The sequence below is a fragment of the Camelus ferus genome, chromosome 8, assembly GCF_009834535.1.
Source record: "Camelus ferus isolate YT-003-E chromosome 8, BCGSAC_Cfer_1.0, whole genome shotgun sequence".
NCBI classification, from domain to species: domain Eukaryota; kingdom Metazoa; phylum Chordata; class Mammalia; order Artiodactyla; family Camelidae; genus Camelus; species Camelus ferus.
The window spans coordinates 4,580,760-4,693,120 of record NC_045703.1 but is presented as its reverse complement, the minus strand read 5'-3'; the positions used below and the strand labels follow the sequence as shown (position 1 = coordinate 4,693,120).

At 36.0% G+C, this 112,361-nt stretch overlaps 2 long non-coding RNA genes across 2 annotated transcripts; both read right to left on the bottom strand.

Annotated features, from left to right (window-relative positions):
• Positions 1–6,211: 6,211 nt before the first annotated feature.
• LOC106729933 lies at positions 6,212–108,906 on the bottom strand. Its single transcript, XR_001366357.2, has 6 exons — positions 108,774–108,906; positions 61,990–62,087; positions 42,502–42,568; positions 7,133–7,275; positions 6,698–6,812; positions 6,212–6,289 (listed from the first exon to the last, which is right to left on the bottom strand). It is a non-coding gene; the product is annotated as an uncharacterized LOC106729933 (long non-coding RNA).
• Positions 81,686–95,605, bottom strand: LOC116665250. The gene is made up of 3 exons (XR_004321770.1): positions 95,596–95,605; positions 94,371–94,375; positions 81,686–81,945 (listed from the first exon to the last, which is right to left on the bottom strand). It is a non-coding gene; the product is annotated as an uncharacterized LOC116665250 (long non-coding RNA).
• Positions 108,907–112,361: the final 3,455 nt, after the last annotated feature.

Below are 112,361 nucleotides of genomic sequence, written 5' to 3'. Positions count from 1 at the left end.
TTATAATTTTTAAATTAAGATTCTGTTAAGTGACTATGACTACAGAATGTATTACTGTCTAAAAGTGAGTTTTAAAACTTTGAGGCCAAAGACTGAGATTGTGTTCAAGAGCAAGACAAAAATGCTTTCCCACGGACTACATATTAAAGGCAAAATGGAAAACAAGAATTAAGCTGTACATTATTGAGTACCACAAATTTCATTTGTCTATTTTTCTAGTTCCTAAACAATTTTTTAGAGTAATAAGACCCTTTCTCTTCAAAAACATAACCATCAATAACCCATGCAGGAGTATACTGGTTATTTCCAAGCACTTCCCCACAGAAATCTGTAATTAATTGGCACAAAAAAGGTCAGAATATATGGTTTTCAAATTAACAATATCTAAAAGTAAGTCCACAAGGACATAACCTGAATCAGTTTTACAGTGAGTCAAAAATGCATTTACATTTTTTTTGTTTTCTAATGTTGAAGATGAAGTAAGTAAAAGAAACATCTTTCTTTTTCATAATTCAGTTAAACTTGGCCAACATTCATTGCAGGCCCTAGCATGTCAGTTATCAAACAATTTACAATGGTCACAATCCAAGAATGAACAAACTCTAGAATCTTCTTTAGGTATATATCAATAAAGCTAAACATTTGTATTATAGACATTAGCTGATGTTATGCTGGTACACCGCACTACATTAATACATCTGCTTGTTATCTACCCAGTGGCAATCTCCCTTTTAAATAACAGAGAAAAAAATTCTATAAGTAGTTTTCATCACATCAGCCTAAGCCCAGGCCCATTTCATAGGAGATAATAAGGTGATGTTAATCTTTTGATTTCTTTCTCTCTCTAGCAGATTACATCCTATTTTAAGTCAGACACAAACAAAACCTTACAGGAAACAAAATTAGAAGTGAAATTGCTCTAAAACACCTTTGTCTCTGGAGGAACCTTTCCACCCTCTGTGACGTGCTAGGATGTATCTAATCAAATGATCAGCTTCCACCAAGTAATTGAATATCCCAGAGTTTGAACTGCTAGAGAGCTAGTGTGTTTTCCTACTCTTACTTTTACCTCTAAATAAATAAAGGGATAAAATGGACCTGCATGACACTAAATTGCTGCTTTTGAGGAGAAGCTGCATATACTTGAAGTGTTTATTCTCAAGGTTGATACATTGTATTTTTTTAGCATGTACTTGAAGTGGTACTATACTTACTCAGGAGAAAGAATAGAGTTTTAAAAGGTAATTTTAAAGTAGCCCTAGAAATTTGAATTCCAAACCTTCAAGAAATTTTAGCATCCTTCTTGATAATGAAATACAAGTCTTTTTAATAAAATATTATGGCCACTCAGGTGATGAAAATACTAAGACCCTTCTTTTGCAGAAAAACTAAATGAAAAAATACATAGACAATGTAATTGAGGAGTTTTACTAACCTGTTTTTTGATGAGGTGAATTCTTATTTTTTGCTATATGTTGACCTTCAAAAAACGAGTACTTTTCTACTCCTGCTACATATAAAGTAACTATAAAGAAAAAGATGGTTAAGGTAACATTCTAAGCATAGTGCAGATGGCCTGACTATAACTAAGATTTTAAAAGGGTATAAAAATTATAAAGCACTTGAAAACAGACCTTCTTATGACCTCAAATCTCCTTTACCTTATCTATGCCTTCAGTGAAAATTGATTGCTCATATATAATATTCCCTTTCCTGGTAATTAGCAGAGCTAAAATATAACATTCTCCCAAGAGAGCAACAATCCCATCTCCAAAGACAGCTTGGGAGAAATATGGTAGCAAAGAAAGCTTTCTTATCTCTAGGACCATTCAATGGCTAAATGAGAAAATTTGTGAGTTTAAAATAGCTGGTTTCCAACACACAAAGTTGCTGACAGTAGTGAAGCTCTCTAATTAAGTTATATTATAGTCTTAGCACAACATGTGAGGAAAGCCATTTCTAAGAAGGAACCTTTAATATAATTCTCCACATGTTTAATTTCAGATAATAACTAGGTGGCTCAGAACTTATTTATAGAGTTAATTTGAGGGAGGTGCATTAGAACTATCCTAAATGTTAAAACCCCACCAGTATCTATTCCTGCCCAGCGCATTTCTTTAACCATGCAAGCAGAGGAAAAATTATACAAATTATCTTCAAAGTCATTAGCATAGAGGCGGCCAATCCCCATGGGTATGTCCATCTTCACAGAAGAAAAAAAGAGTGGCTGCTTGCCTAGCAGGGTGTTCAGTGGTAATGCCTTTTTTCCCTCTCACACTCTCAGTACCGTTTTTGGTGTCCTCTTTTTTCTGTGTCATTCTTCCGGGCCACTTTCTTACTTCCCTTACTTAAAATCATTTATCTTTGAATCACAGGCAATTGAAAAATTGTAGTCATTGCCCGTAGAGGTGACTTCTATTTTTTAAAGATTTAAGTTACTCTTTACTGCCATGTCTTCCATCACTACCCTTATTATGTTTCTTAGTCATTTCATTATCTATAAATAGGATCCTTTTACAACCCATTCTCTAGGCTCCTCTCAGCTCCTCCTCCTATGAACTTTTCCTCCACCCTGTATCTGCCTTTCACTTCCATGCTTGTGCTCTGCATCTGGTCATTATAAACAAACACAACTCCTTCCTAATATCAGTTTCATGCATACCACTTCCTATTAGTTACTGTAACTTTAGCTCACTCCCTTTAGTACTGGAACCCCAATAATTCCTTCACACCTACTAGGACCTACAATCTATTCATCTGACTACCATTTTTACCATACCTCACCAAACTTATATGATCATTATTTCCTGCCCAAGTTTTGATTCCATATTCCATCAATAAAATTATTCCCTTCCATATTCCCTTCCCCATACTCTATATTCTCTCTTGTCACCATTTTATATTTTGTACTCACTTTGGCAAAACACCAACCCTAGTTAAATCCAAATCTCTGCCTCCCTTGATTCTACACGTATATAACTAAATATGGCCAGAGAATAACACAAGTATGCTCCCTCTTTGCATTTTAAGTGCATTACTATCAATGTCAAGTACACAATCTGTAGAATTGCATGGCAGTCATATAGTATTTCCCTGATATATTCACTTTCCTCATTCACAGCTGGTGAGTCTGCTACCATTCTGAGAAAAAAAAAATCCTAAGAATAGAACATCTATAAGTCCCAGCATCACCTAACTAGATATACTCTCTCTTCTCTCCTTTTATTATAGATGAAACATCCCTGCCTCTAGCTGAAACCATGTGCATTAATTCTCACCCCCTTCTTGAGTATTTAAAAGCACAGCTCTCACCATTCTTCTACTTCTTTTCACCTCCATGTTCTGGCACCATACCACTTCTCACTAAGGTTATTATAAAAGCATCTGAACCTGTCCCTCCACTCTTACTCTTGTCCCTTATAATCTCCCAGATCATGTTATTTTTTTTTTCTTTAGAGCACCCAAAGACTTAAAAGAATAAGTAGATCCTTATGACAGCTTACAAGGCTCTACTTGATTTTATCCTCCCTTTCCTCTCTGATCTCCCCATTATTTCCTCCAAGCACACTGACTTTTACAGTGTGATATATTATTTTATTATGCTTATTTATTTTGTTTATTGTCTATCTGCATCCACTAGAATATAAGCATCAGTGGAAAGATTTTTTTTGCTTGTTTAGTTCTTTTTACAAATGAATGCTTCCAACTACATGCCTGGCTCACAGTAGGCATTAAGCAAATATATGTAAATCAATGAATGAATAATCTTCACTAGTAACTGGGGATTGATTAAAATCTATAGTTCCTCAAAAAGAAAAGTGTGATATGCTTTTCATGTGATATATTTTTATGACTCCTAAGGGCATGTTGGAACACATTGAAATTCCTCTTGAAAACTGCTTTTCTCTCAGATTTTAATCTGTAATAGCATCTCAAATCAGATTAATAATCAGACTGTAATAACTTCAATAGTCCTGTCATGAGATATTTTAAAAGAAATTCTCTTTAACAGTTTACAACAGGATTATAATTGTTTTTAAGTTTTCATTTTATTTAAAGTGAAAACTTGGTTCCTAAGCTTACCCCAACAGTATTTCTACCTTTAAATTTGACTTTTTAAAATTTGACTAAATTACCTGGACAAAAGAGTCTGGATTTTAGGATTAAGATGGAGTGACATTTTCACTAATGTGTAACAAACATTTTCATTGATAAGAAATGTATCAATTCCAATATATCACCTTTTGAGAAAACAATTTTTTAACAAATGTCTACATATTACATACAGACTAAAATTGGTTTTGTATATTTGATTTCTGGACAATTAATAGTCAGGCTATCTTATCTCTTCATTCATGTATAAAACAGCTCTTATTTTACTGTACAGTTCAATGTTCCCAGGAGCCAGCTACTTCTACCTCCAATTCCTTCCTTCTTTTATACTACAAGTAATCCTTCTACCAGTATATCCTCATGCTATACTCAGACTAACACCTGTAACCTGGATTAACTTTATCATGGTTCATGATGAAAGTACAGTTGCCTGCAGATGGCATATACTTATATGCTAAAATCACTTAGAATAGGGTCACAAAAGTCACACTTGTTTCATTGTCAAAGGCCCAATATGAAAGCCAGCAAGTAGGAATATCTGTGAAGTGTCAAATAAAGAATAAACAAAACATAATTATAATAAATAATTCCTATTTTGTACTAACCTGTCCTAATGTTCTGAGCATAAGAATGACATAATCAGATTTGAATTTCAGGAAAATTGGGCTGGAATTATTTTTAATAAATAAAGGCTTTTAACATATCCTCTCACTCTTACCAAAATAACAAAGGGGAAAAAGAAAAAAAATCCATTATTTTAGTTGGAGGTAGATATAAGGGATTGGAGCTCAATAGCCATTTCAATTTATTTCTGGAGTGTTTTCATATATTGCAGAGGCTAGAATTCTGCATTTTCCAGAAACTCTTGCAGCTACAGCTCTGGATGTAATTTTGGTTCTGCCAATCAGATACACTGCCAAAACACTGGCATGACTAATGGGATGTGTGGGTTATTTTTGCTGTTTCTTTTGTTTCTGCTAGCAAAGACCATCACAGGGGTGTCTGGTTTTCTGTGGCAACATTACAAAGATATTAATGTGTGGTCACTTGATCCATGAGTATTAATGAGAATTGTGTAGTGATTTTTTTGCAGGTGTTTCTGCAAGCTGCATTTGAAACAGTGGCTTCCTGATCATGGGGGTTTTCTGAGAATAGGCTTTTAAGTTTTCTGATCTTGCTGTGGCTTCCTGTGGTATGGCACAGCATGGCTCTAGAGCTGGCATTTGAAGTGGCAGGTTTCTAGTTTTCTTAATCAAAGAAGAGCATTAGCTCCCACTGTGACTCTGTTCTACACTGAAGTTTTGAAAACTCAACCTAAATATATTTTTCTTAAACCTAACCAAAAATTTTTAAAGCCATTTTTTGTGTTTAAAACATCTAAAATATTCTTATTCATCCAAAATATATAAGACCCATCTATAAAACAACCAAAACCAGATAACTTGATTAAAATGGGCAAATAACATGAATAAACGATTCTCTAGAGATAATATAAACAGCTAAGAGAATTTGAAAAGATAATCATCACTAGTCATAAGACAAATCCAAATCACAACCACAATGAAATAGCATCTCAAAGCCATTAGGATAGCCACTATCAAAAGTGCAGGAAATGAGTGTTGACACAAATGTGGAGAAATTGGAACCTTGTGCTCTGTTGGTGGGGATGTAATGGTGCAGCCAGTATGGAAAATAGTGTAGAAGTTCCTCAAAAAATTAAAAGTAGAACTGCCACCTAGCAATTTTACTTCTGGGTTTATATCCAAAATAACTCAAAGCAGGGTCTATAAGAGCTATCTGAACACTCCTGTTCAGTGCAGCATTATTTATAAGAGCAAAGAGGTAAAAGCTACCCAAATATCCATCAATATATGAATGAACAAATAAAATGCAGTAAACACATATAATGGAATGTTATATAGCCTTCAAATAAAATGAAATCCTGTCACATGCTAAAACATGTATGAACCTCAAGGTCATTATGCTAAGCAAAACAAGCCAGTCATGAAAGCACAAATACCATGTGATTCTACTCATAGAAAGTATCTAAAGTAATCAAAATCATAGAAACACAAAGCAGAAAGGTAACTGTGAAGGACCGGTGGTAGCGGGAGGGAGAGTTAGTCTTCAGTGGGTATCAAGTTTCAGTTTTTCAAGATGAAAAAGTTCTAGAGATCTGTTGCACAACAATGTAAATATAATTAACATTAATGAAGTGTATACTTAAAAGTGGTTGTCAGTAAACCAAACGTTATATTTTTACAATACAGAAGTCCACATTTTTTGAAACTGAACCTTGACAATTTTACACTTCTGAATATCAAACCAAATACTATATAACATCAAATACCACAAATACGCTATATGTATTACAAAGAAATAGATTTTATACTCACCAGTAATTAAATTGTAGCTCCATTCTCAAGAAAGTTTCATTTTTGAGAGAAATAAATGCAGGAAATTTTACCTCCTCTTATCAAAGTGTAGAAGGTGCCGTGATGCCAGATAAAGTGGGCTCAATTATTTGGAAATACCATTTGGAATCACCAATAAACAGCATTATATTAAATTTGAAAAAACTCACCAGTGGCCGCATCAGTCTTGAAGCTTATAAGACTTTTACTCGGCATAGGTTTCCAAAGTATCATGAGGCTTTTCCAAAGTGGAGAACATTTTCCAGAGCTGGAGAATAGCTGCACCTAAATTTGAAGAAATGAGAGTAGATATGAAAGTTTTCCATAAAAGTGACAAAGATAACTTTGCTTTAAGCGGTTTTTATTATATAGAACAAGTAACAATTAGATACATCAGCATACACAGAGCAAAACCAGCAAAAATCAATCTCTGACACCACTTAGCAGTATGTAGCTGGTTCAATGAAGATGAAAGAATTTCTCTAAAATAAAATGATTCTCTGCCTAAATGAGAAACGTGTATTCTGCCAATTTTTCAGTCAGATGTTCCATGAAAGGTATTGGGCACAGCAGTATTATTTTATTGGAAGAAAAAGCAGACTCACCAGAAATTCATTTAAGAAGCACATTCTGGCAGTGATTTAAGCTTTTTAAGACGACTTCTAGTCTCAGTTGTCGCCCCCTTTCCTTAATCCTTTTGAATGCCTGATTGTAGATCACATGAACAATATCGCTTCCAGGTTCAGTACTAAAAAAAATAAAATAAAAATAAAAAAATTTAAAGATTCTAATAGAAGTGCCTCAAATAGAGACATAAAAACTGTAGGAAAGAAATCCCACTTATTTTTAGGTGAAATCGAGGGGAAAGAGTCTTGAATACTTTGCATTCATTCAATGACAAATAGAAAAACAATATGTATGCCATGTAAGTATTCTGCAACGTACAAGAAGGTATCTGCAAGACATAAAGAATGCACTTTAGAAGAACATTTACTATACAAAACAAGTAATTTTTAGGCACCAAGTGGTTTACAATCTGAAGGAACAAAAGCAAAACAATGTAACAAAAAAAGAAAGATGAAAAAAAATTATATCTGAGATTAAAAATAAGTTGACATTAATTTTTAAAGTCTGAAGTCATACAATTGAAGGCATTAGAAATAAACAGGATTAAAATTTCATAAAAATAAATCATTTTGAGGGGATATTTGAGAGGCTGAATATTAAGGGAAAGAAAATAAAATTGTTCAAGACATTAAGAGACCCAAGAAAGACAATAGGATTCTTTAAAATACAGATTATATGTAGTTCTCATGAAGAGAACAGAGTAAGTGAAGAGGAAGAGATCAATATGGTAGAGTAAGAGAACGTGGAGCCCACATTATCACATGAAAACATCAAAAATACATCGACATGTGGAACACGTCAAACTAATGGGAAACTAGCAGAAGGACTCCTGTACAACCAAGGCTGTAAGAAAGATACACATGTAATCCGTTAGGAAGGGAAGCAAAGAGATCCAGCCAGGATCTGTACCCCTGGGAGGGAACTCAGAAGAAGAGACAGGCTGCAGGGGCACACAACCACCCTGGGGAGTGAGCGGGTGGAGTCACGGACTGGGCATCACAGTCCTGGGGTCTTACTCAGAAAAGACAAGCACACTTGACTCTTGTTAGGCAGAAATGAGCACCAGGCAGGGGGAGGGAATGGGGAAAGGATCAATCCAGAAAATAGCAGTACACCTGTGCTTCGGTAAGGGGATCCAAAATTTCTACTTTCTCTAAATGAGGGCCAGCAAAAGATGCCGGCTGAGACTGAATGCTGCTGCTGTGCAGTAGCTTAACCTGACCCAATGCTCGTTACAATGTAATTAACATTGCAGTTTAAGTCCCCTCCTGTAGGTTTTTCTGTGTGCGTCATGGGTAAGAATATGCGCAAAAAGGCTGGGCGTGCCTGAGCACCAGGAACTGATCCGTGAATCAATCACACACAAAAAAGCCCTTAAGCCAGGAGAACCAAGGGAAGGGCGCCATCTCTCCTCTCCTGGGTTGGCCGGCTCCCAATTCTTGGGAGTGTACCATATTTTACTACCTTTTTTCTTCACTAATAAAATCTTGTTCATATCACGTTTTCTGGTTAAAAATTCATTTTTTTAGGGTGACCAAAGAACTGAGTTAACTTATATTCCTCTCTTCCCGGTAACAGAGGACCATCGGGACAGATATAAAGGCTGAAGAAGCCTGAATTCTGCTCATGAGAAGCGTGTGTGCGTGTACACACACACACACACACACACCCCAAGACAGTATGGAAAGAAGTCTGCTTTAGCAGTTGCCCCAATCCCCAGCCCAAGCTGAGAGCAGGTAATCAACAAGGATATATTATATAGACCAGGAAACTACAGTCATTATCTAGTAGTAACTTTTAATGTAGTATAATCTGTAAATATACTGAATCACTATGCTGTACACCTGAAATTAATATTCTAAATTATTTATACGTTAATTTCAAAAAAAAAAAGCTTACATAGCTCTGGAACCAGAAAAAATAAAAATAAGTGAAATAACACTTTTCAAAAATCTAAGAAAGATGGCTCTTATATTTAAATTCATAAATCTGTAGCTGGCAAGGGCTCTCTGCGTCAGGTATTATTATCGGAAGGTTATTAACAGGACTCTCAGTTTCTGCTTGGCGTGTAAGAAGCTTACAAGCTTTCACTACAACCTAACAACGTTTAAACAGCCGAACAACTTGAAAAAGCAAATCTTCTTAGATCCCTCAGAGCGAGGAGGTTGCAAGACAAACCATGGCTCGCAAATTTGGAAATACAGAAATACTAAAAATTACAACTTACCTGAGCAGAAAGCCACTGAAACGTCCGCAAGAACAGACGGTTCCACAAGAACTAGCGTGGACGCAGGAAAACCTGGAGAACCTGAACTGTAATTGACGGATTTACGGAAGCCCACTGTGGACAACTTTGAGAGTTAAAAACGCAGCGAACCCAGTCATAGAGGGGCCTCCACAATTTGGCGAGAGTTACCTCCAGGAGACTGACCAGGTTCTCTTAATAAGTATCAGAGAAAACCTCAGGCATCTGGCAGGAAAAAGGCGCCAGAGCTGTTTTGTTCTTAACAAGGCCTGCCCTCAGGACAAACTAGTTAATCAGAATTTAAGCTGCTGGGGTTTTATTAGAGCCTAATTGACCTGGGATAAAAGTAACCCCATGAGCTCTAATTTTCTGCTTGGAGAGAGTAAAATACCCAACTCCAGCCCACTGAAGCTCCTCTGTCCCACCTGAGGGAGGGTGGGCATGAGAAGCACTGTGTGCTGCTCACAGTTCACAGTTCACAGGCATAAGTCAACTAAAAGACTGAGGTCTAATTATAGCACTATGCCAACGTTTTCTCTCCCTCCACAACTTACCACTACATTATTAAAAGCCTACTCATGGCAGTTTCTTTTATCCAGTACATCATGTCCATCTACCAAACAAAAATAAGAATAAGACATACTCAAAGTCACATACGGATGGAAGAAACAGAGCATGTATCAGAACCAGAACCCAAAATGACAGTGATACTGGAATGATCAGACTAGGAATTTGAAGCCACTATGTTAAATATGCTAAGGACTCTAATGGATAAATTCGACAGCATGCATGAACACATGTGCAATATAAGAAGAGAGATACAAATTCTAAGAAAGACCCAGAAGGAAATGCTAGAGCGCAAAAACACTGTTAACAGGTGTGAAGAATACCTTTGATGAGCTTATTAGCAGACTGGATGCAGCTGAGGAAAGAATCTCTGTGCTTGGGGCTATCTAAATAGTAACCTCCTCCTAAACTGCAAAAAGCAAACAGCAAGAAGACTAAGGAAAACAAATGCCCGAGAGCTGTGGAACAGCTACAAAAAGTGTAACATGTGGATAATCGAAGTATCACAAGGAAAAGAGAGAAAAGAGCAGAAGCAATGTTTGAAACAATAATGAATACCGATTACCCCAAATACTAAACCACAGATCCAGGAAGCTTGGAGAATACCAAACAAGGTAAATGCCACAAAACAAACCAAAACAAACCACTTCACCCAGACATATTATTTTCAAATTACAGAGGAGAAAGGACAAAGAAAAAAATCCAGAAAGAAAAGAAGCTGGGGAGAGAAGGGACTTACCATAAGAAATAAATTAAATCTGACTTCTGATCAGAAGTTATGCAAGGAAGATGAGTGTGCAGTGAACTACTTAAAGTGTTGAGGGAAAATAAACCTCACTGACCCAGTTTTCTGTGCCCTGCAAATAATCCTTCAGAAAAGATAAAGACTTTCTCAGACAAACAAAAATTACGGGATTGGTTACTAGTAGACCACCTTGCAAAAGATGTTAAAAGAAGTTCTTTAGGGAGAAGGAAATTACAAAGGTAAAAAACTTGAATCTACATAAAGAATATCAGAGAAGGGACAAGTGAAGATAAAAACTTTAGTTTTTCTAGATTGAGGTAGCACATAATTTTTTCAAAATAATAATAGGAACAATACATAGGTATATGCACAAGATGAACAACAGCAATGATACAAAGAACCAAATAGAGGAATTAAGATTATTTTGTTATTGTAAGGTACTTGCACTACCTGGGAAGTGGTAGAGTTTTACTTGAAAGTGTACTTGGATTAGATGTAAATGTGTATTGCAAACTCTAGGGCTGACTTCTAAAAAGGTAAAAAAAAAAAAAAAAGTACAATTCATGTGATAAGAGAGGAGAAAAAACAGAATCATAAAATGCTCCATTAAAACCATAATTAGGAATTCAAGATTTGCAGATACTAATATATACATAAAATAGATAAACAAGTTCATACTGTATAGCACAGGGAACTATATTCAATATCTTGTAGTAACTTGGAGTGAAAAAGAATATGAAAATATTGTATGTTCATGTATGACTGAAGCATTATGCTGTACACCAGAAATTGACTAAACTGACTATATGTCAATAAAATATGTATGTGTATATATATATATATACACACACACACACACACACACACACACACAATAAAAACCCCACAAAAGCCAGAAAGAGTGAAAGGTAAAAGAACAAGGATCAAAGGCAACATATAGGAAACACTAATAGATATGGTAGATATTAATACAAATATATCAATAATCACCTTGAATATCAATGGTCTAAATTACCAATTAAAAGACAGAAGTCAAAATGGATCAAAAATAAGACAACTATATGTTGCCTATATTTTAAGTAAAGACACTTACAGGTTAAAGGCAAATGGATGAAAAAGGTACACTATGATGGCACTAATCAAAAGAAAGTAAAGATAGCTATATTGATTTTTCGGACAGAGCACACTTCAACACAAGAAAGTATCAGGAATAAAGAGGGGCATTACATAATGGTAAAGGGGTCAATTCTCCTAGAAGACATAACAATTCTTATTGTGGATGTACGTAAAAAAAGTGCGTCAAATTCTACGAGGCAAAAACTGATATAACTCCAAGGAGAAATAAATGAACACATTTTATAGTTGAAGCTTTCAACACTATCAAAAATGGAGAGATCCAGCAGGTAGAAAATCAGAAAGGACATAATTGAGCTCAATAACAGCATCAGTCATCAGGATATAATGGACAAATAGAGATTGCTTCAATAACAGCAGAATACATGTTATTTTCAAGCTCACATGGAGTATTCACCAAGGTAGACCATTTTCTGGACCATAAAACACAAATTTAAAAGAATGAATTTCATACAATGACTGCTCTCATTCATCAATGGAATTAAACTAGAAATCAATAACACATAGCTAAAAAAATCCCAAACACATGGAAATTAAACAACAAACTTTTAAATAATACATAGATCAAAGAAAAAAATCTCAAGAGAAGTCAAACTATATTTTGAAATCAATGAAAGAGAAAATTTATCAAAATTTGTGGGATGCAGCAAAAGCCAGGCTTAGAAGGAAATTTATAACATTGAATTATACATTAGGAAAAAAAAAACCCTCAAATCAATCATCTAAGCTTCTACTTTAGGAAACTAGAAAAAGAGCAAATTAAATTCAAAGTAAGCAGCAGAAAAGAAGTAAGAATTAGCAGAAATCAATAAAATTGAAAACAGGAAATCAATAGAGAAAATCAATGAAACTGAAAGCTGGCTCTTTGAAAAGATCAACAAAATCAATTAACTGAAAAAAAGAGGACACAAAATACTAGTATCAGAGATGGAAAAGGGGTTACCACTGCAGATTCAACAAACTTAACAGTATATTAAAGGAATACTCTGAACCATTCTATGCCCACAAATTTGATAAGTCAAAACTTCACACAGATGAAATGGACAGTCTGAATAGGCTAGTAACTATTAAAGAAATTGAATCAATGATTAATAACCATCCAGAACAGAAAGCACCAGGTCCACATGGATTCACTGAGGAATTCTACCAAACATTTAAGGAAGAAATTATACACTTCTCTATAATGTCTTCCGAAAGATAGAAGCAGAAAGAATACTTCCTAATTCATTCCATGAGCCCAGCATTACCCTAATACCAAAACCAGACAAAGACATTACAAGAACACAGTTCAAAACTTAGGTCCACAAAAAAACCTGCACAGAGATGTTCGTAGCAGCTTTATTTATAATTGCCAAAACTTTGATGATGTTATCTGCTTTTGGTAGGTAAATGAATAAACAACTGTAGTACAGCTAGCAATGAAATATTATTCATCACTAAAGAGAAATGTTCTATCAAGCCTTGAAAAGACATGGAGGGGCCTTGAATATACATTACTATTCGAAAGAAGCCAATCTGAAAAGGCTACATACAGCATGATACCAACTCTGTGACATTCTGGAAAAGTCAAAACTACAGAGAAAACAAGATCATTATAGTGCATATATGGCATTATACCCTTGTCCAACGTCATACAGTATAAATGCCAAGTATGAACCCTAAACTATGAGTACAAGTAATGTGGCAATATAGGTTCATTGAACTGTAACAAATACACCACGGTTGTGCAAGCTATTAGCGGAAGAAGTGGTATGTTTGTGGGGGTTGAGGGTATATGAGAACTGTCTGTACTTTCCACTCAGTTTTGCTGTGAAGCCTAAAACTGCTCTAAAAGTTGAAGTCCACTGTCTGAGTACACACCTGAAATACAAAACTATTAGCACTTAGGGGACATTTGACAGTTATCTCCCGGTATCCATTGCTCCTCTCTAATCCCTACACTGATTTCTGAGTCATATAGTATGGGTAGTTTCTGTTTGTAATCACTCTGCAGTACCTTCAAATATATTTTTTAATGTTTTGTATGGCTTTTATAATTATCTGTAAGGTTTTTCTCTGCTCTCCACAGGCCTCCAAGCTAATCTGCCATTATAAGAAGTCAGAATCTGAGAAATAATATTTTTTAAGACAAAAGAAACTGATTTCCTAATGAAAGTCTTTAAAAATATTTGTATATGCACATAGATAGCATAACAAATTATTCTCAGAACTAGGAGAAAATGTCACATCACTAAATATAAACAGGCTTATTTCCTCTATAAATGAGAAACTTAATCAGATGGTATATTTATGAGACATAGGTAAATAAAGAGATTCCAAATAGTTAAAAAGAAAACAAGCAAAGAAAAAGTGTTATTAGGCAAATGCAAACAAAAGACGTCAGAAATTTATGATTTTAATATTACATAAGGTAAAACTCCAAACAAAAACAGCAAACAAGTTAGAGACCCATACTTTAGCATCCAAAGAGTCAATTTACACAGAAATTTTTAATGGTTTTTAATATCCATAAGTCATGTAACATGCTAGCAACCTTCATAAAAAGAAATATACAGGAGACACATGAAACTTCAATTTAGTTTTCTCAGTCCAAGAAAAATAAACTGAAGACAAGGAAATGATATAAAAGGCTCAAATGTCACAAGCAAAAAATATCTGATGCATGTTCACTAATTCAGGACCTCATATAGGGAATACAACTTATTTCCAAGTGCTCATTAAAAACTCATAAAATTTCATTATTTTCTTGCCACAGAGAAATTCTTCATAAATCTCTAAAAATAAAAATAGAATAAAAAATACTCTCTGACCACAGTTAGTAAGAACGGAAATTAATATTTTAAAAATCCTGGATAGCAAAGACATCACTTTGCATTGCGAGTTGAAAAACTTAAAGTAAATCAGCTAGGAAATGAAAAACTAAATGGAAATAAAAACCAAATTTGCAGGATTTCACAAAAACAACATTAAAAACATTATATTTGAAAATTTGTGGAGTAAAACATAAAGAGTGTTCAGAAGAAAGTGTACTGTCTTAAATAATTGTATAAATGAAAAAGGAAAATAAATGAATAAGCATCTGACTGAAAGAATTAAGAAAATAATACAATAAAAAGAGGGAAAGTAGAGTAAAACTGAGACCAAGCAGAACCCTGCAGCGCCTTCCCAGAGACAGACACCCCTCTACCCCCTCAACCCATTCTGCCACCTGCCTCTTGTTTGTAGGACAATTTTAGCCTCCTAGGCCTTTCCCAATTTCCAAACAGAAAATTTAATCAGGGAAGTGAGAAAATGCAGAAACACAGGAAAATAGCAAAGCAAGACAAAATAGTAGTATTTTAGCCATAAAAGAAAGTCAAGAGCCATTTTTCCTGCTCGAGGGCTGTAGGTAATATCCTGAGCCACAGCTTTTCATTGTTTGGCAGATACTGAAACTTTCACCAAGTGAAAGACATTAATTGCATGCTGACCACCAGCACATAGACCCCAGACTAGTTGGAACCCGATGTTGATGATGATATTGACTCCCAAAATAACACTGGGTGACCTCACCGAGCCAATCAGAAGAATGGGAGCTGATCAGACACCCTACAACCCTCTCCCTCACATTGCTTTTAAAAACCCTTCCCTGAAAGCCACCAAGGAGTTCTGGTCTTTTGAGCATGAGCTGCTCATTCACCTTGCTTGGCCCCACCTTGGGTGCCTTGCAATAAAAACTGTACTTTCCTGCACCACAACCCAGTGTCAATAGATTGGTTTTGCTCCCCATGGGATGAGCAGACCCAAGTTTGGGAGAAAATCTGGATGGATACATACCAAAGTATTGAATTATATCTTAGGGTGAATCTGAGTTTATTAAAATTTAATAATATTTTCTTCTCTGTATTTACAGATTTTCTATGAAATGGTAATGTATTTCTTGTATAATTAAGCTAATTCTATATAAACAAAGAAAGATCACCATGGCTACAGTGTTGGAGATCAGCTATCATGAAATTTAAATAGCCTAGGCAATGGATGATGGTAGCAGTGGTGTGGAGAGAAGTGACCATATTCAGTAGAGACTGCAAATCTATAATTAACTGGATTTTACTATTCCAAAATGTAATATAAATTAAATTTTATTAACTCTTACATTTTATTTCTTTACAAGAAGATGAGGTAAAAATATCTTTGTTTGATTTAATGTCAGAGATTTGGGAAAGAGACAGAAACTATCAGTCTGAATTAAAATCTAAGGAAAAAAACCCCAAATTTTGAAAGTGTCAAAAGTGAGTCTTTTATTTAAAAAGAAATTATCTTCCTTGTCTATAATTAATTTTACTCATTGTCTTCCACTCAACCAGCAATGTTTTAAAGATTTCATATATCACACAATTTGAGGGAAACAAAAGAAAAACAAACTGTAATGTTTATGTTTGTATCAAATTCTTTTAAAACATAATACATTCCTAGATTATTTGGGGTTAAGTGAAGAGGAATTCTGATGTAACCATTGAGAAAATTTACCAGCCCTCCAGTCTTTCTCTCCAAATTCTAAACTACCATCTTCTGGCATAAAGAAACAGTGTTGTAGATTCTAAAATATTCATTTTGGCAGCTGCATTGCTATAGAAGGCAAAACATTATGGAATTACTCACTTTTTCATGTCATTTTAAGTTATGTACATAGCCAGACCTCCCGGTGAGTTCACAGGAAACTCAGAGTTCTAGGGTCTCGTTATTGTGACTTTGGCAAATGAGCCAAAAGTTCAACTGAGAGCTGTCTCTTCATCCATTGGCATCCACTGTGTGTGCATACCTTTCTCCTGCTTCAGTTATGCAGTCTTAAGACAGTATTTTTTTCTTGAGATCTAAACTGTTTCAGCTTTGAACATTTGAGAGATTATGTATTTCTAGCACTTTCATTATTTCATTTATGCCTACAATTACTTTGAAATTCAAATCTAGAATTTGAAAGGGCTATAAACAAAATATAACTAATTAAAAAGAATTCAGAATATATAGATTTCTAGATTTTTCTAGATTACTTTAAGGTTCTCCATTGTCATCTTAAACCTTAACTAACACATTTCCATTTCAACACTGAAAATCTGTAAGGTCCTCTTTTTTGTATTCACTGTAATTTTTCAGATGAATTCCAATAGAGTGATAAGCATTACTGCAAAAGGAAATCAAATCTGTGATGAAATCCTTGCCACTGTTACTCATTTTCAAAAATAAATATTTCAGTTGCTTCAAAAGATTTTTCTTTAAAATGAACACAAGTTTATTAGGTGAAATATAAGAAGGAGTTTGAGCAGGCATAAGTCATGTTTGAAAAAAATAAAATTGTAGCTTATAATTAATAAAATTAGAGAATGATAATACAGTGGCAACAATGTAGGCAGTCACACTTTTATTAATTTTTTGAATGATTCATTTTTAAATAAATGTAATATATGGAGACAATGACAAGTATGTAGACTATATCACATTGTGTTACACAAAAAAGTCACAAAATCTATGCTTGGTTCATCTCAGGCAGTGCTTTAAATTTTTGTCTGGATTTAAAATATAGATGCTTCCTTGTGGATTTTACTCTATTAGAAAAGACCAACCATCCAAATGAAACCAGAAAATATATAAACTCAGAGTCTCTGGAAGATTGAAGAGATTTATAAAATTTAATTCACTCTTGAGCTTTCTAGTTCCGTTAGCAGCTGGAGATATTTATTTAAAAGTATTTTTTTAATAATCCTTTGAATCCTAAACACTACCACATACCTCATGTAACAAATCATTTCCAAACTCTAATCTTTCATTTATGTAAGACAGACATCAGAATTCACTGATCTGCTGGTCCTTTTCAAAGAGAAGAGTAAATATATAGTGTTTCTTTATATTAAAAATCTGTTGTTAAAAACAATGGCTTTTTGACTGCCATTAGAACTAGTAAACTATAGAAGAAACTTGAGTTTAGAAAGTAAAAGTAATATATTAAAATACTCTTTTTACATAAATGATAAGATCAATGGGACCTAAATGGGACCTAATGACACACGTTTTGGGTCATTACAGTCATTCTCACTGTAATCCCAGTTATCCAACTCAAAGAACTCGAATAGTTTATTCCATTGACAACACGTACACATTGATAAAAATGAGAGTGAAAAACACTTCACTTGCTTTTCAGTAATATATTTGTTGTGAAGTAGGACAACAGAGATGTTAATTTCACTCCCAGGATCACAAGATACACAATAGAATATTAAGAGAGCAAAACTTACTTTAAAACAGGAGTGAAATATAAGAGAGATCTGGAATCCATCAGAACTAAGACGATACACAACATACATCAACACAATGTCTCTAAACTGATCCACTGACATCTGGATCAAAAATCAGAGTGTTCTCTCCATACAGCAAAATTTTGATCAACCTGGCCCTCAAATTTTAATAAAACTTGGACTGATTAGAATTTTATTTCTCTTATGTTTTATACTTTTTCTGCTATAGGAATGTGAGTTTTGTTTCATATAATTATGAACATTTAATGTCATTAAAATTTTGTGAAATAAAAGATATACACCTTTGTTGAAATTTCTTTTTTAAAATTCCTCTTGTGAACTCCAGATATCAGATAGTTGAACTTAGGCTATTCACACGTGTAGACTGTGGACTATATTGTCATGTTATCTATACAAGTTATTAATGTACACATGCAGCTTTTTTGCATTTACTAAAATTCTAAGTGGGCTCTACAAAATATGGGTCAGGATATGAATGAAGCACCCTCATTCAAACAATAGTCTATTTATTCATTCAACAAGGATTTAGCTAATGTTGCAGGTCCTGCGATAGGTCTCCTAACTTTTCACTATTTTTTAAGTTGAATGTATTAGACTGATTCAGGAAAAATAGAAACAAAGCACCAATTGACATGTTTATAGCTTCTACTTAATTATGAAGCACTAGTGACTTTATAAACCTTCATGGACTTTACTTTTTATATCCATTTTTTGAAGTACAGTTGACATATAATATTATATGTTACAGGCATACAATATAGTGAGCCACAATTTTTAATGGTTATGCTCCATTTATTGTTATTATAAAATATCGACCATATTCTCCACATTGTACAATAGTATCCCTGTAGCTTATTTTATACATAATATTTTGTATTTCTTAATCCCCTACCCCTGTATTTCCTCTCCTCACTTCTTTCTCTCCACTGATAACCACTAATTTATTCTCTATATTTGTGAGTCTGTTTCTTTTCTTTTTGGTTATATTCACTAGTTTGTTGTATTTTTTTAGATTCCACATATGAATGATATCATATAGTATTTGTCTTTCTCTGTCTATTTCACTTAGCTTACTACCATTCAAGTCTATCCATGTTGCTGCAAATGGCATGATTTCATTCTTTTTTATGGCTCAGAAATATTCTATTGTATATAAATATATCATATATTTGTATATCACATCATCTTTATCCAGTTATCTATTGAAGGACATTTAGGTTTCTTCCATGTCTTGGCTATTGTATATAGTGCTGCTACGAAAATTGGGGTGCATGTGTCTTTTTAATTAGAGTTCCCTCTGGATATATGCCCAGGAGTGGGATTACTGGATTATATGTAAGTCTATTTTTAGTTTAAGGAAACTCCATACTTTCCTCCACGGTGGCTGCACCAAGTAAAAAGCAATCTTTAAAAAAAAATATATATATATGTCATACATATGATTCTTAAAAGATTAGAACTTGCTATAAACATGTCTCCAAAGTGATTTTCACAATCATGAATGGGTTGGTCAGTTTAAAAAAAACTTAAGTATGATACCCACTTGATGTTAAATATAAGAATTTATATATTTTATGCCTAAGTAACAAAAGGTTGTCTTCTCTTTAAATTTGTGTGTATGTGTGTATATCTGTATTGTGTGCATTTTTCCTAAGTGGGACCAAATAAAAATCAGATTAAATATACATTTTAGAGAGTATTATTTACAAAACAAGCTTATAGTTCTGAAATTTATCTAAATTAGATACTAAATGAATGAGAAAAGTTAGGAAGAGTTCTCAATTTCAAAGCCATGGAGTATTTATATTGAAAACAATGAATCTATCAAACCTACTCTATTTTCATGTCACTCGGCATATTTTCCCTTAGTCTGAATCCCTATGGCTTTAAAAATGGAGGAATTGGATACGATGCTTTCTGAAGGTCATATTCCATTTAAGCTCTTCTTTCTTAGAGAATAAGATTTCTTTAGAAAAACATACACATCTGCACTCATATGAATCTGCCAGAGTTCCTAAGTTTGATGCATTTTCCTACTAAGTTTGCTTTCCACTACTTTATCCTTAGTAAAAATTATATTCAGCAAAAATTTCCAATATCAGAAATGCATACCTTCCAGTGTTCACTATGTAGAATTAGAGTAAAAACTTTGAACATATATATGATATTTTTTTCATTAAAGTTCTCTAAGACTAAGTTTCATTACACTTTTTTCATTTGACTCATCGGCAAATTTTTAAATATCTGACACAAAGAAAGTTGCCTTCAGCTTTCAACTTTAATGTTTAACTCAGGCAAATAATCAATGAAGAAATGTTTCATGTGTGTTCCTCCTCACCAGTTTTGGAACTTTAATAAAAGAGTTAGGTTCTGAATATAGGAAAAGGCATAAGTATATGTTAACTGGCATAAAGTAAAACAGTTAATGTAATATTTGACATTCTTAGAGAAACCCCAACAAAAATTATTAAAAAAAGAAATTGAAGACTAGATCTACTTATATTTCCAGCATTGACCTCAGGTCCACTGATCTGGAAAATTAGCATCTGGCCAAGGATGATAAGACCTACAGTACATAAAGAGCAGTTGGAAAATAGACTTCAAAAAATTCAAGAACATTTTCTTATAATGTGCACACCTGGACTGCAAGCTGAATTCATAAACTTTGTATCTGTACGTATACACAGATATTTTCAGGTAGATTGTGCTTAAAAGCATTTCTGCCTAGACAAAAAAGTCTAGAGTTAGGTGAGTGAGAAGATGGCAGGCTAGATGCAGAGACTGGCTTACCCAAAGGTTAAGAAGAATTCCACTTCACATACAGATTTTTAGTAAAAATTTCAATAATACTAGTATTCTCATTCTACTCTAAATTGTCTTTATTTGTGGAAAGGGAGATAAATTTGGTTAATGCTCGTAATGCCCAAAGCTTATTCTTGAAAAGAACTAGAGCCTGTAGATTGAATTATTAGAGTTCAAGTGGAAACTTATGCATGCTTAAGAGTTGATTAGAGAAAATAGTTTCTCGGGTGTTACTGGAATCTGTCACTTTCACACATGATCCTGGGATGTCTTTCATTTATTAATAAACAGAATTCAGTCTAGATCCACCTATAACTGGACCTTGATGTCTTACCACTAAAACATAGTTCACAAAATTTGTTCTTTGCAGGGACCTGACAATGCTAACAGCTTAATCTGCATTTCTAATTAATTTAGGAGGATGAGACAAATTGCTGTGATGTGGGGATGATGACTAGCTTTACAGACCGAATAGTACCACTGTAAAATATATATTCAGTCAGTATTATTCCACAATACTTCTCCTATGGGCATTATAGACAGTGAAGGCTTGAGATAATCTCCTTTGCCATTTGCAAACCGTATCTGTGACTACTGAACTGGTTTTTCATTTTCTATCATGCTCAGCTGCAGCTAGGTAAATTCATGAAAAAAATATATTCCATTCACAGCAGCGCATCCACTTGTGAAAGCATGCAGTAGGTATCTAGCTATTCTAACCCTTCCACACCAGCTAACATGAGTTTGGATTAAAAAAGAAAGGCTTAATTAGAAATTCAGAGAATCTCTACTTAGTCCCCGCTATCAAATTATATGACTTTGGACAGGCTCCTACACTGCCCAGATTGAGTTACCTTGAGCTGTAACTTGGGTTATACAATGAAAAAGTCGATGTAGATGTTTTCAGTTTCCCTTTAAGGAACAATATCTCATTATTTAAGTTTTTTTCTGATCTGACTTATATTTTGCATTTGCACAGATGATGACAAAGATAAAAGTCCAGACAAGATGGAAAGCAATCCAGGCGCTCTACATGAGAGAGCTCTGGACTGGGCCCAACTAGCTGTTTTGCAGGTTAAGTTTAGGCTTATGTTAGGATGGTATCTTCGAAACCTTGTGACCTAAGCTATAATGACATGTTCAAACAGAAGAGCATTATTTAAAAAGTGAGTTTGGAAAAGAAAATCACCGATCAATATCTTTGATAAGAATGAATGCAAAAGTCCTCGACAAAATATTAGCAAACTGAACCCAACGATACACAAGAAGGATCATATACTGTGATCAAGTTCGATTCACTCCCGGGTTTCAAGGATAGTTTAACACACATAAATCAATCAATATGACACATCACACTAACGAAAGGAAAGACAAAAACCAGGTGATCATCTCAAGGGATGCAGAAAAAGCATTTGACAAAATTCAACATCCATTCATGATAAAAACTCTTGCCAAAGTGATTACAGAGGGAATGTATCTCAACATAAAAGCCATTTATGGCAAACCCACAGCCAGCATAGTACTCAATGGTGAAAAGATGAACGCCTTCCTGCTAAATTCAGGAGTAAGATAAGAAAGCTCACTCTCACCACTTCTGTTCAATTTGGTATTGGAATTCCTAGCAACGTCAGACAAGAAAGTGAAATAATCTATCCAAATTAGAATGGAAGAGGAAAAACTGTCACTATTTGCAGATGACACGATACTCTATATGGAGAACCCTAAAGTCTCCACACAGAAACTATTAGAACTAATACATGAAGTCAGTAAGGCAGCAGGACACAAGATGAACATATAGAAATTTGTTATATTTGAAATATCAGAGAAAGTAAAAAAAAAAAATCCATATACAATGGCATCAAAAAATACCTCTGAATAAACTTAACTGAGGAAGTGAAAGACTTGTATGCTGAAAACTATAAAACATTAATAAAGGAAATTGAAAATGACTCAAACAGAAAGATATCCCATGCTCTTGGATTGGAAAAATTTAATACTTTTTTTCTTTTTTCAGAAGGGGTGGGAGGTAATTAGGTTTATTTACTTATTTTTAAAAAATGGGTTCAATCCCCAGTACCTAAAGCATGCACTCTACCACTGAGCTGTACCTTCCCCTGAAAAATTAATATTTTTAAAACAGCCTTGCTACCCAAAGTAATCTACAGATTTCATGTTACCTCTATCAAAATATCCATGACTTTTCTCACAGAACTAGAACAAATAATCCTAAAATTTATAAGGAACCACTAAAGATCCTGAATTGCCAAAGCAATTCTGAGGAAAAAGAATAAAGCTGGAGGCATAAACCTTCTAGACTTCAGACAACACTACAAAACTATGGTAATCAAAACAATGTTATTGGCACAAAAACAAATGCAAAAATCAGTGAACAGAATAAAGAATCCAGAAATAAGCCCATACATCTATGGTCAATTAAGATATAACAAAGGAGGCAAGAATATACAATGGAACAAAGACAGTCTCTTCAGCAAGCGGTGTTGGGGAGGCTGGACAGCAGCATATAAATCAATGAAGTTAGAACACCCTCACACCATAGACAAAAATAAACTCAAAATGGTTTAAAAACCTAAATTTAAGACACGGCATTGCAAAACTCCTAGAAGAAAACATAGGCAAAACATTCTCAAGACATAAATCACAGCAATATTTTCTAAACCTTTTGGTTATCTTTTTATGTCTAAGCATTTTCTTTGTTTTATGTTACTTTTTCATAGCATTCTGTTCTCTTATTTTGTGTGTGGGACTTATCTCAAAATAAGTGGGACTAATTCTAGATTTTGTAGTTTTGGAAGCTTTTTTTCCTGCTACATTTATCTGTTTCTTCAAGCAGAACTCCCCCACCCCCCCTACCCCCCACCCCCGCTTTTTATTGTTTTCACCTTTCTCTGTATGATTATTTGAATAACACTATAAATAGCTCATTGAAAGCTCTGCATGACTGTGTAGGGCTTGTGACCTGAATATTAATCTTTTCTTTGGGGAAATCCCAAAAAGTAGTGCCTGCATGCTTTTGAAATAAGCTGACACCTTATTAACAACATATACCCAAATTGGATCATATGATTTAAAAACTATTTACAACATAATCCCTCTCCTCTCTCCTCTGTGCAAAATCTTAAATTATTAGAAACTTAGATTTGACCTTAAAACTTAATGGAAGCTTTCGGTTTCCAAATGGCAGAGTAGTAGGACCATGAGCTCACCTCTCCTCACAACTACAACAAAACCACAACTGACTACTGAACAACCATTTGGGGAAGGAAAAAAAAAAAAAAAGGCTGGAACCTAGAAAAAAAAACCTTAATGAAAAGTTTAATTGTGGAAGCCTAGTTCTGGTGTATCCTGAATGTCAACATCACCCTTGCCAGCTGTGCACTCACGTGCCCTTGACTTCTTAAAAGATATATACAAATCAAGCTCTTAGCCACAATGTTGGCTTCCAATTACAAAAGTGGTCATGACTGGCCATAAGTCATAGAGCCACAAACACAAGATACACATCAACTTCGATGGATATCCTCTTAAAAAGAGTCCCCAGTCCCACATCTCAGACAGTATCATGCTGGTTCAGAAGCTCACCACTGGAGACAGCATTTGCCCCCTGCAAGGTCTTCACCCCAGATACTAAAACCTCTGCCCCACTGACACCCAGAGGCTACCTCTCCTAAGATGCTGACAAATTGTACATAAAACAGTTTATTGCTTTTCTTCCTTCAACATTAGGGATTCTGGTTTTGGAGTTCGCTGTCTAACTCATGTTCCTGGTATACTCTTGCTCTTGCCAATACATACACCTCTACACCCCCGTGCCTAAGGGAGTACACTTGACCTCTCAGTTCATACCCTCCAACAAATATGACTGCTATGCCTGCTGCCTTGACCTGAGGAAAACTCCAAAATATTGTCAAAAATATGTAATTCATACTGTTACCTAATCAGGTTCATTTGCCTTGCTGTGCAGAAGCCAAAATTCTGAAACATCAAAGTTTGCAGCAAAGAAAGGGTTTATTCACAAGGCAGCCAAGCAAGGAGATGGGAGTACCCACCCCGAAGGTGTGGGCTTATGATGCTTATGGGATACAGAAGGAGGGTTGTCTAAGGCATGGGGAGAAGTCATTGGAGGTGGCAGAAAGGTGAGGTAATCTGTCAAGTTGTGTCTGAGTTACATGCTTCTTCACAGGATGTATGTTCAAGAATGGTGGGGCTTAGCATGATCTAAGGTGGGGTTTTTGGCCCTGTAACATCGAAAGGTTATTCATTGAACACCTTGCAGGACCAGTTTCAGGGTCAGTGGTTCCAGCTGTATCCAGTTTGAGCTCCAGCAGGCTAGACACAGCGGACTCAAGTTCCTGGAAAACCCTGGCAAGCATATTACTATTTAGGCTATGTGAAGCTTGGAGGGTATGCAATTTGCAATAAAATAATTAAAGTGAGTTTGCTCAGTGAAGGTAGGCTACAAGCAGAGGGGTTTTTAACAAGCAGCAAGGTAAGCACAAGATTTTCTGTTAGTCACCAGTTTCTGTTAACCATGTGGGGCAGTTTCAGGGTGGGTTCTTTAACTCTAGAGGGCACAGTTTCAATACATTTAACACATATTACAATACCACGGGGATATTATCAGATACCACAGAAGTTTTAGGTCTGTTTTCTTGGCTAATGCCATGTAAATGAGAAACTTGGTATGAGCCAGTCTATAAGGTCTCCTTACACTTCTATTTATGTCCCCCCTTCTTCTCTCATAATAATGTTTTCTAGCTATTTAGGGTGACTATGTCTTACTCTTTGAAGACATCCCCTACAGTTTTTAAAATGCTTCCTCGATTGAGTTTTGAGGCCCTGGCAAGAGGCTACTCAAGTCCCCCCACTTTTTTTTTTTTTTTTTTTTTGAGTAAAAATAGATTTGTTCAGAGAAATGCACACTCCATAAAGGCCACAAGGTGGCGGAGGGGGGGTGAGTCAATGTGGTTAAAGTAAAAGTAAATACACGCTCCATAGACAGAGTGCAGAAGGCAAGAAAGAGTGACCACAAAGTGAGGGGTTGTTAGCTTTTATGGGCTTGGTAATATCATATGCTAATGAGCAGGAGGGTTATCCCAAATACTTTGGGGAAGGGGCAGGGATTCCCAGGAACTGGGCCCCTGACCTCTTTTTGACCTTTTATGGTAGGCTTGGAACTGTCATGGCACCTATGGGTGTGTCATTCACCATGCTAATGCTTTACAATGTATATAACGAAGCTCAAGGTCCACTGGAGGTCGAATCTCCCACCATCTGGGGCCTCAGGGTCTATTGGGAGTTGACTTTTGTGCCATCTTGGTGCTAACTGCTGTGTCATTCCTTTAATGGCTGTGTCCTGCCCCCTTCTTGAGAAGCCAGTTAAGACCATACCCACAATGGCCCTGCCCCTGTTGGGCTCTTATCTTACCCTGGACTACGATCCACCCACCTAATTACCCAAAGGCCAGGTACCAAGCAACTACGGACAGGCCCTATACCCCAGCGCCACTAAAATTATCCAGACTTAGCCACCTACAAGCCTGCTTACCCCACCTTGCCTGTTCTTTTTTCCCTACTATTGGAAAGCACAATAAAGGCTCTTGCCAGTGGTTCTCCCCTCTGCCTCTGCCTTGCAACTGACCACAGGTGATTCCCAGTACGGCCCCTGTTGATGTGATGTGTTCTCTCTCTCCTGGATCTGAGAGTGTAACAAACTATCTTTTCAAAGGCAGTTGTCTTCTGATCTGTTGGCCTTAGCATACCCATGTAGTAAAAAATAGGACAAAACAAAAATTAAAACAATAGTTGGCGAAATCATGCCATTTTCTGACATTTCATTAAAGACTTCTATCCTGAAGGCCTCAGGTAAAAGATTTCTAACAAACAGCTTGATGTATCATTAATATTCTCTTTTTTCAGGGTATGGGCAGAGGTAGTTTTTGCACAAAACACAGCAGTTCAAGAGGACTTAGGAATTGCTGATAAGAGTGATCTTTTATTTTTCTGGAAAGTTAAGTAAGCCCATAGCCATGGGCTCAAAAAGCAAAAACTACAGAATTCCAGTGAGTACTAAGACAAATCCATTTTTGTTTTTGATGTAGGGACATATATTTTAAAAAGTCATTTTACTTTCCATTTTGAATTACTGTCTAATCAAATCTTATATATCAAGACTATCAGGTTTTATTAAAAAAAAAACAAACCTTTGCACCTGAATTAAGGAGATGCAGTTCTGATATTTATAAAACGATTTATTTTTGCACATTTCTTATACCTGTTAAGAGATTTATTTCTGCTTCGAGTGATTTCTTCCTTTACTTTTGAAGCTATGTAGTGCACAGGGTGGATGCTGGAGGAGACAGAGAAGTGGGTGATGGAGGATTATTTCTAATGGAATTACTAATCTTTGAAAATAATCCTACTTTACAATTACAGCATAAATAGTAAATATTGATGCCAATGTTTTAATTTCAACATTCTATGAAATCTTGACCCCTTCCCCAAAAAGATGAGGGACTAAATTCAACTATCATTACATATTCTGAAAGCATCAAGAAAGCTCTAGTGGTTCTGGGATTAATCAAAGCGTTGTCTGGCCCAGGAGGGATTAATATACTTTAAATTACTTTAATCCTTTAGGCTCAAGGTGGTTGTTACATCAGCTACCTATGAAACCCCTGGGAATAGAATTTCCTGGCTTTCTACAAATTTGTATAGTGATCCTGTAGTGCAAAAAGAGCAACGTAAAACTGAATTGAGATCACCAACACTGATTATGTTTAAAGGTCAACGCTCTCCAGCCCCATCCTGATGGTTTAATTTTCTATGTGGTACGAGTTGCAGTCACAACGGACTGTTGCCCTGGGAATTCTGCAAAGATCATAAGGTAACTGTGGAGGTGGAGTTTTTCCTATTTTACGTAGTTTGGGAGCTACATTTGCATGTGTGAGTTAGTCTTAACCTACTGGCCTCAATCCAAAATTTTACCTTCAGAAAAGATTCCCACTCTTTTTCTTCTTATTGGGTCAGGTCTCTGTAAACCCCCTCAGTTTGTCCTGTTTTTGTATTTTTTCCTTCCACTGTCAGCTTCCAGTTCCCACTCCTTCAGAAGGATACTGACTGGTGTGCTCACTCCAGTTCTCCTTGGGGGAACTTTCTTACTTATGTATTGCATACCTCCCAGTTGCGGGACTGCGGAATTGTATCAACAGACACAATTTTTACTCAATATTTACCAAGATTGTTTCAGAACGCTTGATTCCTGGATCTGTCACCAGCACATCCAGTCTCCCCAGGTGTGCCACCTCTTCCCCTCCTCCACCCATTCCCCTCTCTTAATCTTCCGTAATTCTTATTTACTGCTTAACGTGAAGTTCTTTTGCAGTTTCTTCCATTGTTCTAATTCTATTGCATCTTTTTCCTGTTATCATATTCCTTCCCACAGAATCCACGGAACAAATGAAACATTTCAAGCCATGGTAGAACTGGCCAAAAACACATAGTTACTTGTGAGGTATTACTGATATCAAACTTACATTAGTCACTGAGAAACAAGTAATGTTCACATAATTGTACCTGTGTAATATTACTGTATTCATGTACACCTGAGACACAGTGAAATAAGTGAGGTCACAGAACCACGCCCCACAAATTGGAGACCCCAAATAACAAATATGGAAAATCACGACTTACCAGAACAGAAACCTGTGAGCTGAAACCTCCACGGAGAACAGCGTGGGGTAGGAAAACCTTAACTCCAGCTGAAGGATTGCTGGAGGCTCTGTGTAGAAAGTCTGAGAAATAAAATCTTCAGGGCGACCCACTCCCAGGGAGGTCCCCACACTTAGTAAGTTTCATCCCTGGAGTCTGGCCAGGTTCTTACAGTGAATACCAGAGAAAAACCCCCTTGTGCTTCCCACACGACGGGGAGGCAGCCATTTTAAAATGCGCCAGAGCAATCCGAGATTCTTAATAAGGCCTGCTCTCAGGGGAAACTAGTTAACTAGAGCCCAACCAGCTGGGGTTTCAATAGCGCCTAAGTAACCTGGGGAAGGGAAACCACCGACTCCAGCTGGCTCTGGAGCCTTCTGCGTGGAGAAAAGGAAATAACCAATGCCAGCCTCCTCCCGGCTTCCCTGAAGGAGGAGAAAAATACAGGACTCCAGCCCACTTTTGTTGTTGGTCCCATCTAAGAGGGGGGCACCGAGCACTTGTGAAGTTCCCAGTCCAGAGGCACAGGCTTACTAAAAGACTGAGACCTGAAGACAGGACTATGGAATGCTCGCCTCCCCACAGCTCACCAGGACATTACTGAAGGCTTATTTATAGCAGTTTCTCTTATCCAATTCACTATGCCCAGATATCAAGAAAAAAATTACATCGTTATATGAAAGGCCCCCAAAATGGTTTTAAGAGGCAGAGTTAAGTATCAGAAAAAGACTCAGATATGTCAGAAATGTTGGAATTATCAAATCTGGAATTTAAAACAACTATGATTAAAATGCAAAGAGTTTCAGTGGACAAAGAAAGACACTATGCAAGATCAGATGCGCGGCATAACAAAGAGAAAGAAATTGAGAGAACCAAAATAGAAGTTAAAATCAAAACCCTTCCGTAGAAATGAAGAATGCTTCTGACCATCTTATTAGGCATCACTGAACATGGCTGAGGTGCTGGGGACTGAATCCAGGACCTCGTGCATGCTAAGCTCTACCCACTTAGCTCTACCCTCCCTCCTCCACTGACCCTTTACCTTTAATTATCAACTTTCTTCCTTGCTTTCTTTCACAGCAAAACATCCCAGGCTTGCCTTGCATTTTCTTTCTGCCCCAGGTCTGGGCTCAACCATTCCTCTAAAGAGTCCTGCCCTACCTTTTACTGTGGAATGGTATCTAGAAATCAGTAGCTGACTGCTGCTTGTACTCATTAATAAGCATTATTGTTTCTAGGTTTTTGCAGCAGAAAAACAAATACATATTTTAGAAATCACAAGTTTCCATTAATATTTATAGTTCTGATTTCACATTAGTATTTGTACTTTCTTTGGTTTTCTATTTCTTATTTTTTCTTACATAAAAATCTTATTTTCTAATCACAATATGTTTATGAGATTACACATTTGTCATTAGCTCTGTTCTATATGTGAAACACTTTCAAAATTACAATATCAGTATTACTCCTAACAAAAAAAAACCCTGAGTTTAAGATTTTTGTAGTTTTTTTAGAATAATTCTGTTAAGTATGTACAGTCATTATATGTTGAAGTCATTTGAAATATTCTTTTCTCTCTGATTATCATAACAGTTTAATGCTCAAATAGGTTAGTTTCCATTTGTTTTCAGTTTTAGAATTTGAGGGGTTTTCTTTATTTTTTTAATATGTAAAAATTTTACATAGTTTGAAAACCAAAACTAGTTTTGAAAGGCTTTTCAAACAATTCTCACTTTTAATTCCATTCCTGCCACGCCTTTTACTCTTTCCCCATATTTACTCATTTGGGTTATTTTCTGGTAAATGCCCCCTGCTTTCATTTTGCAGAAATAAGCAAATGTGGACATGTATTCTCATTTTGCCACTTTTTTATACACAAGATAACACAATGTAAATTGCTCTGCACCAAAACTTATTTCACTTAAAGTATATTCTGAAAATCTTTTTTCAGAATTTAGCATCCAGCTACATGATCATATCTTCTCCAAATGGAGATCACTTAGTCTTTTTCAATGCTTATGACTCATTATTTCCTAACATGTAAATTTATTAATTAATATTATGAGAAATGGATATTGAATTCAGTCAAATGCTCTTTCAATGTCTATGGATGTGATTTTTCTTCTTTTCTAGTATGCTAATTGTGATATGTTTACATTCTTTGGGGGGGGGGGTGGCGATAATTAGGTTTATTTATTTATTTTTAGAGGAGGTACTGGAGATTGGACCCAGGACCTTGTGCATGCTAGGCATGTGCTCTACCATTTGAGGTATATCCTCCACACCTCTTCTTTTCTAGTATGATAAATTATATAAATTACATTTGAAAATACTCCTGTATTTTGTAATATTTTCCTGGCTAACTTAACAACAAAAAAAGCAAGCAAGCAAAAATATTAAGTTCCTGTACAGCTTGAAAGGTTATGAACAATTTTTAAGACTCTTAATGTTCATAAGAGCAAGGTTTTAATTTTTCAAATAAATAATTACTGGAATACAAAGAGTTTAGGTAATATAAAAATACTTAGCTAACTACTAGCTTGCTTGAGAAGCAAAACGTTGCATTTTTCCTTTCTCATGGATAATGGCTATTCAAGTTGCTTTCAAAATAAAGTCCTTGGTCCTATAAAATAGAATTTGGAAGATTTAAGTATAGAGAATGTCTATGCACGCATCAAGAATCAGGTTGTTATTAAACCTTTGCTAGATCTCATTTTTGGGTTAATATATAGGATTTTTGTTTTAGTACCAAAACATCTCTGCATTTTTGTAATAAAATCCACTTGGTCTTGATGTATCTTCAAAGGCGCTATTGGACTGTTTGCTAATACTTTAAGATTTTTGCATCAGTGTTCATCAATTATCTAGTAGCATTGTTATCAAGTTTAAATATTAATTCCCCTATGAATTATCTGAGCCTGTGCTTTGTTGAAGAAGTGTTATTTGAGAATCTTCTATTTTTCCTGTGAGAATTTGTTATTTAAATATCCATTTCACCAAGATTTTAAAAAAAAATAGACTATGTTTTGAACAGTTTTAGTTTATGGCAAACTTAAGTGGAAAGCAGAGTTCCCTAATATCCCTGTTCCCATCCACTTGTTCTATGAGTTTTTGCCAAATGTGTGTTGACATGTATCCATATTATAGTACCACGCAGAATAGTTTTGCTGCCCTAAAAATCCTGTGGGCTCTATGTATTCATCTCTCCTTTCCCTCTAACGCCTGTCAACCATCAACCTTTTTATTGTCTCAATAATTTTTCCTTTTCCAGGATATCACATAGTTGGAATCACACAGTACATAGCCTTTCCAGACTGGTGTCTTTCATATAGTAAAATCATTGAATATTCCTCCATATCTCTTCAGGTCTTGATAGCTCATTTATTTTTAGTGATGAATAATATTCCATTGTCTGGATGTATCACAGTTTCTTTATCCATTCACTTATTGAAGGACATCTTGGTTGCTTCCAAGTTTCAGCAACTAAGAATCAAGCTGTTACAAACATCCATGTGCGTGTAGATTTCTGTGTGGACATAAGTTTTCAAATCATGGGTGAATATCAAGGGGTGTCATTGGATCACATAGTGAGAGAATGTTTAGTTTTGTAAGAAAGAGTCACATTGTCTTACAAGGTAGCTGTACTATTTTGCATTCCACCAACAAAGAATGAGAGTTCCTGTTGTTCCATATGCTGGTCAGCATTTGGTTTTGTCATTGTTCTGGATTTTGGCCATTCTAATAGGTGTGAAGTAGTCATCATTATTTTTTATCTTAATTTGCTAAGTCTTCTCTTATGAGGTTACTTTTATTTTTTCCCAATGGCTATTTTGCCCATCGTCATTAATTTTGTGTAGTTGTGTTCTCCATTTTTGTTGATTAAGAATCCAAGGGATTGTTTATTTTGTTGTTTATTTCATGATCCAGATTTATGTTTGCTTATCAGTTCTACTTTTTATTTCACTTTCAACTTATTAATTTCTACTCTTATCTATAATAAAGCGTTCTTTCTATTTTTCTTCAGTTAACTTTGGATTTTTTTCTGTCTTTTTAAAGTGTAAGCTTAATTCAGTTATTTTCATATTTCATTTTTATTTATATAAATAAAGAATATACATTTTCTTCTAATCACTAATTTAATTGTATCCTATAGATTCTAAGTTATTTGAAATCCAAATGCTTACTTTATTTGTATCTGTCTGCTATTCATTTACTCATCTTTTGTTTTTAACCTTTCTGAATCACTTTGTTCTAAAGGTATCTTTTTTTACATAGCACACAGTTGGATGTTGCTTTCTGAACCAACCTGAAAACACTTTTCTTTAAAGAGAAGAGTTCAGGTTAAGTCTATCTGTAATTAGTAATATATCTGATTTGTTTGGTTTGAGCTCTGTCATATTATTTTATTTTCTACTTACTATATTTTCCACTATGTGGTATATTTCTTATTTTTAAAATATTGAAATATTTTTGATACATGGAAAGGCTTGTGTTTCTGTTCTAGTGGTACTTTTATATTAACATGTTCCCTATTTCTTCATTTAGACTTGTGCACTTGCTTTGTTGGCTTTAAAGAATATTCTTTGACTTTCTCCTATTACTTATGTGGCAATAAGTGAGATTTTCTATTTCTTACTCTTTTGCCGTTTATTTTGTTCTGTTTCTTTTTTAACTACATCAAAGCACAAACTATTTAAATACCATTGTTTTATCTTTACCTCACATCTATCTTAGTGTTAAATCTGCAATATTAAACTCAACCAATTCTTTGCTAACATAATCTCTTTGTGGGCTTGTCTTCTAACTTGTCTCCTTAGAAAGGTCTCTGTAGTTCACTGTTCTCTGAGTTCTTCAAGTTTGATTTTTTTATAGCTTTTGTATTTGAAGGACAGCTTGGTTAAATACAAAATTCTTCTTTCTTAAGATTTTTTCCATCATTTCCTTGCTGTCAAAGTGATTTCGTTGTCAAGAAATCAGAGGGTGAAATAACTTTCTTTCCTTTGTAAGTAAGATGTTTTGCCTGAAGACCCAGAGGATATTTTTCTTTTTCATTATTAAAACCTGATGGCTTTATCCATATAAGTCTTGGGGACAACAAGAAATATATAATCTCTTTTCTCATGAGTAGTACAACCAATTGAGGAATAAAAGACATATACAACAGCAGTTATACGTAAAACAGAATGACTATATAACATTGTGTTCTACATGTAACAGACTCAAGTGTGAAATATGTTACAGATTTAAAAAAGCATAACTGAAACTCAGGAATATTAAAGTTCAGAAGCAATCAGGAATAACAAGACAGTCAGAGGATCAAAATGTCGAGAGGGATCAGGATTTTTAGAAATGAAGCGGCTGACCCTGGTATTAGTCTAGGGTGGGGTTTTGATGTAGCTGGTTCATGAGATGATGAATCAAGTTATGACCTAGTGTGAAAAATTGAAGGGTTATTAGGGAGAGCTGCCTGAGTGGATAAAGTTGGTAAAATGGGACAGTTTCTTTAGTAAATGGGGACTTTTTGCTCTGATTTACTGAGATATTTTGACACTACCCTTTTCAATTTTCCTCCTTTATCTTAACTACCAACCATCTCAGAGTTAACTTCTCCATCTAAGGTGATGTAAGGAGTGACAAGTATGGTAATTGTGATTGACAAGAGCAAGAGCTTCTTTTTAAGATATTATCAATGGGGTAATTCTAGTGAAGACTAAGAACCATACTGCTGTGTGGTTGATACAGAATGGCAGCAAATGGAACATAAATTTCTAATATTACCAGTGTGAGAGACAGTGAGAAGAGAGAAATAAATGGGAGAGAAAAGAAAAATGTGGGTCAAGTACCAAAGTGATAAAGGAAGTAGAGAAGGTTGCAAGGTTTGCTACATAGTTGTCACAGATGATGCCTGATATAAATTAACACTGAGTTTTTACTATCACCTTACATCAATTACCACAAAAAATCTCAGAGGCAAAACAAGCCACACAGAGATTAAATTGTTTTAAATAAGAATAATTTATCCAAGGTCATAAAGCCAAGAAAGAGAAAAACTAGGATTTCAGTCCAGACCATCTATTCTAGCATTTGATCTTCTGGTCTTAAACCCTATGTCCTGCTTGGTGTCAGAACTGATTAACAGAAGCAACCAGAGGTCTTCAGGTGATTTTTATTCCAAGTTATAGAGGCCAGTTCCTGGAGAATCCCCACCACACAGATAATTATTAATATGTCATGTCTTACCTATTTTAGCATGGCAAACAGCAGAACTTGTTTGGAAACAGTCCACTTTAAATTTTTAGTGGCATTTCTAGACACAGTTTCTGCCATGGTTAGTTGCTGCAGCTGCAGCCTTCTTATTTGTATTCTTTCTTCTTTCAGGATTTTTTTTTCCCTCTCTTTACCTGTAATAAAGCACCTTCTCTTTGAAGAAATCAAACCAAAGAATTTTAGAAACCATAAATTAATAATTAGGGTTAACCCTAGAAATGCCCATTGAATGGTTTAAAATCTTGGCATTTATATTTTCTATGGGGCTATGATATCATGTTGAGAAAACAGAAACATATTGAGATCTGTCTCTTAACAGAAAAATTACTATCGAATAAGTAATGCCTCTCTGTATCAGCCACACAAGAAGGGATTTATTTCACTAGTAGATAATGAACATTTAAATCCATTTAGTTGTGTTTTCTATCACACAAGGAATAGACACTGAATAATTTAAGGAACATACTTGTCGAAATAACAAATAGAATCTGAAGAGATTTTTAAAGAACTCATGTTTATCTGTTTTCAAGTTATTCTCACTGGGTAACTTCGCAACAGACTGTTAACAGAAAGAAGTCAGTTAAGCGTAAGCCTGACTCAATGACCAAAAAAAAAAAAAAAAAAAAAAAAAATCACATGGAGACCTTTCTAAAAAAAAATCAGCGTCTCCTCACCCCACAGTTCCTCCCCTCCCATTATGATTCAATTTGTATGAGCATCATTTTACTTTTATTGTAGCTACAAGTGGTTCTGTTGAGCAGCTGATGTTGAGAGCCACTGTATTAGCTTCCTAGGGCTGCCATAACAAAGTACCACGGGCTGGCTGTCTTAAACAAAAATGTCTGTTCTCAAAGTGTTTACCATTAGAAGTCTGAGATGAAGGTCAGCAGTTGGTTTCCCCTGAGGCTTCTCTCCTTGGCTGGTAGAGAATCACCTCCCTGTGCCTTCATCCAGTCCTCCCTCTGTGTCTCTATGTCCTTTTCTTATACGCAGATAAGTCATCCTGGAGCACAGTCTACCCTGATGACCTCACTTCACCTCTTTAAAGAGCCTCCCTCCAAATACAGTTACATTCTGAGGTAGCGGGGGTTACGACGTCAGTGTATGAGTTTGGTAAGGATGCAATCCAGCCCAACACAACACTAATCTAGAAAGTGATTAGTTAGGAATGGATACATACCTACAACTAAAACTTTTAAAGCTGCACATTCTTTCTATTCACTGATTTTGAGTATAAAGTTGTTTAAATTACAGAAAAACCACTATGGAATGCCTGTGCCATGGTATTTCTAAGTCCTTTATGATAAGCTGAACCAGAGGAGTGTATATTGAAAAGAATATAGTTTAGAAATTCTCTGTACTGGAATACTTTTTACAAAACATTTTACTGATAATGGTTTATCTCTAAAGCAACCATTTCTACAACTTCAAAGTGGAAGCTTTAGATAACGCTTTGTAAAGGTGGTAATTTAAATAGCAAAAACTCATTAAGATGCCTTTCATCTGCAGAAACAGAACTGATTCACAGATGAAGACTAGAGTCATCCAGAGTCGTGAAACCCGGGGCTACTACTAACCTAGTACACGTTATCAGTCATAGTGGCAACACTGGAAAATACCCCAGGGCATTTATAGACTAAGGCTTTGCATGTTAATCTACTGGGACTATTTTAAAAATTCCATTTCTTGGACAATTAAAAAGAATTAAATAGGTAGGAGATTTGAGTGTAAGTATTTTTGAGGTGGTTGCATGTGTAGCCAAGTTTGAGAATACAAAGTCCTAACGGAGAGCACCTGAATATAGACCTAATTAAATTTTTGATGGCTTTCAACCCTGTTAATTGCCCTGTTGATCAGAAAGTTGTTCTGAGATAATCTACTGTAACCACCTCTCCTAAAAATTAACAATTATAGCCAAGTGGATGGAAATTTGAAAATAAGAGGCCATACCTAAATTTACCATTTCAAGTGTAAGTTTAGATAGGCAAAATATTACATAAAAATAACAAACACTCTGCACTGTTAACAAATTTGAAGCAAAAAGCAACCCTTCCTATCAATAATCCAAATCCCCAGAGCAAACAATGTTTTTTAAAAATTATACCTGAGTTTATTTCCAACCTAATTTCCAGTTTTCTAGCTTGTTACCAAAATACACAGCTTTCTCTGTGACAGCTTTGAGGCAATGCTAGAAATACTGAATATGTCCAAAATAATGACTATATACCTAGAGGTTTTATTATGCTGTTTAAGAAAACGAACAACATAAGAATTAAAACAAGAGAAGCAATTGTTATTGTTTCTATATATATTCTTTCCATCTTAAGTACTTACTAATTTTTTACTAACAATACATTTTTAAAAATCGAAATTTTTGAGGTATAATTTCCAAAATAAAAGTCCTCATTTTAAAGTCTAGATTTCAGTAAGTTTTGACAGATATAAGCACCACCACAAAGTATAGTTTCATCACCACAAAATGGTCTCTTGTTATGATTTCGCAGTCAACCCCTCACCAGCTGTCCTCCCAGTTACTGATGAGATTCCTGACCATATACCTTAGTTCTGCATTTTCTAGAATTTCATTTAAGTGGAATCATTGCAGAAGGATATATTTTTTGTTCCTGACTTTTTTCACCCAGGAGAGGTTTTTTTGGGTTTTTTTTTTAATGTATTTTTCCATATGGTGTCCATCAATAGTTTTTTTTTAGTACTACATAATAGTTTATTATATAAACATACCAAAACTCATTTATTTACCTATTCACCTGCTGAGGGACATTTATTTCTAGTTTGGGGCAATTATAAATGAACCTGAGTTGAATATCTCTGTAGGATTCTGTTTTGGACATGTATTTTTATTTCTCTCGAGTAAATACCTAAGGGTGAAATGTTTGGGTAGTTTATTATTTTCTAGGCCTGCTGTAGTAAAGTGCCACAAACTGGGTGGCTTGAACAACAGAATGTATTGTCTCACAGTTCCGGGGTCTAGAAGTCTGAGATCAATGTATCAACAGGATTGGTTCCTTCTGAGGCTTATGGGTGAGAATCTGTTCTGTTTCTCTCCCAGCTTCTGGTGGATTGTTGACAATCTTTAGTTTGTGGAAGCATCACCCTGATATCTGCCTTCATCTTCACAAGATATTCTCCCTATGTGTGTTTTTGTGTCCAAAACTCCATATTTCATAAGGACGTCAGTCATACAGGATTAGGGTCTACCTTACTCCAGTATGATCTCATCCTCATTTAATTAATTACATCTGCAATGACTGTATTTCCAGAATGTGACAGTTCTATACAATGATGATTGTTCACAGGGACATCAAGAACAATCAGAATCTTCTCTTTTGTTCTCTCAGTTTCTCAACATCATGTGATATCTTGCCTTATTTTTGAAAAATGATTTTCATAAGTTATTAAAGACATATTTTCCCAAAAGTTTCTTTTGGCCTTTGGTGTTTTCTTGTGCCCTTCTACAGGCTTCAATACAGCCCATTTAAGAAGATAATTATGCCTTTATATGGGCCTCAACCCAGGATGGTGAAGTGATGGACAGAAAGATGACAACAGATACAGATAAGTGATACAATGTTTCTTTAATATCTATACCAAGATAGGGGCATTGGATTTTTACAGCTCTGAAATTTCCCTATGAAATCATTTAACTGTTATTGATACCACTCATTCAAAATTGGTCAGGCATGTGACGTTTGTATCCATTCTTGGCCCTTTCTTATTGTTCTAGGATCTCTAATTATGAGTCTAGCAATTCACCAGGGTTGTGACTTGTAAAAAAAAAAAAAATGTAGATATTCAAGTAAAATTTTGAGGCAAGGTATAAGAGATATTAACTAATTTATTTGATGTCTGAGAATGTCTTTATGTCACCCCCACACTTCATTGACACTCTGTATATTAATAGAATTTTCTGTTCTTTTGGATCTCACTGATTAATTAGATTTGCCCTTTATATTGTCTCTTATTATCTTCGTATGTTCCACCTTATTCTATCTCCTGAAATATTCCTTGGACTTTATCTTTGATTTCCTCTTTTATTCTATTTTTTAAAAATTGAGCAGCCATGTTTTCAGTTTCTAAGAATTCCTTCATGTTCTCTCTTTTAATCATTGTATTTTATTTTTGTTTTGTGGATGCAACTTCCTCTTGTGTTCCATCTGAGGCAGAGTGTTAGGTTAAAGAGAGAAATGGAGAACGGAAGGATCTTAATCTCCATTTTCCAATTATGAGGAAGGCTAGTTCAGGATAAAAGCAGGTGCCTTCCCTGTTTAGACAGTGGGAGAGCTGAAGTTTCACTCCATGGAGACTCATAATTTTAATAGGAAACATGGAAGTTTTCCTGAATTCTTTCATGCATAGTGGGAAAACAGAAAAGGCTGCTGCTGATGTCGGCTAGAAAGCCAAGTAGTTTCCTTTCTAGGCACAAAGTGACTTTGAAGTTACTTGCTGAAGGGCAAACAGCTCAGGCTAGAAATCAAAAAGTAGTCATTCATTGTGCTCCTGCCAAAAATACATAACCTGAATATAACCATGTGGAAACATCAGACAAACCCAAATTGAGAGGCATTTTATGAAATAAGTGCTCTATACTTTTCAAATATCAATGTCACAAAAGACAAAGAAAGATTGAGGAATTGTTCCATATTAAAGGAGACTCAAAAGACTTAACAAGTAAGTGGGATATGTGATCCTGAACCAGAATTTATTTTGTTTTTGTTATAAAGACATTTGTGGGACATTTGATGAAATTTTAATAAAGTTATTACATTAAATAATGGTATTACATCAATCTTATTTTGATAATTATATTATGGTTATTTAAGAGATTATCCTTCATCTTAGGAAATGCACGCTGAACTGTTTTGGGGAAATGGGAGTAATGTATGCAATGTATTATAAAATAGTACAAAAATTACTTATATCCCTTCTCCCTAATATATACATAGAGGAAATGACAAAGCAAATATGGTAAAATTTTGACATATAGGGAAATTGAGTGTTGATATGTGAGAATTTTTGCAACTTTTTGTAAGTCTGAAATTATTTCAAAATAAAAAGTCAAAAGGGAACAGAATCAAAATTCAAAATGACTGCAAAGATCAGATCAGTAGAGAGGACCTCAACACTTGACTGAGCTAAAAGAGAACGGACCATGAGTTCCCCAGCCACCAATTCCGAGGGAAGTATGTGAGTGAGAATGACTTAGTGGATTAGAGCCACCATAACCTGAGTCCAGGAGAAACCCAGAGACAGCAGAAGATCCCAGAAGGTAGTAAGGGTGCACCTCCCCTCATGCTCTGTAAAATCCTCAGATACCATCTTGGAGACTATGAAGGAGAAAGGGTGAAACTGGAACAGATGTAGCATGAACTTGAAAGTGATACTTTTAAACTAAAAAGAGGTTATTAACATGATAAAATGTAAGTTTTCATTACTCAATGAAGATTTTTCCCTTCTCAGTAAGTGGGAGATACTTCAAGAATAACATCTCACTTACAGAAGATAGTCACAATTTCTCTGTACATGAGAGTATAGTTTAAAATGTGTTATCCCTTTACACAAATTGGATCTTTTAAAACATTTGCTTCCATTTTCTGAATTACAGTTCATCTAGAGTCAATTTCTTCGTTGGTTTACTTGGCCTTTCCAGTTCATGTTACCCATGTTCCTTGAATGCCTGGTAATTTTGGTTGATCATTCATTCATACAGATGCATGAGTTTGCTCTTTTAGCTATCTGATGTGGGTCTTGTCTGATGGTGTGACAACTGTTGGGAGGTCATATTGTGAGCTTTGTGACTATGAATGGGCCATGCTGAGAGACGGACTTTGCTTTCAAGTGAGTGAGCTGGCCATCAATTTGCAAAGTATTCCAAGTGCTTAAATGAGAAGAGATTTACTCTGGGCACCAACACAGAACCAAAGTCCTTAGCCTTCCCCATATGAGTGGAACAAATTTTTTAGAGAGCAGCCTATCCTTTGATTGTTTAAACATTTGGTTTTTATTTGTTTGTTTCATAAAGGTAACATCAGGCTGCTTTCTGTTTTATATACTGATGTAAGGGAGAGGGGGACGATTTAATTTACAAACTGCATTAATCTCTCTTTCCATCTCCACCTTTTAAACCAATCCTTCATATTATTTGGCAATATTGATCTGGGGCTGCCTCTTCTTTCCTGTTACAGTACACAGTCTGAAATGAGGCTTTTTCCCACCCTGTTTTTCTTTCTTATCAACACTTTTTTAATGACTATGTCCAGAAATGTATTTCCCTCATGTACTGATAGTTCCTTTCTGTTACTTTTATTTTTCATTTTGCTACTATCTTATCAATGGTCTGGAAACTTGATCCAGAAATAAACCTTTTAAATATGCTCATGTTAACATTAATCACATTTTGTAAAACATTTAAAATCAACTTTACTTAAAGATATATATATATATATAAAAATATATATATATATATATTTTTTTTGGCCTTTAAAGAGTCTACTTCAAGTATCCCCTATAGCTCTTAACTATACTGTAAGTAGTGTAGGGGAAGAAAAAAAACATTTTCCCTCTACCCTTCCAGGTTATTGTCTGAGACCTTCTGTTAATCTAACAGACAGATTAACAAGAGAAAAATAAACAGAAGTTAGTTTGTATGTATTCCTCATGCATATATGGGAGATTCTCAGGGAAACATAACTCTCTGAGATGGCCCAAGCCACCACCTTAAATATTACCTTCAGCTAGAGACCAAAAAAAAAATATTGGAAGTAGGAAGGTCAATTATGACAGATTACCAGGAAAATTGTAGCAAACACAGGTAAGATTTGTTAGATTTAAGTCCTGTCTTCTCCATTGATAACAGTTTCTGGTCATCTAATCATCTTTCTCTTCCTGGCACAGAGAGGGAGATCCCTTTCCTTACAAATGAGGATTCCCTTAATAAATATATTTCCCTTACAAAAAGGACCTTCTATAGTGTTTTCAGAGCTTCTCCCATGCTTGCAGTTTCTCAAAAATAACCAGATGAAAATAATCCTTATACTGAAGAGACAAATTCTGGGGGGCATATTCTGATTCCTTTTAGTAGGATCACTATACATAAAGCCAGGTTTGCCACAAAAGCCCCATTTATACCTGTTGTCTTTGCCTAATTACAAGTTGACTCTCTTTCACTCTCACAGTGTCCTAGCTTGGATGAAAAATTATATGGTCATCTCACTATAAGGAATTTATATTTTCCTCATCTCCCAAATTACTCAACAAATTCATGATAACTCCTGTTGATATCACTCACTTTATCAAGGATAAAAAGCATCCTTACCACTTTTGATGGTCTTTAAATCTTTGTGGTCCTTCCTGCCCAGATACATATGTCCTGGCCTCTACTCTGCATCAGACAGTGTTTTAGATGTTAGAAATACAGAGATGAACAGACTTTATTCTCTGTTACATTTCAAAGGAGATATAAATGTAAAAAATAAATGATCAAAGTTCTTCAGAATAGTAGAAGGAAATGCATATTTCCTTGTGGAAATTGAAAGGCAGAGTCTAACTTACCTTGTCAGGTAAGGCAACTGGCTCTGGAGTCATAGTCTGAATTTGCACGATGTTTCAACAGATGGAACTACAAAGAGGAGAAGGTAAAGCATTAAAAACAGAACAGTTATTTATATTATCTAATCAGCAAATATTTGTTAAATGAGTGCTATGGTGCCAAGCACAGCTCTAGGCTCGAGGGATATGGCAGTGAACAAACATATGGAAACTTCTTCTTTTGTAGAATTCACATTCTAGAGAAAACGGTAAGAATGAATAATAAGTAGAACGTATGTTTGCTAGTAATCAGTGCCAAGGAGAAAACATAAATCATATGATAAGGAGAGTGTCTGGGAAGAGTTGCAATTATAGATGAGCTGGCTAAGAAAGGACTCACCAAGAGGCAAAATTTGAACAAAGACTTGAAGGAGGTGAATGAGTAACGCAGGTATTCGGGGGAAGAGCATTTCAGTCTGAGGGAAGAATATGTACAGAAGTCTTGAAGAGACAATGTTACTCATGGTTTTGAAGAAAACAAGCAGAATCATCAAGGGGAATAAAGTCACAGAGGTAATTGTGTCTTATATGACACAGAGCTTTTCAAAGACTGAAATTTACTCTGGGGAAGATAGAGGGTTTAGAGCAGAAAAATGATATGCTCTGACTTAAGACCAATGAGGATAACTCTTGCTGTTGTATTGAAATTAGACAGAAGGAGGAATGAGAAGGTAGGGAGTTGGTGGGTAGAAAATAATGATGGCAGCAGGAATACCAATTAGCAGGGCTTTACAATAATGCAGGAGAGAGAGAATGGTGGTGTGGCCCAGGAAGGTTAAAGTGAAAATGTTTAGACAAGATTAGGATCCGGCTGTATTTTAAATGTAAAGTGTTAGAGAAAGAAAGGCATTAAGGACAACTCTAAAGTTTTGACCTGAGCAAATAGAATAACAGAGTTCTCACTGACTGAGCTGGGAAAATCAAAGAGAGGAATAGGATGTTTTTGGAAGGGAGATCACATGTTAGGACCTCCTTCTAAGATATTTTAAATTTGAGGTACCCATTTGACATTGAGGAGTTGCAAAATAAATCAGTCTGAAGTTGAAAGGAGACTTTTGGGCTGGAGAAAAAATTTGAGAAAGCAATATTTAGATGGTATTTAACAACATGTATTTGGATGAGATCACCAAGAGAGTGAATGGAAGTAACAAAGAGAATAAAGCCAAAGACAAACCCTTCAGTACTCCAAAGTTCAGAGATTAGGGAAAATGGGGATAAATGAAAAAAGAAAAAAAAAAGTTGGAGTAGCTTAAGATGTAAGATCAAAACTAGATGGATGATTTTGGATTCTTGGCAGCTTTATTAGAGTTTCCAGAGAAACAGAACCAATGGGAAATATCACTATTTATATTGATATCTATATCCATATCTAAATCTTTATCTATCTATGAATTTTCTCACACAATTGTGGAGGCCAGCAAATCCAAAATCTGCAGGGTGGGACAGCAGGCTGGAGACCCAGAGAACAGCAGCTTGAATCCAAGGTGGTTTAGATGCAGAACTCCCTTTTCTTAAGGGAACTTTTGTCTTTTTTCTCTAAGGCCTTTAACTGATTGGATGAGGCCCACCCATATTGTAGAGGGTAATCTGCTTTATTCCAAATCTATTGATTTAAATGCTAATTTCATCTAAAAATATCTCTTTACAGAGGCATTCAAACTGGATCTGACCAAATATCTAGGTGCCATAGCCTAGCCAAATTAACACATAAAATTAACCATCACAGAAACTAACTAAAAAGAGAGTTTCAAAGATGAGACCATGCTGCAACAGATAAAATAAATGAGAACTTGATCATAAACTGACCATTGGAATTAGCAAAACAATGCCACTAATGATCACATGTGGTTTGGACGGTGGTGGCTGACTGGAGTACATTCAAAGGAGAATGAGAGGAGAGATATTGGATGCAGTAAGAATAAATGGTTCTTTGAAGAAGTTTTGCTTTAACGATGGGGAGATGATAAATGGCATGGTAGCTTATCTGTGTGACAGAGTCAAGGGAAGCTTTCATTTTTTTCATAAGGGATAAATAATATGTTTGCTGGTAAGAATGAACTAGCAGAAAAGATGTAGGAGAGAAAAAGGAGAAATGCCACATTTTGAATAGTTGGAATGGGATAGATTTAGCTAGACATGGAAGGTTGAAATTAAACAGGCATGTAGACTGTTCACCAAATAGGCAGGAAGTTGAGGCTATGGGCATAGAGGTAAGTTGGTGTGATGGTACAGCAGAGGAGATTATCAAAATTCTCTTCTGATTATTTCTATTTTTCATGGCATAAGACAGGGCCAGCTTCAGGGCTGTATAACCCAAGCAACTGCACAGGGCCTGGTGCTCAGAAGGGCCCCACATGTTTTAAATCTCTGTTGTTGATGTAATGAAATTCTTAAAAATTTTATCTTTGAACTTTTGTAAAATCCAATGAGATGAAAGGGCAGGACTGTGAGTAGAGGAGAAACACAAAACATGTGTATTCTGTTCACATATAGCATTCGTAATGCCCTATGAACACAGAACTGCTGGGCCCCACCGTGCATGGGAGTTCAGCAAGACTCAAAGCAAGTACAATGTAAGTAAGTCTGTAAGTGGGTAAGCCTGGGACACTGACAGCCCAAGAAGCCACACTGTCGGTGTGTATAAGAACTTGTTTCCAACTCAGAAAAAAAGGCAACAGTGTTTCAAGAAACACAAAAGACTGAGGAACCTGTTACATCTTTTCTCATTCAAGTTACTTCCCTGTTGTAGCTGACTACTTACGCTGAAAATGATGACATAAAAGGGAAACACGGGGCAATCTATACTTCTTTTTCTTTCAGGCTTTTCTTACTCAGCAGTAAGCTGAGGTGGAGAGTTTAGATAGAATATGCACGCAGAAAGAAGTGAAAAAGAAACAATTCAGTTAGTTTGGTGTAACATTTTCTCTGTTCTGGTAAGAATAAAATACATATGCATATATGAACCACAAAATGTAAATGTTTAAATTTTGATGATTCTGCATGCGAGTTAAATATTCTTATATTTCCATGTAAAACTTACATTGCAAAATATAAAGATTAATGTTAAAATTTATGACAATAAATTAAACTTTTACTTTTTCTCAGGACAAGATTAAATACTAAGTGAAAAATGCCATGACACTGTGAGAGAAAGATCATGAAAGGGAAAATCTTTATACATTAGTACCTTTAGTGCCACTTTTTTCCTGCTTTTTAAATTAGAGACCTTGAATTTTTATTTTGTTACCTTGTATTTTGACTCTGAAATAGCAAGTACATCATCAGTGGAGAATGAGGATGAGAGAGGAGATTTTGGAAATGTAAGAAAAGAGAAGCTACAACACAGTGCTCTGGTTGAGTGGAATTGTGACTAGTAATAGCAAAATGAAATATGACTACTGGGCAGCATTAGGAAATCACTTGAGGTTAATGATCATAATTAGAAAGTGTCCAGTCAGCATGACTGTGTGTCTTTCTCCAGACATACTCATTTGCATGGAGGGCGAGGAGGTTGAGTGTACATGAAAGGATGAGAACTACTGTAATAATTGACTAGAAATTTAATCTAAGTAGGGCAGGAAGTGAGAACTTAAGGGATTAACAGATATTGAGAAGTCATAAAATAAGATATGTTTTTACTTTTGTAAGCTTGTTAGAATTGGAGACTAGAGGGAGTGAGCCAGAAAGAGAGGAAGTGGGACATTTTGGATGGGTGGCAGTCATTGGTCATAAGCACTAGGCTATAACCATGAGAAGGTGTGACTGTGGTAGAGTGGAAGAGATCAAGGTGCTGAGAGATCTGAATATTAGAAAGATCTTCACAGATAGAGAAATCTCAGAGTTATGATAGCCATGCTGTTGCACTGAAGGACAGTGAACCCAGCCCTAACATCAAAGAAGGAAGAATCGTGACCCTAAGGAATGGTAGTTGACTGGGAGAGGTGGTGATAGAATAGTGACAAAAGATTCAGAGATTTAGGGGAAAAGAGGAAAAAAGATCTCCCTTCAGTGGGGGAGGGGTGGGAGTTGAGGCCAGAGAAGGTAATGCGCAGAGTGTGAAAGAAGCAAAGGTCTAAGGGATGTGCGTTACTGCGGTAGACTAGGGTTTCTATAGCAATGACGTGAAAGGGAATCAAGGATTAAAGAGCATAATGTAATCATTCCTGATGGTCTCAAGAAGAAATACTGGGGACAAAGCTGTGTTAGGGGACTGAAGAGTTCTGGAGTGCCCCTTGAACCCTGCTTATGGAGAATTCAAGTCCTACAGAGAAGTCTCATTGCTAGAGACTGGACACTCGTGACTTCTCTAATGACAGTCTATGGACCATATATGAATTTAAGAAGACCTGTCCAGTGAGAGAAATGATAAGCAGTTTTTAAAACAAGCATAAATTGCATGGGAGTAAAGAAGGGTGAAATTTTAAAAGTGGGCCATTTTAAAGGAATTTGAATTTCAGCCTACATATAAAGAGTACTTTTTGATGGACTCAGCCTGGGGTGATAGAAAGAGATTGAGGTAAGAAAAGATTGATATTCAATTCTGCAATTAACTGGTGGCATGACCTTCGGCAAGACACTTGTATACTTTTTACATTTCAATAAAGGAAAAGTAATACATATAAATAATATTTATTTTATACTAATGTAGCCTGGAAGAGACCTTATCGGATCTATTCTATAATAGTAACTCTTGAAGGTGACAATTCCAGATCAGACCAGAAAGGAAGAGAGCCTGGTCTCAGAGCAAAAGGAGAAAGACCAATGAGGTGAGGGATGTTTAAGTGTTAAATCCCATTAAATTAAACTAATTATGGCCAATTGGATCTGTAGTTTCCTAAACAGTAGGAGACAAAGGCAAATTCAAAGACTCCTGGGGTTATGGTTTAGTAGAATCAAAGAGGAGATCAATGTAAAGATACTGATTATAGTGTATATTTTGTACATCTTAGATGGGAAGAATCATATATCCGGGTAATGGGATCCATGAGGGAAATGGATATATTTGAGAGGACACTGGTCTACAATGAAGATAGAAATTTGCGAATCAGAATTTCAGGCAATTGGATGGATGCAGAGGTTTGAATGTAATTAGCAGGTTGTTGATTAAGTGAAAATATTATAAAAGTTCTGTAGAAGTGAATGCTGGTGAGCAAGGAGGCAAAGGTGTTAAACCCTTAGACCGATCACCAGCCTTGTGTAGGAAGGATGAGGGATGGCTGGGAGGAAGCCTGGTAATCAGCTCCAACGCCAAAAAGGATTAGGCTACAGAAGCCTAAATTTTGCTTGTTATTGTCTCCATCATTTCTTATGCATGGGCCATCATGCAAAATAGAGGGGGGGGGTGGGGAGAGAGCGAGCCTCTAAAAATGTTTAGAGATCTCATTAATTTTCAGATACTTCAGAAAGAGACTGCTGTCAAGTGACTCTAAGATATGTTCAAGATCTTAGCCCAACACCTCCCTAGCTCTTCAACAAATGCTTGAATTCATTTGTAGTGTGTGTCCTCCAAGCTGTTGCCCTGCTTGCCTTTCATGTGATCATGTAATGTAGGGAAAAGAGCTCAGATTTTGTTGTTGGAATTAAACCCTGGTTCTACTATGCAACCTTGGATAAGGTTTGTTATTCCATGTGTAAGATGGAATAAGTAGCTTATAGGTCTGCTAGGATGGTGTGTCATTATATAAGTAAAAGATCCCCACAGCCATGTGGATGCACCCACACACGAATATATATACATTCATAATCCACCTGCAAACTACACATGCTATTATACAGTCAACCTTGAGAATGTTCTTTCTTACAGTAAATAGTAATTGTCAATCTACTGGTCTTAATTTTACCCCTTGGTACAATCAGGACAAATCGTGTCCTTCTTGTCTAAGTGGGAGGCAGATGAAGAAAACTGCAGGAAAAGGGAACCAAAGACTGTCTTGACATCAAAGGTGCTGAAGCAAGGATTTGGGGCATTTAATATGTGTGAAAGTATGATAACTGGATCTCAGACTTAAGTCAAGTGCATTTGAAAGCCTTCCCAACTGTGAAAGTTTCTCTAAGTAGTTCTCTCAATAGGTTCACCTCAGGAAATTAACACACCCCAGGACCAACTGAAGTTCTCATCAATTAAGCTAATAGACACAGCAGGCTTAACCTATTTCCCAATGGTGAATATAAAGTATTTGTTCAACAAACAAAGGCCTCTTAAATCTTTTGAAAGCCTACCCTAGTCAACTGATGGAAGACTCAAAATTAATATGTGTATATATATACACATACATATATATATAGATAGAGAGAGAGATAAGCTTTAATAACACCAAACTTATCCTCCAGTTAGTCAGGCCTTGTGTTGAGGTGGAGGAATTTATTATATTCAACTAAACTTATGATTTTATGTTTAAAATTTTTAAACATGAAGATTTCCATACTTTCTTTAAGGAAGCCAATGTTCTATTGAAATTCTTTACAGTCTTTTAAAAATGTGCTTTAATATTTTCATTACAACCAAAAAGTAATTTGAAATGATATTATTTTCAGTTTTGTGTTCAAATTGGAAAGTAATTATTAAGTTTTAAATGGAATCCTCTTAATTCCATTACACATTTTTCCCCAAGCCTAAGATTCTGCTGACACTGAATTAAGAAAAATAAAATAAAATGAAACAAAGAATATAAAAGTTCTTTGTAAAATTTAAATTATTTTTAAAGTAGATAATATTACTATAATCTTAGAAACCACTCTGATGACTTTCCTTTGGTCTCCTGTTGAAGTTTATATACTCATTCAACCTATAATATGAACATTTTCCCCATTTCTCTATTTTGCTAGTATATTGTCTGCTTGACCTTGAAAAACTTATCTAATCTCCCTGTGCCTCAGTCTCCTTACTAGTAAAATGGACCAAATTAAGAGGATCGTTGTGAAATTTAAAATGAGAATACACAGTAAAAGTCTTTGTGTATTGCTAGTATAAATGGACACTCAATAAATGTGAGCTATCACAGGCAGAGAAAAGGAAAAAGAAAAGGAAGGCAGAGGCATTCTAGGTGGAGGAAATGTCCTAAGTCAAAAACACAGAAGAAGAGTTTAGCCTGATGAACGGCAGGAGCTGTCAGACCGGAGTCTTGACATTGCAGGGAGTGATGACAGGTGATGGTTCATGCGGATTTTGTAAAGCCAGACTGAAAGTCTGGGTTTTCAGTTTTATTCAGTGCACAGTAAAGAGCTTTTATTTATTCTTCTTGTTTTAATTTTAATAGTAGTAAGTGAAATGATCGAACAAATTTTTTCATGAAGATTTAAACGAAGCAATGAGTAGATTTGTTGAAAAGAAGACAACAGGCCCCAAATGGAGTCCCTTATGCTAAGCCCCTGTCACAAAATCAAGACCTAACTTAATTACAATTCCAACTCTCCCAGAAATGAATCTTAAACCAGTCAGTCAGGAATTGCCTAATCAGCACTAGTTAGGTCATCTGCCTGCTAGACTCCTGCCATCCTCTAAAGGAGAGTAACCTTGCCAATAATCAACTTGCTTTTTTGTCTGGCATAACTTTTTTTGTCCCTGCTCCTGTCTGCCTTGTCTTTCATTTTGTACAGCTCCTCAGAGCTCCTTTCTATATGTTAGAGTGGATGCTGCCCAATTCATGAACCGTTGAATAAAGCCAATAATATCTTAAAATTTTACTCAATTAAATTTACTTGGGGGTTATTTTTATCTATGTGTGTTAGTATTTCTGGATGCCTGGCTTCTCCAGAACCAAATCTGCCATATGTTAAGCAAAAAGAAAATCCAGGGATTCATCACTGTACTATTCCAAAATTACAAGATCCCTAGACTGTCTGCCTTCTTCTCTGCATCTTTCAGTATCTTCCTAAATTTGTATTATATATAATGTCAAAGGATTTCAAGTGTACTTAGTGGGAAGAATAGGGAAGAATACATCTACTCTAACTTTACAAAAGTGGAAACTTCTTTATTAGCTTTCTAAACTCATTTTTACATTTGGACATATGATAATCCCCACTCAAAATATTTTTTATACTTGTCTTATTTTTATTGCAAAAGATCTGAGTTTATAGTTGTTCTCATAAAAGCAGCACATTTTATGGTACATTTCAACCATATCATTTCAGATAATGTTAGAAAATCATTATTAGGTGCTTAGAACATTTCATAATCTATGTTTATTACAGAGAGTCCAATTGAGATTAATTAAATAATAAATTTAGATTTTTCTGATTCCAGGACTGCCTTATAAAAAAGACAGTAAATTTATCTCCAGAAGGCATCAAATTGATAGTTTTAAGGAGAATATAGATGAAAATCTGGAAATAATACAACTAGAAAGATTTGTTTTGTCTTTATCTTCAACTGTTTTTAAAAAAAGTCAATTGGGTTATCAAAGAGTAGATTATATTCAAGTATCTTCTAAATATATGTTTTTATTGTATACATAGCAATTTAACCTGGCCAATTTTTCATGAATTCTCCTCTGATAATTAGTTTTATGCAGTCTTGCTGGGAGGTATACTTTCCTTTCTCAGCACTCCTGGGAATATCTGGAATATGGTGCAAGCACTATTATGATAATACAGCATTAAGAAATTGAATTATTGACACAAAATTGTAAACTGACTATACTTCAGTACATAAATACACACACACACACACACACACACACACACACACACACACATTTAAAAAAAGAAATTGAATTACCTACATCCAGGTTACCTATTCATATTAAAAATTCAATGTGTAGAGTGCATATAAACAGTGAGGATTCCTGGGTAACAGTCTGTAAACGCACTTATATCATCTGCCATCACTGACATTTGTTCTTTTTTCTGGACTGGCAGGAGAGACTTGGTGGGCATTTGACTTTTATCAACTCTCAGCTTTACCCAATGTCTATATGTGTGCAGAGTCTAGAGAGAGGGAAAAACCATCTTAGCTCTACCTCTGGTCCAACAGCTATTTCTCCTCTTTGATAGCTCTTACTCGTGTTTTCATCATTTGAGCTGTGAATGAAGCAGCCCACCCCAACCCTCACCTTCCTGGAAGCTAGTGGTCACTCTCCAATGGAGCCACACGCACAATATCAAATTTCTCCAGGCCCTTGGCAGGGAAGGGCATGTTTTTAACATTACTGGATGCTGCCATTGGCTTTCTTCTGGGATAACCAAAAAAATCATTTCCTCTCCTGTTGTATCTTTGCCAAATCTTTAGTTCTTCAAAGACCTCTTTGCCCACTCTGTGCTCAATATTTTCATAGCCATTTTTATCACTGTATTCAATAATATTTTATATTTTATATTATGTATTTTATACATGAATGAACAAAAAAATACTGTAAAGCACTTTGCCTAATGGTTGGCAGATAAAAAAGTGCTTTGTAAAGTTTAGATATCATTATAATTGTTCTAATATTTTATGATAATGATTAATAGAAATGTTTTATATTAATTAAAGAAATAATTACATCTTATTAACTATAAGTAAAAGCTACATTTTAATAAAGTAGATATTAATTATCAGTGGAAGAAAAAATGCATTTAAACACCAAGACTCCATATTAAATTATATTTACAGTCAACAAGGTTTTAAGTGGAGTGTTTATTTCTAAAATTTTTTTGTAATTATCTTCTTGCTCTCATTAATAAATATTTATGCATAATATTAAAATATGCAAGTACAGATATTAGATCAGTTGGACTTTTGTAAGTCTTATTCCCTCTCCATCTCCTCCACTGCTTACTGAAAGAAGATCAAATCTGATTCATTCATCTCTCCAGGGCTGGGTAGATGTGCAGAGTTCACCCAACACAAATTGATTTTTCCCCCAAACCAGTGAACCACTAGCATAGGAGCTGAACTGTGTTCTCTTTGCCTAAGAAGATGTGGAAATAGTGTGACACACTAACCACTCTCCTCAGGGATGAGAAGTCACTAAAAGTGATTAGAGAGTCTTTAGTAAAGGAACTGAATACCTGGAACAAAACTGAAGTTTTGGGCTCCAGTTATACTATAAAAAAACCATTTTTCCCTTCATTGTGATTAATGAGAGACAATATCATCATAGAAGAAGTATCATTCATAAACTCTCTAAGTTACCAGCAAAAAAAATCATTGATTTGTTAAGCATTGTAACACACTTGACTTACCAGAAAATACTTTGTTCTGTAAGAACAATATAATATAATAAACACAGATTCCATAAACTTTGCTTAACCATGGATTTCTGTTTCTCTTGCCTGTGCTCAAGACTTTGAAACTGCACTTGTTTATCTTTTTTATTCAGCATGTTCATAAATACCCTATGTACAACCATTTCTCGAAGTTTTACTTTAGATAAAATTATGACATTATAATAGTATCTAAAGAAAAACCCCAAACTAAGTTAAAAGTGTGAGAAGAGTGTTATAATGTTAGAATTATTCAAAGTCCATAATTATATTATGTTTTTCATTGATTTCATTTCTTCCATCATATCTTCCCTTGTCTGCCTTCTTCTCACAAGATTTCACATATATCTTCATTGTTTTGACAGACACAACACAATCAAATCTCAGATGTTCTCAAATCAGGTGTTTTCTCCATTAGTTAACCAATAAGAAAGTGAACTATGTCTTGTACTATATTAAGTACTGACAGTATAAAAGAAGTTAAGATGCTAGAATCCTGATTTCAAATAGCTCCCAAACTTATTAGGGTAAGTAAAACATATAGAAGTGCAAGCATTTCCAGGACAGCGTGTAGTGAAATACCAGACGCTAGGATGTTGTGTGAATTCTGTGAATGTTCACTAGGAGTAGACGTCTGAGTGATGTGTAAACCTACGTCACAGCTCCTGTGGATCTCCTTTGTGGTGCTACACCCCTGGTGTCTTCATAATTCACCCCATCCCTCTTCTGGGTCTGTCATCTGTGCTGTCTCCCCAACCCCAGGCCCCCATCACATCTTGCTGAGGATGAAGAAACACAAGGAAGAACAGCAGGAGACCTTCCAGGTCAGGGCATTTGTTTGGACTGCTGCCTACTGAAAACACGTCCCACGTCCAAGGTGTGCCAGGTATCGTGCTAAGTGTGTTACTAACATTATCTCATTTAATCCCAACCACCACCATATGAGGTAGGGTGTATTATTATGCCCTTTAATAGATGAGGGAACTGACACTGAGAGAATTTTCACAATTTGCTTCAAGTCACACAGTGTAGATCTGAGACAGTCTGACACTGGGTCGGTATCTTCATAGAGAGAATCCCACTCAGAACATGGGGAGAAACAGAAACCGAGGGGTTGGTTGAATAGATTAATATACCACAGGATTGGGCACTAAGGGAACTGAGAGAAAAGTCTAGGGGTCTGCTTTGCAAATTTCTCAATATGCCAAAACCAGGTGTATTTGAGGTTCCAATCTCTGACACAGAAAGTCATTTTATGGATGGAGGTTGTTTCCTCCAGAAAATGGTAAGCATATTGTCACAAGTGATTGAAATTTAAGGTTACAAATTGTGGATTGCTGACCACTGGCATCTATTAATACAAACCAGAAAACAAAACCAAGAAACCTATCTTTCTTCTCGACAATTTTGCTTGCCTTTCCTTTTTACTTCCTTTTACCCACAAGCTAGTTCTTTGCTATGGGTTGTGGCTAGCAAATCAATACAGATCTATATTTTAGGGTTCTGAGAACATTACTTTTAATGGAAAAAATAATATTGCAGACTGAAGTCAGTGCCTTGAGTTTAAACTGCTATAATGGCTTGGCAATGCTTGTGATTTCTAAATTGTATTGATGTAGCATTGGAATTTGGATATCTTATTGGCTTTATTAACCATATGGATCTTTGCAAATGTGGGAGGCATAAACATTTTGGTGGTGCAGCACAGCTCTGGAAGTGCATAAGGAGCTCCACCTGTTTGGGTGACAGATGAGCCAGGCTGCTGCTGTAGATTAAACCCATCTGGCTGGTGCTAGGTAGAATACGAAATCAGGGAGGAAGGGCTCTTTTCTGAGTTAAATTTTTCTGGGGAAAAATTAAGGGAGAAATTTCAAATTGAAAACTTAAACTATTCTGTGGGAACAAGAAACTATGGGCAGAAGGCTGTCACTGATACCTGTTAGAGAACACTGCTGCTATATTTGGCATAATGACATTTTCAAGCTATGATGTTAACTGAAACATCCTGGAAAATCTTGTTTTGCAACCTAATTGGATAACTGAAAATTTCGAAGTGAAATTTAGGTGGCTTTTTTATTTTACACTTAAGGCAAACTTTGAAAAACAGTATTCTTTCCTGAACTATTTTTAAAAACTCTTAGCAGTAAAATCAAAGAGTATGAAATCCCAAATTCATTAGCCTAAGAAAGAACCATCAGTGGCAAGGATTGGAGAAGCTGTCGGGGCTTCTCTGATAATCTGTGATCACGTCCTCCAAAGGGGACCCTCACACACTTGGGTGTTTATGGGCTTTGGTTTTAATTCTCCAGGGTTAGTAAAAGATTCATGGAAAAATTAGAGATATGGTATTATTAAGGGGAAATTCAAGGCTCCTCTCTGCTCCCTGTTTTTGCCACACAGCCCCAGCTTCATCCTCTGGAAAGAGGGTTTTAATCTAAGCTTTGCAGGTTTATGATATTATAATGGGCATCTATCTTCAAAGGGATCATATTTCAGAAGTGTTGAAGGTCAGGGTGGCGTTTTATTTTTATTGAAGTATAACTTGACATGTATTAGCTTCAGATATGCAATATAATAATCTGTTTATGTTGCAAAATGATCATAATAACTCTAGTTAATATCCATCAACATATACACTTACAGAACTGTTTTTTCTTGTGATAAGAACTTTTTAAAAAAAAAAAAGAACTTTTAAGATTTGCTATCAGGAATTTTCTAGTTTGCAATACAGCATTGTTAACTATAGCTGCCATGCTTTGCATTACATCCCCATGACCAATGATTTATTTTATAACTGGAAATCTGTGCTTTTTGAACCCCATCACCCATTTTGCCCAACCCTGGAAACAACCGATCTGTTCTCTGTATCTGCGAGCTTGGTTTTTCCTTTATGTCATTCTTTAAATGCTCTCTTCTCCCACATACCTAAGGGAGACCTTTCAGAAGACACTTGAAAGAAGTCTAAGCCAGAGAACCTAGGCCAGCTCCACCATAGGCATTAGAGCAAACTTACTTCTTCATGCTTTGTAAGTGGGTACATACGATTCGGCCTTATTTAGAATTAGAGTTTGAAACTGGGCTCGGGATTGGGGGAGGGTGTGAGCTGAACAGATCTTTCAGCCTGCTTTGGTTTCAGCCCATTTGGACTTTCCTGGTTTAGGGATAATCTTCATTGTCTCAGTTTAGCCCATCAGAGAGTCACAGGATCCAAGGTGGAAGTCTACTCACTGTAAAATGGTAATTTTTCTTTTTCTGGGCATACCTTTCTCTCAGGAACCTATGGGGATGAATGACAAATCCTGGGTTATTTTTAGGTCTTGGTTCTAATGTCAATTTAAACTGACCTTAATATGTTCTGCCCTGATGTTCCTGGATTCGATGCTGACAGCTGCCGCAGCTTTACAAATTACACAGCTGAAATACTGGTTTTGTCTACCCTAGTTGGTCTTATCCTGTAATCTCTAATTCAGTCCAAGTCCCAGTTTGTTAGAATTAATCTGGTGAAATAAAATAGGTAAAGCAGATTCTCAGGGCTTTTGCCCCTGGACATCTGTAGTTTTTAAATGGTCCTTTGATTTAAGGCTTGATTTGAGGATTTTTAAGCCAAGTAGTTATTTGACAGAGTAAAGGAACTTAACTGTGTTAAACTACCCACATGACTCCAACTGATCTTATAAAAATATAATGACTGCAGTATGTATGCACATCAAATATCCATTACCTCAAACTCTTTCAACGTGGTTTGAAGCTAGAGTCCCACAAAGAACCAGGCTTCATTTGCTTTTAGTCAATAAATAGGATTTGGATTCTGTAGCAGATCTGGATTTTTCTCCTCTCTGCCTATAAGAGAGTTTCTACCTCCACACATATTTACAATTACCAAGAGAGTGCTCTTTTGTCCAAGGGGCATCGATAATGTAAAACTTTCAAGATGACTTAATGTAGCCAATAAAAGTTTTGTTATCCAACCAATATTTACAATTGCAGAAGCCAATTGCCTGCTTTATGGAGAGGACATTTCATATATATATCATATTATTTTCACTGATTGCCAAAAAATCAATTTGAGCTTTCTGTTGAATTAAAGTATATATTTTATAATGCCTAAAATAGGCAATTACTCTACTATTTCTGAAGAAATTTCAGTATTTACAGAGGGGAAAAATGATGTTTTAATATCCCCTACCAATCTATATCAATATACTTTAAGAGTTTACTTTTTAAAAAAAAACATATGTACATTTAATGATTAAAAGTGTTGACTTCTAATGAGTAGAAATTTATGATCATTAAGGTCAATATGATAGAATCAGATACATTGGACTTTGGAGTTGAATCTCAGCTCTACCACTCCCTAACTATGGGGAATTTGGCAAATCATTTTACCTCTCAGAATTTTATTTCCTTCACCTGTGAAAAAGGATGGATGCTATAAATCTTAATGCACAGAGATGCTGGAACAACTAAATTGGAACATCTGGTACTGAAATAACAATAGTAAATAGTAGTTTATTCCCTGTCTCTTACATAATTTTGTTATTTTATGTTTAATATTTAATGATACTAACACTTATCATGTCATTATGTTCAGCACCAACAACAGTGTTAATCTGTTGGTATCAAAAATATTATCATTTTCTTTGTGTAACTGGTAAATGTGAGAACTTAAGGCAGTAAGTGTAATTGTTAAGAGTATGGACCCTGAAGCTAGATTTCCCTGGTTTGAATCTTGGCTGGCCCCCACGCTGGCCCCCCCAGCACATACAAGCTGTGTGACTTTGAACAAGTTACTTAGCTTCTACGTGCTCTGGTTCCCTTTTCTGTAAGACTAGGACAATGGAAGTACCAGTTTCTCTAAAATATTGTATATAAAACTTTTAGAACCATTACTGCTATAAAGTAGGACCAGTATAAGTTATAACTAATACTCTTAGAAGATTGTCTACAACCATACAGATAATAATTGGAAGAAGAGGATTTCTGCCCAGGATTTCTGGTTTTAAGTTATTTTTTTCCCCTGACTCCACAGTCCCCTTGGAATTTTATGTAAAGTGAAGTAAGGACTTAATAATACTGATACATAATTACATAAAGCAGTAGCTCTTCTTTTTCTTACCAGAGTTGGTTAATGATAAAGCTATGCGGAGTCCAAGTCAGAGGCCCCAGTCAAGATCATTGATTCTCATAAATCTGTTGCCTCTAGAGTCACTGACATTGACTGAATGTCCATGAGCCTCTGTCTTGAGTCATTTGTTAGAATGCTGCTGTGGACCCAGGATCGCTGACTCCATAAATCTCTGGCTGGAACCCACTCTATTGGCATCCTAGGTCCCCAAAGGGCCCTTATCGAGTGTGAAAGCAAATGCAGTCAATAGAGGAATAAATACATTATTAATAGTGCATCTATTTGGCCGGGAATGAAGTCAAGAAGGATTGTCACAAGTCATAAATATAAAGGGTTCGTTCTTTTTTTTAAGTTGCATTTCTACTTTTATTCTACAACCAGTTTTGCCAAAAAGTCCACAGAGTGGATAGCAAGATATGAAATTTATAAACAAAGGTAAACATAGTTGAAAATAAAAAATAGTTTAAAATTTGATTAAAGTCTCAGATTTGTTTTCCTGTGGAAAATAAAGCCTTTGTTTATGGGGTAAAAAGGAAAGTGTTTTCCCCACCTTTTGAAAATACTTTGTTCATTGTTCATTTAAAATCACATTTCCCAAGGACAGTAGAGAGAATTTCTTCTTTAAAGGTTTTTAGAACATTGCTGATTCTTCCCGGATATTTTTCAAACTCAATCAATGAATGTACAAAGTACAACCCTCCAATGTCAAATACTTTGAATAATGGCAGGAAATAACTTGTCAGAGTGAAAAAACTTTTATCCATCACCTAGCCCAGGAAAAGCAGAAAGTGATATTCCCAAAAACTATATTGAAACAGACTAGAAAAAGAAAAAGGTCACTCTCCTCCAGGAACCAAGTAGCACTTGAGGCCAACCCAGACTGGGTTCCACAAGCTTCCCAACCATATCAGAATTGTGCTATGAGAGATGGAAAAATTATCAAAGCAAGTGTGCTTTACATATGGAAATATCTCACAGTGGGAAAAAAAATCACTGAGGAGAATTTAGGATTGTTTGACAGATCCCTGGGGAAAAAAAAAATAAGCCAGCCAAATGCATCTTAAATTTTCTTTGAGGAAGATTTAGTTTTTTCTTATTTAATTATTTCCCAAATATGATTTTCATCCAAATGAAGGAGTTATAGAATGTATGGCTTTCTAGGGTCTAAGATTCAGAGATTTTAAACAGACATAGCAGCTCTTTCGTCCCATCCTTTACAGCATTTCTGCAAGGTAGTGATTCAGCTTCTACTTGAAACTGTGAAAATAATAGCTGCCATCTATTAAGTGTTCACTGTGCTGGTCACTGTGCTAAGCACTTCACAATTACCCCTCTTCATCTTCATAATAACCCTGTGAAGAAGACATTATTATCATTTTTTAGACAACTGAGGTTTAGAACACTTACTAACTTGCTCAAGGTCAAAGAACTAATAAGTGTCACAAGGTATGAACTCAGTTCTCTTTGCTTTCAAAGAATATGCACTCAATACCTATTCTATGCTGCTTGAGTTTTGAGGATGAACAGCTTTGGTTCTTAGAAAAGTTTTCCTCATACCGAGCAGAAATATGCATTACTATAAATATCAGAGTAAATTTAGAACATCTCAACTGTCCTCCAAATAAGGTAATACAACAATCACATTTCCTTTCACTCTTTTTTTTTTAATAGGGTAAATAGCCCAGACACAAATCTAAACTCTGTCTTGAAGGGAAAAAAAAAAAGATCAGAGACATGAGGATGCAGAGCAAACTTCATGGAATTGTTCTATCTCATCAATCTACCATGTTATCTAGATTTTTCCAACACATGGGATTTAAGATACCTCCAGAAATCCCCTGTGAAATCATAAGCTATTTGGGACCAGTAAGATAATTGCACATCATCGTGGATTAGTTTATACATTAGTTGTTTCCCTACAGAGATCAGGACAAGGGAGGTGATACAGGCTGGGTATGTTCTGATGGATCGACACAGGAGTAGGCTTTGGAAACAGGATACCCTCAGGTGTAGACTAAGTATAAAGTGTATAATTGCTTGATGGGACCCTCAACCAACCTCTCATCAAATTTCCTTCCAAGAGCTATAATAACACAAATTCTTCTATTAGTACTTTATTTCTGTGGGTTTAACATTTACTCTTCTATCAGGACTTTCTACTGAAATACAAATATCTTTAACACTCAATGTGAATTATTTTAAGATTCCATCTTTTCCCTATTAGTAGGCACTGGGAAGGAAAGAAAGGAATTGACTAGATCAGTGGTTCTTCAACTTTAGCGTGCATCCAGGTCATCAGGAGGATGAGCCACACTCCCAGAGTTCCTGGTCCAGCCAGATTCCAGTGGGGCCTAAAACTTTGCATTTCTTTCTTTCTTTTTTTAATTAATTCTTTTTTTGGAGTTTTTTGTTTGTTTGTTTACAATTTCACATTTTTATTTATTTTTTATTTTGGGGGGGGGATTAGGTTTTTATTTATTTATTTTAACGGAGGTACTGGGGATTGAACCCAGGGCCTTGTACATGCTAGGAATGCACTCTACCACAGAGCTATACCTCCCCCTCCACCTAAAAATGTGCATTTCTAATAAGTCCTCAAATAATGCTGATGTTGCTGGTCCCAGGATACACACTGAGAACCACTGGATTAGGGAGTGGGATAGAAAGGGAAATGGGGAAGGGATAAAGGAGAGTGTTCCATAGCCTAACTGAGCATCTAGAGTATTAGTGTTAGAAAATTCAGAGGGATCATTTTATAAGCCTGTCTCTAGCAAGGAAAATGAGGCATACAAACTCAAAGTGATGTACACCTTTGCTGAATATTGGTGAGGCAGAATTTGAGTCTTCTGATTTTCAGCTTTGCATTTTAGTCATGAGCAGAGCCTTTCAAGCTTGAGGCTCCTAAGCACCCTCTGAGGAGCTTGTGAGAAGTAGATTCCGAGACCCACTCTGGACTCAGGGCCCAGAGAGTCCACATTTTGACAGATTCTCTCTGTCACTCAGACTCAGGAAGTATGAAGATAACACTCCAGGAATAAAAGCAAACAGCACCGGGTTCTAGGAAGGCCCCACACGGAAGGAGCAGAGACCTCTGGGGGCAAGAGAACAAGCTGTGATGCCCGGGGGCAGCCAAGGGAGAGGGGGAAACTGATGCATATTTGCTACCCAAGAGGAAGGCACAAAACAGATGCCGACTGTGGAAACAGGAAACCGTCTCACTTTACTTGTCAAAACACTCACCCCTCTTAAATAGAAGAGTCCTAGATTTATGGAGAATGTGAACACAGAACCCTCATGTCTAATCCTTACTTGGCAGATACACATAAGCATTTTCAGTGTCTTCCCGCAGGGGCTTAAAACCTCTGCGACCTATAGGGCAAATGGGGACTCCAACAGGAGAGGAAAGAGACAACATTAAGCTTGCTTAGCTTTAGCTTTAATTTTTCACTTTCCCCAAATATGCAATTGCACTCTTATTCCTAATTAAGAAAATTCTTCCTGCTACTGTGTCACCTTCCTTTACTGTTTTCCTGCCTTTGTGTATGGGAGCTTAATAATGAAAACAACTGTCTCCATCAAAGTAGCATGCCATGAAATTCCCTTGCCTCTCCCATTGTTTTTCTAAATATGTAGTGAAAATAAAATCACTTTTAAAGAAAATAAGGAAATAATGAAAATTCTATCAAATTTCTTTTGGCTGAGTACCTTTGGATTTTTAAGGGCATGAAAATGAAAAATATATTTTTATGAGCACAGGAGGTAGACTTTGCAATCCTCTCATAAGTCATCTTACTATATATAGCACACATTAGATTGGAGGAGAGGTCAAATCAATTCCTGTATGAATACATATTCCACTCTAACTCTAGGAAAAATGATGTATCTGCAGATCATTTTGTGAGCTTTCTATTATAAGAAAATAAGTTCTGAAGTGTAAGAATTACTTCTCCAACTTCCTTGTAGGCTCTTTCAATGAATAAAGCCAAAAGACCTTAGAAAGCTTTTAAGGCATCCCATGATTACCCTCATTTTTCCCCATTTCAACTTTATCTTACATAACCCCATCCTCCCCACCCCTCCTGCCCTTCCTCCTGTTCCTCTACACACATAGCCTTACCATTCCTAGTCACACTTAGATTTACCTTGATCTTGATGAACTTGCTGTGCCAGGGCCCCTCACTTGCACTGGCGTCTTGACTGCTAGAAGTTGCTGGGAGTTGTGTAGAGTTTCAGTGAGGACCTGGAAGTCAGAATTGCAATCAGGAGGCATTTCTGTGTAAGCAGTTCTGATAAACTGCCTAAAGAGACCTCCTAGAAGAAAGTCATAAATCTACAAGCTTCCAGTAACTTGGATTTTACTTTTTATTTTTAATAAATATTCACTTTTGCATCTAATTTTTATTCTCAAATTGTGTGTTCCTCTTCTTAAAGATTATCAAAAAATATGTAAGTTTCATGCCCACAATACCTGGAGCTGCCCTACTCCCAGTATATACTGCTTTTATTTACATTTGTTTCTTTGATAAAGCTATTTCTAGAGTACACTTCCATTCTCCCAATATATACCCGCTTTCCCACATCTCAGTATATCAAAATACCATCCATCCTCTAATTTTTAGTTCAAATGCTACAGCCTCATGACCTGTTAATTCTCCAATTAGTATAACTCTCACTTGTACACTTATATTTTGTCTCTCTTTTATCATAAATATACTACATCTTAAATCAAATGTCATTAGTTATATATTTTTTATAAGACAAAAACCGTATCTTTGTTGTCTTTTGCTTCTTTGATACCTATACAACAACCAATGGGTGATGGAAAGTCAGGGGTGGGTGTGGCAAACTTACAATTAGAATAGCAGTCATCATATTCATAGTATTTATTAAGCATAGGTATTGTATTCGTAAGTTGATGCATAATATGTCACTTAATAATCAGAATAGCTCTGCAAAGTAATTATTAATATCTCCATTTTACAAGAGGCTCACAGGTAAATTATTCGCCTAGGGTCATTGTTATAAATTGAACTGTGTCACCTCAAAACACATACGGAAGCCCTGATTCCCAATATGACTATATTTGGAAATAGAGCCTTTAAGGAGACAATCAACATAGAAAAAGAATATGAGAGCTGAATCACTATGCTATATTCCATAAATTTATATAACATTATAAATTGACTATATTTCAATTAAAAAAAAAAGAGGCATTTAATGAGGTCATGGGGTAGGACTGTAATCCAATGGGACCAGTGTCCTTATGAGAAGAAGGCAGCAGAGATGTAAATCTTTATTCTGTAAAAGGCCATATGAAGACAGCAAGAAGATGGCCACCAGCAAGACAAGAAGAGAGGCCTAAGGAGAAACCAATCCTACGCCCAAATTTGATCTTGAACTTCTAGTCTGTAGAACTTTGAGAAACAAATTTCTGCTGTTCAATCCACCTAGTCTATGTTATTTTGTTATGGCAGCCCTAGGAGACTAACACAGCCACAGAGCTAAAAACACTGGAAACACTGGTGTTAAATTGAACTTAGACCCATGTAATATTCTTGCTCCAAGGTCATGCTGAAGAAATGACTCACTTCTCTGTATAATGATAATCCATGCTCAGTTTATAAAATATTCAAAATATCTGTGATTCAAAAAGGCAAGTGTTTCCTTTCTTGCTACCTCAAAGACAGCAATATTGTAAAATAAATTTTATATTATACTAACAAAAAGTCTTTGAAATAGGGTTTTATATTTATGTATAATACCTCAGTCTTAGAATTATTTCTTTAGTGATTAAAATGGCACACAGGGGAAGACAATTAGAAATGGCTGAATAGATATAGAATCAAGAGGCGACTCTGGTGGGTTTGACTTTCATTTCCTTTTTTATGTAAAAAGAACTCAATATGCCATACATACTAGAATAATGAACATTTATTCTAAGTAATTGAATTACCTTGAGTTCCCTTTATTAGAAGGATTTTTCTTAGAAATGAATTTTTCCCATTATGGTACATTATAAGTTTTCAGAAAGCTCTATCAGCGTCAGGTTTCTGCTTACAGAGCATATTGTAGACACAGAGGATAGAAAGCAAACTGTAGTCAAATATATTCTGGAACTAGGAATTAGAAAACAGACTATTGAAAAAAGAAAAGACCCACAAATTTTTTTCCAAACAGAATAACATACCGATGCAGCAAGTTTTTGTTTGTATGATCCAAATAAATTATTAAATTTATGAAAATTTTAGGAGAAATAGTTTTTTTAAATGTTATTCAACTTATTTAAATTAAAAAAAAAAAACAAAACAGTTCACCCATTTCTTCCATCCCCGTCCCACTACTTCTAGGGCAACCACCAATCTGTTCTCTGTATCCATGAGCTTTGTTTTTCTTCAGACTCCACATATAAGAGATTATACAGTGTTTCTCTTTCTTTATTTTACTTAGTGAAATGCCCTTGAGGTCCATCCATGTTGTCTCAGATGGCAAGATATCATTCTTTTTGTGGCTGAATAATATTTTTGCAATATATATTCTGCAATTTCTGTATTCATCTGCTGATGGACACTTAGGTTGTTTCCATATCTTGTACAGTAAATAATGCTGCAATGAACATGGGAGTGCATGTATCTTTTCGAGTTAGTGTGTTCATTTTCTTCAGATAAATACCCAAAAAAGAAATTGCTGGGTCATATAGTAGTTCTATTTTTAACTTTTTGAGGAACTCCATACTGTCTTTCATAATGGCTGCACCAATTTACATTCCCATCATCAGTGCACAAAGGTTCCCTTTTCTCCACATTCTCACCAGCACTTGTTATTTCTTGCCTTATTGATAATAGCCTTTCTGACAAATATGAGGTGACAACTTATTGTGATTTTGATTTGCATTTCCCTGATGATTAATGATGTTGAGCATCTTTTCATGTACCTCCTGGCCATCTGTATGTCTTCTTTGGAAAATTACCTCTTCAGGTCTTCTGCCCATTTTTAGTTAGATATTTATTTATTTATTTATTTATTTATTTATTTATTTATTTATTTATTTATTTATTGCTATTAGGTTGTATGAGTTCTTTATATATTTTGGATATTAACCCATGATTTGCAACTATTTTCTTTCATTCAGTAGGTTACTTTTTCATTTTGTTGATGGTTTCCTTTGCTATGCAAAAACCTTTTAGTTTGATGTAGTCCTACTTGTTTATTTTTGCTTTTGTTGTTTCTGCTTTTGGTGTCAGACTCAAAAAAAAAAAATCATCACCAAGACTATGTCAAGGATAAATATATTTGTAAAGTAATTAAATTCCTTTACTGTAAATTTTCCTGTAATATTTTTAGGCTAGGGTTAGACTAAAAGTATATTTACATTGTTTTTCTCATTTCCATGACTTAATATTTCAACCAGATGAGACTGATTTACAGCCTTTGATATAAGAAATATTTGGAAAATTCACTGGGAAACCATATCACTGGTTAACTCATATCAAGTCAGGATACCTAGATTTAACTTCTAGCCCCAGTCCATCTTAAGTGGCTCATCTATTCTATTTATGCTCATTTTACTCACCTATAAAATAAGAGGATTGGATTAGATTATCTACATGTTCCCCTCCAGTTTTATAATCTTATAGTTGTAAAGAAAGTATTTAGTATTTGGTTTTCCAATTCCACACTCTTTTCCTTGCTGAGATGTCCCTGAAAGTCATGTCTGAGATGTATGAATCACAGGATTGAAGTAACTCAGATCTCTGTGTTGTCTGATAGAGAAACAAAGTTTGTGCTAGTTCACTGAGGTTTCAGGACATATTTGTTAACACAGCACAACTAAGATTATTCTGACTAGTAAAAATATAGTCCCAGGTATGGCCTAACTGGTGCCCTCCCCCCCAAAAATTCATATGTTGAAGTCCCCAATGTGACTGTGTTTGGAGATAGAGCTTTTAGGATCTAACAAAGGATAAATGAGGTCACAAGGGTAAGGCCCTAATCTATTAGAATTGGTGGCTTTAGAAAAGAAGAAAGACACCCCCCCCCCCAAAAGCAGACACTGGGGAAAGGCCATGTTAATGCACAGCATGAAATAAGCCAGCTACAGGCCAGGAGGGGAGCTCTCACCAGAACCCGGCAAGCTTAGGCCAGCATTTTGGTAGACTCCTTTAAAATGGGCTTAGAGGATTCAAGCTTAATTCTGGTTCTGCCATCTGGATTCTCTGTTTGAACTGATGTGGTCCTTGACCATAAGGATAAAACCACTTGTCTGAGTACACTTCTTGCTGAGTCCCTCCTACGGTGGCTCATGTAGGCTGAAGTGAGGAAAATAATGGTTTCTGTGAGCTTTAGAAAAGTCTCTTTGTTCCTCTTGCACCTGACCCTCCCAGTCAATAGATACAAGAAGGGGGTGCTTGCAAGAAAGGTGAAGTCATATCTACTAGAATGGGAAATGGGACACCCTTATTTTGTGGCACTGGATGGGCAACAGTGACCCTGGCACCTATGAAGGGAGGAAAGAACATTCATAATTTTCATCTTTCAGGAAATGCCTGGGGCATGGCTCTCTCTAACTATTGCAAACACCTTTAATTACACTATATGTATAACTGAACCACTATGATGTACACCAGAAACTAATACAATATTGTAAACTGACTATACTTCAATTAAAAAAATTAATAAAAAAGAAAGAAAATAAACTATTGGGCCTGCCATTCCCTGCCAATTTTAGCCCTGACCAAAATTTGACTGCCACGACTCTCAGACTTTCTGAGAAATGTATCACAAACAGCAGAGGATAGCCTCAATGTTTACATCCCCTGTGCAAAACACCTGAATATCTTCTCCATCACCCGTGTCTATAACTGTTGCTCAGTCATTCCATGGCATAGATCGACACAACCTGGCTGGCGACATGCACACCGTCACATGGTTCCTTCAAAAGCAAAGCCTAGACATAATTATCTGAACTGAATTGGGAACCCCAAGGCTTACTAGCGAGCCAAGAAATCATATTGGAGGCACTGTCAAATTGCACCCCTTGATAGATGGGGGTCCCACTTGTGACAAACCCTAAATGACAAATCAAACAAATTTGGTCCCACTTCATCAGTCAGAATAGAGTGGCTGACAGGGTCGTGTACTCATGGGAAATTTTACAAGTCAAGAGACAGAAACAAGAGGTGGATAATTTCTGGGATCATTTCTCTATGGGTTTCTTGCTTTTTTGCCCATCTTTGAACAAGACACTGACTGGCCTTTCTTCTAGACTATTTTTCACAGGTATTTGTAGAGCAAACAACTTTGCTTACAGTCCTGGAAGATAGGGGCATGTGTAAACAGAAGACATGCTACTTCCTATTATTAAAGATTCAAGGGGAGGAGGGTAGAGTGCATGCTTAGCATACACAAGGTTCTAGGTTCAATTCCCAACACCTCCATTAAAAAAATTCATGTTCAGTAAAGTCAGAGTTCCTTTTCTGTAATGCAATCCATTACATGTGCAGGTGTCATTCGGCCCTTTTCATGTCCCCCTGTAGGAATTAAGGGATAGAAGATTACTTCAAAAAAAGCTGACACTCTGGCTACTGTTATTACCTTGAGTAACAAACTCCTTTGTCTCTGACCCAGGAGTCTCCATGTCTTCTGCCTTGAAACTATGGCAGGCTGACTTTTGAGTTTCCAAGTAAAGTAAAAATCTCAGACCCTTCTGAGTTCCTGAAACGCCTCCTCGTTTTTTCTTTGTGAAGCTTTCCACATTTTATTTTATTTGCCTTTAAAGATTTATTTTAATCCAAGTATCCACAAATGTTTCCCTTGTAATTGTTTCATTTAAACTGCTGAGAAAAATGTTTAACAAATATGTAATATGCTGTAAAGAGAAACAAATGCTCCTCTTTCACCCACCTCTTTTCTTTGTAATTAAAGATCAAGTTTCTAAATAAACTTGAATGTGATTTTTAATACTAAAACTCAATGACTATTTTCCATTAATTCAATAAAAATAATGTCATGCTGAATTTTTGCTTTCAATAATTTAAAGTTAGTTTATTTAGTATTCAAAGCAGACTATATCAAGAAAATTTTTGACATATTTTATTATTCAGTATGCAGGTCTTGCTAAAGTTTAATCTTGTAAAATGTGAATTCCATTTTGACAATCTCAAGTTTATAGTTAACTGATGCTGCTTTGGTAAAATAAAAATATATACAGCAATTTTCCTTCCATTTCATTTAAAAGTGTAATGAGAAGACACATATTAACTATATTTTTACAAATGTACAAATTACACATACTAACTAGAAATACTTTATGAAACGTTTGCAATGTGAGTTTAATAATGCAATTAATCTGTACAGATGATTTTTTTGTTAATACTCCTGGAAAATTTCCTATAAATTTTAGAATGTATTTTGACTGTGGAAAATTCACATATTTTTGTATAGCTTTACATGTCTTAGATTTAAATGTAATGCTTGAGGAATTGTGCATTTTGTGGAAGCATATTCTCCATTACATTCCACCAATCCACTGGAATTACTTATTCCACTCAGACTGGTTTTATTACAAACATAATCAGAAAGGAGCTTTGAATGTTCAGATGTACAGTCTACTTTCCTGATGAATATTATTCTTTTATCATATGCATCATTGCTCAGTGTTCATTTTGCCTTTATTTATTATATGTATTTATATTTATTTATCAGCTTCTCCTAATAACCTCATTTAAGCCTTTTAGTCATCTATTTGGTTTTTTTGAAAGAGAGATTATGCCAACTATAAATTCTGTGAGAAACAGAATCATATTTTTAAATTCTTCACTTACTGCCTTGTGTAAATCCTCTCATGATGTATGTTCTTCGGTCTTTGTTTAAGATTGTCCTTTGCTGAAGGCACTCTAAAAAGGCCAAGGCCATTACACTGTCTGTCATTAAACTAGGAGACAATCATTTATTGAAGACCAGTGGGGGAGTTTAAGAATGAACTAGAGGAAATTTGGGGCTTTGATTCAAGTTAGACACTATTAGGATTACTGTCTCATTAAACCTGTTATTTCTTTTTACCTAGGAACATAGCCCTTTAGATTTCCTTCATTCAAAATGTCCATATTTCTTTTTTTTTAATTGAAATATAGTCAGTTTACAATGTTGTGTCAATTTCTAGTGTACAGCATAATAGTTCAGTTATACATATACATATATATTCATTTTCATATTCATTTTAGGTTACTACAAGATATTGAATATAATTCCCTGTGCTATATAGCATAAATTTGTCATTTATCTATTTTATATATAGTAGTTAGTATCTGCAAATCTCGAACTCCCAATTTATCCCTTCCCATCCCTTTCCCCCTGGTAACCATAAGTTTGTTTTCAATGTTTGTGAGTCTGTTTCTGTTTTGTAAATAAGGTCATTTGTGGGTTTTTTGGTTTTTTTTTTAGATTCCACTTATAAGTGATATATGGTATTTTTTTTTTCTCTTTCTGGCTTACTTCACTTAGAATGACAAACACACTATAAACCTCTTAGAAGAAAACATAGACAAAACATTATCTGACATAAATCTTAGCAATGTTCTCCTAGGGCATTCTAGCAATATTTTTTATTATTATATATATAATATATGGGCAATAGCAATAAAAGCAAAAATAAATAAATGAGACCTAATTAAATTTATAAGCTTTTGCACAGAAAAGGAAACCATAAGCAAACAAAAAGACAATCTAGAGAATGGGAGAAAATATTTGCAAAAGGTGAGAATGACAAGAGCTTAATTTCCAGAATATACAAACAGCTCATACAACTTGAATAAGAAAAAAAAAAACCCAATCCAAAAATGAGCAGAAGACCTAAACAAGCAATTCTCCAATGAAGACATCAAATGGCCAACAGGCACATGAAAAAAATGCTCAATATCGCTAATTATCAGAGAAATGCAAATCAAAACTACAATGAGGTACCACCTCACACCAGTCAGAATGGCCATCATGAAAAGTTCACAAACAATAAATGTTGGAGAGGGTGTGGAGAAAAGGGAACCCTCCTACATTGCTGGTGGGAATGTAGTTTGGTGCAGTTGTTAACAGAAAACAGTATGGAGATATCTCAAAAGACTAAAAATAGACTTACCATATGATCCGCGTGTCTTTTAAGTCACAGCTCTAGCAGAGACTGATGGTCCCTCTACTTTCCTCCCTCTTTGCCTCCAGCCATCCCCCTTCAGCAGTACCTTCACCACACTTTCATCACTCTGTCCATTGCCAGGTCATGGCCTGGATCTCTCTGTGCCACTGGCTCTTGGAGAAACCTAAATGACATTGGAGGTCTGTTGACTCTTTGTGTCCTACTACCCTTACTTCAAGCATGACTGTATTTCGCAGCAGGCTTGCAGAGTTCGTTTTGTAGCTGTAGCTACCTTCTTGTTTCATTGAAGAGAAAGTTTATCTCCTTTTTCTTGACAGTAGGCTTCATGAAAACAGAGGACTGAAAGTGTTCTTACATAACTATCTTTAATCAGAAGTTGCTTGAGAGTTTTAGGAGGAACCTTTCCTTACTTTTGGGAAGTTGAAAAATTGAATAATTTTTGAAGTCCTATTCACAGTCAAGCTAAGAATCAGTATCTTTAGATAAGGCTCTACCAAGTAATATCATTACCTCAGTAACCACTGGAAAAAATGACTACTCTGCCAATTTTTAAGGGCTGAGAAGAGACGATTTCAATTACTATGTTGTCCTGCCTTTGTTAACTTTTTCTGGAGTAGTTGAGCCAAGAAATAACCTTAAAATAAGTGGAGAGGTGGTAGAAATTCTTTGTGTGCTAAGAGTTTCTACCATAAAAATAGGGGAAAATTTTTTCTGCTATGGTTCATTTGCTTTGTTCACTAGATAATTTATACTCAAAACCTAATTGCTTTCTTTTCGCAAAGGGCAATGTCCAATGAGTCCTAAAGGACAGTTTGGACAATATTTTGTAAGTGTTGGAGTTTCACTGATAACATCTATTCCTGATTCTAATACTTCTCACGTGTCCTATGGTCTAGTTTACAAATAGAATTATATGGTCAAAAAACAAAAATGTACTAAAAGGTATTTTCATGGTGCGGACATAGGGGAGAGACAAATAATAATGCCCTGATACAGCCTCGCTACATTAAGCAGTGTTCCACACAAATGATTACTATAGATTTCATTTATTTTTGTAATTAAGAGGAACGAGAACCAACGTGTTAATAATGTGGAAAAAACTTGGAGGTAAACAAAAAATAATTAAATAGTTTCGTACGATCAATTGTATTTGCAATAAAAACAAAAGAAAACAACTATTAATTTCCCGCTGACACACCAAGCTTCTGTCAATGTGGATCGTGAGTCTCTTTACATCTTGGCAGATGGTTCCTCGGGCAATAAACATGGGGAAAACATATTTCTAAAGGAGTCTGCAAAGCAAAACTAAGCAAAACAAAAATATATCAAGAAACGTATGCTTTCTCATAATGGAGTGGTGGCTCTTGCACAGCAAATAGCAAGGAAAGTTCTGGTTAGAATGAGAACTCGAAATGAAACGAGCATTGCAATTCTAATCTATGGTTAAATAATTAACCCATATAAATAAAAGTCGTCCCTGTAAGCTTCTGATTGCTATTTCACCTATTAGATTAAAGGCATAAATTCCCATTCCCTATGGTAAACATTAATTTTAAAAAATCAAGAGTGTTAATAAAACATAGGGATAATCCTGCCAGTCCACCCCACAACAGCAGTGGGACCCGCCGGGAGCCAGTGTAGCTCTCAGTGAGGAGAAAGTACTCTGAGTGCAGAGAATGGGGCAAAATGTTTTCCCTGTGGCCCGCAGGTCACTTTTCAGGCACTCCTGAGTTTACCTTGAATGGGCATCCAGAACTTTCTTTCTCCCTTGGTTTTCCTTCTTTCCTTCTCCTCTTTCATTTGTGAACCCTGCTCCGGTGTGGCCTCTTTTACCCATGTGAGCAAGTCTCCTTTGCCTGGATCTTCACATTCCTTAGAGTGGAGCACTCCCAGGAGGAGTCTCTCGTACCAGCAGGGAGTCTCCTCCTTAGCATCATATCTCAGCGTTGCCCCTTCCCCTGGGTTGGGGGGGGTGTGGGGTGAGGGCTGGAGGGACTGGGGGAAGGAAGAGACTGGAGAGCAGGCAGAGTTCCGTGGTGGGGACAGAGTCTGACAGACAGCTCCAACCTGCACCATGAGCTTTGCGCTGCCATCCCCCTGAACTTTTCTCTACACTATCCCTCAGTGAAATTCAAGTTTAGGAAACAGGAGCTACACAGATACAGAGAACAAACTAGTGGTTACCACTGGGGAGAGGGAAAGGGAGGGGCGGAGAGGAGAAGGGGATGAAGAGGTACAAACTACTATGTATAAAATAAAGCTACAAGGATGTATTGTACAGCACAGGGAATATAGCCAATATTTTATAATCATAAATGAAATATAACCCTTAAAAATTGTGAATCACTATGTAGCACACCAGAAACTTATAAAGTATTGTACATCAACTACTTCAATAAAAAAAGAGAGAGAGAAAATAGGAGCTAAAGTTAAAGAAACTTAGAGAGACAAGATCCCAGATTTTAGAGATGCTCTACAGTGATCCAGAACAGATTTTGATTTTATGGGAAGTTAAAAAGTTCCATAGCCAAACATGACTTAAAAAACAAACAAACAAACAAACTTCTAACAACTTCTTTAAATAGAGAACTCATTCACAGGGCTCAAGATTCAGAAGGTACAAAACAATATGAAATGGAAATTCTTTCTCTCACCGAGTTCCCCTCTTTGGAGGAAATCAGTGTTGTCAGTTTCCAAACAGACTTTGGAAAGGTAGATGCAAAGGCATGATTTCTGAAGTCTTAGCACGTGGGTTCACAATAGTAACTGTGTATCGACTTCATATTAAGAACAGATTTTTATCACTTCAGGTTAGGAGCCTTCCGAATCTGGGTGGGTTTGTCTGGAAGCACTCTGGGAGGCCTATCAGAATATCATTCGATAGATCGTGCTGCATCCACTCTCCTGGCCCTGCTTTTCTCCCAAGCCCACCCACCTCTATTTGCTCTCCTACAGAGGATTGCCTAATAAAAGGAAAAGCATGGGATTCACAACAAGGCTCAAGCCTAGGCTGTCACTATGATGACGAATAAATCATTTTATCATTCTAGTCTCCATTTCTCCATTTGCAGCATGGAAAAATTACATACAGCTGTGATTACTTCATAGGCAATAACAGAGATGAGGGAAAGGAAAATCTTTTGAGTTACTTAGATGAAATATGTTTCATAAACACCTAGTACTGCATAATCACGTTTACAATCAGAACAGGAAGTCAGGATAGAAATCTTGGCTTGGTCCAATAGATCACATTCTCATATTTTAGGAGGAATGAAAACTCTTCTCCAAAAGGTGGTTAAAGACTGTGTAACTGACATCAGGCATCCATCCTCAGAGGCAGAAACTTCTGAGGAATGCAAAATTTCTTAGAGCTCATTTTTTCCCCAGCATTTCATTTAGTTTCTGTTACAAACTTTATCTCCCAAAAAATCATGGGTTATGGAAAAGTACATAATATGAAAAGACACAGAAACTATAATAGAAACTGTGATGTAGACAGAGGAGAAAACAACACATAGGAATCAAATTAATAATGTTTAGCACCATTTCTGAGACTCAAAGGCGGGTATAGGTATCATTTCACAAACAGTGCAGAGAGAATAGATGACTTTTTCATGGGTATGAACTCTTAGAAGAACTAAGGTAATGAGCCAGCTCACCTAATAAAGTAAAAAAAGTTTAATAATTTCATTATTCCAATATTTCTACAAGCGCTCCTTGTAACATTGGTACACCTATGATAATATTTGTCAACCTAGGAATTACATTTTTGAAACAAATGCAACAATAAAAACATCATTATATCAATCACCACCACAGGAAAAAAATTATCCCTTCTAACAAAAAATCAATGACATTATAGTGGTGATAGGGAAGTCAGAATCCACTGTGTCATCACCTATATGGAAACAATGCCAAAAGCCCCAGCACAATTTAAATATATAATTATCTTATTGCACCATGAATTCTCTGTAGTATTCCGAAGGGAATCCAAATGTGTAGGTGCATATGTGAGTGTGTGCATGCAGGTATATGTGTGTATCACTCACTTCTAAACAATTACCAACACTGAGACACGTAAAATTTTTTCTATACTAAGCACTCTCATTACAGCAAGAGATTGGCCTTAGTCACATCAGTGTTGCCCAAGCTGCTTTTTTTTCCCCTTAGTGGAAAGTATGCCAGACTTCTCATTTGGTTCTCCAGAATACTTCAGAGAATGGAGCTAACGAGTGAGGCAGTTAAGATGACTAAGTCATTAATAAGGAATGGATCCGCCATTCCCTGAAACAGCTGTGCAGGATTGCTTCCAATCCCTCCAGCAAACAGACTAATGCCGACGGAGACACCTGCTCTTTCCAGTGGCACTGCTTCAGATGCACTGGAGTGTCCCTTAGCTGCCAGATTATGTCCATATTGATGGTAATTTTAAATAAGTTCAGTAAAATACCCATGAAAAGGAGTCCAGCAAGGCCACCAAACAGAGCACTGCACTTTGTTAACTGCTTTCTTAGTGTTTTTTGACTGTGGTCCTGTCAAAACCTTCATTGGCTTCCTAGAGGAAGAAAGCACAATAAAGATCTCGGCTGTCTCAACTCTGAAAGCAATCAAGTGCTCTGATGAAAGATGAAGGCGCTCACATTCTTGGAGCAGGTTTTTTCTCTCGTCATCTCAGTTCCCTTGTTGCCATGGTCACCTCTCAGCACAGCCAAGCTCCCCCACCCATCCCCCAGCCCCGCTTTGCTGCTGCATTCCTCCTTCCTGAACATTTCCTTGTCTAGTCTGTGCATTCTCCCACTTTCCCTGACCAGCCCACCTCTCTGCATTTCTGATACAGGCTGGCAAAAAGAAAGATACTGAAGATGCCAATGAGTTGTTTTAAAACTGCAGATCTGAAACTAGGAGTGCGAAGTCTTCACAGACACATCCGTTTTGTGTCAGCAACAAAGGGAAAGCAAGGTTCTAGCTAGTACCTGGGCTACCTTGTGAGTCCAAACACTCACTATAGAGACTGGGCCCTACTAACTGCTTTTTAAAATAATCTACAGTCTTGATTACAAAAAGAAATTAAATCTGGTGGTAGTGTGTGAATGGGGATGTTATACTGGTTTATACAAGCAGTTGTTACTGAATATATTCTGCAGAAAAAAGGGAAGAGATGATGGCTAAGGATAAACCAGGGTTCCAAATATACATAGTGCCTGATGTCTTCAGATTTATGCATCCTTTCCGGCACAGACCGACATGTGAATTTCTTAGGGGATTCAGAACACTTGGAATTAAATGTCATACAAGGAGGCTATTTCTGTTGGCCACAGAGTCAAAGATAACCCTCAGAAAAACGAAGTAAAGATAATATGTACGTATGTTTTTAAACTAGGTCCATTCCCTGCTGTTCAGATGTTGCATGATCTCTTAAAGTGCTGTTTGTCCAACTAGGCAAATTTTGTTATTGTTAACAGCCTATCTCCCTGGGCTGGGAAGGTTATAATTGTCATTTTATGCTGTATTATTTGGTTTGTTAGGGTTTGAATTTTTTTGCTGGTGCTTCTTTTAAACAAACTGTTTTGAACTCCTGCTAGTTGATTGTACTTGTGCCTGGAGGGTATTTTTACACACAGCACAGAGAACTGAAAAATAAATGAGATTTGCATATTTGTAAGGTCTTTGAAGTGAGAGCTTGTAAAGATTATAGATATTATCCTTCTCTATTTATAAGAGAGTCTACAAGTAAGAAGCATTTTCCCCAATCACCAGAAATAAAACATTGATTAAAAAAACAAGGTTATAAATATCTGGTCTTTATGTTTAAGGGCAAAAGCAAGGATGCAGCTTATTTTAAAAGGTAGGGTCAGATTTATCTGTTTATACTTAAGAATTCATAAGATTTTTAACTCAAAACACCAAGAGGGAAAGGGATTTCCAAAAATTTTATTTGGCATATTTATTTTCCAGAAATAATTTAAAACGAGCTTCACACAAATTACTCTTTCCCAAAAGAGACTACAAAGGTTCCTAAAATCATGATCTTTTGGACACGTAAATTGTGAAAAATCAGTACTTTATGAACTTCAGAAAAACACCATTTATAGTTGCTGAAAATCAATTTTATCTTTTATGTCTTTGGTGAAGAAATATTCCTCATACTAGAGAACTGGGCATTCCAATTCTATTTTCTCCATCTACTTGTCATTTTTATTAATGCCAAGACGAGGCACCCGTGTACCCTTATGAATGTTTAGTGGAGGTGGTAAAAGAGTTAATGTCTTCGAAAACTTCCTGCTTTCTTCTGTAGTGTAGTCTGGACACTAACAGTATCACAGACTCAGAACAGTAGCCCATGTAATTTAGTTTTCAATGACAAAATATACATACATCTGTGTATCTAACTTAAATTGTAATCATTTGTACTCAACTATCAATACAATTAATAGTCTTCTTTCTCATGTTAGAGAAGGTCTGGAAATATTAATGCTGACCAGATGCTCTTAGAGATATTTCTTTAGTGCAGTGGTTCTCAACTAGGGGTGATTTTGGCCCCCCCCCCGCCCCGGGGGGGAGAGACTCTTGGCAATGTCTCTAGGCCATTTCCAGTTGAGAACCACTGCTTTAGAGGGAAGATTAGATTGTCACAAAACCTTGACTACTTGGATAAACAAATACTAAAACCAGAAAATTCTAGGATAACTGTGTGCTCATAGATATGTCATGGCAAACAGCATGTTTTTAAATGGAATAAATACAGCAAAAAAAAAAAATGTGACAATGAATACATGTGTGTTCATGTATAACTGAAAAATTGTGCTCTACACTGGAATTTGACACAACATAGTAAAATGACTATAACTCAGTAAAAAAATGTTAAAAAATAAAAATAATAAAATAAAATAAATGGAATAAATAGATTATATACTTCTAAAACAATGAAATCTTGTCTTAAAAAAGCCTGCCATTGTTCACTGACTTATAACAATTTTTACCTTTCTGACTAAAATATGCTTTACATATTTTAGAAATGGTAACAGTTCTTTATGGCCACAGAGCAACCATTTTATAACTTACTATTTTATCACAGCAAATTGTCTCTACTGACCTAAAAGACAATCCCATTTAATTGGCCAGGTTGGATCGGAGCCAAACAATTTATTAAAAATTACTAAATTATTAAAAATTTGATACAAAACTCTCTTTGAGAACCTGGGTTAATAGTGTCTAAGTCTCCACCCTGGGCAGGTCTCAAATCAGAACTAAACGTACAGACTTGTATTTTGAGCAATGATACGAGAACAACTTCAAGGGTTGAGTGTTTATTACCTCCCCACTCTCCCACATGCTCTGGGGTCTGATGAAGCCACTAAGAAGAGGCGTAATGGACTGTGAAGAACACACCTTCGAGGTTCGAGTCTAAGGCTGTCTGTGACTTCAAGCAAGTCACATAACCTCTGTGACCTTCAATTTCTTCATCTATAAAATGGTAATAAAGGTACCCAGTTCATTTGTTCTAAAAATGTAAAAACAGGGGGAGGGCATAGCTCAAGTGATAGAGAGCATGCTTAGCATGCATGAGGTTCTGGGTTGAATCCCCAGTACCTCCTCTAAAAGTAAATAAATAAACCTAGTTACCTCCCCCCTCAACAACAACAACAACTAATAATAATAATAATAATAATAATTTAAAAAGTAAAGTGTAAAAAGAAAGTTTGATCAATGTGCTTGCCTTCACACTTGTTATGCATTCATATTTGATTTAATTATTTAACTTTAATTTGTTAGAAAATTGATGTTTAATTTATCAAACTTAACAAATAATTACAATGCTAATGACATCTAATACACATTAATAAAATTTAAAAATATATAAACCATCCTTAAGAGAAAATTATATCTTCTCAAATAATTGAAACAAACCCACAAAAAACTTCCTAGCTTGGTCACATCCCTAGTTCTGCACTGATGACTGCAGTGGACATCAATGTCAGTCTCAGAGATCTCTTTTGCTGTATTAAATGGTAAATTGCCTCATCCACACTTCTGTGTACCTTTGAGCTCTTCCTGCAACCTAGATAACTTTGCCAGTTCTCCTCATGGCCTCAGAGAAGAAAATCATCAGAGATGCTGAGGAAAAGAAGGTAATAATTACTTTTTAAGCTTATAAATTGATTTGTTAATCCAAGGCTTAGGGAGAAAGGATGTTTAAATCATAAGTATATAGGGGTTCTTATTTGTTTTCGTTTGTTTGTTTCTCGATCCTATGCGCTGAAGAGTCATATGCTACGAAGAATAGAGTTGGGGAGAACAAATTAAGAGTCAGACTAGTCCACCTCAGACCAAAAATTTCAAGTGGTAGGGAAGATGGCATCAAGAAATAGTTGGGGTGGGGTGGGGAGGGTGGCTGTGGTTGTGGCCGCTTAGAAGCTGTCCTCGGCCTTGATTCCTCAGGGCTGATAGACTCATCATACATGTATTGATGTAAGAGAGCAGAGGGGCCTTCGGCTTGGCTTCTGATGGAGAGTCTGAGTTTCCCAGCATCCCTTCACACCACAGCAAGCTGAAACACAATAGGAAAAATCCACAGTGGCAGAGAGGGTCTGGACGGGCTTCCCTAAGTCCCTATAACACCAATATGATGCTGGAGCATATTTGTAAGCATTCTGTTCCCTCCAAAGCAGCACAGAGAAGGCTGGAAAACTGGAAGAAGCCTCACATTCTGTGCAGGATGGACACCGAGTGTTTGGATCTCTGACTGGACTCCTGATGGGGATGTAGTCAACCAAGGAGAAGCTGAGGGGACAGACAGATACCTGTGCTCTACATCACAGAGAGCAGGAGACAACTCAGTAGATGCTAGTATGGGCAGACGATCGCCAGGGACGGGCCAGCTGGACCAGCCTGCTAGGGATGCCTCAGAGCTGAGAGGTAGCTCTAGAAACATTCTGGAGCAAGCCCTAAATTGACTGAGGTTAACTAAGACAACCCTGAATCAAATCAGGAAACAACTTGATATGTCTTAATTTACTCCAAATTTACCTAGATTAAATTTTGAATACCTGACTTATTACAGATTTAAGATGATAGTTTTATTCAGGGATGGAAAAATAAGCCAAATTATGGCTTTATATATTAAACTTGCAGCTTGTGAAAGTCATACCCACTTTCAAATACAAAATTTAAAAAATAAAAGAACTATCAATTCTTCCAATATTTTCCCAGTAAAGTATGATTACCTTCCATCATTCCTAGAAGATATGGCATTTGATTGAGTTGTATGCTGATCTAAAAAAAGGGTCTGATGAAAATATGGTGAAGTTCAGTATACAGTGATAAACAAAAGCAGTTATAAACGTTGTACCATACCATGGCAACATTTGATTCAAATGTTAATTTTTATATAACTATAGTGTATGTACTCTTAAAAATGAAGTTCTGGAATGTTTCCAGCTTGTATAGTGAAAAGAAAGAACAGAGATAATGGGTGCTCCTGACAAAAACCTGGTCAAATTGTTGTCAAGTGAAATGAGATAATGTAGAAAGCGTAGCTCAACAAATTTCTTTGACCATGAATAGTATCGTATGGTCTACACTACAGAGGGTTTCTGTTGGTCAAAGCTGCATCTGAAGATGTTCAGTTGATAAAATCGTGTTTGGCAGCATTCGAGTTGTACGAAATTGGATGAAAATACCAATGGGAGTAGATCACTTACAGGCGTCAATATGAAAATGTGAAGTGATCTTAGGCTTCTGAGTCAGGATTACATTCAAGTGTGATTTAAGAAACAGTGAGTTATCAAATAGTTTTAAAATAAGTCATTATTCCTCAACATGAAACAATACCAAAGACATTAAACAGGGGACAACAACATTCCATGAGCTGACAAGTATATTTCCAGATGAGACTATAAAGGAGATCAGAAAATTTCATTTTATTATTTTAACCCTTATAAAAAATTCTTGAGTCATAAGATCTGTGACTTTAAGGGGAACCAGTTACTCTGTAAAGTGTTGCATTTCCCCTGATCCAATCCTTCACCCAGCACTGGGAGAATATCTCCAATGTACCACACAAAAGTTTGGCACCAAATGTCCGACTAGGAATCAGGGAGGTGATAATGAATTAGAGTGAGACTTTATTCAATGGAATTTGAGATTCATCAAAATTGTTAATCATGTGCCAGGTGCCAGATACTGCTTGAGGTGAGAAGAGTGGGATACTATTTGAAGATGAGAGTTCAGTAAGATCAGATTTCAAGGAATTTATGACCTAGTTGAGAATATACACAAATGGATCACACATTACATAGAATTATGTTCCAGTTGTAAGTGTAAACAATACATTGTCAGATAAAGGAGGTGATCAAGGCCAGAACCAGGAGAGTAGCACCCAGTGAATTATAGGTTGTGAAAAAGAAGAGGAAAAGTCAAAGATTAATTTTGTTTTCTAATGAAGAAACACAGATGAAAGAAATCAGTAAATACTGATAAATTCTCCAACTGCTAGATTGCACTCTGCATAACCGCTTTCCAGTAAGATTTCCCTACACAATCTCTGGATGACCTTTGTGCTTCACATTCCTAACGAGACCAGTCCGACAAAGACTATGGCACAGTCTTTGCCTGGAATGCAAGATCAGAGTCATTGTGTCATTTCCAAAGTAATTAAAAGCTCTGTTAGACTGGAATTTATATTCTTTCATTCCTTTTTCATTCAAGCAGTATAAATTAAATACATTCTATTGGCAAGCCATAACCATAGAAACTGGGCATTTCAACGGTAAGAACAAACAAGGATTTGTTACCAGACCTAAATGAATTTATAGTTCTCTCACTTCTATTCTTTAAGGTCCTTTCCTCTGTCCTCCTGACCCCATCCCTTCTGTTTTTTTGGCTGAAGCTAGAGTTGGGAATTTTTCATACTGGCTGACTGGAATCATTATAATATCAGAGAAAAATCACCTTTTGCCAAAAAAGAGTAAAATCAGAAGAATTTCTATTTAAATGTGTTTATTCTACGAAATTTCACATCAAAAGTAATATACTACCAGGATCTGTGCCATGTGCAACAGAAATTAGGAAAAAAAAAACAGATACACACTTGTCCTCATGGAGCTTAAAAGTCTTGCAAGGACAACAGACATTGAATAAGCTATCAGCAGATAGAATTATTTTAGTACAGTTATGATAAATGTTATAAAAAATTCAAAAAGCTGTACTTAAGGAATAGAGAAATTAGTGCAGAAAGACGGTGTAGAATACAAGAGGGAATGATGAGCAAATTAAGTGGCAAATATTCATCAATAGAATGAAACACTTTCAGTTATAATATTAAAAATAATAAAGATAATTTATGAGAATAAGAAAAGATAGAACTAAAATACAGGATACTGGTAGCAGATAAGTTGACAAAAGGGTGATAAGAGCTGAAGTCTATGGACTCTTGTCCAGGCGTGGGTTTAAGATTTCCTGTCTAACTTTAGATACTATAGAAGTGTGAGATTAACAACAGAACAGACACAAGAGTGTATAAATTACAAACTGAAAGGGGATCAAATGTAAGTAAAGACAAACAAATGAAGAAAAAGTAGTAAGTGAATAATTAAGACATGAGCGTAATAAATAATTTTTTTCTTTATTTTTCTGTTTGCCGTTAAGCCAAATTAAAGTAGCAGATAGTACATAATCAGAGGTGTGAAGGAGCTAGAGTCAAGAGACTCCTTTTTAAATTTTCTGTGTGTGTGAGAGATGCTAACATGTTTTTGTAAGCTGACGGTGCAGAAATAAGGGCAAAAAGGATGATGCTGAGAGGAGTGTATATTTTGGCATGAGGAGTGTACACTGTGGCGTCCTTGAGAAGGTGAGAGGAACTGGCTGTGGGGCTCAGGTCGAGGGCCTGTCCCCGATAGACACGACCTACAGGGTAACAGGAAGGAAGAGTGGGAGCACGCGTAGTTGCAGACTTGTACTTAGGCAGCGGGAAAGATGAGAGAGTTTGCATCCTGTGGCTTCCACATTCTCCCTGAATTCAGAGGCAAAATCACCAGCTGCAAGCGAGGGTAAGGAGGTGGTGGGGGTTCTGGGCTGCAAGGCTTTCTGGTGCCTAACTCGGGATACAAGGGGAATTAAAGGAGGTAAACAACTCAGAAAACTCACTGGACTGTTGTTGCTCAAGTCCTGAGGTGTCTAGTCAGTCCCCTGTCTTTCTAACTTTCAGAATCCTTTTCTCATTACCTCCTTAATTATTTCCCTGTTATTTCACTGTATTTTGAGAGGAGAAGCAGCGAAAAACAGTTTTTCACCATCTTGTCCCAGAAGCGAAAGTCTCCTGATATCCTTTATGGATTCATGTACATGGCTTGCTTTTTAGTGCAACGAAAAGTAAATCTTTTCACCATTGCAGGTTAATGCAAACTGCTATGTGAAAAGTAGGATCATTCAACTGGGGAAAAAAAAAATTTAGACTTTCCAGATTGTAGGGCAAAAAAAGTGGAATTAAGCTTTTGGGATGACATTTTCTTTTTGTTTATAAAGATTTGGCTCCATGCTGCAATGCAAACACTGTATCTAAAAAATTTCCAAGTTCTTAAGACACATATGTCACAAATGCATGCTTGCACACTCATATACATACATCAGTTTCTCCCTACAGTGTAGGATCCAGAGAATCTGTTCAGGTGAGCAGTGTAAAAGCAATGGGAAAAGAATAAAAAGAAGGAAAAAAGTAACTAACATGGAGGAATACAGAGGAAAACAGAATGAAGTGCAAATATCCTCCTGTGTTCATTTCCTCCTTTTTTAATTCCAGTCATTTCTCTCTAAAAACGATTAAGTCCAATAATGACTTTCTCCATTTCATAGGTCCACCAACTTAATGAGTTATTTTCCTCTTATGACAATACATTTTCTAACGCATCTCCATTTTCACGACCAAATAAAAGTGCAAATGCCTTTCTAATGGTTTAGGTAATGCTGTGTCTCCATGCCTACTATTCAATAGAGTTGAACAGTGAATTGATTGATTACATTTAGGCAAAATGTATTGGCTGCTTGAATAAGCTTACTGATTATTAAGGAAGCTAGAGTGTTATGGTATCATGCTTTAAGTGGATCAGGCGTGGGTTTTGATTTCCTGATGTCTCTGTTTCTCTCATGAAATAGTTTTGTCCCCTCAATTAACATTATTTTTTTTCAACTCCACACCTCTTTCAGATCTACTTCCTATGTCTTTACAATTCAGTCTCGTTAACTTACTCGATACCATTGTGACTCACAGCAATTTTTTTCTTACTGCATCTTTAATACTCTTTGCTATCGTTTCTAACGTGCATCACCTGCTGACAATTTCTTCTTTTGAATGTAGTCTATTTCTTGAAAGCATGTCATTGTAAATTTTTCTTCCAAGTGATAAAACCATAAGAAATTTCCTGTAGTATTGTACACTAGAATACTTGCTACGCTCTCAAAATTGGGTTGCACGAGTCATTCATGTGGTTCATACTAAGAATCTGTATTGCCATAAAATCAGTATTTCATTTTATTATTTTTATTTAGTTTATGAAAGATTGGTAAATAAGCAGAATAATTACAATGCAATTAAATTTTTGTATGAAATTTGAGTTGGTTCATTTTTTTCTTTAATATCAGAAAATTGGCCTTCAGATCTTCACTCCCGAAGATTTCCTTTCTTTCCTGTACTTCTAGTTTTTAGCAATAATTGAAAAGTGTTACATTTTTTAAAATCACTTATGCAAAGTTGTTTTAAATGCTTTCCAGTTATACCCACATAGAGAAAGACACCCACACACACTAGTCTGTTTAGTTTCTATAATTCCCTTTGAAAAGTGTTGGTAGATAGCAAAGTTTAAGGAATGTAACATAATTTATTTCTGAATCTAGTAATGTTTTTAGGAAAAGAAATATTTCATGGTATCTCCCTGGATGTCTCATCTTTATCTCATTACATTTTCAAGAATTTTATTGAAAATTAATGTCAAATTTTTTCTCAAACCAAAGAATTTTCTTTATAAACAACATAGCAATGCGGAGAAAATGGAGTCAGATAAAAATCCTAATTGGTCCTTAAAATCAACAAAGTAAATATTATCTATTTATAGATAAAGTTTTAAGATTATACCTAAGGATGGGCATCACATGGTGTAAGTTTCTTCTACAAGATTTAAATGATTTTTAACTTTTCCAGATATGATAATTACACTGAGTTTATTCTGTTGACAGCCACAGTGCACTATTATCTCACAGTTCTTTTTCACATGTTACTGATCAATACCACCCTCACCTACACTTATGTGTGGATTTTCCCACATCCATGTATGGGTCTTAGAAATTTGAATTTACTGGATTAAGTGCTCTTTTGTCTTGCAGGAAGTTCACAGGAGATAAAAAAACTTGATGGTTCAAATAGTTGATATTGCTATTGCTTCAGGACATCAGGCAAATTCTTTAATACAACTTTTATTTATTGAAATCATTTAAAATAACAATTCTAGGCAAGTTCCCTCCCCATCCTCAAAAAACAAACAAAAAAAAAAAGGGACCATTAGCCTTTGAATGATGTAAGAAACACAACACAAAATAATTTAAGGTATGCAAATATGTTCATTTTTAATTACCCTGAAACACGTACTTCAGACTGAAGAATTCTGCTCACTTTTCTCCATTTTCTCACAATCATTTGTCTACACATCTTCATGTCTCACCTCTTTAATGCTTGTTATCTTTTTCAGTCCTAATTAAAGTTCCCCAGTCTTCCCAGATTAGGTCTGCCAAGGGGCTTCCCAACATCTTATGAACTCCAACACAAATTATATTCATTGGACACAAAGCTCTGTATAGTTAATGAATTTTTATAAGTCTGTTTTATCTCCCCAACTAAATCAAAAATTTTCTTTAAGGATTTAGGACCTTGTATCTTCCACACCTGGTGTAATTTTGAAAAGATTTAATGAGTAATTGATTGGTCAGATTGCTTAATTGAAAAGTCACCCCCATTTATTTCTATATAATTTTACTTATTTATAAGTTATAGTGTCTATAATGTAAGTGTGAAGATAATAGGCACTATAACTTGCTGTTCAATAGTGTTTAATAGGATAGAATTTATACTCTTGATTTTGAGAGTAGACTTTGTTGTAAAAGAAGTGATTGTGCAATTATCTTTAATATGACATAGAGTGATTAATACAGCAATGAGACTATTAACCTTGAGTCTTCTCAGTGTACCAGGAGGGACTCAGGGTAGGTCTTAGGAAAAATAGATAGAAATTTTTACCTTCTCCAACTACCATGATCTCAGAATTTGCAAAATTCATATAAAGTCTTTCAAATTTTTTAGGTCTTCATTTCCTAACATAAAATGAATTTGGTCTAGAAAATTCTCTAAATTTACTTTCAGGTATAAATTTACATATGAGCTGGGCACACTGGAGAAATATAATTATTTGAGCTTTTTTCTTTACAAAGCCTCTTTATGTTAAAACTTTCATGTAAAACCCTGAGATTGCTAAAACAAGAAAATCACTATATATCATGTACATTTCCTCATTTAGTCAAACCTCTACAATATACGAATTGATGAGATTGTGATTCATAATTCTCTTTTTAATGAACAAGAAAAATATTTATAGATTAAACAGTATTTTAAAAGTCAAACTGCAACATGAAGTTGGCAAATATTGACTTATTTGTGATGTTTCATTTTTTAATGGGAGATATACGTATATATCAATATCCTCACAGACTGCTGATCAATCCAACTGTCTATAACTTTATTCTTTTTCTTCCATTTATTTCTTTATAAACATAAATTTCCACACCGAGAGTTAAACAAACATAATAAGCAAGTCATAAATGCAAACATAATAAGCAAGTCATAAAGCACATAACAATTTGAACACAAGTATATCATCAAAATCATAATTGGAAAATCTACATAATTGGTAAAGCTAACTGTATGCATTAGAAATAAAACAGAGTCACCTCATGACTTTTACCCATCCTTTTGCAATGCCTTTATTTGGGGCATCTGTTAGGTTAATACAAATGTGAGTAAATGCATGTGGTGCTGACATCTGCTGGCAGGGGTGGTTGGGAACATTGTGTGACCAGTACAACCTGACCTGAGGAGGCGGGAATGGAGCATCCAGGACAGTGAGCGTTTAAGATTTATTTATATTTCCATGACTTCTAACATCATGTAGAGAAGTGCATCAGATGTTAATTAAGGTGCATTTGCAAATTTTAATGAACAAATGCCTGTTGCTAAGTCATTAACAGTGCTGGTCTAGAGGTCTCTCCGATCTTTCCAGCTCTAGTAATTACTGTGGTTTTGATAGGTTGTTATCTTTATATAATCTTCATTGTGGGTTTAAAATAATTCAGAAAATTACTGTAGAAAGTAGTTTTTAAGTTATTAAAATAGATCAAGATTCAAATAAATACAAATTAAACCTAAATTAGTATCATGCTTTCACCTACCAAAGATAAAGAGTTCTTCTAAATTAAAAAACAACCCAAAGAGTTACCCAGTCATATTCTACTGAACTTCAAAACACAGCACAATGCATTTATTTTGAAAAAAGGACAAAAGCTAACACCAGAAGTCTTGAGTTTTGTTTTGGGGCAAGTCACCTTAACATCTCCAAGCTTCATACCTGAAAATGGAAGTATGCTTGTCTCACAGTACTGTCATAGGGATTAAATGAGAAATGTACAGGATGGCGATTGTTAAACTATTAAGATTTTTACAAACGTAAAACAATATTATGCTTCAGCTACATTGTATATGAGTTTTGTACATCTTTATGTAGCGATAATAGCTGAGGGTCTCCAGATACCTTCATCCTGACTGAGACTGTGTCTTGAAATTTATAATACAAAATTTCAAATTGCAAGCATAGTTAACTTGAAAGGCCCAGATGTTTTGGAAGGCTCATATGGGACTAATTTCCTGTCTGAAGCTTAACAATGTACTAGACGCTAATAATGTGGATTTGTAAATAATTCATATATTTGAGAGTAGTTAAGTTATATAATATAATATTTAACTTTAGTTACGTAATATATTTCAATCATCTTCCAAATTTTTCTCTATTTCATTTTATTACTTGAATTTATTACTATATTCTATTATTTGGCTTTGATTTCACCTATATATTGTACAACTACTATTAATAATGCACTGAGCTAGATACTAAGATGGCAGCGATGTAACAGAAAATTGGGAGATTAAAGGCACAGCGTACTCACTGGCCTCCACAGACTTTTTACCTTTATGGGAAAGATAAGTATTCCAAGTAAGACAAATGAAGTAAAGGGATTTTCGGGGAAATGTTGAGTACAGTCAGAATAGAGAACTGACCGAACTCAAAAGCTCACGTCAGGAAATGTTATCTTGTCGTCTCACTTAAACTTGGGGCCCAGGAGCAAGATTCAGGACAGGGCACCCCTCCTGAGCTAGGAGGTCTGAGCACACGTTGAACAGAGGCCACTAAGCCAGGACTGGGCTGGCAGTAAGACAAGGCAGAACAGGAACATTAGCTGTGGAACTTAGACTTGTTAGGAGAGGAACCCCAGGTTACTGAAAGAAGGACTGATGGTCAGAGACTCAGCATCCAGGTGGGAGATGCAGGCAGGTCTGGGAAGCAAGTGTATCCGAAACAAGTATGAGGTTATGGAGCAAAGTGGCAGAAACTCAACAGATGGTCAAAATAAGGCTTAAAAAAAGTTCAAAGATTTTTGGTTAAAAAAAATGAGGTTAGGCAATATTAATTAATTAATTCTTTATCCATTTAACATTTACTGAGAATCCTATACACTAAAACTTGTGGGGGAGAAGATAAATATAAACAGGTCTTGCTACAGAAGAATTTATTCTATAAATGTTTATTGCAAACTTCTAACTTAACCCAGAGGCTGCAGTGGGCAAGCTAGACAATCAGTGGACATGACATTCATTCTCCTGGAGTTTACATCTACATGACAACAGACAAATAATTAAATGGAAATAAATGTTAATAAAGGCATATATGAAGTGCCACAAGAAGCGGAAGCAGTTGGCAGAGTATTGGGGAAGATAAAATGGACGAGTGCGTCAGGTATACAGCAAACTACAAATACACCTAAAACTGTGGTGGATCACGTGGCCTCAGTATATATTTTTTGAATGATTGATTAAATAAATACATTATGAATGAATGGCAGAAACAATATACAGACAGACGAGGTGAGGGTGAAAAGGGCTAGAAAGGGAGGGGCATATCTACATACATTTAAGTAAAAATCATGAATACAGTGATCAAAAATCCAAGATTTTCCTGAAACAGCTTTGATTTAAAATAGCTTGTCCTGTTCTCCCAGACACTTCTGCTTGCCAGACATGTGTTGATGATTTGTTTTAAAAATGTTATCATTTTAAGCATGTTGGGAGGAAAAATGAGCTAGAGGCCAAGGCAACTGCCTTCTAGGCACCTGGCTTCTGAGGCAGGACCTATTTGGTCCTTCAGAGAGAAGACTGATTTGAGTCTGCAGGTGGAGACAGGTAAGCCACCTGGCGGCCCTGAGAGTCAGAAGGCAGGGGTCAGTGAGGACATCGTTCAAGATTCACTGCTGGTTAGCCAGCTACCTAACTCCTCCTGTTTTTATTTTTTCCTATGATCACAGCTTAAACACTTGCTTATTTTAAATCACTAGTAGGCTATTTGGGAGTTTAAACACAGAACTACCTCAAAAATGACTTTTTGATTCTCTTTCACTATCCAATACAGAAAAATAATGACTCTGAAAAATGTGCCTAGTACCTTCAGTAATATCCATCGAGAAGGGTCCAAGGCTTTACCCAGAATTCTTAACAATTTCTTGCACAATTTGTTCATAGTTTAATTAGATTAGCAAGCAAATTATTGTCAATTACAGTTTCTGACAAAGGAATCATATAAATAGACACTATCTTGAGATGAGTTCTTTCTGCAATAGACAATTTTCATTCTCCTACAAATCACTCCTACACTATTTTCAAAATTAAAATCCCACACACTAAGCTGCATCACAGTAATGCATCAAAAGCCATTTGCTGTTTCTTCCCACATTTAATTTAATTTTTAATGTCTACAGTTGAAATTACTCTGTAAATTCGGAATAATATTACAGAAATTAATGTTTTTGCCTGAGTCTGTGATATACAGTGTTGGGGAGAGGAATCCTAAACCATATTTAATTAAAATGTTAGATATTTTGATCTTCTGAGGCTCAGGCTGAATAACCTCAGGACATTTGTCCCATAGTTATAAAAAAATAAAAGTCTGGTATTACAATGAAAGTCTGCTTTGGTTTATCTTAGTGTCTCATAAACAATGAAATATTTGGCAATTAGAAATATAGCTTAATGTAAAGAGTCGCCATGCCATGCAACTATCAGACAGTTGAGGGGAAAAATTGTTTATGCCTTACTTTCTAGCATATAACAAGGTATTTCCACACTCATCTTGTATATTTCCTGCCCCAGCCCTGAAATCAGCCATTTTCCCAAAGATCCCTGGTTCCCTGTTATGGGAAATTGTAGTAGAGACAAAGACCAGGGTGCTAGGTCTGCTCATTGCAACTGAGGTGTCTTTACTTCTAAATTCTTTCAGTGGTTAGAAGTAGGAAAAATTAATATGCATATACACAGGCACATACACCCATACATATGTGTGTGTACATATATGCACATATGCATATGTGTATTTTAGAAATTATGAGTCATACATGCTGACACCTTTAATTCCAGTACACCTCCTCAGGGTTATTTTCTCTTGCCTATCTTTTTCCATGTCTGTAATATTTCTTCTTCCTCAGTGAGAACCCTGGCTTCACATAACATCAACAACATTATAAGAATTAGAGCAGAAATCGACAAAATAGAAAACAAGAAATGAGTAGGGAAAATCAATGAAACGAAAAGTTGGTTCTCTGGAAAGATCAATAAAATCAATAAGCCTCAAGTGAGGCTAAATATTAAAAAGAGAAAGAGGACACAAATTACTAATATCAGTAACGAATAGACCCCCACTGACATTAAAAGGATGATAAAGAAATACTGCGAATAACTGTATGCCCAAAATTAGATAATCTAGATGAAATGGACCAATTCTTTGTATAGTTGCAACATTAGTGTCATGATTGTGATGTGTTTTGGTTTGCGTTTTCATATGCTTCCCAGTTTTTTCTTCTTGTTGAAAGCTGGACTTCTTGTGTCGCAAAGACTGAGGTAAGTAGCTTTATACCTGGAAATGGACATATCATTCTTCCATCAAGACCTTTAGTGAACAGATTTGATTGATTCTAGTTAAGAGTTGGCTGGGTTTGGGGTTTTGTTGGTGCTATGGTTACCCTTAGTGCAGCACACTCTTTAAATTCCTCTAAATACTTACTTTGTATTTAGAATAGCAGTTAGTTTTTCAGAGGTTTTTATTTTGTTCTGTTTTGTTTTTTGTTTTTACTTTTGGTTTCTGTTCTCAATGTCTGTTCCCCTGCTAGTTTTAGGTCTTTTCTTTGTACTAAATCTCAGAGATTCCTTTTTTAATTTAAGACTTTATTTTGTTAGAACAGTTTTAAGCTCACAGCAATTGAGAAGAATGCACAGAGATTTCCCATATGCGTGCATAGCCTTTCTCACTAACAACATCACTTCCCAGAATGGTACATTTGTTACCAAGGATAAACCTACACTGACACATCATAATCACTCAAAATTCAAAGATTACCTTAGGATTCACTCTTGATGTTGTACACTCTGCGGATTTGGACAAGCATATAATGACATACATCCATTATTATAACATCATAGAGAGTATTTTCACTTCCCTAAAAATTTCCGTGCTCTTCCTACTCATTCTTCCTGACACCCGTGAAAGATTCTGTTTATTCTATGCCTGTTGGTCTGGCTCGGGGCTGGGGTAGGAGTATTCTTTGTTCCAATAAAGCTTCAGTCTCAGGCAGACACCGTATCTCTGCTGACTTCCCCCCAGGGATAGAGGCTTTTTTCCCCTCACCTGCAGGAATTTCCACCAGTGCCCTCATGGCAACAGTGTTTATTGTCCTCCCAGCAGATTAAGCTTTTGTTCAGTAAGGGAGATGGGCTGAGTATCTTAGCAGTTTCTCCCCATCCCCACCCTCACTTCCAGCTGCTGTTGACCCTCCTCCTGTTGTGCACCATGAGGGAGATTTTCTAAGAAGTCTCCCTGTTTTGCATTGTTTGTTTATTTGTTTGTGTGTGTGTGTGTGAGTGAGAGCCCCAGCGAAGTTTGTGAAATAAAAGTCTGGAAAAAGATGAGGATACCCCTTATATTTGTAGCCCCTGGGTGTTCACCTTTCTCACCAGCACACCCATCTGTGTGCCAAGTGCCCTCGCTGAACTCCTACTGTGCAGTGTCTGGCTCTGTCTTGTCCAAGAAAGCTAGTGCTCCAGGCTTTCCTCTTCCTGCCTGCTTCTCCTTAGATTTTGGGCCAGTTGATTGCTGTGCAACGTCAACACTCCAATGGATTCAAGAAAGATTATGAATTTGGTATTTGTTTGACTTTATGTTTTCACTCTAAGATTGGTAATATCACTCTTTGTAGCTCTCTACATCTCTGAATTTAAAAAACAAAACCAAACAAAAAGAAATCTCAGTTCTTTGAATTTTTAAAATTTTTGTTACTTTCTTTAAAAATGGTTCTATTGACTTGCCATAAATATATAGTCAGACAAATAACATAACATTTCAGTTGGGATGTTAAGAAATAGGGCCCAGAAAGGGAAATATAACAATAATTTTGAGATAATTACAATGGAGCATAGTGATTCTTTTATAGTCTCTTTTACTTTACTTTACATTATAAAGTTCCTAAATTTCATAAACATTTATGCACACCTACAGACACAGACGTATATAAACAGGGAAAGAGAACAAACAAAAGGGTCATTGTTTGCCTACGAAAAATATGGTGAATTAATAAATGCTATTTCTACCTACCACTAATTTAATAAAATTTTTCTCCCTAGAGGAGCAGAAGTCCTTTTAAGGTTTTCTAATTTGTTTTTAAGTAGCTGTTAAAAGAAACAATAAAAGCCCTTACCATCTGAGTGTATACTGGGAGAAACTGAAGAGGCAGCTCACCCACGCCAGGCCAAAGTCAATCAACGAGTCGTTGGAGAGTCTTATCCCCAGTCTGGATTTCCCCCTTCAGCTTCCTCTCTCCCCAGAAAGCCTTATTTAAGATACTTGACTTTTTAAATTAAGGGCCAGAGGCTAGTGTGACTATCCCACCATCTTTTTCTGTATTCCCCGCCCCCTTTTTTTCATAGGTCCAAAATCCTGGACTAAAAGTTTTCTCCCAAGTTGTGTCTTACATAGAAAGCAAAGCTGAACACTTATGAGCCACGTGCGTGGAGACGCTGATTTGACAGTGCCGTCGGGAGGGAGGCTCGTCTGTCCTAACCTGGGGAGCAGCTCTCAGCCTGCCCAGGCAGCAAAGCCTCCAGTAAACAGTGCTTTTCAGACTTTGTATGCATATCAACAACCAAGTTTTGTCAAAACACAGACTCCGATTCAGCAGATGTGGCAAAATGCAAGATCCTGCGTTTCTCAGAAACTCCCACTGGCTGCTGGTCAGCAGTGCACACGTGGCAAGCATTTTTTAAAACGAAAGACCTCACCTTTAGATATTTTCATACTGAAGGTCTGTGAGGCCAGGCTAGCATTTGTGCTTTCTAAAACCTCCAAATGTGACTGTATTGCAAATCTAGGAATAAGAATCATTTCTGTGGGTATATTTCACCGTTTTGGAAGTCTTTGCACAGGGTCTTACAGAGCTCAATTTTGATCCCTAAATTGCATAGTTTACATTTTCCCAGCAAATTCTCTGTTAAATTGTCGGATAAAAAACAAAAAGTCCTTTTAAAAATATAGTGTACTGTGACATGATAAAATAATACATTATTTTAAATTCAGACCTTCACATAGGGATTTTAAGTAGGACATATTTTTTTAGAATTCCTTTCATTGAAATGAAAGTCATTTTGAATGTCCTTTTTTTGTGTTTGTGAGGAAAAAGTTGGTCTTTGAGGTGAGACAGTGAAGTTTAAAGTTCTGATAGTTTAAAACTCTTTAAGGGTGACCTAATTAAGTTCTAAACCATAATCACAAAATCTCTGACTTCACAAAATTTCTACTTTTATGACTTAAGATAGTCTCCTTGTAGGATCCCTTCAAAGGGAGAGTCTTTCGCCATTAAAAGTTTTGCTCCAGCATTGCCTGCTAACCAAGAGGGCCTTCATGCTTCCCTCAGCTTAACCAAACTTTGGACAGGCTGATTCCTGCCTCCAGGTCCCTTCCTGCCTCCAGGCCCCTGACCTCCCTTTTCTTAGAGCATTTACTTTAGAAAACCTGTCATTGCAAATTCTTTCTCTACTTTTTTGAATTATAAATCCTCTAAAACTCCTCTGGCCAGTTTTACAACACAGGACTGTCTTTCTCAAGTACCTGGGGTCAATACTTTTGAAATGCAATCATTCAGCTTCCTTCTCCCAGTTTCTGGAAGGGTAGGATCTTAACCTAAGTGGGCACCTTGCCCCATGATGTAAAACTACCTCCTATTATGCAGAATAAGAAAGGTTACTTTTCCTTCAGGTAAGGCCAATTCACAAACATAGGTGCCTAGGAGCCCCCCCACTCCAACTATTGGACTCTTGTTTCAGTAGATCTGAGTTCAGAGTAAGCTCTGGCCTCACTACCCTACTGAAGTAGGCTTGAATAAAGTCTTCCTTGACTGTTTAACTTTGTCCAGTATAATTTTTGTTCTGATATCACCTTGACATTAAACTTCCAAACTGAATTTGAGGAGTGGTCTGTTTCCTAAACTTTTCTGACAAAGAAACTACTTGGTCTTTAATCTCTTTCCCACCACTCTCCTTAATATCCATGAGATTCTTTCTTGTTTAACTGAATCGTTGGCATGCTTCACCAAAACGCAGGTTTACCCCACTCATGCGTCAAAACTGATGAGATGCAATCTGCGTAAGTTCAGTGGTGGCACTTATTTAAACGGGGACTGAGCTGTACAAAAGACAGTGGCTTTTTTCAGACCTTGAGTGAGCTTTTCAATCATGACTTCCCTTCTAGAATATGATTGATCAGAATCCTTGGTGTCATATGAAAATATGAGTTTGAATATTTTGTACCTATAAAGGTCCTCCGCGGGGCTTTTAATCTTTGCAACTGACAAGAGGGAAAAGACAAACCAACAGTTGGCTGGCTGAGATAGGTCAGCCACACTTCCTGCTGTCAGCCAGTGCTTTTTCTTTTTTAGTGCTTATTTTACTTATTAGACTATTAAGCCCACGAGGGAAAAGACCACATCTAATCTTTTTACCATGTTAAACAATATCCAATACAGTGCTAATTGTACACAAACAAAACAAAATTATAGTGGCAACATGTAAAAACCAAAATTAGAAGTAGCCAGACAAAAAAAAACTATGTATTTGGTATACCATGGATTTGGTGAGAATTCATGGGAGTTCAGTTCCCCTAAAACACCTGGAAGGTTTGCAGCTTTACATGCTAGAGACCAAATTCCTCAAAATTTATAGGTTCTAACTTTGTCCCAATAGTGATCACTTATAGTTCTTTCATATAAAGAACATGTTATAATTCTCTAAAGATTCAAGTAAAATAAAAGATCAGGAGAATTAATTCTATCTCCACAGCTTATATGATTACTGAATAGAGAACACTGATTTCTACTTGTTCTACTTTGTTGACTCTGTTAGAACATCCTAGCTGTTTTAGAGTATATTCTATCCCATGGAGTTCCTTGTTCTCAAATTCTGCTATTGATATGTTCAATTAGCACAATATTAATACCCTAACATTTATTGAGGGAGATTATATTTAGCCACTATTGTAAGCACTTCACAAACGTCAACTAATTCCATCTGTGCAACAATCCTGTAAGGTCCAAGTGCTGTGTTTAACACCATTTTACAGATGAGAGAACTGTGCTTAGTCATATCAAACACCATTTCAAAAGTACCCAACTTTCAAACGGCAGAGCCACAGTTCACAATCCAAGTCCAAGCTTCTTTTGCTCTAAAATTTATTCCTTTAACCCTTTACTGTGTCACAATTTAGTAGATATAATTTTTTATAATCTTGTGGTAAAATGGTTAGTTAACACATATAACCACAGACAAAATCAAAGTTTGATAAAACACAGACTAATTGAGCATAATACAGGTATAGCCATTTTTATTGTTCATACTTCTAAATGATAGTTCCCTAGACTTCTAAAAATATCCTCCCTAGATTACCATCCCCCCAAATTCAATACTATAACTCTTGCTGGAAAGTATTTGTATCTTATTCAACACTCTGATTATTTGTTATAAAAGCCAGGCTCTTAACTCATTATTTATCCTCCTTTATCTAACTTCTGTTTAGGAAACATTTAACAAGCAACTACACTCAAATTCTTTGACATGGCTGAGAATTCTATTAACCATTCAGAGCTTTCAAACAGAAAGTAAATAATAGTGCATGACAATTTACCTATCAGTTTTCTTAGATTCATTTAGTACCGGAAAAGCATTTAAATTAACCTGGTGATCTTTATTTTCTCTGCACTGTTATACATTCAAAGACGTCTTTTACTTCCAGATTCTTAGACACACTCACTTAGAATTTGTGATTTTGGTACACCAGAAAGTTGTATTATACCCAATATGTTTATGGGTTACATAGGAAATATTTGGGTATCATAAATTAAACATTTGTTTGAGAACTTTATTAAAATCGGCTCCACGTCTAGGACTATTTCACTAGTGTCACCTGTTTTTCCGCCCCGAGAGTTGCTCCTTCAATCATCCTGTATGCTCCTGACACAGCAGTCGGCCCACAGTGCCCCCTCCTTAACTACTACAATGTAACTCAGCCCTGGCTGTACACTAAAATCATCTGGGGAATGTTTACGATATTCTGATGTCTGGGCTCCACCCCCAGATGTTGGTGAGCCAAGGCATTTAACAACTTCCCAGATAAATCTAATACATTAGCAGCATTGAGAATCTCTGGACTTCAACCAGAGCAGAGCTTTTATTTGATTTATTTATGGTGTTTACCTAGACACTTCTGAAAAAAAAAAACTTGTATTGCTTAAAGAAATGTGTTTGAAAACCATTGCAGAGTTGAATATGCCTTCCACGTGACACTGCGGAAGTTGATTGAATACACTTTGAAAACTATGGTACGGAATTCTATGTCTCTCCCTCCGTTAAGGATCTCTTTGAGAACAGAGTTCATGTCTTCATCTCTCTAGATCTCCCTTTTGTCATTTGTAAAACAGGAATTTAAAAAACAGATTGTTGTGATGATTAAAAGAAACAATCCCATAAAAAGTACCACAAACAAGGTGACTGATAAGTATGTATTTCAGTACATATATATTTGAAGGTAGAGAATGAGTATTTATGCTTGACGTAAATAAACAATATGAGTCACTCCCCCAAATAATGTATGCTTATCATAAACAGTATTTTTATTTCTTTTATTTCTTTATTCAGGATACTAAACTAGAGAAGCTCCTTCTGTGCATATCGTCCCTTGGAAAAAAGTATAGAGCTTCGACATAGCCAATGTGCTGGTCAGTCCTGCTGCCTCCCACCCCAGTAGAGTAGATGGACGCCCTTCTCGTAACACCTTGCTTCAGGCAACCCACCTGCAAGAAATGCCCTCTTCACCCTGCTCTGGTCCAACACCATCAGGGACACCTACTTAGGCAGATGCTTAAATCCCTGCACCTACCTCCCAGCAAGCCACCCCTCCTTGTGGACATTCTCTGGGTCCGCTTGAGCTCTCAAACCTCCCCTAGACTGTTCATCATTCTACTGGGGCTCTGACTCCCTGAGCCAGACCATTCCTTCGTGGCTGCACTCTGACCGGTTGGGTTTCAGAACCACACATGAGCCCACTCTCTCTAGAGGATGCCTTCCTAACCCTCCTCAGGCTCCAAAACCTCACAGGGGGCCACCTTTCTGAGAGGACACTCCTGTGGAGATGCCATCACCTCTCAGGAACACACTCCTCTCCCCAGTCAGACTCCCTCACTCTTCCCTTCGAGCATGGGCTCTCTATTTTGCTTAGCACCCCTAGTGGCCTTTGGCCTACAATGTTTAGGCAAGGAAAGGGAGAAGAAAGAGGTTCAATTTCTTTTTAAATACCATCTACTGGTATGTTTCCATCGCAAAGTGACTTATTATATTTATATATTTACTTATTCTTGGAAAATTATGTTTACTGGAAAAGATCTGTTTTAAACAAACTTAAAAAGAGCCAAGATCAAGGGCTTTTCTTTTGCAGTCTGGGGCAGGGAATATAAAATGTGAAACTGGAACATCTTGTAAAAAATAATAGCAAAAACAACAACTAATAAATGTGGAGAATGATACTGTTGGAGACATCACCCCTTTGAGAACCATCAGTATAATAATTGATTTCTTTTTACTTCAGTCATGTTGTATACTCAAGGGAGTGTTGATCTGAATCATATAACTTCCTGAAATTTAAGAAGCTGATAATATAACTACTTATTTCAAAACTTGAAATCAAACATTTTGGTTCAGGGCAGCACCCAAATACTAAAATCAGACTCCAAGAGAATGAAGAAATTTTATCCTCAAAGTCCATCTTTATGGAAACATTTTCAAGAGAATAGTATGTCCAGAATTGAGATAAAATTCTAGATAATTTGATTTACAAAGAGCTTTCCACGATACTATGCCTGATAGAGAAAAGCACAGACTAGATACTCCACTGATGAGCACGTAACACGGCATCGACGTGACCATCCAACTCTGACACTGAAAACTTGGAACTTGACGACGTAATTCACGTCTCATGTTTCTTGACTCTGGTCACTTGGTGCCCTGAGCACACACCAAAGGAAACTTCTTTAAAGCATTAAGCCCACATACCGGCTCTGCCCAATCTCCTTCTTCCCCACCATCACTAACGGGCATTGCTCTATTCTGCCTTCTGTCCACAGGGGTTACCTCATGGCTTCCTATCTGAATTTTCCTCACTCCAATTATCATGCAAAGCTATTCAGCGCTGCCCTAGCTTCCACCTGCAAACTTATTTGCCCGAGTTGAAGATGGTGCTCAGCAAACAAGGGCCTGAGGCTATCAGGAAGCATCTCTTAAAATTCAGTGGTGGTTGTAAATGAAAATTTCCCCCCGTTACACATGTACCGTTAATGACTGGATATAGTGTCACATGCCTACGCTGCTAGCTACTCAGGAGACAGAAACTGTAAGATTGCTGAGCTCGAGGGTTTTGGCCTGCAGTGTGCTCATACTAAATTTAGCAACATTATGCCGTGGAGCCATTGAGAGACTTTTTATCCAGCTGGGGGGAAAAAAAAAACACTCAAGAAGATACTCCAGCTCAACCATGGCAACTGTAATGCACTATTTTTTTTTTAATTCACTTATTCAAAAATGATAACTTCATTTTCAATTTACAGGTTAAATTATTTTTTCATTACATTGCTTATTTTAGGAATGTACATGCTACTAATAATGCTATAATAGGCTATAATAATGTTATATTTTGACTGCATATATTTGTTAATTTATATGGTAATTGATTTTTATAGCATATTTAAACTTTCTGTATTTGATTTATACTGTATTTTATATTTATATTTGTGCATTGTAGGTTATATAATCGTATACATTTATATTTTGTATTTGCTTTATATATATTATATACAGGTCTTTAAATTATATTATGCATTTATTTTAGCTGATTTTAATTGTACATACTGGGTACTTTTTAATCAAATACTAGTCTTAATATTGATATTTTGGTATTATGGAAATACCATATCCTTGTCATTCTGTGTCATATTGAGATTCACCAGAGGGATAAATATCCCAGAATGGAAACAGAGCAAAACTTATGTGCTGGTTAAAACAAAATGTTTGGGAATGGCCATTTTAAAAAAATGAATGCTTCTATCTGATGTTTGTTTCGGATGTCTTCAGATGGCTCTTTAAGTTTATATGTAGACAACTCTAAGATTTATGCAAGAACCTAATAATTTCCACAAACTACAAATATTATTCACTGCTGAGCTTTATCCACCTTTTTTCAACTAAGGTAGTGTTCATTTACTAAGAGAACAGTGAAAAGATTGTAGTTCAAATTGCACTTGCATATGTTGTCAACAGAAATTATTTAGAGAAATCTTTAAGGAAAAGAGCTGTGTTTAGATAATGGTAGAGATACCGAGGGGTAACATTCAAGTCTGTCAGAATAATCTAATTCATTTATCAGAACCAAGAAAGCAAAAAGGTTTCTAAAAAAGAAAGGGTTGACTTAGATATGAGAAAGATAATACGGTAAAACAAGGGCGTTCATAAATTGACTGAGCTTAGGTTTGTGGACATTTCTATTTTACTTTAACAATGAACCCCAGAGTACCCTTATATCACAACAGCATTATTTATTAATGCTGTGTTGTTGATATTAGTCACTAACACCCTCACTTTACAAAGTATAGTACAAAATAAACAGTAACATATTATTACTGAAAAACAAATATTTTAAATATAAAAGATTGAGAGGGTGATATTTGCCATTTATCACTTCACATTACAGTGTATATTTCCAACATTTAAATTAAGCTGACAAACATAATAGTTCAGGAAATAATTGCCTGATTAACTGGATGATTAATAATATATAAAACACCAATAATAAGCAATGATATTAATGCCTGACCTTCACTGAGTGCTTTGTATGTGTCAGCACACTAGGCACTTTCCATAAATCATTTCACTGAATCGTCACAATGCCAAGGGGCCATTATTATCACCATCTTATAAAGAAGGACACAGAGTAATTTAAAAGTTTAAAAATTATTCATTGTCTTAATAGCTTACCATAACTGTGAATGGCTGACTCAAAATGATTATGGCCACATTTTTCAATAATGCTTCATTGAAAAAAATAGCCCAGAACTCAAGAGGCATTCATGAGGTTGTGGACCCAAAATATATTTTAAGATGTGATTTGTAAACAAAATAAGAAAGAAAAAAGGAATACAAAAATTTACTCACTCTGGTAAGATGTGATGCCTCTATTGATCAAGGACTCAAAGTTGCCCTTAACTCTCCTCTGCTTTTTATTGCTATTCTCAGCATCATTCTCCTGATACAGGCTTTGTACACAAGGTTGAGCGTCAAGCACCCGGAGATGACTGCTTAAATCCTTACCACTCCATGACTTGGGGTTGCGATCATCAGTGTAAGGTCATTGAGGGTCTTTGTGGGGATTCTCTACATTATAGATTTTCTTTAATGGGGGATTTCAGTTTTTTCAGGGAATTTACTCCAATTCCCTGCCTGTGTAGCAGCCACACTGACAGTTCTCTGATTTCTGGACAGAAGAGTATGAGGATTCATCTTTCTCTATTCAGACTTGTGACCAGTGACCCGGTTTTTAGCCCCTTGCCTCATCACCTGGGGTAACATGTCAGCGAGAGTTTCATGGAAGGGAATGTTTCTATATGTGGATTTTATTTGACCATGGTGAGCCACAAGCAAGTCCTCACACAACAAGGGAAAGAGAATACTTTCATACAGAGGAAAAGAAAGTTGGAAGGGCCTTATTAAACAGAATCCTTGGCTTTTTATTGGCTGAGTCCCTGCCAGGAAAGAAGAGGAGTGAGCCCTTCCTGTGGGGCTTTGCTAGCTTTGCAGAGCGTGAGAGCTCCCCCTTCTGGTCTCCCAGCTCTATTTAATTGCGTTTCCTGTTTATTAATCTTTTAGTTTGTTAATGGGTTGTACTGTAAAAATTTTAAAAAGGAATTTCCAAGTTGGCTATGCTGTTACTACCTAACACGAACTACCTGAGACAGTAACTCCCATTAGCTGAAGCAACCCAACAAGCAGAGATCAATGCTCTTACCAGAGCATCACAGTTATCAGAAAGACAAATTGTTACTATTTATACTGACAGTTGGAATGTCTTTGGGGTTGCCTGTAATTTTAAGATGTTATGGAAACCAAAGGTCTTCCTTATGTCCACTGGGATGCCAATCAAAAATGGACAACAAGTAAATGAACTTCTTACAGCTATTCTCTTACCTTCTGAAATCGCTATCATCAAAACTGAGGCTCACGCCAAAGAATAACCTAAGCATCAGGCAAACGCCCTTGTTGACTTTCATGCAGAGGCAGCAACATCAGAATCTATAAAATTTGTGGTGCGAATGGATGAAGTCCATTCTGCTCCTTTCCAAAAAATGACCTGTGGTTTCCAGGCTTTTGCCATCCTGATGCCCTTGCAACATGGCAACTGTTTGCTCTTGAACTGGAAAAGTCATGATGGACACACAATGGCTGTAAAATCAAAGAACAGCTGGGGCTATGGGAAACCCCATGACGGCTGCTTGGTTCTTCCCAGCTCCCTGGCAAACCCCATCTTTCTGTTTCTGCATTCCTTCATCTACCATGGCTCAGTTAAGATGACTCAAATTATGAATAAATATTGGTGGGAAGACTTCTATAAAATTGCAAAAACGGTTTACCACCAGTGAGTGACCAAAGTCATAATATTAGTATTTTCCTTGTACTTAATCCTTTGCATGTAATATTATTGTTCATATACTTTGTTTTATCACACCATGTTACTTTTTGTTTCTATTTGATCAATCTATTTAATGTTCCTCTTTTCAATTTCTTGCACTTTTGTATACAGATTTCTATTACCTTGTTGTGCCAATCAAAATAAAAACGAAGAAGGCTACAGAAAAGGAAAGAGTTTATTTAGGGTCCTAAGAATTGCCATTTGGGAGACACAGATTTGGGGAAGAGAAATAGTCAGGGGGCTTATAAAGGCAAAAGCCATGAGGCTGTACTCTGACACAATAAGGAAATATTGGTCCTTAAGGAGTGGCCGTCATGGGTTGTTTTAGGGTGGGGGTCCAATAAGCATCTTGAGTTTCTGGCAGGTGTTTTGGATATCTTCATTAAGAAGATAAACGGTCAAAAGGTCAGATTCCACCCAGGCTGAGACGTACATAAGTCTTACTCCCTCAGTGGCCTCCTGGATCATTTTTAGTGAGCTCTTAGCAATATCGATTTCGAATTGATTTTCCTTTCACATTAGCCATACATATATTCTTTTGCAATATTCTTTTAGTGGCTACTCCCAAATATTACAGCAAGGACCTTTGATTTATTACAGTCTAATCTGAAATACGTCTTTTAAACTTCTCTAAAAATTCTAGAACCTTTGAATGTTTTCCTTAACTTGTTTGCTTAAGCCTATACGTTGAACCATGAAGTCTACAGGTAACCTGGGGCATGGCCATCCCCTCAGGGTTGAAAATCCAGTCAAAGGGCAATTTTGACATCCACCTTCATGAGGCCACTCTGTCAGTGTAATCTGCTGAGCTTGTGTGATCTGCATGAAACCATTAGTGTATAGTGTAAAATATGGGTCACTGAAATGAGTAAATTACTTAAGTTAACCTCAAGGTTACTCTGCACAGAGAGCTGAAAATTTACTACTGAATCTGTTCTCCATTCCAAATTAAGTGCAGTCATGGTTTTCAATGTATATAATTATGGTTCTGCAAGGAAATCAAACGATAATATAAAGACATTCTAGTAATAAAATGTCAAACACAGAGGAGTCAAAAAGTTGGATACAAACATACCTTTTCCAATTATAAAGTTTCATTTGAAAAGTTAAAGTCCGAATTCTAAAATTCCTTACAAATTCAAGTTCAATGTCATTAAAATTCAAGATCAAATTCACTTGCTTTTGAGTGTAAACAAATCTATAAATCCTTTCAGTTGTTTGCTCTGCCTGGTCTCAGCCAGAAGAACTCTTATTACGTAACTGGAGTTGAAGATACTTGAGAGGCTGCAGCCTGGGCTGTCTTTCATGGGAAGGGATGAGATTCCTTCTGGTCTTGAGTAGGAGAACTAGTTTAACTCCAAGTTTCTGAGGTACCTCACTTTCAGAGAGCACAGAGGGTTTACAGGACACACAAGATTATCACAGCGTTGAAACCACTATCACCAAATTTAGAAAACAATTAATACACGTTCCTGAAAGCAATTACTCCAGGAAGATTATGTTCCTGGAAACCAGTTCTTAGCATCTCCTAAAGTAATAGCAGTAACTCAATGGTATCTGAGGGAAGGGAGTTTGACCTGAGTTTCAGCTTCAACAGGGTTTTCAGAGTCTGTGTAACTTCCAGAACCCACTTACTAAGATATTAAATTCAGTTGGGAGAGATGTTTCCAAGTGGCTTATTTACCCTATTTGCAGGGAAAATTAACTTGGGTTTTGTGCCTCTGGTAACGGAGGTCTTGCTTTCTGCAGCGGTAGAAATGCGCATCATTGCCATCTCTCATCACTAGGCTTCACCCGAGGTATCTTTCTTCTCAATTCATCATATTCAAAACTTTTGCTCTCTAGCTAGTGACAAAGTTGTTTTCCTTCCTCTATTGATAATGCTTCTTGCCCTGCTCATCTTACTAGAAAAGATTCCTCTTTCATCCCCACATGTTTCAGTAGGACAGTCACTTTTGCCAGATTCCTGAAACAGAATAGCATTTGATGCTTCTGAAGCCAGTGCCCCAAGAGCATAGGAGGACCAACACCTGCTGTGTACTACTAAAGATATTGTCTTTCTTCAGATTTCAACTACCCCAGACTTTGCATTTCTGCCATATATTTTTCTGTGCTATTGAGATATGTCTTTAGCCAGCATTCTAACCCTCTACATTTATCTGCTTCTTAAAATGTTACTTTATCAAACACTGTTTTCAGGATAAGTGCTCTTTCTATTTTTCCCCTTTGCTGGATTACCCACATGTTTACTTTTTAATACATCTCTAGATTTTGTCTTATTGATTGTCTAAGAGAGATAGGAAGCCACTGAGCTCAGGGAGAGGCAAAAAGCATCCAGTGTCCAAGTATCTGCACCTCACTGAGTGATTCTAGGAGACAGACCGTTTCATGTACAAGCCTTGTTCACTGTTTTACATTAGGGTTTGCAATCATTTAATTATGTCAATAAGTTACATACTTTCTTCACTATAAGGAGCCCCATTCTCCTTTTTTCATTTGCTTATTAATAAAATCTACTGTTTTTTAAGAGTAAAGCTATAGATTGGATTTCTGAAACACTCAGAGCTTTTTATAATTTAACAAATCCAAAACAAGTTTTATATCTTGTGGTGGCAAGTGACACGTGAGACTGTGGACAAAATATGGGAATTAGACCCTAAAGACAAACAGAATAGGGAAAGGACTTCAGACAGCCAATCTACAGCAGATGCCTGCTGACATCTGACGCTAATCAATTCCTTGCAGACTTGACTAAGTCATATAGTAAAATGGAAAAGAATTTTTATTGGAGACTCTTTTTGTCTCAAAGCAAGCTTCTACTCAGTCCAAAAGATGATCTTTCCTTTATACTGGAATGCTCACCACAGCCCTTTCTGCTTGGGAAAAGCTGTGCCCCAGTCAAGCTATATATTCTTATGCCCTGAGGCCTGGGCAGAGCGAAACAGCCTGCTTGTTCATGAGGCTGGTGCCTTTGCTGGGAGGTACCCAGATATAAATCCCAGAGGGGACAAAACTGCCATGTACTGCAGTCTCACCAGGATCGAAATTCCACACGTCCGTCCTACCTTTAGAAAACTATCACCAAAGCCTAAAGTCTCCTGCCCCAGCCATGTCAGAAGCTTCAGTTTGCATATATTTTCACAAACTTCCATTTTTACTCCTTGTCTGTATCGCAAGAGTTCAGCTTATACACCAGATGTTGGAGTTCAAAGTGATCAATACTTATCAGTTCTCTTCCACACCTGAGTTCTGAATGAACTGATACCTCAAATAAATGAATGGAGAAACAGAAGCTAAAAATATCATCTTTCTTTTATCAATAAAATTTAGTTTAAAAGACACAGCTTATAACTGCAGGTAAAAGACTTAATAATCACAACTGCCACAGTTAAACATTTATCTGCCAGTCACAGGAGGTGATGGGAAACACAGCCCTCTCTTTCAAGAGCAGACTCCTTTTACATCACAGTAGAAAGCAGCAGAACACACCTACAGAGCTCTGTTTCGCTCATTAAAAAAGAAGTGTTTAGGAAAGAGGGAGATAGATCTAGTTCCTTATCATAATTTACCATCCGCCAGAAGCTTCAGTGACCCAGGGTGAAAATCTAATAAGACGTAAGGTTTGATTTAAATCCACCCACACACGTGGTAAAGCCTTACACTCTACAACATAGGCCATAGCAAGCGCCAAGGTCAAAAGGCTTAAATAGAACAATGTTTCCAACGCTTAAAGCCACGTGTTCTGACCACCGGAAACCTCATCTCTGCATGTTACTGCTCCTCTGCAAAACTCCACTGCCTGCTATCTTCCCAAGCACCAAATATTGATATTTGAGGAGGACAATACATAACATTCCTCTTTCCTATTCCACACTTTCGTGCGCTTAAGAAATTAAACAAATAAAACAGGAGATAAAGGCAGATGGAAAGTTGACCATCACCTTTATTGCTGATGAAGCTGATTTTGAAGATTAAGTTGAGGAGGGAACAAACAACGGACTTACTAATATTGAAATTCAGAATAAGGTCAGTGCATCCACTCAGGCTGAGCCTTCTGGGTTGGGTGGACAGATCCCTGCAAGAACCCATGTGGCCAAGAAGAGGGGACACATGCTCTCTTGGCAGGTCAACTACCCACAGAAGTCGGGAGGAACCATGTTGACAGTATATCATTTATTCTGCCCAAATTTATCAATCAAATCGTCCTTACTTGTCTAGAGAAAGTGAATGAAAGGGAAAGGGAAAGACCAGAACAGTTTTGAGAAACGTCTCTTCGTAAAAGTCAGAATTAGCCAAGTTATATTCACTAGCCATGAGAGTCTATTTTGTTCAAAATTTTGAATTCATTGCCATGAATTGGTTCCTATTATTACCTTATATAATTTCTGGAAACAAAAGCAGTTTATTTAGTGATGAAGTGCAACACAATGGTTAAGCAAAAGGGCCCTAGAAATACACTGCCCTAAATTAATTCCTGACTCATCTTGTGACTTTGGTCAGACCTGTGACTTTAGGCAATTGTAAATTGAGAATAATAACTCTCTACTCTGTTAGGTTTCTTGAGTCAATCAATGCATGTGAAATACAAGCTGTTATTGTTATCTGTGCATTTTCTCTCAGCTTATTTATTTCTATTGTTTTTGCTCAATCTGACAAAAGTTACGCGATCAGCTTTTCCAAAAAATTTCCTACTTTAAAAATTTTATTCTTTTTTGCCTTTTACTTCTATTTTATATGATTTTTCTGTGTATGTTTCTTAAATCTGTATATTAAATGATTATGTCAATAATTTTCAATCTTTCAAAAATTTTTCTTTTAAATACCTGCATTTAAGGTTATAAATTGTCCTTTAAACTACTATTTAGATTCATCCTGAAAGTTTTACTACCTCGTATTTTCATTGCTGTTCAGTATTAAGTATGTCCTAATTTTACTTTTTTTTTTGACTCCTGAATTTCTTATAAATATGATTTTAAATTTCTAAATATATGGAATATTTTACTTTTTGGTCTCTCACTCTAACTCATTTCCAGTTTTGCTGTTAAGCTCAGAGACAGAGGCACCATTTGCATTGTATTCTAGGTATTGTATTCTGTAAAATCAAATATCCATTTCTAAAGGAATGTTATTTTTGGTTGTAGGTCTTTTCATCTGTTAATAGAGTTATCACCTATCAAGCGGTCTGTGAAGAAATCTGTAAACATGAACAGTCTGTATTCTAACAGCCTCACATGTGAGTGCATCCAAACCATGCTGCTCATACTGCATATTTTTTACCCAGAATAACTAGATCTGCAGACAAAGCCATATGCTTTCAAAAATTTAAAACAGCCTGTAAGCATATTTCAAAAACAGGTATTAAACTGAATTTCCTAACATTTGTTTTAAAGTGAAAACAAAATAAAATATCTGTTATCCACAAATAGCAATAGGGCTTAAAATAAGGCTATTTCAGATTGCTATTAGTGTATTTCCATTTATTTTCTCAAACCTTCATACTCAAGTACTTTATAAAAACAGATCTTTAAAAAGTATTGAGTATAAAGAAATTTTAAAATATTTATATTATTAATATGTGCATTCAATGATGATATGAAAAAGTGAACTTAACTTTTAGAAAATATAACAAGACAAATACAAAAATGGAAAATTTATAATTTTCATATTGATTATACTAGCCTTATAGAAGTTGACTAGATGTCTAAAATCTTTAAAATTTTATTTTCCTTTTTATAAAATGCGATTAAACTCAGCTTCATCAAGGTAGGTGTAGAAACAAAAGTACATAGATTAAAAGTCACTAATGATGAATGCTTCTAAAATGTAAATCTAATGGGTTTTAATAATTTATGTTTTTAATTCACGTTTCTTCCCTAAGAGAATATAATATGATTTCACAAAATCATAGTGGAAAGTATATATTTCTCCAGAAATCTTTATACCATTTCAAGCTTTTTTTTTTTTTTTAAGGAATTCCCTTAGTTTGTATATTCATGAGAAAACCTGACTAAGGGACAAGCACTCGTCTCACAATATGCTATTGACATGCTAATTTAGCAGAGAAACAAAATAAAACACAATAAATACTAAAATGCATATAAAAATTCAATTTCCCTTGGAACTCAATCTGCAAAACATATTCTTATAGTCTGTCACTTTTTTTGGTTCTACTTCGTTATTAAAGTGATATATGACACCTGGCAGAGCATTTCCTTCTGCAACTCTTGCTTTCCCTGGCACTCTATGGTATGTGTTGAATTTTGCAAACGTCCCTATTATCCATTGCCTCAGTGCCTCAGCTGAACTCTTTTCTATCGTATTTGCCCACTGTAGCTCCCAGCTCCATGTAGATCACTGTTGCTTAGCTTATAATCTATTTACTTCTTAACCACCAGAAAATCACCTGAAACACCATTTGTTCCCAAGCCCTCTTTGATACTATCAAAGGTGGTTATAATTCCTGGTAGTTTTTATCTTTTCTAAATTACTCTTATTGACATCTCTGTTTGGGGCAAGAAATAATTTATTACCCCATTCAATATTTCACCTTAAAACAGCCCATGTCTGTTATTTATTTTCATAATATAGTCTGGTACCATTTGTCTCGAGGTAAATAAGTATCTTCCCTGCAACATTCACCCAGTGCTCATATTATGGTGCTTGAAGGGCTATGGTTAAGGACCCAGGCACCTTCTGCTTATCAGAAAGCAGGGCTTCTCTGCAGAAAGCAGCAGAAACTCTGGAGATACACAATGGTCTTGAGGACTGACTTTACATTCCTATCATGTCTTCATTTCTACTTTGAAACTTCTAGTGCCTCTGAATCTACATTTGTAAAATGAAGATAGTATATGGTTGATCAGAGCAGCATTTAGTCAGTAAAACAGTAAGCACTCTAGATGTTCCAAGGAGGATGGGCTTTACTTTAGTAAATGATGTACTTAAAAAACTATGGAAGCTGCTAGTTCCCAAGAAAACGGCCAGCATTCAGAGAATCTGAATGTCACTACTGCCACTGAGGTCAGGAATTGCACAAAAATACTGCTGATTTAGTTACAGGCATCTAAAGTACCAAGTGAGGATGATTCTCAGGAAAATCCCTTACCCCCATGTGTCTTCCTCCTCCTGATGACAGAGAATGACGGCTTTTCCTTATCTTCTCTCTTCCAGTCCTCTGTTGGAGACCATTTGGGTTGTTTCCAGTTCTTTGGCAATTATGAATCAAGCTTCTATAAACATTCATGTATAGGTTTCTGTGTGAATGTAAGATTTCATTAAATACTCAGACGTAGATTGCTAGGTCATGAAGTAAGTGTATATTTAACTTCATAATAAAATTGAGAGCTCTTTTTCAGGTGACTGGATCATTTTGTATTTTCATTAACAGTGTATGAGAGTTCCAAGTGCTCCATATTCTCATCAGTATACTGGGGTAGCCAGTATATTTTTTTTAATTGTAGGCATTCTAACAGGTAGGTAGTGGTATCTTCAACATTTTTCTCCAGACAAATCCCCAAATATTTAATAGTATATTCTCTCTACAACTTTAAATTACAATGTCTTACAAAGATGGTTTATTTTTCAATATAATTTTTGTTATAATCCATACATTTAAGCAATTTATAAAATCAGATTAACCCCAATTTTCTCAATTGAAACAAGAAGATAGTATAAGAACCCTGTAAAGATTGCGTACCATGGAAATGACTTTACTGATCTTTTGGAAATAGTCAGAATTTACCCTTACAAGATTTTCTTGGAATCACATTCACTTTGAGGTTTAATATAAATGATACATTTTAGATCAACAAATGAACACCAAATGTCTTCTAGGTTTGCAATGACAGGTCACCATGGCTTAGGTTCAAAGCAGAGAAATTTAAATAGTCAAAGTTACAACAAATTCATTTTCTTTTTTTGCTGTTGTTGTTATCCAGACATGTAACATTCTGTAGAGATAATCTTACAGATGAGTGTAATTTAATGATAGTAAATAATTCTAAAGTCTGTCTCTTTCTTTGCTTTCTAAAACACCTTTTAAAAAGAATAATTCAAGAAGGACATTTTATAATGATTAAAGGAGTGATACAAGATGAGGATATTACACTCGTTAATATATATGCACCCAATATAGGAGCACCTAAGTACATACAAGAATTACTAACAGAGATAAAGGGGGATATTGATGGGAATACAATCATAGTTGGAGATTTTAACACTGCATTAACATCACTAGACAGATCTTCCAGACAGAAAATAAACAAGGCAACAGAGAAATTAAATACTACAATAGAAAAACTAGATTTGGTGGATATTTTCAGAGCATTACACCCCCAAAAAATAGGATATACATTCTTTTCAAGTGCACATGGAACATTTTCCAGGATCGGTCATGTACTTGGGCACAAAAGAAACCTCAACAATTTTAAGAAGATAGAAATTATCTCAAGCATCTTTACTGACCACAATGCCATGAAACTGGAAATCAACAACAGAGAAACAAAGGAGAACAAAAGGAAAGCATGGAGATTAAACAATATGTTATTGAAAAAACAATGGATCAATGAGGAAATCAAAGCTGAAATTAAAAAATACCTTGAGACAAATGATAATGAAAGCACAACCACTCAAAACCTATGGGACACAGCAAAGGCAGTGCTAAGAGGGAAGTTAATAGCGATACAGGCCTTCCTCAAAAAAGAAGAACAATCTCAAATAAACAATTTAACCCACCACCTGAATGAATTAGAAAAAGAAGAACAAAAAGCCCCAAAAAGCAGCAGAAGGAAGGAAATAATAAAGATCAGAGAGGAATTAAATACAATAGAGATTAACAAGACCATAGAAAAAATCAACCAAACCAAAAGCTGGTTTTTTGAAAAAGTAAATAAAATCGACAAACCTCTAGCCAAACTCACAAAGAAGAAAAAAGAGAGAGCACAAATTAGCAAAATAAGAAAGGAAAATGGAGAAATTACAACAAACAGAATAGAAATACAGAATATCATACGAGAATATTATGAAAAACTATATGGAACCAAACTGGATAACCTAGAGGAGATGGACAAGTTTCTGGAAACACACTGTCCACCAAAACTGAATCAAGAAGAATCTGAACACTTGAACAATCCGATCACTAGAAAGGAAATAGAAATAGCAATTAAAAACCTCCCTACAAATAAAAGTCCAGGACCGGACGGCTTCACCGGGGAATTCTACCAAACATACAAAGAAGAACTCATACCAGTCCTTCTCAAACTCTTCCAGATGATTGAAAAGGAGGGAATACTCCCAAACTCATTCTATGAAGCCACCATCACCCTGATACCAAAACCAGGCAAAGACACTACAAAAAAAGAGAATTATAGGCCAATATCACTGATGAACATAGACGCCAAAATCCTCACCAAAATTTTAGCAAATAGAATCCAACAACACATAAAAAGGATTATACATCATGACCAAGTGGGGTTCATCCCAGGGACACAAGGCTGGTTCAACATATGCAAATCAATCAGTATAATACATCACATCAACAAGAGAAAGGACAAAAACCACATGATCATCTCAATCGATGCAGAAAAAGCATTTGATAAAATTCAACACCCATTTATGATAAAAACTCTCGCCAAAGTGGGTATAGAGGGAACATATCTCAACATAATAAAAGCTATATATGACAAACCTACAGCCAGCATAGTACTCAACGGTGAAAAACTCAAAAGCTTCCCACTAAAATCTGGGACAAGACAAGGATGCCCACTATCACCACTCCTATTCAACATAGTCCTGGAAGTCCTAGCCACAGCAGTCAGGCAAGAGGAAAGAAATAAAAGGGATCCAAATTGGAAAAGAAGAGGTAAAAGTATCATTATATGCTGATGACATGTTACTATATATAGAAAACCCTAAAAGGTCCACACAAAAGCTACTAGAGCTGATTGAAGAATTCAGCAAGGTAGCAGGTTACAAAATTAACGTTCAAAAATCAGTTGCATTTCTTTACACTAACGATAAATCAACAGAAGAAGAAAGTAAAGAAACAATCCCCTTTAAAATAGCACCCAAAGTAATAAAATATCTGGGAATAAATCTAACCAAGGAGGTGAAAGAATTATACACAGAAAACTATAAACCATTGATGAAGGAAATTAAAGAAGACTTTAAAAAATGGAAAGATATTCCATGCTCTTGGATTGGAAGAATCAATATTGTTAAAATAGTCACACTGCCCAAGGCAATCTACAGATTTAATGCAATCCCTATCCAATTACCCAGGACATATTTCACAGAACTAGAAAAAATCATAATAAAATTCATATGGAACCATCAAAGACCTAGAATTGCCAAAGCATTACTGAAGAGAAAGGAAGAGGCTGGAGGAATAACTCTCCCAGACTTCAGAGTGCACATGGAACATTTTCCAGGATCGATACTGGATCGATACAATACTATAGAGCTACAGTCATCAAGACAGCATGGTATTGGTACAAAAACAGACATATAGACCAATGGAACAGAATAGAGAGCCCAGAAATGAACCCACAAACTTTTGGTCAACTCATCTTTGACAAAGGAGGCAAGAATATACATTGGAATAAAGACAGTCTCTTCAGCAAATGGTGTTGGGAAAACTGGACAGCAGCATGTAGAACAATGAAGCTAGAACACTCCCTTACACCATATACAAAAA